The 144,179-nt window shown below is 33.7% G+C and overlaps 1 protein-coding gene across 1 annotated transcript; it reads left to right on the top strand.

Moving 5' to 3' along the window:
• Positions 1-77,180: 77,180 nt before the first annotated feature.
• Positions 77,181-142,943, top strand: C2H14orf132 (chromosome 2 C14orf132 homolog). The gene is made up of 3 exons (XM_051978430.1): positions 77,181-77,481; positions 133,785-134,030; positions 138,093-142,943. The coding sequence occupies exons 1-2, from the start codon at positions 77,455-77,457 to the stop codon at positions 134,007-134,009; spliced, it is 252 nt and encodes an 83-aa protein (XP_051834390.1). The 5' UTR covers positions 77,181-77,454; the 3' UTR covers positions 134,010-134,030; positions 138,093-142,943.
• Positions 142,944-144,179: the final 1,236 nt, after the last annotated feature.

The following is a 144,179-nucleotide window of genomic DNA, read 5'->3' as shown; positions in this document are numbered from 1 at the left end:
ATTTCTTTTCTGTCCTTAGATTAGTCAATCTACTAGGTTTGAGGTAGTACCTCAAAATGGTTTTATTTTGCATTATTTCTATGCTCTGCTGTTTTTAACAGGAATGTGTGCTGTATTTTATCAAAAGTTTTTTTCTAGAATAGTCAACTATAGCAATCTAGTGTTTGACAAACCCAAAGCCCCTAACTTCTGGGAAAAGAATTCATTATTTGATAAAAACTGCTGGGATAATTGGAAATTAGTATGGCAGAAATTAGGCATGGACCCACACTTAACACCATATACCAAGATAAGATCAAAATGGGTCTATGACCTAAGCATAAAGAACGAGATTATAAATAAATTAGAGGAACATAGAATAGTTTATCTCTCAGACTTGTGGAGGAGAAAGAAATTTGTGACCAAAGATGAACTAGAGACCATTACTGATCACAAAATAGAAAATTTTGATTACATCAAATTAAAAAGCCTTTGTACAAATAAAACTAATGCAAACAAGATTAGAAGGGAAGCAACAAACTGGGAAAACATTTTCACAGTTAAAGGTTCTGATAAAGGCCTCATTTCCAAAATATATAGAGAACTGACTCAAATTTATAAGAAATCAAGCCATTCTCCAATTGATAAATGGTCAAAGGATATGAACAGACAATTTTCAGAGGATGAAATTGAAACTATTACCACTCATATGAAAGTGTTCCAAATCATTATTGATCAGAGAAATACAAATTAAGACAACTCTGAGATACCACTACATACCTGTCAGATTGGCTAAGATGACAGGAAAAAATAATGATGAATGTTGAAGGGGATGCGGGAAAACTGGGACACTAATGCATTGTTGGTGGAGTTGTGAACGAATCCAACCATTCTGGAGAGCAATCTGGAATTATGCCCAAAAAATTATCAAATTGTGCATACCCTTTGATCCAGCAGTGTTTCTATTGGGCTTATATCCCAAAGAAATACTAAAGAAGGGAAAGGGACCTGTATGTGCCAAAATGTTTGTAGCAGCCCTGTTTGTAGTGGCTAGAAACTGGAAAATGAATGGATGCCCATCAATTGGAGAATGGCTGGGTAAATTGTGGTATATGAATGTTATGGAATATTATTGTTCTGTAAGAAATGACCAGCAGGATGAATACAGAGAGGACTGGAGAGACTTACATGAACTGATGCTAAGTGAAATGAGCAGAACCAGGAGATCATTATACACTTCGACAACGATATTGTATGAGGACATATTTTGATGGAAGTGGATTTCTTTGACAAAGAGACCTGAGTTTCAATTGATAAATGACGGACAAAAGCAGCTACACCCAAAGAAAGAACACTGGGAAACGAATGTGAACTATCTGCATTTTTGTTTTTCTTCCCAGGTTATTTATACCTTCTGAATCCAATTCTCCCTATGCAACAAGAGAACTGTTCAGTTCTGCAAACATATATTGTATCTAGGATATATTGCAACATATCCAACATATAAAGGACTGCTTGCCATCTAGGGGAGGGGGTGGAGGGAGGGAGGGAGGGAAAAAAAATCGGAACAGAAACGAGTGTCAATATAAAGTAATTATTAAATAAAAATTAAATTAAAAAAAAGTTTTTTTTCTGTATCTATTAAGATTATCATATGATTTCTGTTAGTTTTGTTATTGATATGATCAATTATGTCAATAGTTTTTTCTGATACTTAACTAGCCTTGAATTTTTAATAAAAATCCCATTTGGTCATAGTGTATCATCCTAGTGATAAATTGTTTATCTCTTTTGCAATATTTTATTTAAAATTATTTCATCAGTATTCATTAGAAAGATTGGTCTATACTGTTCTCTCTCTGTTTTGGTTCTTCCTGGTTTAGGTATTGGCACCATCTTTGTGTTATAAAAGAAATTTGGCAAAAACTCCCTTTTTGTCTGTTTTTCCAATAATATTATCATTCATTATTTTTTTTAATTTTTGGTAGAATTTATTTCTAAATCCATATGGCTCTTAAGATCTTTTTTTAGGGAATTCATTGATGATTTGTTTAATTTGTATTTTCCTACAATGTGATTATTTAAATATTTTATTTCCTCTTCTGTTAAACTGGGCAATTTATATCTTTGTAAATATTCATCCATTTCAATTAAGTTGTCAGATTTGTTGCCATATAATTGGACAAAACAGCTTTTAATTATTGTTTTGATTTCTTCTTCATTGGTAGTAAATTTTGCGAAACCAAATCTTAGTTTCATTTATTAGTTCAACAGTTTGCTTACTTTCAATTTTATTAGTCTTTCCTTTTATTTTCAAATTTTCTAATATGGTATTTAATCGCAGGGTTTTAATTTGTTTTTTTCCTACCTTTTTTAGTTCCATGCCCAATTCATTGATCTTTTTCTTCTCTATTTTATTCATGTAAGCATTTAGAGATATAAAATTTCTCCTAAGAATTGCTTTGACTGCATCCCATAAATTGTGGTATGTTGTCTCATTATTGTCATTATCTTGGATTAAATTAAGCTATGACTTGTTTTTTGACCCACTCATTTGTTATGATTAGATTATTTAATTTCTAATTAGTTTTTAATCTAGCTTTCCCTAGCCCTTTACTGCATGTAATTTTTATTGCATTGTGATCTGAAAATGATGCATTTACTATTTGTCTTTCTTCATTTGTTTGTGAAGTTTTATACTCTAATACATTGTCAATTTTTGTGTATGTACTTCTGGGAAAAGGTATATTCCATTGTATCCCCATTCAATTTTCTCCAGAAGTTTTCTAAGTTTTCTAAGATTCTATTAATCTCCCTAACTTCTTTCTTGTTTCTTTTGTGGTTAAATTTATCTATGTTTAATCTATATTGGATTGCTTGTTGTCTAAGTAGGGGAGAAAAATTTGAAACACAAGATTTTGCAAAAGGTGAATGCTGAAAATTATCTTTGGATATATTTGAAAAAATAAAAAGTTATTATATAAAAAATAAATTGATAAATGCTACAAATCATAGTTACAATATTGTTTTAATGATTTTCATGGTAAGAGTTACAAGTATCATCTTCTCATGTAGGGATGTAAAAAGTTTAGTCTTTGAATATTGTGATTTCCCTCCATTCCATTCTCATTTGTAGTACTTCTTTCCCTTCCAAAATACCATATTCTGGATTCTATGATTCTTTAAAATATAGGCTGCTAAATCCGGTATAGTCCTTACTGTGACTCCTCATATTAGAATTGCTTCTTTCTGAATGCTTTTAAGATTTTCTTCTTGACCTAATAGTTCTGGAATTTGGACACAATATTCCTTGGAGTTTTTATTTTTTAATGTCTTTCAGGAGATGATTGGTGGATTCATTTTTTTATGATTTATGGTATTTACAAGTTTTATACATGGGTAATTTTATAGCCTTGGCAATTGCCAAACCTTTTGTTCCAATTTTTCCCCTCTTTCCCCCATCCCCTTCCCTAGATGGCAGGATGACCAATACATGTTAAATATATTAAAGTATAAATTAAATACAATATAAGTATACATGTCCTAACAGTTATTTTGCGATACAAAAAGAATCAGACTTTGAAATAGTGTACAATTAGCTTATGAAGGAAATCAAAAATGCAGGTAGACAAAAATATAGGGATTGGGAATTCTATGTAATAGTTCATAGTCATCTCCCAGAGTTTTTTCGCTGGGTGTAACTGGCTCAATTTATTACTGCTCTATTGGAACTGATTTGGTTCATCTCATTTCTGAGAATGGCCATGTCCATCAGAATTGATCATCATATGGTATTGTTGTTGAAGTAAACATATAAACCCATATGTGGTATTATATGTGGTATCTGTGGTCATATACAATATTAGTATGACTGACACATAATGTAGATTTCTCTCTTGATTGAATCTTTAAATTTGACTTATCTCTTCTTTCCTGTTCCTGCTAGCTCTTCTGCTATAATTCTTTTCCTTAACTTGCCTTGCTATATTGCTATTACTTAACCTCCCCCAACCCATGGATTTCTCCTTAATCTTCTTCCCCCTTTATTTCTACCTTCACCCATCCTTCCCCTCTTATTTCTTTACAAATTTTGAAGTGTGGCCTATTTAACTTATTCTTGATGTGACTAGGTTTTCAAAATTACAAGCTCTCCTCCTCCTTCTAATGCCTTAGTGCCTATTCTTCCTCTGTACTTCATTTGTATAACATAATTACTATTTTTATCTTTTTCTAGATGGTTTTGTTTTTTGGAGTCCACTCAACTCTTCCCCAATCTTTCTTTTATGCTACTCAATTGCTGATGTCAGTCTTAAACATATGGCATATATTTCCATGTAAAAAATAGAAAAATGTATCCATGTTAAATTCCTTAAAATTGATCTTTGATATTGGCTTTTATGTTAAATTTCTATTGTGTTTGAGTTTGGTTGAAAGTCCTGAAAATCTGCAAGTTTATTTAATGCTCATTTTTTTCCATTCAATATTGTGGATATGATTTTTTTGCTGCAGGCCTATTTCTTTTGATTGCCAGTAGATATGGTTCCAGAACTTGTGTATATTTTTAGTGTGGTTGATGATAAGTCCTGTACAATTCTAATTGTAGCTGCAGAATATTTGAATAGTTTTTCTTTGATCTGAAGATTTCAACTAGTGGCAAGAATATTCCTATGTGTTTTCCACAAAGAATCTTTTTGGTGGTGATAGGTAGATTTTTTTTCTATTTCCACTTTTCCCTCCTATTCTATTACTCCAGAACAATTTTCTTGAATTATTTCTTACATTATTGTGTCAAGGTTCTTTTTTTTGGTCACAGCCTTCAAGCTATCCAAAGATCTTATATTTTCTTTTATTGATCTGTTGTCCTTCTTATAAGATGGTTCATGTTATGTCTTATTTTTTTTTCATTCTTTTTATTCTGTTTTGTTATTTCTTAGCCTCTTATAATTTCACTAACTTCCCCTTGCCCAATTCTAACTTTCAAAGAGTTAATTTCATCTTTATGGTGCTATCTCCTTTTTAAGTTGGTTAGCTTTTTTTCCATCATCTTTTTGTTTTTCTTGGGTGATTGTTATTTTACTTTTAGTTTTTCTTCAATGTCTCTCATTTGCTTTTTAAATTCGTTTTTGAGTTCTATAAATTCTTTCTGGGCAGGGAGCCATTTAATGTTACTCTTTGGAGTGGAAGAAACTTTTTTTTTTTTACTTCAGTGTCCTCCTCTAAAGATGAATCCTGGTCTTCCTTATTCCCATAGTAGGTTTGTATAATTGGGTTTATTTTTCATTGCCAATTCATTTTTTAAAATGAAAGGTATTAATGTAAGCACCTCTAATCATTTCAAATGGGGGCAGGGATTATGCCTCTACTTTCACTTCAGCTCTCCCCTCTAACCTGAAACCCCAAACCAAAAACTTCCCCCTCTTTCAAGTATCAGCCCCATTGCCACTGCACTCATAGGTGTGCTGACTCATTCTTATCAAGAACCACGTGTCCGTTGCACAGTTGGGTCTGGCATTCCTAATCAACTACTGATCACTCAGTCTTCCTTGACTCAGACCTCTAACTCTGCAAAAAGTCTAGAATGTAAAAGTTTCTGTGAGTCCTGCTTCCACTCCAGCTCAACCCAGTTAATCCTAAGGTTTCCCACTTGGTGTTTCTGCAGAGTTAGGCAGGAGATGTTTGCACTTCACATTGGTTAGTCCCCAGCCTGAGGTCTTCATTTGGATTTTTTTGGGTTGTACCAAAAGGACTCCTGATCTGCCCCAAATCTTCTTGATTTTTCAACAATCTACATTTGCCCTTAGGCACAAATCTGCTTTGTAGTTTTTTTTTGTTTGTTTGTTTTTGTTTTTTAGGGAATATGGAAAGCATGAAATTTGCTGATCTACTCTGCCATCTTCCCAAAATCCTTGAAAAAATCATTATGAAGTTTAATATCAATGAAGTCATTAAATAGTGTACACATTTTGTTTACATTAATCCAACTATTTTAATTTTCTTAGGGCTTTTTTTCTCTTTTTCATGGAAAACATAATATCACCTATAATTCTTGATTCCTCTTTGTTTGTTTGTTTTTTCCTTTTTAAAATTAATTTATTTACCATTTCCCCCAGTTACATTTAAAACTATTTGTTACATTTATTTTTAAAACTTTTGAGATCCAGGTTCTCCCCCATATCCTCACCCTCACCCCTCAGTAAGAAACCATATATAAATCATACAAAACATTTCCATAAAAATCATCTTGTGAAAGAAAATGTAGTTCTATCACTCTAATGGGAAAAAAATGAGAGAGAAAGAGAAAGAGAGAGAGAGAGAGACAGACAGGCAGACAGACAGAGAGAGAGACAGAGAGAAAGTATGCTTCAATCTGTATTCAGACACAAGTAGTTCCCTCTCTGAGTATGGATAGGATTTTTCATCTTAAGTCCTTCAAAGTAGTCATGTATCATTTTAATGCTGAGAATAGCAAAGTAATTTACAGCTGGTCATTTCAGAACATTACTATTACTTTGTATACAGTACATTTCACTTTCCTTGCATTATTAGGTGTCTTTCAAGGTTTTTTTTTAAGAGCATCTTGCATTATTTCTTATAAAACAATAATATTCCATCACAAACACAGACCACAATGTATTCACTCATTCCCCAACTGATAGGCATCCTTTCAATTTCCAATTTTTTGCCCTGAGAAGAGAGTTGCTATAAATATTTTATACATATAAGTGATTATACTTTATTTTTAAAAAATCTGTTTTGGTGGCAATTAGATGGCACAGTACATAGGGCACTGGCCCTGAAATCAGGAGAACCTGAGTTCAAATCTGGCCTCAGACACTGTAACACTTTCTAGCTGTGTGATCCTGGGCAAGTCAATTAACCTCATTTGCCTCATATTTTTTTTTGTTGTTGTTGTTATTAATGGCCGGTAGTGGTAAATGATATGTGTGAATTTATAGTCCTTTGGGCATAGATCATAATTTTTTATCATTTATCAGTTGGAGCATGGCTCTTGTTTTTACCAAATATGACTCATTTCCCTTTATGCTTGAGATATGAGGTCTTAGAGAAACTTGCTTCAAAATTCTTTTTACAATTACTATTGCTAACTGTATTTCTCTCTCTTTCCTTTCATTCTGTCCTTCCTCAAAAGTATTCTACTACTGGCCACTCCCTCTCCTGATATGCACTTTCTTTTTATCACCCTCACCACTTCCTATATCCCATTTCCCTCCTATTTTACCTCCTTATGCTCCTCCAGAGCCTTCTATTTGAAAACCAAATTTTCCATTCAGCTGTGGTATTTTCATCATGAATCCTTGAAAATTCTCTATTTCACTGAATGTTCATCTTTTCTGGAGGATTATATTCAGTTTTGCTGGACAGGTGATTCTTGGTTGTAACCCTAGCTTCATTGCTCTTTGAAATATCATATGCCAAGCCTTCCAGTCCTATAGAAACTGCTAAATTTTGTGTTATCCTGACAGTGGCTCCACTATGTTTGAATTGTTTCTTTTAGGATGCTTGAAATATCTTCTTCTTGACCTCGGAATTCAAGAATTGACTATAATATTCCAGGGAGTTTTCATTTTGGGATCCCTTTCAGGAGGTGATGGGTGGATTCGTTCTATTACTAAACCCTCTGGTTCTAGAATATCAAAACAATTTTCTTTGGTAATTTCTTTTTTTTCCATAATTATAATTTTTTATTGATAGAACCCATGCCTGGGTAATTTTTTACAACATTATATCCTTGCACTCACTTCTGTTCCAACTTTTCCCCTCCCTCTCTTGTTCCCCCTCCCCCAGATAGCAAGCAGTCTTTGGTAATTTTTTTTCTTTCTTTTTTCTTTTTTTTATTTTGAAAAAAAATTTCTTTACAACATTATCCCTTGCACCCACTTCTCTTCCGACTTTATCTCTCCCTCTCTCTATCCCTTCCCCCAGATGGCAAGCAGTCTTATACATGTTAAATATGTCACAGTATATCCTAGATACAATATATGTGTACAGAACCAAACAGTTCTCTTGTTGCACAGGAAGAATTGGATTCAGAAGGTAAAAATAACCCAGGGAGAAAAACAAAAATGCCAACAGTTTACAATCATTTCCCAATGTTCTTTCTTTGAGTGTAGCTGCTTCTGATTTTACAAATTCTTATCTCATCTAGCGAATTTGCTCACTAAGAATTCTCTTCATCAGTGAAATAATGTAGCTCACCTTCCCTATTCCCCCAAAACCAATCAGGCTTGTGTCCTTGTGTTCAGATTGTAATTCTTTTCTCCCATAGTAATCAAATACATCTGAAAAAAGTCTTTAATAACTTTTATGCAAAATAATTAAAGTAGTACTAAGATCTTTATTTCCAAATCTCCCTTTAAAAACAGGAGTGTTTTGGAAGTAGTTTTATTTTCTTTTAAATCTGAGCAAAGAGGACCATTAGATGTTTTCTATAAACAGCATCTGGGGAATTTGCAGGATTCTGAAAAGAAGGGGATTCCCAAGAAGGTGGAAGATCTTTGAGGGCTTTGAATTTAAACTTGCTAAAGGTTAAGAATAAAATATTTCAAGTAATATAATTGTTATACCTCTATGGACTACTCTAACCTGGTAGCTCCTCTTTGAGCTACTCTTAATGCCCATCCATCAGCACCGCTAGGCCACACTTACCTGTCTTCTGGCATCAACCTGGATCCCACAGAGACAGACCCCCAGGAGACAGGGGTGAAGCGAAAGAGAACTTTATTCTTAGATAGCACATATTTATACCCCCCTGAAGATCTGGGGGAAGGGAAAGTCCTCTAGGAACCTGGCATAATGGGATTGGCCCGAGAAGAGGAAGGGAAGCATGCTAGGCTTTGAGAGCACTAAGGAGGGAGACATGGTACCTGGAGTCAGACACCATCTTTTGGGGCTAAGCCCCACCTCCACGTAGGACTCGCCTTTGCCTCAGTACCTCTCAGGTCCTCCCACATATCTTGAACTGCATTCCTGGCTTCTAGAGGCTTTTTAACCCTTATAATAATGGTTTCTGTTATGTTCTTAAAATTCTACTGACTTGAATTCTTGTTTCCTTTAATAATTTAAAAAAATGTTCCATGGTTCATACCTTTCAGAAATATATTGGTGTACAACTATTTTTTTTTGAGTTGGAACAATTTGAAGTTTGTTTTGGTTTGCCTTGGATTTCTGGAGTGCAATGATGCTCCTTTTGCAGGGGGAAAGATAAGTTTTTAAAACTTCTCAAAATAAAAATATTGTAAACTCTTAAAAAAACTATCCTCATATTCTAGAACCAGAGGGAAAAAAATAGAAATTAAAGAATCTACTGATCACTTCCTGAAAGATATCTGAAAAGGAAAACTCCCAGGAACATTATAGCCAAATTCTAGTGCTCCCAAGTCAAGGAGAAAATAATACAGCCAGAAAGAAACAATTCAAATATCATGGAAATACAGTGAGAATCATATAAGATTTAACATCTTCTCCATTAAGGGATCAGAATATAATATCCCAGGGGCCAAAAGAGCTGGAATTACAAACAAGAATCATCTACCCAGCAAAATAGTGTAATCCTTCAGGGAGAAAAAAGATATTTAATGAAATGGAAGACTTTCAAGAAATCCTGATGAAAAAAAAACAGAGCTGAATAGAAATTTTAACTTTGAAATACAAGACTCAAGAGCCACATAAAAAGATAAGCATAAGAGAAAAATCATGATGGATTAAATATGGATAAATTATTTATATTCTTATATGGGTAACTGATATTTAGAATTCCAACAATTTTCTCATTACTAGGACAATTAAGAATTTACATAAAAAGATGGCAAGGGGTTGTGCTGACTATCTTGGAATAATATAGAAATAAAATTAAAGGGAAAAAAATCCAATGGAAGAAAAAGGGATAAAAAGATAAGCAAGGTAAATTATCTTACATAAAAGAGTTCTGAAAGAAGTGTGGAAGGCAAGATGGCTGTAACAGACATTATTTAAACCTTACTCTCATTAGGAAAGAGGAAAGATATACTCAATTAGATATAGAAATCTATTTTATTCTTTAGGGCAGTAGAAGGGGAGAGTGATAAGAAAAGGGAGAGACTGATAGAAAGAAGAGTAGATTGGGGGAGGCAATGGTCTGAAGCAAAACACTTTTGAGGTAAGACAGGTGAAAGAAGAGAGAAAAGGATAAATAGAGACTAAAGTACTATGAAGTGAAATACCCAGTTAGTAACCATAATTGTAAATGTGAATGAGATAAACTCACCACCACCTGCACAAAATGAAAACAGTTATCAGAATTGATTAAAAACTAGAATATTAAAACATTATTTATATTGAACACACTTGAACTAGAGAGACTCCTAAGTAAAGATAATGGGATGAAGCAGAATTTATTATGCTTCAGCTGAAGAAAGAAAGGACAGGAAATAATAACCATAAAAAGCAAAAACAAAATGCACTTAATGAGATAAGCAGAGCAATCATATTTTGTTAAAAAGTAAGATAGACTATGAACTAATGTCAATACTAAATATATCTATGGCATAACATCCACATTTTAAAAGAAGTTTAAATGAATTATAGAAGGAAAATTATACTGGGAGGGACCTCAACTTTCCCCTCTCAGACCCCCAAAAATAAACAAGAAAGAAGTTAAGGAGATGAATAGAATTTTATAAAAGATAGATATGTGGACCTCAAGATAATACACCATGACCAAGTAGGATTTATATCAGGAACACAGGGCTGGTTCATTATTAGGAATAACTGACTATACCAATGGCCAAACTACCAGAAATTATATGGTTATCTCAGCAAATACAGAAGAAGCATTTGATGAAAGCCAACATCCATTCCTAATTAAAAACAATAGAAAGATAGAGTCTTTCTTAAAATGATCATAGCATCTATTTTAAACAATCAGAAAGCATCATATGTAATGGGTATAAATTAGAACCATTCCCAAAAAGATCAGGGGTGAAACAAGGTTATTCACTATCACTATTACTATTTAATACTGTATTATAAATGTTAGCTTTAGAGGAAAAGGGACCCACATATGCAAAAATGTTTGTGGCAGCCCTTTTCCAAGAAATTGGAAACTGAGTAGATGCTCATCAATTGGTAAATGGCTGAATAAATTATGGTATAAGAATGTTATGGAATATAATTGTTCTATAAGAAACGATCAGCAGGATGATTTCAAAGAAGCTTGGAGAGACTTACAGGAACTGATGCTAAGTGAAATGAGAAGAACCAGAAAATCATTGTACCCGGTAACAGCAAAGTTATATGATGATCAATTCTGATGGACATAACTCTTCTCAGAAATGAGATGATTCAGACCAGTTCCAATGATCTTGTGATGACAAGAGCCATCTACACCTAGAGAAAGGACTGTGGGAACTGAATGTGAATCAAACATAGCATTTTCATTTCTTTTGTTGTTGTTTGCTTGAATTTCATTTTCTTTCTTGTTTTTGATCAGATTTTTCTTGTGTAGAAAAATAATTGTATAAATATGTATGCTTACATTTTATTTACATATATTTTTACCGTGTTTAATTTTATCATGTTTACCATTGGATTATTTGCCATTTAGGGTAGTGGGAGAAAAATTAGCACACAAGGTTTTGCAATGATCGATGTTGAAAAATTATCCTAGTATATGTTTTGAAAATAAAAAGTTTCAATAAAAAATAGAAATGTTAGTTTTAGAAACAAGAGAAGAAAAAATTAAAGGAATTAAGTAAGTAATGAGGAAACCAAATTATTATTCTTTCTAGATGATATGATGGTATATTTAGAGAATGCTAGAGACTCAGCCAAAAAACTTCTAGAAATAGTTGATAACTTTAGCAAAGTTTCAGGATACAAAATAAATCCACATAAATCATAAGCATTTCCATATGGTAGGAACAAAGTCCAACATCAAGAGATACAAAGAGAAATTCCATTTTAAATAACTGTAAATGGCATAAAATATTTGGATGTCTACCTGGCGAGACAAAGTCAGGAACTATATGAACAAAATTACAACACCTTCCACACAAATAGAGTCAGATCTAATCAATTGGAAGAATATAAGGTACTCATGAATAGGCTGAACTAACAAAATAAAAATGACAATTCTACCCAAATTAACCTAATTATTCAGTGTCATACCAATCAAACCCCAAGAAATTATTTTACAGAACTAGAAAAATAATAACAAAATTCATCTGGAAGAAAAAAAAAGGTCAAGAATTCAAGGGAATTGATGAAAAAGTGAAAATAAAAATGGGCTAGCTATATAATATCTAAAACTATACTATAAAGCACCAGTCACCAAAAACATTTGGTACTGCCTAAGAAATAAAGTAGTCAATCATTGAAATAGGTTAGACATACAAAGCACAATATTCAATGGCTGTAGTAATCTAGTGTTTGATAAACCCCAAAACCTCAGCTTCTGAAATAAGAACTCACTATTAGATAAAAATTGCTGGGAAAATTGGAAATTAGTATGGCAGAAACTAGGCATTGCTTCACAACAAAACACAACTAACTAACATGCAAGATAACTTTGCAAGATAAAGTCGAAATGGGTTTATGATTTAGACATAAAAAGTGATGCTGTAAGTAAATTAAAAGAACAAATGATAGCCTATCTCTCAGTTCTGTGGAAAGAACTAGAGTGCATTATGGATTGCAAAATGGATAGTTTTAATTGTATTAAGTTTGAGGTTTTATGAAAATAAAACCAATGGAGACAAGATTAGAAGGCAAGCAGTAAACTTGGAAAATATTTTTAAATGCAAAAATTCTGATAAAGGCTTCATTTCTAAAATATATAGAAAAATGACTCAAATTTATAAGAAGTCAAACTTATAAGAATAAGTCATTCTCCAAATGATAAATGGTGTAAGGATATGAACAATTTTCAGATGAAGAAATTGAAATCATTTCTTGTCATATGGAAAGGTACTCTGAATCACTATTGATCAGAGAAATGCAAATTTAAGGATTCTAAGCTGCCACCACACCCTTCTCAGGTTAACTAAGATGACAGGAAAAGATAATGATGAATGTTGGAGGGAATGTGGAAAAACTGGAACACTAATATATTACTGGTGGAGTTGTGAACTGATCCACCCATTCTGGAGAGTAATTTGGTACTATGTCCAAAGGGCTATCTAATATGCATACCCTTTGATCAAGCAGTATCTCTATTGGTCCTGTATCCCAAAGAAATCATAAAAAAAGGAAAAGGACCTACATGTGCAAAAATGTTTGTGGTAGCCCTTTTTGTAGTGGCAAGGAACCAGAAAACTGGAAATCAGTTGGAGAATGGCTGAATAATTATGGTATATGAATATGATGAAATTTTTATTGTTCTATAAGAAATGATCAACAGGATGGGTTCAGAAAGGCCTGAGGAAACTTACATCAACAGATGCTGAGTAAAGTGAGCAGAACCAAGAGAACATTGTACATAGAAGATTATACAATGACCAATTCTGATAGATGTAACTCTTTTCACCGAGCAAGGTGATCCAGTCTTCTAAAGGAGAGAGCCATTTGTATCCATAAAAAAGGACTGAGGGGATTCAGTGTGGATTACAACATAATATTTTCACTTTTTTGTTCTTGTTTGCTTGCTTTTTTTTCTTTCTCATTTTTTCCTTGATCTGATTTTTCTTGTGCAGCATGATAATTATGGAAATATGCATAGAAGAATTGCACATTTTAAGTCTATATTGGATTACTTGCTGTCTAAGGAAGGGAGTCAGGAGACCTGAGGAAGAAAAAACTTGAAACAAAAGGTTTTTCAAGGGTGAATGAATGTTAAAAATTATTTATGCATATATTTTGAAAATAAAAACAATTTTTTAATAAAAGAAATTGAACAAGCTATTAATCAACTTCCTAAGAAAAAATTCCAGGACTAAATGGGTTTAAAAATGAATTCTACCTAACATTTTTTAAAAATAAATTTCAATACTATGCAAACTATTTGGGAAAATATGAAAAGAAGGAGTTCTACCAAATTTCTTTTGAGATGCAGATATGTTTCTGATACCTAAACCAAGTAGAATCAAAAGAGAGAAAAAAATCATAGACCAAACTCTCTAATGAATATTGATACAAAAATCTTTAAAAATATATTAGCAAAGAAATTACAGCAAGTTATCACCAAGTTAAAACATCATGACTAAGTAGTATTTATACCAGGAATGCAGGACTGGTTCAATATTAGGAAAATTATTGGAATAATTGACTATATGAATAAGCAATCTAACAAATCATATGATCATCTCAATAGTTGTAGAAAAAGCACTTGATGAAATGCAACACCCATTCCTATTTTTAAAAAAATACCAGAGAGCACAGAAATTAATGGAGTTTTCCTTAAAAATGATAAATAACATCTATTTAAAACTATATCAATAAGATCAGGGGTGAAACAAGGTTGCTCACTATCACCATTGCTGTTCAATATTGTATCAGAAATGTTAGCATTAGCAATAAGAGAAGAAAATATTAAAGGAATTAGAGTAGGTAATGAGAAAATCCTATTATCATGCTTTGCAGATGATATGATGGTATATTTAGAGAATCCTAGAGAATCAGCAAAAAAACTTTCTAGACACAATTTACAACTTTTTCAAAGTTGCAGGATACAAAATAAATCCACAACCATTATCAGCATTTCTATACGCTATTAATAAAGCCAAGCAGCAAAAGATACAAAGACAAATTCCTTTTTAAATAACTGTAACTAATACAATTTTTTGGGAGTCTACCTGCCAAGATAAAGCCAGGAACACAATTACAAAACACTTTCCACACAAATAAATGCAGATCTAATCAACTGGAAGACTATCAAATGCTCATGGACAGGATAGATAGATAGATGAATAAATGAGTAAATAAATAAATAAAAGTAACAATTCTACAAAAATTAATCTGCTCATTCAATGACATATCAATCAAACTGCCAAGAAATTGCTTTACAGAACTAGAAAAATTATAACAAGGTTCATCTGGAAGAACAAAAGCTCAAGAATTTTAAAGGAATTAATGAAAAAATGCAAATGAATGTGGCCTAGATGTACCTTCCTTAAAACAGAAGTTATCAAAACCATTTGGTACTAGAGTAATCAATCAGTGGAATAGGATAGGTTCACAAAACACAATAGTCAATGACTTTAATAGTCTAGTGTTTTATAAACCCAAAGACCCAAAAGCTTCTGGGATAAGAACTCACTATTTGACAAAAATTGCTGGGAAAATTGGAAACGAGGCATTGACCCACACCTAATACTATATCCAAGATAAGGTGAAATGGGTTCATGATTTAGAAGTAAAGAGTGTGGAATGTAACCAAATTAGAAGAACAAATCAGATCTGTGGTAAAGTAAGGAATTTGTGACCAAAGAAGAAGTAGAGTACATTATGAAATGCAAAATGGATAATTTTGATTATATTAAATTTAAAAGTTTTCATACATATAAAATCAATGCAGACAAAATTAAAAGGGAAGCAGGAAACTGGGGGAAAAAATTTATATCCAAGAGTTCTAATAAAGGCCTCATTTCTAAAATATATAGAGAATTTGCTCAAATTGATAAGAATACAAGCCATTTTCCAATTGATAAATGGCCAAAGGATATGAACAGATAATTTTCAGATGAAGAAATTGAAACCATTTCTAAGCCACATGGAAAAGTGCTCTAAATCACTATTGATTAGAGAAATGCAAATTAAGACAGTTCTGAGCTACCACAACATACCCCTCAGATTGGCTAAAATGACAGGAAAAGATTATAACAAATGTTGGAGGGATGTGGGAAAACTGGGACACTAATGCATTGTTGGTAAAATTGTGAATTTCCACCCATTCTGGAGAGCAATTTGGAACTATGCCCAAAGGACTTTCAAACTGTGCATACCCTTTGATCCAGCAATGTCTCTACTGAATCTGTATTCCAAAGAAATCATAAAAAAGGGGAATGGACCCAAATAGCAGCCCTTTTTGTAGTGACAAGAAAACTGAAAATTGGAAATGGATGCCCATCATTTGGAGATTGGCTCAATAAGTTATGGTGCATGTATATGTGTGTGTGTGTGTGTGTGTGTGTGTGTGTGTGTGTGTGTGTTTGTGTAATGGAATATTATTGTTCTATAAGAAAGGATTAGCAGGATAATTTCAGAAAGTCCTGGGGAGAAATAATGGAGAAAGCCATCTGCATCCAGAAAGAGGACTATAGGGAGTGAATGAGGATCACAACATAGGATTTTCATCTTTTTTGTTGTTGTTTGATTTTGGCTTTCTTTTCCATTTTCTTTCCTTTTTGATGTCATTTTTCTTGTGCAGCATGATAATTGTGGAAGCATATATAGAATAATTGCACATGTTTAGCAAGTATTGAATTACTTGCTGTCTAGGGGAAATGGAGCAGGGAGAGAGAAAAAATTTGAACAATAAACATAAACATATAAAACAAAATAGTACAGAAATGCTGAGTAAACCGAAAGGTAATTCTTTGAAAACAAATTACTTGATAAAATTTTACCAAAGCTGGCAAAAAAATGAGAAAATTAAAATTACCAAAATAAAAACAAATACAATGTATTTACAATAAATGTAAAAGAAGTAAAAAGATTATAAGAATTTTCTATGCCCACTTATATACTATAAAACCAAATGTTTCTAAAAAAATTGTTGATTACCTACCAAGAAATTAATATTCATGATAATAGAACATGAATTTGAAATCCTATAGAACTTGGTTTCAGAAAATTATAAAGAATAAACCTCCAAGGGGCAAATTAAGAACACTACTACAAGCCCACAATCCAACCTATGTCCTGATATTTTTAAAGCTATTATGTTCTATCAAACATGTAATGAATACATAATGCCTGTAGAGGGCCACAGATAGTGGGGGAACTCTGGGTGAGGTATAAGACCCTTCATCCCAGAGGGACCCTGCTAACAATGTCTGTTTCAGCTCCCCATCTCCCCTAAGGGCTCTCAGCCTTCCTGAGAAGTCAGGGAGTTGTGACAACCTGTGTTGTAATTAAAGCAGAATGATACCAAGTGGCAAAGAGTTATCTACATACAATAGCAAGTTGTTTATGTGGTCCAGCATGCTCAGTATATAGTTAGCACATGCACAGTGTTGTTATGTAAGGGTATTAGGGTGTGTGTGTGTGTGTGTGTGTGTGTGTGTATATATAAAATGGTGAAAGAATTTGGAATAAACAGACCCATGTTTTGCCCATCCTCAGAGGTCTCTGCTTCATCACTCCTCTCCTAAAACCAAGGACTTGGGCTGGTCCTGGAATCCTCCAAAGAGTTAATCTGGACAGTATATTTTGCCATCCCAGCATGGGTGTCCTAGAAAGCATAGTACAGTTTGACAACCCAACTTGAGGGCTCTAGAGAGCACACAACAAACAGCTATACAAAAGAAATTATTTTTATTAATTGAAAAGTAAAGCATTTCATTAAATTCATTTTAGGAATCAAATGTGATTTTGATACCTAATCTAAGATATTAGAAATAGAGAAAGTGAACTGTAAAATAATATAATAATTAATATTGATATAAAACTTAATAAAATTGCTTTCAAAGAATGCAGCACTGTATTAAAAATATTCACTAAGTTTAAAGTGACTGTCAAAAATGCAAAGATGATTCAAAATCAAGAATACAATTAAATCATTTAAAAACCCTTAACAATCAAAACCATATTGTTTAATGGATATAGGAAAAGCTTTTGACAAAATATAACATTCAACTGAGCAATGATTTTTACAAAGCAGAAACCTAAAATCACATTGATGTTTACATATCTAGTATTACATATTAGATTGTGTATATAAACATACACATATATGTAGAAGTATGTCACAATGTATAAAAAATTGACCTCAGAACCAGAAAGAATCAACCTCTTCATTCCAGATACCAACTCTCACGTATATTGACCAACCTGATTAAAGTGTAATTAGGACATATTTAATAAAATAAGTAAAAATACCATAAAACATAGATGACATTAAAGTTAAAAGCTAAGTCAACATACATCCCATGGAGATCCTTATGTACTAATTGGTGGCCCTCATTTCACTTAAGTTTGACCCACTGCTCTAAAAATCTAAGATTATAAATTGCAGAAGTTAGTAGCCTAGAAGAAGTTTTGTCACCTGGGAGTTCTTTATACAAGTGAGATCACAGGTCCAGTTCTTGCCCCTATCTGTTATGCATATCCATACACACACACACACACACACACACATATATGTTTGTATTTATGTTTTATGTATATACGTATGTAGGTTTATATATACACATATGCATGTATATATATATATATATATATATATATATATATATATATATAACCAAAAGCTATCATTATCTGAAGTGGAGAGACATAAGGAATTTTCCCATTAATTAGGAATAAATAAATAATTCCCTCTCTTTCTACAATTATGTAATATAACTCTAGAAGGATTGGCAATAGAATATCATGAGATATAACATTATAATATAAATATAAGTAGAAAGAGAAATAAGACTTTGGCTTCAATAAAGTAGTAGGAAACAAAATAAACTCACAAAACCTATTTTTTCTATATAGCAATAAGATTCAGGAGGAAATTATAGAAAGAAAAATCTCTATCAAAGTAACTACAAAGTGCATAAAATATCTGTGCTTCACTCTACCAAGGTACAATCAAAATTCTTATAGAAACTATTATTGAAAAATTCATAGAGATAAGTTAAAATTTTAAAAGAATGACTTTCATTGAACACATATAACATACATCAATGCAATTAAAAGCAATATTATTACCATGTTAAGTTATAATTTTAATTCTACACTAATCAAACCACCAAGGAGCCACTTTACATAAACAGATAAAGTAATCATAAAATTCCTTTGGAATGACAAATGACCAAAAAATCTCAAAGAAAATAATGGGGGGAAAGGATGCATAAAGTGTAATGCCAAAGAAACTGAGCAAGATAGAGCTTAGAGACCAATTCAATAGTTTATTAAATGGAGAGAGATACTGGGACCAGATGGATCTTGGTCCCAGGGCTGGACGAGACTATCATCTCAAAGAATCCAGTCCTGAGTATCAGGACAGCAAGCTTTTTTATAGGATAACAATAACAATGACATAATGGGGGGGTATCTAAGTGGGGATAACCTAATGGTGGGGGAGGCCCCTAGGATGACACAATGGAGGGAGATTACTGATATTCTAATGACATCTAAAATGGATAAACCTTTCTTCTGTCAAACATTAAGAAGGAATGTCTATAACCTAAAGATATAAAACCTTCATCTCATCAACCATTTAAGAGGGAATGATTATAGCCTGGGATTTTGGGGCAGAGCAACTGAGGTAAATCTTTATCTCATCAAACATTAAGAGAGAAAGGTTATAACTGAGGCAGAATAACTAGGACAATTAGAGAAACTGGGTCACGACATTAAAAGGGAACTTTGGCACAACATTCAGAGAAACTGGGTCACGACATTAAAAGGAAACTTTGGCACAACAAAAGGAGGAATAATATTTTCTCACTTCAAATAATACTACCAAGCACTAGCCATCAAAACTCTCTACTGCTGATTTCAAAAATGGAAAGATAGAACAGTAAAACAAAGCATAATAGATATTAAGTTATAGATAACAAAGAATTTCTTAGTGCAACTGCATGTTTGTCCCCCCTCCCTTTTTTTTTTTTTTTTTTGGAAAACAATTGGGGATTTTGCTAAGAAAGGGGCCAAAATATCCATATCCTTGGACCTAGAGAACCTAGGCATATACCTCAAGCAGGTTAAATGGGGAAAAAGCTTTAATATACTCCAGAATAATTATTTCATCTCTTTATTTTTACTGTCCCCAAAGCTTTGGGGACTTCTCTGTCTATACTATTTCACTTGATGATTTCATCAACTGTCATAGATTCAATTATAATCTCTAAGCAGATGATATTCAGATTTATTTGTTCAGCCTTAATATCTCTCCTGATCTCCAATCTCACATCTTCCACTATACAATAGACACCTCAAGCTGAATGTCTTTCAGATATCTTAAACCCAGGAAGTACAAAACTGCACTTACCACCTTATTTCTCAAACTCTCCTTGCTTCTTAATTTTCTCAATCCCACAAAGCAGGGTTTCTTAAACTTTTTCCCTCATTATTTCTTTCTGCCCAAGAAATTTTTACATGACCCAGTGTATGAAATAGGTATTCAAATCAAACAATGAGAATGAATTATAAAGAAACATATTTTAAAACAATTCTTTAATATACATATAATTTTTACCATTGATTAAAGATAAAAGCCATTTTGAATGCTAATGAGATGGATGCACTTTTTTATTTTTATATAGGAATCAAATCTTAATGCAAAATTTAATACCTTTTATTGTTGCCATTTTTGATAATATCCACATTCAATTATGTGACTCCATATGAGTTTCAAAACAATCTAAAAAGCTTTACTAGAGATGGTATGTACTGCCACTCTTCGAGTTACTCAAGCTCACAAACTAGGTGACAATCTCAACTCATCACTCTCTCTTATCTTTCATAAATAATCAGTTGCCAAATCATTTCTACCTGTAATAACCTTCCAATTGTTCTCCCTCCCTCATTTTTTCCCATGGCATATTCTCCATTCAGCTGTCAAATTAATTCTCCTAAAGCAAACCTAATCATGTCACACTCTAGCCCACCCCACCTCAGGCTGCATAAACTCTGGTGATTATCATCTCTAAATTCAAAAACAAAATCCTCCAACCAGCATTTGAAATTGTTTGTAATCTGGCCCCTTTTGATCCTTCCAGTGTTCTAATGCCTTACTCTCTTTTTTTTCTTTTCCTTTTTTTTTTTTAATTAATAGCTTTTTATTACAAGTTATAAGTATGGGTAATTTTACAGCATTGACAATTGCCAAACCTTTTGTTCCAATTTTTCCCCTCCTTCCCCCCACCTCCTCCCCTAGATGGCAGGATGACCAGTAGATGTTAAATATATTAATGTATAAATTAGATACACAATAAGCATACATGACCAAACCGTTATTTTGCTGTACAAAAAAGAATCGGTCTTTGAAATATTGTACAATTAGCCTGTGAAGGAAATCCAAAATGCAGACAGGCAAAAATATAAGGATTGGGAATTCGATGTAATGGTTCTTAGTCATTTCCCAGAGTTCTTTCACTGGATGTAGCTGGTTCAGTTCATTACTGCTCCATTGGAACTGATTTGGTTCATCTCATTGCTGAAGATGGCCAGATATACATTTTGTATATCATGTTTGCCTACAATTGCTAGTTTGTTGTCTCCAACAATAAATTATAAGTTCCATGAAAAATATCTATTCTTTGCCTTTTGGTTATATTTAGCATAGTGTCTGGGAGAGTTGTACCCTAGTAAAAATTTTAGAGGAGGTAAAATTAATAACTTTTTAATTTCTTAAGCAAAGATTAAAACAAATGATCAAAAGATTTTTCCTGAGTGATAGAGAAATCGGGCAACTCTTTCAAAGGGTTAAGTTGCTAAAATAAGTTAAGATACAGCATGAAGACTCAAGAGGGTCCATGGAAGTATTTTTAAAGACCAATGAGACCTAGATAAGCAATAAACAAGGAGCCCATAGATAAAGAAGACCAAAATTGGGAGAGAAATAACTTCCTAATGGGAAAAGCAGAGGCTAAGGTCATGAGACCAAGACAGCCTTGGCTAGAAGTAAGAATACTTTGTTATCTGAACTTGGATAAAAGTATTATAGAGAGAGAGAGATGGAAGCCACCTTAAAGGTCTTATAATATGAACACACACACACACACACACACACACACACACACACACACACACTTTACAAATAAGGAATCTAGAAATTCAAAAAAAGTTAAAAGACTTGTCCAAGGTTCCACTTGTCCAAGGTAAATGGCAGAGACAGAGTTCCAACTCAAGTCTTTTGTCTCCATCCAGTATTCTTTTCCTATTGCATTATAGAGGATAATTGGTGAAAATAGAGAGAGATTTTGATAAGTGAAAGGGAGGTAATAAGAGTTTAGAATGGATGTTCTCAATTTTAGTTAAAATGAATTGAAAATCATGTGCAAAAGATAAAGATAGAATTTGTGGGTAAAGTGATTTGGTCAGTATCACCCATCTAGTAATTGCTGAAATTGGAAATGAATCTCAAGTAAGCTGATTCCAAAGTCTTCATTCTTTCCACTAAACTTCAGTTATCTCTTACTCTATGAGGATTCCTATGGGATAACAGTGTGATGCATGGATGTTTAACTTGCCTGACAGGTAGCTATTCCAAGCCAGACTGTCTGTGTGATGCAGGGTGCCCAGCTGTGTTTGCCTCTTTCCAACAGTTTTCCGGGACTGAGCTGCCATTTGGACTGGAGCCAATGACTGATTTTCCAATATGGGCTTCCTTGTAGAGGGACATTCAGGTAGTACTTAGTATCTCTATAGATCACTTCTGCATACAGACAGAGAAAACCAGGCCAAGTCTAGAGAGAGATGACAAAGGCATTATCCAACTTTGGAAGCAGCCTCATCACCAACTCCTCTAGGGATAATTGACCAGACTTGATGTGAAAGCTGTATGAAACTGGAGTTTTATGTATTGGAAATTTCCTGTAAACATCAGTTGCTTTAGTGAAATTTAGGTGACCTTGAGTAAATCATTTGCTCCCTCTGGACCTTTTTCTCATTTGTCAAATGAAGAATTGGACTAGATGAATTCTCAAGGCCTCTTTTAGCACTGCCATGTTATATCCCCTCACATTCTATGTGTTTCTTTAACGTTATTTTCAACTCTATTTTGTGTTCTATGATTCCATATATGGAATTTCTTCTGTACTGTGATTCTAGATTGTTCATATTTATATCTTCCCCAGTTGCAAGAAAATCTCTTTCAGTGAAGAATTACTGAATATCAGCACATACAGCATATATATGTCTGTTTAAGTAGTGAATTTAGCTATTCTCTGAAAAGCATGTGGTGTAATGATCACAATTGATTTTTCATATAAGGTTCCCTCTTCAATTACTCATGATTTCATACCTACTGTCCTATCACCGCCTTCAGAAAAACATTATCTCCTGCTATATTTGTTGATATTGGACACAATATTTCTCTTTCCCCATTTATATTCAATCTTTTTCTTCAATAACTTTGTTCCTGGATTTCCTGCCTGCCTTGTGATCAGAGAGTCTATTTCCTCTGTTCTATATAATAGCATTGAAATTCACTGAACCAGGGAGAATTTCATCTTCCCTGGACGAAAGTGAGGATATTTACTTCTATAAGAAAAAAAAAATACAAGATTAAGAAAGAAGCTGAACAAGTAGTGGTAAATAAGATTTAGTTGACTCTAATGAGACCAATCATATTTGTAATGTTTTTTATGCCAGTGGTTCTTAAAGAGTGACCTGAGGATCTCTTTAGGTCTCTGAGATACTTTCAGAGGGACTGTGAGGTCAAAACTATTTTCATGATAATAGTAAGATATTTTAATTTCTAATATGGTAAATTTCTATATAATATACAAAAGTTCGGCAGGGGGAAAGGGGGGGGGGTCTTCAATAGTTTTAATAGTATAAAGCGGTCCTGAGATCAAAAAGTTGAAAATCAATACTCTACACTAATGTTTCTTTTTTTTCAGCTTTCTGACTTAAAAGGATTAAATAATATTAGTGATTTATATTTTCATATCACTTTGTGATTTGCATAGCACTTTCTTTACAACTTCTGGAGTCAATAATATAAATACCGTCCCTGTAATTCTCCTTTATGTGAAAAAAAATGGTGTCATAGAAAAAGTTCTAGATTTGCAGTTAAAAGATCTGAGTTCTCTATCACCACCTGCACATGCAAAATTCTTATTCAAATAATTAAATGCATGTACCACAAAGTCCTACTTTAATGCCTACCACATGGAGGTGACCTGGGTTCCAAAAGTGCAATACTAAAATACAAACACCGACAGTTTCTATCCCATCAGAAAAGCTTCCAGTATGGGTATAGTAATAGATTGTCTCTTTTCTGATAATCAGCTGAGAATTAAGTGGACTGGTCAACTAGAGATAAATCTGGAAAACAGGTAAGTTCTTGGTTACCCTTTGCTATTATCTCCTTTTTCCTTCCTATCTCATATTCAAGTGATTCCATTCCATCCTATTTGCTCCAACAGAATGTCCCTTCTATCATCTTTTCTCTTCAATTTCTCTTTGTCTATCAATTCATTTGCTATTGACTATAAACATGCTTATGTCTCCCTTATAATGAAAAAAACCTTCATGATCCTCCCTTCCTTGTTAACTATTATCCCATTTCATTTCTGCTATTTGTAGCTAACCAAATTGAGAAAGCCATCTATAATTGTTGCCTCCATGTTCTCTCCTTTCACTCTCTTTTTAACTGGTGAAGAAAAGGCAGAGATTACCCTAAGTTCCTCAAATTTCTCTCCATGAAACTTTATTTTTTATTATACCTTCTTATTTAAAAAACATATGCATAGGTAATTTTTTCAACATTTATCCTTGTAAAACTTTTTGTTCCAAATTTTCCCCTCCTTTCCCCCACCCTCTCCCCTAGATAGCAGGTAGTCCGATACATATTAAGTATGTTAAAATATGTGTTAAATCCAATATATGTATAGATATTTATACAATTACCTTGCTGCATAAGAAAAAATGGCTCTAGAAAGAAAAAAAAAACCTGAGAAGGAAAACAAAAATGCAAACAAAAAATAACAGAAAGAGTGAAAATGCTATGTTGTGATCGACACTCAGTTCCCATAGTCCTCTCTCTGGGTATATATGGCTCTCTTCATTACTAAACAATTGGAACTGGTGTGAATCATCCCACTGTTGAAGAAAGCCATGTCCATCAGGATTGATCATCTTATAGTCTTGTTGTTGCCATGTATAATGATCTTCTGGTTCTGCCCATTTTACTTAGCATCAATTCATGTAAGTCTCTATAGGCCTCTCTGAAATCATCCTGTTAGACATTTATTACAGAACAATAATATTCCATAACATTCACATACCATAATTTATTCAGCTATTTCCAATTGAAGGGCATCCATTCAGGTTCCAGTTTCTAATCACTACAAAAAGAGTAGCCACAAACGTTTTTGCACATTTGAGTCCTTTTCCCTCCTTTAAGATCTCTTTGGGATATAAGCCCAGTAGTAACACTGCTGGGTCAAAGGGTATGTACAGTTTGATACCTTTTTCAGCATAGATCCAAATTGCTCTCCAGAATGGTTAGATCCAGTCACAATTCCACCAAAAATGTATTAGTGTTCCAGTTTTCCCATATCCCCTCCAACATTCATCACTATCTTTTCCTTTCATATGATTGACTACTCTATTTGTTAGCCAGTACCAAATGGTTTTGATGACTGCTGCTTTATAATATAGTTTTAGATCTGCTACAGTTAGGCCATCTTCAGTTGATTTTTTTTTCATTAGTTCCCTTGAAATTCTTAATCTTTTGTTCTTCCGGATGAATTTTCTTGTTATTTTTTCTAGGCCAGTAAAATAGTTTCTTGAGAGTTTGGTATAGCATTAAATAAATAGATTAGCTTAGGTAATATTATATTCACTAGACCTATCCAAGAGCACTTGATATTTTTCCAGTTGTTGAGATCTGACTTTATTTGTGTGGAAAGTGTTTTGTAGTTTTGTTCATATAATTCATGACTTTCCCTTGGCAGATAGATTCCCAAATATTTTATACTATTGACAGTTATTTTAAAAGGAATTTCTCTTGCCATCTCTTGCTGTTGGATTTTGTTAGTGATTTATAAAAATTCTGATGATTTATGTAGATTTATTTTGTATCCTGCAACTTTACTAAAATTGTGGACTATTTCTAATAGCTTTTTAGTTGATTCTTTGGTTTTCTCTAAGTATACCATCATATACCATCTAAGTATACAATCATAAGAGAATGATATTGGTTTTCTCATTATTTACTCTATCCTTTAATCTCTTTTTCATTTCTTATTGCCAAAGCTAGCATTTTAATACACTATAGAATAATAATGGTGATAGTGGGCAACCTTGATTTCACCCCTGATCTTGTTAGGAATGTGCCAGTTTATCCCCATTACATATGATGCTTACTGATGGTTTTAAATAGATGCTACTGACTATTTTAAGGAAAAGTTCATTTATTCCTATATTCTCTAATGTTTTCAATAAAAATGGATGTTAGTTTTTATTAAATGCTTTTTCTGCATTTGGTTTTTGTTAATTTGATTATTGATATAGTCAATTATGCTAATAGTTTTCCTAATATTAAACCAGCCCTGCATTCCTGGTATAAATCCCACTTGGTCATGGTGTATTATCTTGGGCATGATTTTCTGTAACCTTTTTGCTAATATTTTATTTAAGATTTTTGCATCAATATCCATTAGAGAGATTGGTCTGTAATTTTCTTTTTCTGTTTTCATCCTACCTGGTTTAGATCTCAGTGCCATGTCTGTGTTATAAAAGAAATTTGGCAGGAATCCTTCATTCCCTATTTTTTTTTCAAATAGTTTATATGACATTGGAGTCAGTTGTTCTTTAAATGTTTGGTAGAATTCACATGTAAATCCATTTGATCCTGGAGATTTTTTCGTAAGGAGTTGATTAATAATTTGTTCTATTTCTTTTTCTAAAATGGAACTATTTAGGCAATTTACTTCCTCCTCTGTTAATCAGGGCAATCTATATTTTTATAGGTATTCATTTCATTTAGATTATCAAATTTATTGACATAAAGTTCACTAATTTGCTAAATAAAGTTAATTAATTTGCTAATTAATAGAGTCTTGGGAGATCAGAAAGACACATGTATCCTCTCCACCATCTTGGCTCTGTCCCACTCCATGCAACATTAAATAATACCTCAAAAAATTCTACAATAGCTGAACTACAAAAGGACATAGTTATACATTTTCTAACCCAAAACAACTTAGAAGATTGGCAGGGAAGGCCTGTCACACATTGAAAATCAGTCCAGGGCAAAGTAACTCCTAATTATTGCTCTAATTTCCTCTTTCTTGTGGAAAGTTCTCCCTTTTCATTTTTAAGACTAACAATTTGATTTTCCTTTTTCCTTTTTCTAATCAAATTTACTAAAGGTTTATTTATTTTGTTGGTTTTTTTCATAAAACCAACTCTTACTTTTATTTATTACTTCAATATTTTTTTATTTTCAATTGTGTTAATTTCTCCTTTTATTTTTGGAATTTCAAATTTGATATTTGTGGGTTTTAATTTGCTATTTTTTATAGCTTTTTTAGTTGCAAGCCCAATTCATTGATTTTCTGTTTCTCTGTTTTATGCAAGTTAGGATCTAGAGATATAAAATTTCCCCTTATTAGCACTTTGGCTGTATTCCTCTAATTTTGGTATGTTGTCTAATTATTGTCATTCTCTTGGATGAAATTATTAATTGTGTCTATGATTTCTTGTTTCACTCATTCATTCTTTAGGATGAGATTGTTTAGTTTCCAATGACTTTTTGGTCTATTTTCCCCTGGCTTTTTGTTTAATGTAATTTTTATTGCATCATGATCTGAAAAAAAAATGCATTTACTATTTCTGCCTTTTTGCATTTGATTTTGAGGCCTTCATGTCCTAATATATAGTCAATTTTTGTATAGGTTCCATGAACTGCAGAGAAGAAAGTATACTCCTTTCTGGTTCCATTCAATTTTCTCCAAAGATCTATCATACCTAACTTTTCTAGTATTCTATTTAACTCTTCAACTTCTTTCTTACTTATTTTGTGTTTGAATTTATCTAATTCTGAGAGTGCAAAATTGAGATCTCCCACTATTATAGTTTTGCTGTCTATTTCTTCTTGCAGCTTTCTTAATTTCTCCTTTAGGAATTTCCATGCTATGCCACTTGGTGTATATATATATATTTAGTATTGATATTGCTTCATTATCTGTGGTATCCTTTAGAAAGATATAGTTTCCTTTCTCATCTTTTTAATTAGATCATTTTTTGCTTTTGCTTGATCTGAGATCAGGATGGCTACCCCTGCTTTTTTTTTTTTTACATCACCTGAAGCATAATAGATTTTGCTCCAGCCTTTTACCTTCATTCTGTATGTATCACTCTACTTTAAATGTATTTCTTGTAAACAATATATTATAGGATTCTGGTTTTTAATCCTGTCTGCTATTCATTTCCACTTTATAGAAGAGTTCACCCCATTCACATTTATTGTTAAAACTACTAATTCTGTATTTCATGCCATCTTATCCCCAGATTATACTTTTCTCTTTGCTTTTCCTCTTTCCCTCCTTCCCAGTATTTAACTTATGAACACCACTTACCTCAACTAGCCCTCCGTTTTTATAATCTCTTCCCCTTTAAAGTCCCCCCTTTCTTATACCTTTTCCCTACTATTTCTGTTTTTCCTTTTATTTAGCCTATTCCTTCCCTTTTCACCTTTCCCCTCTCACTTTTCAATAAGGTGAGAGAAATTTTTCTGTTGACCAAATATGTCTAATATTTTCTCTTTGAGCCAAATCTGATAAGAATAAGATTCATACAATGTTCCTCTCCCTTCCTTAATCTCTCAGATATGCCAGGTTTCCTTTGCCTTTTCATGAGATGTAATTTCTTTCATTTTACCTCCACTTTTCCCTTTTTCTGGTACAATACCCTTTCCACTATAATTCCTTTTTTATATTATAATGGTAAAATCAAATTATACATGCACTCTCTATATATACCCATAACAGAAATAAAGTTCTCGAGTTCTTTTTACCTTTTTTATGCTTCTCTTGAGTCCTAAATTTGTAAGTCAATTTTTTTGTTTACCTCTAGTCTTTTCATCAGAAATAAATGGAATTCATCTGTTTCATTGAATGCCAATCTTTTTCCCTGAAAGAAAATGCTCAAGTTAGCTGGGTAATTTATTCTTGGTTGCATTCCAAGTTCCTTTGCCTTTTGGAATATCAGATTCCAGGCCCTTCAATCTTTAATGTGGAAGTTGCTAGATCTTGGCTAATCCTTATTGTGGCTCTTCAGTATTTGAATTGTTTTTTTTTTCTGGCTGTGTATAATTTTTTTCTTCATACACTAGTTCTGAAATTTAGCCACAATATTCCTTGAAGTTTTAATTTTGGCGATCTTTCTGGCGATCTCTGAAATTATCTTCTGCTGGTAATTTGCTGTACTCTTAATATTTGTGGATTTTGCTAGAATCTAGAACTAATTCAAAGGCTTAATTTGCTAATTAATTGAAAGTCTTCGGAGATCAGAAAGACACGTGTGTCCGCTACACCATCTTGTCTCTGCCCCTCTCAATGCAACTTTAAATAATACCTCAAAAAATTCTGCAGTAGCAGAACTTCAAAAAGACATGGTTATACATTTTCTAACCCAAAACAACTTAGAATATTGGTAGGGAAGGCCTGTCACACATTGAAAATCAGTCTAGTGCAGACTGTGCCAGCATCGTACCTACCATAGCAAACCAGTAACATACCTTACAGATGATTGCATCAGCAATAAAAACAGTAGTTTCCAGAGTTCTCACTCCACAGATTGTAAAGGGATCAGGCAACTAATCAGGAAAGTATAGGATTCCTTTGTTGGCATTGGGTTCAGGAATCTAGTGACTGACCATATGTGCATCTAGATTGCTGTTCCAGGGAGAAAAAGAGCTCTAGCACATCAGTTTGTGACCATAGGAAGCAGAAATCCTGTCACAGTTCCAAGATGGAAAAGAATGCTTGTAGATATTCACAAACATAAGCATAAGTCAGAAGAATAGTAAACAGAGCTATCCTTAGCTCTTAGATCATACCTTTGAAGAACTGTAAATTTACAGACTCCCAAAACATTTTTACAGTCAAAGGTTCTGATAAAGGCCTCATTTCCAAAATATATAGAGAACTGACTCTAATTTATAAGAAATCAAGCCATTCTCCAATTGATAAATGGTCAAAGGATATGAACAGACAATTCTCAGACAAAGAAATTGAAACTATTTCTAGCCATTTGAAAATATGCTCCAAATCATTATTAATCAGAGAAATGCAAATTAAGACAGTTCTGAGATACCACTACACACCTGTCAGATTGGCTAGAATGACAGGGAAAGATAATGTGGAATGTTGGAGGGGATGTGGGAAAACAGGGACACTGATACATTGTTGGTGGAATTGCAAACACATCTAGCCATTCTGGAGGGCAATTTGGAATTATGCTCAAAAAGTTATCAAACTGTGCATACCCTTTGGTCCAGCAGTGTTTCTACTGGACTTATACCCCAAAGAAATACGAAAGAAGGTAAAGGGACCTGTATGTGCCAAAATGTTTGTGGCAGCCCTGTTTGTAGTGTCTAGAAGCTGGAAAATGAATGGATACCCATCAATTGGAGAATGGTTGAGTAAATTGTGGTATATAAATTGAATTTTGTAAATTAAAAAGAAAAATTTTTCATGTGCAGGAAGTAGTTTAAAAAAAAATATCAGCTTTGGGCATTGATGGTGGGCCTAGTGCCTTCTTCCTAATGAGTCCTAGGAAGGAGTTTTACCTTCATAGCTGACTTTATGGAATATTATTGTTCTGTAAGAAATGACCAGCAGGATGAATACAGAGAGGCTTGAGAGACTTACATGAACTGATGTTAAGTGAAATGAGCAGAACCAGGAGATCATTATATACCTCAACAATGATACTGTATGAGGATGTATTCTGATGGAAGTAGATTTCTTCGACAAAGACATCTAACTCAGTTTCAATTGATCAAGGATGGACAGAAGCAGCTACACCCAAAGAAAAATACTGGGAAATGAATGTAAACTGCTTGCATTTTTGTTTTTCTTCCCGGGTTATTTATACCTTCTGAATCCAATTCTCACTGTGCAACAAGAGAACTGTTCGCTTTTGCACACATATATTGTATCTAAGATATACTATAATCTGGTTAACATGCATAGGACTGCTTGCCATCTGGGGGAGAGGGTGGAAAGAGGGAGGGAAAAAATCGGAACAGAAGTGAGTGCAAGGGATAATGTTGTAAAAAATTACCCTGGCATGGGTTCTGTCAATAAAAAGTTATTTAAAAAAAAAAAAACTTACAGACTCCCAGAACTAGCTCTGAAAACAGCTGCACAAAAAATTCTAAAGCTTGGGATAGTTCCTCATTTGATCTAGGAACAGAGCCCGACTTTGACATAAAGTTCAAAGAAACAAACTTAAAATGAACAAACAACAACTTTGATGACAGAAAATTAATATAGTAACAGAGATCAAAACATAAACTCAGAGAAAATGACAAAATAAGACAAAGTCAAAACTGCTATCTCTCAAGACTCAAAGGAAAAAAAAAATTGTGAATTGGTGTCAGGTCCTGAAAAAGAATTCTTGAAAGACTCAGAAACAGCTCCAGGGTAGTTCCACAGAAACACCAGTGGGAAATCCTGAGGCTAGCTGGATTTGGTTGGAGTCTCAGCAGGAACCACAGAAACTTTCACCTTCCTGACTGCATGTGGAGTCAGGAGTCTGTGTCCAAGAATACTGAGTAAATCTTGACTAATTAAGAATGCCAGACCCAGCTGTACTCCAGAGACATGATCTGGGCAAGAAAGAAGCAGCAAATTGACTGAGTGCAGAAGTAGTGGGGCAGGGACACTGTTGGCTGCTGTCAATTGCAGGAGGATGAAACTCTTGAGTTAGAGTTCCAGGTCAGAGGGGAGAACTGAAATGAAGTTGGAGGTACCTCACCCCAAGATTACAAGTGCTTACACCACTACTTCTCATTATAAAAAATGAACCAGCAAATAAGAAAGAATCAAACCATAGAAATTTATTATCAGAAGGGAAGACCAGGCTTCATCTTCAGAAGAGGACATTGAAGTAAAAAAAAAAAAAGCTTCTTTTATCCCAAAGAGTAACATTAAATGACTCCCTGCCCAGAAAGAGTTTATAGAAGAACTCAAAAAAAGAATTTAAAAAACAAATGAAAGACATTAAGGAAAACATTTTTAAAAATCCAAGAAAAACAAAATTATTTTTTAAAAAGTTAAAAAACTAGAAAAAGAGATGCAAGGTTTTAAAGATAAAAATAACTCTGATAATTAGGATTGGGCAAGGGGAAGATAGTGAAGCGATAAGAGACTAAGAAATAACAATATAAAGAATAAAAAATAGAACATGATGTGAAACATCTTATAAGAAAGGCAACAGATCTGGAAAACAGATCAAGAAGAGAAAACATAAGAACAATTGGACTAACTGAAATCTGTGATCAAAATGGAACTTGGACACAGTAAGGCAAGAAATAATACAAGAAATTCATAGAGTGATAGAACAGGACAGAAAAATAGAAATAGAAAAAAATCTATTTATTATCATTTCGAAGATATCCTTTGGGGAAAATACAGAGAAATATTCTTGCCAGATTTCAAAACCCCTGGATCAAAGAGAAAATCTTTTAAGAAACAAACAAAAAAAAAAAACTATTCAAATATACTGGAGCTACAATTAGAATTGTATATGATTTGTCAGGAACCACAATAAAAGACAACAGGTCCTGGAATCATTTCTACCAGCATTCAAAAGAACTAGACCTGCTACCAAAAATGTCATATTCAACACAATTATCCATAATAGTGAATGAGAAAAAATGCATGTTCAATGAATTTGCACACTTTCAAGACTTTCTATCAACCAAACTTAAACTCAATAGAAAATTTAACATATAAGAGCCATTGTCAAAGATCAGTTTCTTTTTTTAAAAAATAAGAGCTTTTTATTTTCAAAACATGCACAATTTTCAACATTCATCACTGCAAAACCTTGTGTTCCAAATTTTTTTCTTCATGTCTTCCTCTCACCCCTTCCCCTAGATGGCAAGTAATCTAATATATGTTAAACATGTTCATTTCTTCTATGCCTATTTCCACAATTATCATGCTACACAAGAAAAATCAGATCAAAAAGAAAAAATAAGAAAAAAATGCAAGCAAACAAAAAGAAAAAAGTAAAAATACTATGTTCAAAGATCAATTTCAGAGAACTTAATATGAACAAACTGTGTTTTTTTAATGTGGAAACATATGTTTAAGATTGACATTAGCAACAGAGTAGTTCAAAATAAAAATTGGGGCAGAGTTAAGGTAAAAACAATAATTTTTTTTAAAATGAGGAAGAATAGACACAGAGGCATTAGATGGGGTAGGAAGGCTTATAATTATGAAAACCTACTCATATCAGGAATGGGTTAAATAGGCTAATTTGTATTCTTTTTTGCTCTATTCCCTTTTATAATGAAAAAGGTAGTAAAAGGGGAGGGATATCATCAACAATGTTTACTCATAATTGAAATGGTTTGTTTTCATTCCACAGCCTTTAGTACCCACTTTACTTTGACTAGACCCAGATTACTGAGTTTTATACTTTTTAAAATTCTTATTTCAAAATCTGTCCTCTAAAGTTGAAATTTACTTTGTTTGTGATTATTCCCTTCCTTTCTCCATCCTTTCTCCAAGTAAGCATCAATTCTCTTCTTGTCTGCCCTCTTCATATTTTCTTATTGAGTAGTATGCATTCTATGTCAACATCTTTAACAAAATGTTTTGGTTTTTAAAAAATACATTTTTAAAAAATTTTGCATCACCTACATTTCCCACTGTGTTCTTTCTTTTTCCTTCAGAGAGAGCCATCTCTTGTGACAAAAGATTTTAAAAGTGAAAGAAAGAAAATGTCTATAATACATTATGTTTGATGTTCCACACCCATGATCCCTAATTTCTGCAAAGAAGTGGGGGAGGCTTCCTGTCATATCTCTTCTTTAGGGTAGATCTTATTCACAAAAATTTTCAAAGAAGACAAACTAGCAAAACAAACAAACAAACAAAAACAAATGCAATCTGCTTTTTTTTTTGGGGGGGGCGGTCGGTGCTGGATGGTGTTACCGAGCTTCCTCTACAGCCTGCTGGGGGATGGGGGAAAGGAGCGTAGCAGTGAAGCACTAGCAAGAGACTCTGAGAATGTGCTGAAAAACTGTGGGTGGGTGTGGCCAAGTCCTGAGAGACCCTTGCTTTTTGGGGTTATAGTCTTCACCCCCTGTGTTTTTAGCTTCTCTGCTTGTCTACTGGCCAGGGCAAAGTAGTCAATACTGTAGTAAAGCTTCCCTGCAGAGATGGCTGAGATCACACCCCACCCCACTCTAGTCTGCTCACAGTGCATTCTTCACCCTGAAAAGAGAGCCTTACTCTAGCAAAGAGTATTTAAAAACTGAGTAATAGGCTAGGAAAATGAACAGAAAACAGAAAAAGATTCTAGAACCAGAGGGTAAAATAGAAATTGAAAGAATCCACCAGTCACTTTCTGAAAGAGATCCCAAAGTGAAAAGTCCCAAGTATAATACAACTATATTCCAGAACTCCCAGGTCAAGGAGAAAATATTGCAAGCATTCAGAAAGGAACAATTTAAATATAGTGAAGCCATAGCCAGGATAATACAAGATTTAGGATCGTCTACATTAAAGGAATGGAGAGCTTGGCATATGATATTCTGGAAGCAATGGAGCTAGGATTACAACCAAGAATCACTTACTTAGCGACTGAGTATAATCCTTTAGGGGAAAAGGTGGGAATTTAATGAAATAGAGCATGTTCAAGGATTTAGTATGAATTAAAATTTAATTTTCAAATGCAGAAAAATAGGAGAAATATAAGGAGGTAATGAGGAAAATGATATCATAAGAAACTTAATGAGGTTTATGTGCTGACATTCCTACATAGGAGGATGATATTTATAACTAATTAGAACTTACTCATCATTATGATATTTAGGAGTATATACAGACCAAGAACACAAGTATGAGTTGAATATGAAGGAATAATATATAAAAATAATAAAATTAAGTGGTGAGAGAGGAATTTGGTGAGTGAGAGGGAAAGGGAGAAATGGAATGGTGTGTATTATCTGTCATAAAAGAGGCAAGGAAAAGCTTTTATAGTAGAGAGGAAGAAAGGAGGAGAGGGTTGTGAACCTTACTCATCACAATTGGCTCAAAAAGGAAATAACATATATACTCAATATGGATACTGTATATATTTTATCCTACAGGAAACCAGGAGGTGAAGGAAGTACAGCAAGAGGGAAGGATGATAGAAAAGAAGGTATATTGAGGGAGAGAGTGGTCAGTAGCAAAACACTTTTGAAGAGAGACAAGGTAAAAGGAGAGAGAGAACTAAATAAATGAAGGGGGTACAGTTAGAAATAGTAATTGTAAAGAGAATTTTGAAGAAACTTTCTCTAAGGCCTCATTTCTCAAACATATAGAGAACTGAGTCAAACTTGGGGAAAAAAAGCCAGGTTTCAACTGACAAATGATCAAAAGATATGACCTATGCTGAAAAGGCTATAAAATTATACATGTCCTTTACTACTCCTAGGCATAAATACCAAAAAAAATTCTAAATTTTTTTGTGAGGCAACTGAGGTAAAGTAACATTCCTAGAGTCACAAAGCTGGAAAATGTTAAATGTCTGAGATTGGATTTGAACTCAGATCTTCCTGACTTTTAGCCCAGTGCACCAACCACTGTGCCATCTATTTGCACCCAAAAGAGATTTTTTTTAAAAAGGACCAACATGTACAAAAATATTTATACCAGCTCTCTTTTAGAGCAAAAAATATCAGAAACTGAGGAGATGCCCATCAATTGGGAAAGACTAAATAAATTGTGGTATGTGATTATGATAAATTATTATTGTTTTGTTGGAAATTATGAACAAAATACTCTCAGAAAAACTTAGAATGTCTTCTATGAACTCAAGCTAAGAGAAATTTACTGTGTACAAAGTCACAAACTGTAATCAACTATGAATGACTTTGCTAGTCTCAGTAATTCAATGATCCACAACTACTCTGAAGGACTTATACTGAAAAATCCCATCTATTCTCAGAGAAAAAAGTGATTTTGTCTGAATATATATTGAAATGTTCTCCTCTCTCGCTCTTTATCATTTTTTCCTTGAGATTGTTTTGCAATGGGGTGGGGAGGTGGGGAGGGATTTATGTTTTCTTTCACAACATGATATTTATGGGAATGTATTGCATAACTTCACACATGCTTTTTTCGTGGAAGCTTAAAGTGGGAATAAGAGAATCTGGAACTCAAAGTTTTAAAAAACATATATTAAAAATTGTTTTAAAGGTAAGCAAGGAAAAATTTAAAAAACAACAACATAAAAATGTGAAATAAAAAATAAAAGAAAAGCACTCACTAAACAGAAGACCAATTTTCAGATACATAACAGTTTTTGATTAACTGAGAATTTGTGGAAACCCTTTTTTGTTTCAATTCCCATTGAAAATCTTTTTAAATAGTTTAACCCATATTTTAATCTCGGTAATAATATTTTATGGACACAGGCTAGTATTTGATGTTTCAGCATTTTGCTCCTTCTCAAAATTAAATTTTATCAACCTGTACTGAACATGCAAAAATTATTAATTTCAATGTTACTATATGGGAGCTGTTTATTAAATAAACCACTGATATGGTCTTAAGAGGACAAAATAATTCATCCAATGCCTATGAGGTGAAAGTTATGTGAAGAATTTATATGTGTGTGCATATACATACATATATATGTATATATATAAAGAATTTATATTTTTATTTTATATCTAATTTCTTGTATCTGCCATGTAATCTTATGGTTTTCAAAGGTCTTTCTTATAGATCATAAAGTTTTTCTTTTGGCTACCTGCAAAATTTGTTTACATTTTAAATAGTTAAATGTAACCACTATGTTTTAGCATTGGAAGAACAAGGGTTTTTTCTAATGGAAATCTATAGATTTTATCAATTAATATTTTACTGTTTATATTGAGAAGCTCTGGGCAGATTTTTTTTTATCTTCTGCATCACAGTATTGAGATTTTTAAAATGTGTCATGCTCTGGTACAACTATAATCTTTGAAGATGGAAGAATAGTTTTTAAAAATCCCAGGTTCTCCAAATTTCCTTCACAAAGACAGATACCTCAAAATGAGTGTAGAATGGCAAAAAATTAACAAAAAAAAAAAAGTAAAGTAGTTTTTCTTTTAAGATAATTTAAGAGGATCTCAGAAAAGACTCGGCCTTTAGGAGTGAATGTTTGCATTGAAGTTCAAGACTTCCAGATCAATTTCACAGAATCAACAAACAATAAGCCTTGAGTATGGCTGGGTCTGAAATAGCCCCATGAACAGTGTGAAGGCCAGAGAGCTGAGTGCAGCAAGATTGAAAGAATACAAGCACAACTTTGCTGACTTCGTTGTGGCTGCTGTTGAGAAAGAGCTAGCATATACCCAGTGAACAGGATAATAGGGAGATGGGGATCCTGCTGGTGGTGGGTACTTATAGGAGAGTGTAGTCCTTCCTTGTGATTCTTACAGAGGAGAGAGTTGAGAGTCTACAGGAAACAAAAGCAATAATGGGACAGCATGAATGGGGGCACTATCTGTGGCCTAGAGATAGAGAGGAATCCCAGGGATTGGGCTGCTAGACAGAATTCAAAAAGTAATAGTAAGAAGGATCTGAGCCCAGAGCACCGATACCTACACCTTGGGTTTAGGACCTGATTATCATAATAAATTTCTAAAAAATAAAATAAAATAGAAACAAAAATGAATAAGCAAAGAAAAAATAACCCAATCTGAAACAGCTATTATGGAGATAGAAAAATTTGGGGTTCATATTCAGGGAAGATAATGGAAATAAAAAAGCTACTTCTACTTCAAAGAGAAATATCAAACAGCTAAAAGTCCTAAAAAGCGTTCTTGAAAAAAACCATAAAATGATTTGAGAAGTCAAAGAAAAATTAGTGTAAAAATAAGAGTAATCCACCCCCATCCCCCAAGAACTACAAAAAAAAACTATAAGAAAACTATAAAAATGAGCCATCCAATTGAAAAAAGAGATCTAAGACCTTAAAAAAGAAAAAGACTCATTGGAAACTTTGACATATAAGATCCAGGAGAAATATAAGGTAAACATTAAAGACAAATTATGAGGGACTCTGTAAAATCAAACTGTTTCCTTCTTATATGTGGAAAATGTGATAGGGAGGAAAGGTGGAAATGAAGGACTAGTAGTTCTGAAACTTTACCCAGATTTGGGTTAAAGGGGGAACAGAATAAACATATAGAAGTGTATAAAAATCTTCTAAATTAATAAAGAAATAAGCAGATAAAGGAGAAGATGAGGGAAAGATTTTTAGGAGGATTTGTAGATTAAGATTCAGGATAATTGGAAAGAAGAGAGAGACGGATTCTTGGAAAGAATATAGATTAAGGAGATAGTGCTTGGAAGCAAATTTAAAATGTGAGAAGGGCTAGAGTAAAAAAAATAGATTGAGAAGGACAATAATTAGGAAAAATAGAATAAAGGGCTATACACAAATAATAATTATACCCTGAATGTAGGATAACTTTTTATGGGATGAATTCACCTACAAAATGGAAACAGAGTAAAATAGATTAACATCAGAGTCATGTCGTTGACAAAAATATGTTTAAAAATGTGATACAAAAATATATTGGATTGCTTGCCATCTGGGGAGAGAGTGGGGGGAAGGAGGGGAAAATCTGAAACTCAAGTCTATGCAAGAGTCAATGTTGGAAAATTATTTGTGCATACATTTTGAAAATAAAAAGCTTTTTTAAAAAATGAGATACACACAAATTTAAAGGTCTGGAGTAGAATTCATTAGGCTTGAGGTGATGTTAAAAAAAAAAAAAAAAGGAAGAAGAAGCAGGGATACCAATCATAATCTCAGGCAAAGTTAAAGTTAAAATGATTTAATTAAAAATGATAATTAGGGAAGCTATGTTATGATAAAAGATACCATATACAATGAAGCATTATCAATGCTAACTCTATATGCACCAAATACTATAACATTTAAATTTTTAAAAGAAAAATTAAAAGAATTACAGGTAGAAATAGATAATAGTGCCATAATAATGGAAAAATTTAATCTTTCCCTCTCATAACTAGGCAACTTTAACCAAAAATTTAAATAAGAAAGAAGCCAAAGAAGTGAATAGAATTTGAAAGAAACTAGATGTGCTAGATATCTGTAGAGAATCAAATGGAAAGAGAAGGAAATATGCCTTTTGCTTAGCAGTATATGGTGCCTTTACAAAGTTGACCACATATTGGGAAATAAGAGATTTATAATTAAAGGGAAAAATAGAAATATGAAATGCATTCTTTTCAGATAATTATGTGATAAAAATTATATTCAATAAAGGACCATGGAAACAAAGTAAAAACTAATTGGAGACTAAATAACCTAATATTTAAGAATGAGTGGGTTAAAAAAAATCATAAAAATAATCCATAGTTTCATTAAAGATCATGACAATTAGACAACATATCAAACCTATAAAGAAACAGCAAAACTAGGTAATTAGAGGAAATTTTATATTTCTGAATATATAATTCAATAAGATATTGACCAATGAATTGTGTTTGCAATTTAAAAAACTAGAAAAAGGACAAACTAAAAATCTTCAAATAGATACAAAAATGGACATTGCAAAAATTAAAGGTGAAATTAATAAAACTGAGTGTGTGAAAAGTATCAAATTAATAAATAAAATTAGGAGTTGGTTTCATAAAAACAAAAATATATAAATTGTTGATTAATATGATTTTTAAAAAGAGAAGAAAATCAAGTTACTAGTATTAAAATCTGAAAATGGTGAATATGCTACTAACAAAAATGAAAACAAAACAATTATAAGAAGTTATTTTGCCTAACCATATGCCAATAAATTTATAATTTAAATAAAATAGAAGAATATTCACAAAAGCATAAACTACCTAAATTAGCAGAAGAGGAAATAAAATGTATGAATAGACCTGTTTTAGAAAAAGAAATTGAACAGGTTATAAATGAGTTTCCTAAGAAAAAGTACCAGGACCAGATGGAGTTACAAGTAATTTCGATCAAACAGTTAAAAACTAAGTAATTCCAATATGTAAAAAAAAAAAAATGAAATAATAGGTAAAGAACGGATCCTGCAAAACTACTTTTGTGAAACAAATATAATATTGATACCCATACCAGGAAAAATTAAAACAAAAAAAGAAAAATTTAGATGTATTCCATTGATGAATATGAATGCCAAAGTTCAAAATAAAATTCTGCTAAGAGATTGAAGCAATACATTACAAAAATTATACATTGTGACCAAGTGAGATTTATACCAGGAATAAAGGAATAGTTTAATACAAGGACTATTGCTAATATAATAAAATTATATAAATAATAAAAGTAGCAAAAATCATATGATTATATCAAGAGATGCAGAAAATGATAAAGCACACTTATTTCTATTGAAAACACTTGAAATTTTAGATCTAAATGGATTTTTACAATAAAGCATTTATGGGAAACTATTAGCAAGTATTATTTATGATGGAGATAAGCTAGACACCTTCCCAGTGGGAAGAATGAGGTCTGATAAGTCATAAAGGTAGGCAGTTATCCAAAATGAATTCATAGGCTCAAATCATTTTCAAGTCAAGAGGCAAAGATTTATTATGATGCCATAGTTGGACAAAGTTCCTAAAGGACTTGCACTGTCTCATCTTTATCACAAGTCATAAAAAAGACAGAGATGAGGAAATCATAGTTCCTGTAGTCACTCACTTCCGCTAGCATCCAGGAGAGGGAGAAAAGGAAACCTCAAATGTTCCCAAGACCACTGTATCTATTGAAGAGATAAATATTCCAGATTCCATGATATATCATACCAAATACTCAACAAGCCTTCCTAGGCCCTTAAATGGATGATCCAACAACAGAACTAGGTAAGGGAGATGGGAGGCTTACCCTAACTGGAAGAAAACCTGAACAAACAAATAAGCTCTCAAATGAGGCACCAAAAAAAAAGTCACAAAGATGTAGAGTTATCTAGAATGAATTCATAAACTCAAACCATCTCCAGGGTAAGGGGCAAAGCTTTATTATGATATTTAGCAAGTAGGTAAAATTCCTAATGAATTCTCAATTAATAAGGGGGAGAAGGTAGGATCTTTTATGAGAAAGGACCCTAAATAAGATATGTTAACTACATTAATTGTATGTGTTAGTATGTCAGACTCCTGACATTTGGGCTCATTCTATTTAAACAAAATAGCTTCTGTAGCTGTCATATTTTTATTTTTTATTTTTTTTTATTTATGCATAGGTAAATTTTCAGCATTGACAGTTGCAAATCCTTTTGTTCCAACTTTTTCCCTCTTTCCCTCCATCCCTTCCCCGAGATGGCAGGTTGACCAATGCATGTTAAATATGTTAAAGTATAAGTTAAATACAATATTATCATATTTTTTAAATCTTTAGATTGTATAAGATAACAGTGGGTGTCAGTACAGAATAATTCTGTCATTGAAAGATAGTTTCATCAATACAAGAAAATTCTGTAGGATATGGCTCATTTAGTTTGGTCCTCTCTAGGGCTCATTTAAATACCAAGGACATAATTTTTTTGCCAGAGTTCTTCACCCTATCAAGATCAAGTGTGAAATAAATATGCTCACTGCAAAGATTACTCAATATTGTTCTGGAAATACTAGCAATAGAAATAAGAAAAGAAAAAATAGAAAGAATAAGAATAGGTGAAAGGGTAACAAAACTATCTCTTTTGCAGAGGATATGATGATATCCTTGAAAAATCCTAAAGAATCAACCAAAAAAAATATTAGTGAAACAATAATTTTAGCAAAGTATCATAGAAGGTGGAGCCAAGATCGCAGAGAGGACACCCACTTCTTTCTCAGATCTCTTACTACCCTCACATTAATTATGAAATTAAGTCTCTAAAATATTCTGGACTAGGAGAATCCAAGAATATTGGGAGTACAACAAATTACCAGCAGATGATAATTCAAAGATCATCAGAAAAGGCCTGCTTGGAGGAGGCTGGGCGCAGGCAGAGAGGCAGAGCTAGGAGGCCAGCATGTGCTGAACAGACCGGGGACAGGGTATGGACTCCATTGGCTGAAGAATCTATAGGCAAGATTCTACCACAGTGTTGGCTACTCTGTCCTGGTTGCAAGCTGGTAGAACACCAGAGAAGTTATAAAACATCCAACACAAACACAAAAGGTAAAGAGTATATCCCACAGGACCTGGCCATACCCATCAAGCACCAGGAATGAGTCAGCACAATCCCAGTGCAGTTGGGGCTGATTCCCTGCTTGAAGAGGAAGCTTGGAATACTTCTCTTGCTCTAAATCACATCCCAAATTTTAAAAAAAATGAGTAAAAAGGCAAAGCAAGCTCAAACTATAGACAGCTTCTGTACTGAAAAAGAACAGATTTCAAACCCTGAAAAGACTAAAAGCAGATTGTCTCCAGATGAAGCACAAATGGGTGATATAACCTAATTTCCATCTCACAAGGCTCTCCTAGAAGAAATTTTTAAAAATCTTAAAAGAGAGCTAGAAGAAAAATGGGGTACAAAAAGGAAAACACTGAAAGAGGGTTTGGAAAAGGGATATAACCATTAAAAAAAAGATTTGATAAAATGGAAAAAGAAAATAACTTCCTGAAATACGAAATGGAAGAGGTAAAGAACACCCAGGAAAACAGAATTTGTGAATTGGAAAAAGAAAATAACACTTTAAAAAATTTTGTGAAATTAAAAAAAAATCCATAAAACAAAAACAACTCATTTAAAAACTCAATTGCACAAAAACCAAAAGAAGTAAAAAAAAAGCAAATGAAGGAAATAATTCATTAAAAGTCAGAACTAAACAAATGAAAATGAATGACTCAATGAGACATCAAGAATCAGTCAAGCAAAATCAAAAAAATGAAAAAATAGAAAAAAATGTTAACTACCTACTTGGGAAAACAAGAGACCTGGAAAATAGATCTAGGAGAGATTATCTCCCTGAAACTCCCTGGACTCTCTGAAAATCATGATGAAAAAAAAGCCTAGATACTATTTTTCAGGAAATCATGAAAGAGAACTGCCCAGATGTCATAGAATCAGAAGGTAAAATAACCATTGAAAGAATTCATTGAACACCTTCTGAAAGAGACCCCAAAATTAAAACTACAAGGAATATTGTGGCTAAATTTCAGAACTATCAATGGAAGGAAAAAATATTATAAGCAGCCAGAAAAAAACAAACAATTCAAATACTGAGGAGCCATAATAAGGATTAATCAGGATCAGGCAGCTTCCACATTAAATAATCAAAGAGTCTAGAATCTGATATTCCAAAAGGCAAAGGAATTTGGAATGCATCCAAGAATAAATTACCCACCTAAAATGAGTATTTTCTTCCAAGGAAGATTATGGACATTCAATGAAACAGGCGAATTCCATTTATTTCTGATGAAAAAAACAGAGCTAAACAAAAATTTTGATTTCCAAATATAGGACTCAAGAGAATCATGCAAAGGTAAAAAGAACTCTTGAGAACTGTATTTCTGATATTGGCAATGAATTGGGCTTGCAACTAAAAAAGCTAGAAAAGGAACAAATTAACACACACACGCCCAGTCAAACAATAAACTTGAAATTTAAAAAAATAAAAAGGAGTGATCAATAAAATTGAAAGCAAAAAAACTATTGAATTAATAAACAAGACTAATAGTTGATTTTATTAAAAAACCAACAAAATACATACACTCTTAGTAAATTTGATTTAAAAAAGGAAAGAGGAAAATCAAATTGTTAGTCTTAAGAATGAAAAGGGAGAAGTCACAACTAATGAAGAGGAAAGTAGAGCAATAATAAGGAGTTACTTTGGCCAACTTTATGCCAAAAAATTTGATAACTTAAATAAAATGGAACAATACCTTCAAAAACATAGGTTGCCCAGATTAACAAAGGAAGAAGTAAATTGGTTAAACAGTCCCATTTTAGAAAAAGAAATAGAACAAGCTATTAATCAACTCCCTAAGAAAAAATCCCCAGGACTAGATGGAGTTACATGTGAATTCTACCAAACATTTAAAGAACAATTAACTCCAATACTACATAAACTATTTGAAAAAATAGGGATTGAAGGAGATCTACTAAATTCCTTTTATGACACAGACATGGTACTGATATCTAAACCAGGTAGGTTGAAAACAGAGAAAGAAAATTATAGCCCACTCTCCCTAATGAATATTGATGCTAAAATCTTAAATAAAATATTAGCAAAAAAGATTACAGAAAATCATCCCCAGGATAATACACCATGACCAAGTAGGATTTAGGGATGGAATTCAGGGATGGTTCAATATTAGGAAAACTATTAGCATAATTGACTATATCAATAATCAAATTAACAAAAACCATATGATTATCTCAATACATGCAGAAAAAGCATTTGATAAAATCCAACATCCATTCCTAATAAAAACACTTGAGGGTATAGGAATAAATGGACTTTACCTTAAAATAGTCAGGAGTATCTATTTAAAACTGTCAGTAAGCATCATCTGTAATGGCAATAAATTGGAACCATTCGCAATAAGATCAAGAGTGAAACAAGGTTGCCCACTATCACAATTACTATTCAATATCATGTTAGAAATGCTAGCTTTGGCAATAAGATTTGAGAAAGAGATTAAAAGAATTAGAGTAGGTAATAAGGAAACCAAATTATCACTCTTTGCAGATGATATGATGGTATGCTTACAGAAGTCCAGAAATTCTACTAAAAAGCTATTAGAAATAATCCACAACTTTAGCAAAGTTGTAGGATACAAAATAAATCCACATAAATCATTAGCATTTTTATACATTACTAACAAAATCCAACAGCAAGAGATACAAAGAGAAGTTCCATTCAAAGTAACTGTCAATAGCATATAATATTTGGGAATCTATCTGCCAAAGTAAAATCAGGAATTATATGAGCAAAACTACAAAACACTTTCCACACAAATAAAGTCAGATCTAAACAATTGGAAAAATATTAAGTGCTCTTGGATAGGCTGAGCAGATATAATAAAATATATAAATATAATAATACAAATATAATAAAAGCATAAAACTATCAAACCATAAACTATCAAAGAACAATTAATTCCAAAATTATGCAAATTATTTGAAAAAATATGAAAAGATGAAGTCCTACCAAACTCCTTTTATGACATAGATATGATGCTGATAACCTAAACCAGGTAGGGTCAAAACATATAAAGAAAACTATAGACCAATTTCCCTAATGAATATTGATGCAAAAATCTTAAATAAAATATTAGAAAAGAGATTACAGCAACTTACCACCACAATAATATGTCATGACCAAGTAGGATTTATACCAGGAATGCAGGGCCAATTCAATATTAGGAAAACTATTGACATAATTGACTGTATTGATAACCAAACTTACACAAATCAAATGATTATATCAAAAGTTTCAGGAAAAGCATTTGACAAAATACAACATCCATTCCTATTAGAAACACTAGAAAGCATGGGAATAAATAGAGATTTTCTTAAAATGGCAAGTAGCATCTATCTAAAACCATCAGCAAACATCATATGTAGAGATAAACTTGAAGCATTCCCAACAAGATTGGGATGAAACAAGGTTGCCCATTATCACCATTACTATTCACGTTTGTATTAGAAATGTTAGCTGTGGCAAGAACAGAAGAAAAAGAAATTAAAGGAATTAGAATAGACAATGAGGAAGCAAAATTATCACTCTTTACAATGTAATGATATATTTTAAGAATACTGGAGCATCAACTAAAAAACTGCTAGATACAATTAGTAATTTTAGCAAAGTTGCAGGATATGATGTAAATCCACATAAATCACTGTCATTTCTATACATTACCAATAAAGTTCAGCTACAAAAGATATAAAGAGAAATTCCATTTAAAATAACATGGGTAATGTAAAATATTTGGGAGTTTACCTGCTAAATCAAGCCAGAAACTATATGAACACAATTACAAAACACTTTCCACACAAATAAAGTTAGATGGGAACATTTGGAAGAATATTAAGTGTTTGTGGGTAGACCAAACTAATATAATAAAATGACAATTTAGTTAATTTACTTATTCAGCCAAAGAAATCATAAAAGAGGGGAAAGGAGTCACTTGCATAAAAATATTTATAGTAGCTCATTTTGTCATGGCAAGGAATTGACAATTGAGGAAAGTCTGAACAAGTTTTGGCATATTAATTAATAGAATATTCTTGTTCCATAAAAAATTATGAGCTGACTGGTTTTGGAAAATCTGGAAAGCTATCTTTGCATGTATTTCGAAAATAAAAAAAGTTATTAATAAAAAACATTTTAAAATCATTTCAGTCCAGTAACAGGATATAAAGTAAACACACATAAGTCATCAGCATTCCTATATACCACCAACAAAACCCTGCAGAAAGAGATACCTAGAGATACCCCATTTAAAATAACTCTACCTGGCTATATACTTAAAAAAACAAACCCAAGGATGTATAATGAACAAAATCATAAAAATCTTTCTACACAGATAAAATGAGATTCAAATAAATGAAGATATATGATGTTCATGGGCAGGCAGGGTCAGTATAATAAAAATTACAATTTTACCAAAATTAATCCATATATTTAATGTTATTCCAATTATACTACCAAAAATTTTTGAAACTAGAAAAAAATTTTTAAATTCATCTGGAATAACAAAAAATAAAGATTATCAAAGAAACAAATAAGAAAAAATGTAAAAAAGGAGCTTTTGCCGTACCAAATCTTATACTATTAGGCAGTAATTACCAAAACTATCTGGTATTGACTAAAAAATAGATATATCAGTGGAATGGAGTAGACATACAATCTACAGCACCAAACAAATATAGTTTCCCAATGTTTGCAAAGTTTAAAGATAAATTTTTTTAGATAAAAATTCACTAGTTGTTAAAATTGTTGGGACAACTGAAAAGTAGTCTGGCAGAAATTGAGGATGGATAAATATTGTACACTATTTACCAAGATAAGGTGAAAATGGATGCATGACCTAGATACAAAGAGAGATATAAGAAAATTTGAAAAACATGGAACATATCACCTATTAGGCTTATAGATTTCAACTTATGAACAAATAAGAGATAAGAAATTCTGTGAAATATGATTTGTATATTTTTGATTACATTAAATTTTAAAAGGCTTTTTCCAAAAAAAAAAAAAAACACAAATATAACCAAGATTAGAAGAAAAGCAGAAATCTGGAGGAAAATTTTATAGACAGTGGCTCAGATAAAGCTCTCATATTTCAAATATATAACAGACTTTGTCAAATCACAAGAATGTGAGTCATTCCTCAATTGATAGTCAAAGGCTATGAATATGAAGTTCCCTGATGAAGAAATCAACCAGTTTATAATCATATAAAATGCTCCAAATTGTTATTGATTAAAGAAATATAAATTTAAGCAACCTTGAGATATATTACACCTATCAGATTAACTAAAATAATAGAAAAGGAAAGTGACAAATATTGAAGGGGATATAGGAAAAATATGACCTTCACTCATTTTGGGATCTGTGAGTTGATTCAAACATTTTGGAGAAAGAGATTTGGAATCATGACCAAAGAATTATAATATAAAACTTACTATACCCTTTGATCCAGCCACATCACTCTTAGATCTTTTTCTCAAGAGAATTAGGGAAAATGGAAAAGAATCTACATGTTCCAAAATATTTATAATAGCTTTCTTTGTGGTAGCCAAGAACTAGAAATCATTTCAAGAATAGTTAAACAAATTGAGAATGATGGAATATAACTCTGCTATAAGAAATGATGACCTCAGTGATTTTATATAAGCATGGAGAGAACATCACAAAATAATGAAGAACAAAATGAGTAGAACCAAGAGTAACAGCAATATCATTTTAAGAACAATTTCAAGCAACCAAGTAATTCAGACAAGTACAAATACCCAAATTAACCTCAAAGATCCTATGAAGAAAGATGTTTTTCAATCCAGAAAAGAATGTTGTCATAGTATAGGAAATGGTGACTGGTTGATTTAGAAAAACATGGAATGACCTGGACTCATGAAAGAAAATGCTATCCATCTTCAGAAAAACAGATGATAGGAAATAATCATAGTACTGTCTTACATTTATGTATATGAGTGTATATGTGTATATATATCTATGTTTATGTATCTCTGTCTATGTGTGTGTGTCCATAGTCATATACTGTTTATAAAACTGTCTATAAAATATATAATCTTAACAAACACACACACACATACATACATATATATATTATATATACATACATATATATATATCCATGTTTAATTCTAGCTTTCTTTAGGGTAGGAGGGGAAGGAAAAAAAAATAAAGTAAAAAGTCCACAATGCTGAACAAAAGAAAACCAACAAGAAAGCAAAGAAAAATTGGGCGGCTCAAAAAACAGAGTGTAATATTTATCATATAGAGTTTATTAAAATGGAAATTTATTATTTTATATTGAATTTTTTCTTATGTTCTGTTGTGTACATGGCAATGTTTTTTGTTTTGTTTTGTTTTCTAGGTCATAAGAACTATTCTAGGACATAAGAACTATTGATCAAAATTATACAAAACTCTTTTATGCAAAAAAATAATTACACCTGTGTAGGCAAGTCCAGTATATTAAAATTGATCATTTTGTATATTTTTATATATTTATATATTCAATGCCATCCCAATTAAATTGCAAAAAAAAAATCTAAGTTAGAAAAAATAGTACTAAAATTCATTTGGAAGAATACATCAAAGGAACGAATGATAAAATGTAACTGGAAAAGGGTTAGCAGCACAATATTTTGTTTAGTTGTTTCTCAATAGGTGGGAACTTAGTTTCCAGTTGTAAACAACTACTATATTTTTGTATATTTAAGTCTTTTCCCTCTTTTAAAAAAATCATCTTGGGTTGTATGATTAGTAAAGGTAGCTGAATGAAAAGATCTGGACCATTTAGTGACCATTCTAGCAAAGCTCCATGTTGCCTTTCAGAATGGCTGGACTAATCTATAGTTCTACCAACAATTCATTAGTGAGATCTTCCTATAGTCCCTCCACATTTGTCATTTTCCTCTCTTATTCTCTTTTTAAATTAATGTGTGAAAGTGTAATTCCAGATCACAAGACATTCATTGAGCACGTGCTATGTACATGACATTGTGCTGGATGCTGAAACAAAAATTACAAGAAAAGAAAAGAAACAATCCATGTCTCTGTGTTTAAACTTGGGTCCCTGTAGGACAAAATCTTGACTCTCACAAATCATTGTTGTTTTATAAAAAGGAATAGATCAGTAGGTGGTTTTTCTAAGACTCAATACTAGACTAGAAGTCAGGGAACCTGTGTAGAATCCTATTTCTCCTACTTTCCAATTGTATGAAGCTGTTCTCTTTGCTTTTGTGAGACTCAATTTTGTCATCTGTCACATAGCATTATGCCTTTATTATAGCCTTTCCTTGACTGCTTCACAGTTCTGTTGAGACTAGGTGAGAATATTTATGAAAGTATAAACTGTACTGTGTAAATTGTAAAGCACTTACTATGGAAAGATAAAGTATTGGTATTACTTTGATTTCTCCTTCTGGAATGACAGAAGAGATTCATGCTACTCCATAGAAATAATAATGGAACATCTCTGAGAAGAGAGAAGAAAACAGGTGAAAAAGAAACTTAATGATATTTGGTATGAATTCCTTGCCCTTTAGAGCCATCTAGTGGTCAAACTTTATGCTTTCAGAAAATAGGTATATAAGATTTAGACCTGCCAAGGACTTTTTTCTAGATATATTATTTGTATAACAGTTGAGGCTGAAGTCAGAACCTTTCTTTGAAAAAATCCATTCATCACCTATTCCAGCAAAGATAAATGTTGCTATGGAGAACTCTCTCAGAGAGACAAAGTTCAAGGAGTTTTCATATAATGGAGACTACCTTAGGTTGACACTACTAAATAAGTCAGAATGGAGGAAATTTGGATTCCCTTCCTGACTAGCATGACCTATGGCAATCATTTAATCCCATTGTCTGCTTTCCTTATTTTGGAAGAAAGATGTGGCATGAGGGGGAAACATAATCTAGAAATCAAAACATCATTCATCTTATTGCCACCATCTAACCTCCATGTGGGAGGGAGTATAGAGGTAAGGTTGAGTCACTTATGGATACTTACTGATCTGTTCACCTGGAATTCTGCAAATACCTACCATGAACAAGGGGAATCACTTGCTTCTTTTTTAAATTTTATTTATTTGTTTATTTAATATCAAATTTTATTTTTTACTATAGCTTTTTATATACAAAATATATGCATGGGTAATTTTTCAACACTGAACCTTGCAAAACTTTCTTTTCCAACTTTTTCCCTTCTTCCCCCACTCCCTCCCATAGTTGGTAGGTAGTCCCACACATGTTAAATATGTTTAAAATATTTGTTAAATAAAATATATGTATACATATTTATACAATTACCTTGTTGCACAGAAAAGATCAGATTTAGAAAGAAGGTAAAAATAACCTGAGAAGAAAAAATAAAAATGCAAACAAACAATAGAAAGAGTGGAAATGTTATGTTGCGGTCCATACTCATTTCTCAGTGTTCTTTCTCTGGGTGTAGCTGGTCTGTTCAAGATCAATTGGAACTGATTTGGATCCTCTCAGTGTTGAAGATAGCCATGTCCATCAGAATTGATCTTCATGTAGTATTGTTGTTGAAGTGTATAATGATTTCCTGGTTCAGCTCATTTCACTCAGCATCAGTTCATGTAAGTCTCTCCAAGCCTGACTGTATTCATACTGCTGGTCATTTCTTATAGAACAATAATATTTCATAGCATTCATATACCACAATTTACCGAACCATTCTCCAATTGATGGGCATCCATTCAATTCCCAGTTTCTGGCCACTACAAAAAGGGCTGCCACAAACATTTTTGCACAGAAGTCCCTTTCACTTCTTTAATATCTCTGGGATATAAGCCCAGTATAACACTGCTGGATCAAAGGGTATGCACAGTTTGATAACTTTTGGGGCATAATTCCAGATTGCTCTCCAGAATGATTAGATGCATTCACAACTCCATTAACAATGCATCAGTGTCCCAGTTTTCCTGCATGCCCTTCAACATTTGTCATTATATTCTCCTGTCATCTTAGCCAATCTGACAAGTGTGTAGTAGTATATCAGAGTTGTCTTAATTTGCCTTTCTCTGATCAACAATAATTTGGAACACCTTTTCATGCTTTTAATTTCTTCATCTGGAAATTGTCTGTTCATATCCTTTGACCATTTATCAATTGGAGAATGCTTGATTTCTTATAAATTAAAGTCAATTCTCTATATATTTTGGAGATGAGGCCTTTATCAAAACGTTTAGCTGTAAAAATGTTTTCCCAGTTTATTGCTTCCCTTCTGATCCTGTCCGCATTAGTTTTATTTGTACAAAAGCTTTTTAACTTAATATAATCGAAATTTTCTATTTTGTGATCAATAATGACCTCTACTTCTTCTTTGGTCACAAATTCCTTCCTCTTCCACAGGTTGAAAGGTAAACAATCCTATGTTCTTCTAATTTATTTATAATCTCATTCTTTATGCCTAGATCATGAACCCATTTTGATGGTATACAGTGTAAAGTATGGGTCAATGTCTAGTTTCTGCCATACTAATTTTCAATTTTCCCAGAAGTTTTTATCAAATAGTGAATTCTTATCCCAAAGGCTGGGGTCTTTGGGTTTGTCAAACACTAAATTTCTATACTTATTATTTTGTCCTGTGAACCTAACCTATTCCACTGATCAACTAGCCAATGCCAAATGGTTTTGGTAACCACTGCTTTATAATATAGTTTTAGATCTGGTACAGCTAGGGCACCTTCATTTGATTTTTTTTCATTAGTTCTCTTGAAATTCTTGACTTTTTGGTCTTCCAGAGGAATTTTGTTGTTATTTTTTTTCTAGGTCATTAAAATAGTTTCTTGGGAGTCTGATTGTTATAGCACTAAATAAATAGATTAGTTTAGGGAATGTTGCCATTTTTATTATATTTGCTCGACCTATATAGGAGCACTTAATATTTTTCCAATTGTTTAGATCTGACTTTATTTGTGTGGAAAGTGTTTTGTAGATTTGCTCATATAGTTCCTGACTTTCCTTTGGCAGATAGATTCCAAATATTTTATAGTATTGGCAGTTACTTTAAATGGAATTTCTCTTTGCATCTCTTGCTGTTGGATTTTGTTAGTGATGTATAAAAATGCTGATGATTTATGTGAATTTATTTTGTATCCTGCAACTTTGCTAAAGTTGTGGATTATTTCTAATAGCTTTTTAGTAGAATCTCTGGACTTCTATAAGCATACCATCATATCATCTGCAAAGAGTGATAATTTGGTTTCCTCATTACCTACTCTAATTCCTTTAATTTCTTTTTCATCTCTTAATGCCAAAACTAGCATTTCTAATACAATATTAAATAGTGATGATGAAAGTGGTCAACCTTGTTTCACTCCTGATTTTACTTGGAATGGTTCCAGTTTATCACCATTACATATGATGCATACAGATGATCTTAAATAGATGCTATTGACTATTTTAAGGAAAAGCCCATTTATTCCTATACTCCCTACTGTTTTTAATAGAAATGGGTATTGGATTTTATCAAATGCTTTTTCTGGCTCTATTGAGATGATCATATAGTTTTTGTTCATTTGGTTATTTTTATAGTCAATTATGCTAATAGTTTTCCTAATATTGAACCAACCTAGCATTTCTGGTATAAATCCTCTTTGGTCATAGTGTAAAATCCTGGGGATGATTTTCTATAATCTTTTTTGCTAACATTTTATTTAAGATTTTAGCATCAATATTCATTAGGGAGATTTGTCTATAATTTTCTTTCTCTGCTTTCATCCTACCTAGTTTAGGTATCAGTACTATGTCTGTGTCATAAAAGAATTTGGTAGGATTCTTTCATTCCCTGTTTTTTCAAGTAGTTTATATAGTATTGGAGTTAATTGTTCTTTAAATGTTTGGTAGAATTCACATATAAATACATCTGATCCTGGGGATTTTTTTTTAGGGAGTTGATTAATAGCTTCTTTTATTTCTTTTTCTAAAATGGGACTATTTAACAAATTTACTTCTTCCTCTGTTAATCTGGGCATCCAATATTTTTGAAGATATTCATCCATTTCATTTATCAAATTTATTGGCATAAAATTAGGCAAAGTAACTCCTAATTATTGCTCTAATTTCCTCTTCATTAGTAGAAAATTCTCCCTTTTCATTCTGAAGACTAACAATTTGATTTTCCTCTTTCCTTTTTTAAATCAAATTTACTAAGGGTGTATCTATTTTGTTGGTTTTTACATAAAACCAACTCTTAGTTTTATTTATTAATTCAATAGTTTTTTACTTTCAATTTTATTGATCTCTCCTTTTATTTTTAGAATTTCAAGTTTAGTGTTTGATTGGGGGGTTTTAATTTGCTCTTTTTCTAGCTTTTTTATTTTTAATCCTAATTCATTGATTTTCTCTTTCTCTATTTTATATAAGTAAGCCTCTAGACATATAAAATTTCCCCTTATTACCACCTTGGCTGCATTCCACACATTTTGGCATGGTGTCTCATTATTGTCATTCTCTTGGGTGAAATTATTAATTGTGTCTATGATTGTCTATTTCACCCAATCATTCTTTAGGATAAGATTACTTAGGTTCCAATTACTTTTGTTCTATTTTCCCCTGGCTTTTTATTGAATGTAATTTTTATTCAGGATGCATTTACTACTTCTGCCTTTCTGCATTTGAATTGGAGGTCTTTATGTCCTAATATATGGCCAATTTTTATATAAGTTCCTTTTTATATAAGTGCCAAGAAGAAAGTGTACTCCTTTCTGTATCCATTCACTTTTCTCCAAAGATCTATCATACCGAACTTTTCTAGTGTTCTATTCTTTAACTTCTTTCTTATTTATTTTGTGATTTGATTTATCTAGTTCTGAGAGTGCAAGGTTGAGATCTCCCACTATTATAGTTTTGCTGTCTATTTCTTCTTGCAGCTCTTTTAACTTCTTTAGGAATTTCCATGTGATACCACCTGGCGCATATATGTTTAGTATTGATATTGCTTCATTATCTATGCTATCCTTTAGCTAGATATAGGGCCCTTCCTTATCTCTTTTAATTCGATCAATTTTTGCTTTTGCTTGATCTGAGATTAGGATGGCTACCCCTGCTTTTTAAACTTGACCTGAAGCATAGTAGATTCTGCTCCAGCCTTTTACCTTTACTCTGTATGTATCGCCCTGCTTCAAGTGTGTTTCTTGTAAACAACATATTGTAGGATTCTGGCTTTTAATCCAGTCTGTTATCTGCCTCTGCTTTATAGGGGAGTTTACCCCATTTACATTTATGGTTCAAACTACTAATTCTGTATTTCCTGTCATCTTATTATCCCCAAATTATACTTTTCTCTTTCCTTTCCTTCTTACCCCCTTCCCAGTATTAGACTTATGACTACCACTTATCTCACATAGCACTTCCTCTTTAGAATCCTTCCCTCTCCCTTGAAGTCCCTCCTCTTTTCTTACACCTTTTCCTTACTATTTCTGTATTCCCTTCTTATTTACCCTAACCCTTCACTTTTTGTTTTTCCCCTTCCACTTTTCAATGAGATGGGAGAAATTTCTATGTAAACCAAATATGCCTAATATTTCCTCTTTGAGCCAAATCTGATGAGAGTTAAGATTCACACTATGTTCATCTCCCTCCCTTAATTCACTCTGATTTAATAGGTTTCCTTTGCCTCTTCGTGAGCTGTAGTTTTCCAGCTTTTACCTCCACTTTCCCCTTTTTTTCTGATACAATTTCCTTTCCACCTCTAGTTCCTTTTTTATAACAGCAAAACCAAATTATACATGTGCTTTTTATGTATGTCCATAACAGACATACAGTTCGCAAGAGTTCTTTTTACCTTTTTTGCTTCTTTTGAGTCCTATATTTGGAGATCAAACTTTTTGTATAGCTCTGGTTTTTTCATCAGGAATAAATGGAACTCACCTTAAATGTCCATCTTCTTCCCTGCAAAAAAAAAAAAAATGCTCATTTTGGCTGGGTAATTTATTCTTGGCTGTATACCAAGTTCTTTTGCCTTCTGGAATATCAAATTCCAGGCCCTTTGATTCTTTCATGTGGATGCTGCTAGAGCCTGAGTGATCCTTATGGTGGCTCCTCAGTATTTGAATTGTTTTTTCCTGGCTGCTTGTAGTATTTTTTCCTTGGTCTGATAATTCCTGGAATTTAGCCACAATATTGCTTCTAGTTTTGATTTTGGGATCTTTTTCAGTAGGAGATTGATGGATTCTTTCAATGTCTATTTTGCCTTCTGTTTCTATAACATCTGGGCAGTTCTCTTTGATGACTTCCTGAAAAATAGTGTCTAGGCCCTTTTATCATCATGATTCCAAGTCTGTTGTTTTCCCAAGTAGGTATTTAACATTTTTTCTATGTTTTCTTTTTTTTTTTTTTTTTTTTTTTGGTTTTGCTTGACTGATTCTTGGTGTCTCCTGGAGTCATTCATTTCCATTTGTTCAAATCTGATTCTTAATGAATTATTTTCTTCATTTACTTTTTTTAGATTTCTTTTTGTATTTGTCCAATTGAGTTTTTAAATAAGTTGTTTTGTTCTATGGAATTTTTTTTCCATTTTGCCATTTTTTTTAAAGAATTATTTTCTTTTTCCAATTCACAAATTCTGTTTCTTTGGAATTGTTTACCTTTTCCAATACACAAATTCTGTTTTCCTGGGAGTTGTTTATCTTTTCCAATTCACTAATTCTATTTTTCAGGGAGTTGATTTCTTTATCTACTCTATCTTTTAATGACTTATCCTGACTCTCTTGCAAAGCTTTACTTTCCTTTCCCCATTTTTCTTCTAGCTCTCTTTTTAAGATCCTTTTTAATTTCTTCTATGAGAGCCTTGCATGATGGGGATCAGATCATATCTACCTTTGGATCTAGAAACAAATTGTTTTTAGTCTCCTCAGGGTTTTAAGTCTGCTCTCTTTTCATATAAAAGCTATTAATAGTTAAAGCAGGCTTTTCCTTTTTGCTCATTTTGAAGAAAGAAAAAAAAACCTAATTCTGCTTATCGGGGGCAGTGGGTATTTCCAAGCTGCCTCTACAGACAATAGGAAGTGGCAGTGAAGAGGCAGTGGGACAGCACTCACTGGCTGCACTAGAACCTGAAATCAGGTCCTGAAATCAGCAGCAGCTGAAAGGAAGCTACTAGGGCTGCCCTGGGACAAACAATTGTGGCTGCATTTGGATCATGCTGAGTCACTCTGTTGGGTGTTGGGTGGATGTGGCCAGGTCCAAGAGACTCTAGCATTTTGGGGTTATAGTCTTTATCACCTATGTTTATAACATCTCTGCTGATCTACTTGCTTGCTGCCAGAGCAGAGTAGCCAGTACTGTGGTAGATTTCTCCCTCCAGATTTTCTGCTGGCTGAGATCACACCCCAGCCCCCTCAGGTCTGCTCAGTGTGACTGAGTTCTCACTGCCTTTTGGAATCTATGCCTGGCCTACCCCCATTCTGTCCCTGCCCATGAGCAAAAGAGACTTTTTCTGGCAAATTTCAAGATTATCTTCTGTTGGTAATGTGTTGTACTCCTAATATTTGTGGGTTCTGACACTCAAGCATTAATTCCAAGGCTAAATATCATTCAAATAGATTGAGGGAAAAGGAGAGTTTAGGAAGATGTGTGTGTCCTCTCTGCCATCTTGGCTCCACCTCCTATCTACAGTTATTTTAAATATAATTTCTCTTTGTCCATCACTTACTTCTTGAGGCATTGCCCCCAAGTTTATGACTTAAAAAGGTGGAATTGTATCTTCTATCTTTAAAAGTGAACTAAATTAGAAAGAAAAAAATCAGTCTTATTCCTCTCCCCATTTCTGCTTTAGCTCATCTTTCCTTTAAATGTTGGGTTTCCAAATTGCTTGTCTTATTGTTAATATTTATGTAACTGTTTTCCCATTATATGAAAGGAAATTCAACAACTGCTAAATCTTTCATGTGATTAATGACAACAATAAGCAGAGATTTCAGAAGAATTTTTAAATTCTGTCAAAGGACACAAAATAAATACATCTCTTCTTTAACAGATGTGGTGAGAGGAGGAAAGAAAGAATATACTTATTACATCAAAAATATCCCTGAGCATATTCAAGTTCCCATAAATAGGAGAGCTTATGAAGCAGACATGTAATGTTCTTGTTAGTTTTCTGAAGGTCTTTGGATCAGCCTTGGTTTCAGCAGCATAATTACCACAAAAACAGTCAGGATAAAGTCCAAAGTCTTTATTATCTCCTTCATAGTCTGTCTCCTTTTCCTGAGACCAGGCTAGCTTTCTTGGGAACCTTTATATGGACCTTAGTCACATATATATATATATATGTGTATATATAAATATATATATAGATAGATATAAAACTTTTTATTGACAGAACCCATGCCTGGGTAATTTTTTTTACAACATTATCCCTTGCACTCACTTCTGTTCCAATTTTTCCCCTCCCTCCCTCCCCCTCCAAGATGGCAAGCTGTCCTATACATGTTAAATATGTCACAATATATCCTAGATATAATATATGTGTGCAGAACCAAACAGTTCTCTCGTTGCACAGGAAGAATTGGATTCAGAAGGTAAAAATAAGCTGGGGAGAAAAACAAAAATGCAAACAGTTTACATTCATTTTCCAGTGTTCTTTCTTTGGGTGTAGCTGCTTCTGTCCATCCTTGATCAATTGAAACTGAGTTAGATTGCTTTGTTGAAGAAATCCACTTCCATCAGAATACATCCTCATACAGTATCATTGTTGAGGTATATAATGATCTCCTGGTTCTGCTCATTTCACTTAGCATCAGTTCATGTAAGTATATATATTCATCCTGCTGGTCATTTCTTACAGAACAATAATATTCCCTAACATTCATATACCACAATTTATCCAACCATTCTCCAATTGATGGGCATCCATTCATTTTCCAGTTTCTAGACACTACAAACAGTGTTGCCACAAACATTTTGGCACATACAGGTCCCTTTCCCTTCTTTAATATCTCTTTGGGGTATAAGCCCAGTAGAAACACTGACGGATCAAGGGGTATGAACAGTTTGATAACTTTTTGAGCATAGTTCCAAATTGCTCTCCAGAATGGCTGGATGTATTTACAATTCCAACAACAGTGTATTAGTGTCCCTGTTTGTTTTCCCACATCCCCTCCAACATTCCACATTACCTTTCCTGTCATTCTAGCCAATCTGACAAGTGTGTAGTGGTATCTCAGAGTTGTCTTAATTTGCATTTATCTGATTAATAAGGACTAGGAGCATATTTTCATATGGCTAGAAATAGTTTCAATGTCTTTGTCTGAGAATTGTCTGTTCATATCCTTTGAAGCCTTGGTCTTCTTTGTGGAAAAATGCAGAAGGCAGAAGAGCCACCGGGAGGTTAATGAAAGATGGAATGTCTGTGGCTGACTTTGTCATCAGTTTAAATACCCTATTACAATTACATCAACTGCAGAACTATTACATCACCATACTAAGTACTAAGTATATGTAAACTATATAACCATTGTCTCATTAATTCCACTGAGTTAACACCTTGTTGTATCAATCATACCGAGCCTTAAATATACTTTTTCAGAGTTCTTGCCCTTTATATCTTGTGCTTTCTTTTGTTTTAAAATATAGGTGATCACATCCTCCCTGACTTCTCAGAAAGGGGAGTGAAAACATTAAAAAGGAGGTAATCACTCCTTCCATGATGTCTCACAAGGGAGGTGAAAACACCAAAGAAAAATGGGAAGTCAAACCAGATTTTGTTAGCGGGTTTTGAAGGGTCTCACTTGAAACAGGTATACATAAATCCATCAGCATGGGAGGTATTACACAAGCAAACATAGTAATATAACAAGCTAATAGTGATGTAAGAAGCAACATGAGCAATTATACATGTCCATAAGTCCTAGAAGGAAGGCATGTAAATAGCAATCACATCTATACCTTCTTCGGTAGTCAAGGAATAGTCCAAAACCAATCTATTGTCCATTACTTCGAGTACCAGGGAATCCAATGATTCCTGCAGATTTTGAAATCTGGAAACAGTCTTATTATGTGTTAGAGAATCCAATAATTCTTAATGGTTTTCAAGTCCTTCAATAATCTCATCATGTCTCAGAGAATCTAATGATTCCTGAGTTTTGAAGTTCTATAACAGTCTTATCAACAATTTTTGATGTTGATGAATCAATTGCAATACACATTGAGTTAACAGTCATGCTTTTTCAGTGGCACATGTAGTCAGAGATGAAACCACCCAATGTTTCTTGAGTTTTCTTCTTTCTTTTGAAGTTTCTTTTTTTCTGTCTCTCTCCAATGGACAAGGCAAATATGGCTTGTTGGCACCCATCTGATTCCTTCTCCATCTGTAGAGATACAAGCAAACCTCCCACAAGAAGTATTAACTATTTAGTCCCTTCCATTTACCACTTTCTGGATCTCTACATATCACCTGGCAATTATATTGGAGCTGCTCACACTGGACACTGCCTTTCCATTGGATTATAAAACCTGTATTTTCCCCAATTATAATCCCTTTATCCCATCTGATTGCTTCTCTGCTGATTGAGTACTGAACTTCTAAAGACTCTCTGGGTATAACCTCATCTGCCATCATGTCCCACCTGCTTTTTGCCTGGGCCCAATTGAAGCCTCTGTTGCATTTTGGACATAGTAGTTTGGGATCTTGTTCTTCTACCCTGTTTTTTATGCCAATATTGAGCTTTCAGATGCCCTCCTTTACCACATGGAAAGTATTGTTGAGTCTCTCTGGAAGTCCTTGCCAAAAGAGATCCTGTCTTCCCATGTACTACATCATAGCCTGGATGTAAAAAGCATTTGTGCCCATTGTGGCACAGTGTCTTATGATCTCCTCTAAAGGACCATCTTTGTGAATCCTAGTATAATTCTTCTACAAACCTAATTAGCATTTTCTCTAGCAAGTTATTTTATTATTATTCCTGTTGTTGCCTTTTCACCAATAGTTCAAATGACAGCTGTCTGCAGACATCCCATGAAATCAGCAAAAGGTTCATTTGGACCTTGCTCTATTTTCATGAAGCCTTCCTCTCTATCTTGTTTTCCTGGGAGAGTGCCCCATGCTTTGATAGCAGCAGCAGCAATTTGCTCATATGCTATCAAAGGATAATTAATCTGCACTAAAATGTCTGCATAATGACCTATACCTGCTTGTTGATCAAAGGTGATTGGTATATTAACTCCAGTTTGCCTATTTTGTTGAGTTCTATTCTACAGAGTTCACTATACTCCAAAAGCCACAAGTTTTATCCAGGATCTAATCATGTCCTTGCTATGGATTTCCAATCACTAGGAGTTAAAATTTTAAAAGCCAAATTATCTAATACTATCTTAACATAAGACGATGTAGCCCCATAAATAGTGCAACCCTTTTTCAGATCATGGATAATTTTCAGATCAAAAGGAGTGTATCTTCTCCTGGATTAACCTAAAGAATCAAATTCTTCAATCACAGGGTATGCTTTTATTCTTAAATCAGATATATCCTGTCCTTCTTTTTTAGCTTTAATTAGTGCCTTTTCTAATCATGTCATAGGGAGTGGACAAAGCTCCTGTATGGGGGGTGCTGATTGTGTCACTGCCCGTCCCCCTCCTCTTTCTTCCTCCACCCATGTAGGTTTGATCGAGGGAGGAGGGCCATGAGATGGGGAATGCCCTAATGGCTCCTGCTTTGAAGCATCACACTTCTTAATTTCATCAGCACTGTACCTAACTTCTTTCTTGCCTAAGTCTTCATGCTTTTCAGCTACTTTATCAATACCATCTTTCTCCTGCTCTTTCTTCTTTTTTCTTATTTTAGCACTTATATAATTCCTTATAGCCAATTGTATTAAGTTATATATATAATGTTTCCTTAGAAATTGAATCAGGACCATTATCATTGTAGTACTCAATTAGTTGCTCTCCCACTAATTCCCATTTATCTGCTTCTAATTCTTCTTCCTTGGAAAACCAAGGGGATGTGCATTCTAATGTGTCTAAGAGTCCACCAATCTACTCCCAAGTTACAATCAAACCTTGCCATTTTATTAACCTAACTATGCTTTCTACAAATTTCCTTTGGGGTGGAGAAGGCTCTTTTTTAAGCATTTCTCCCATTTCAACTGAAACAGCAGTTTAGCCCTTACCAAAGTTTCCTGCTTGTCTATTTTTGTACTCACTCTATTTCCAGGTCACAGGGACTTCTCCACTGAACTCACGATTGTTTTAGTCAAACTGCTGAGTGTAAAATCCTTACATCCATGTTCGGGAGCCAAAATGTAATGTTCTAGTTATCTTTCTGGAGGTCTTGGAACCAGCCTTGATTTCAGCAGAATAATTACCACAAGAATAGTCAGGAATAATGTCCAGGAATAATATTATCTCCTTCACAGTCTGTCTCCTTCGTCTGGGGCTGGGCTAGCTTTCTGAGGGACCTTTAGATGGGACTTGTCTTCTTAGTGGGGAAATGCAGGAGGCAGGAGAACCACCATAAGATTGATCAAAGATGGAATGTCTGTGGCTGACTTTGTCCTCAGTTTAAAAACCCTATTACAATTACATCAACTGTAGAACTATTACATCATCATGTAAAGTACTAAGTATGTGTAAATTAGATAACCATTGTCTCATCAATTCCACTGAGTTAACACCTTGTTGGAGGATTAAATCAATCATACTGAGCTTTAAGTATACTTTTTCAGAGTTCCTGCCCTTTACAGACTTAATATATTTATAAATGTACAGACATATACACATAGTAGAAATGAGACCTTGGGGGAAAAAAAATAAAGAAAAACGAGCCATGCTCAAGAAATGGAAATCCTTGCTACTCATTGTGTGCTTACTTATTTTAACCTCTTACTATAAGACTTAATATCTTCCTCCTTTCCCCGATATTCCCAAGTAAAGGGGGCCTACAATTCCAATAGTCTTGTCATGAAGAGAGCCATCTACACTCAGAGAGAGAACTATGGGAACTGGTTGTGGATCACAAAATAATATTTTCACTTTTTTTGTTGTTTGTTTGTATTTTATTTTCTTTCTCTTTTTTTTTTCCTTTTTGATCTGATTTTTCTTGTGCAGCATGAAAATTGTGGAAATATGGATAGAAGAATCGCCCAAGTTTAACATATATTGGATTACTTGCCATCTGGGGAGGAAAGGGAAATTTGGAACACAAGATTTTGCAAAGGTCAATGTTGAAAAATTATCCATGCATATGTGTAATATTCTTTCTAAAAATGTAATATTCTCTGTTGAGGTTTCCTTGGGGTCTCTGGAGGCAGCCTTAGTTTCAGTTCAGTAATCACCACAATTGCAGCCAGGAGTTAAAGTCCAAATCCTTTATTGTCTCCTTCAAAGTCTTGTCTCCTTCACTTGGGGCTTGGCTAGTTTTATGGATGTCTTCCGGTTCTTGACTTCAGTGGAAAAGCGAAGAGGACAGCCTGCCACCACTTTTCTGGTCTTCCCTAGTTCTGATTCTGGCTGAGTTTGTCTGAGCTTATATGGTCTCTTATCAAAGGTGTGAATCTTGTAGAACTATAGTAAGTACTAAGTACATGTACTGAACTAGAGAAATGTTAAGCACCATGTTTAGATAACTATTGTCTCTATCAATTCCAGTGACTTAGCACCTTGTTTCAAGTTCTGGCCTATAACACATATGTTTTGAAAATAAAAGGCTTTAATAAAAAAAAAAATTAAAAGGGGGTGGGGAGGAGTGAGAAGGGCCTACACCTACAGGAGAAATTCCCAGCATACAACCCTGCTCGTGTCTACTACTTTTCCTCTTCCATGTTACCAGTGGCAACTCCTTTTAAAGAAAAAAAATACACCCCAACCTAAAATTACATGTTAGGTTATACATATAACTTGCCAATATATATTCTACATATACCCTTTTATACACTTATATGTGTATAGACTATCACTTTTTCCAATAGATTGTAAGCTTCTTAAAGTCAGGAACTGTTTCATTTGTTTCTTTGTGTTGTTAGTGCTCAGCACAATGTCTTGAATCTCATATTTGTTGATTGACTGATAGATAATACAATGACTACTAAATTTCTATATATCATAACATTTCAAATCTGATAGATTCTACCAAGTTTAAAAGACTTTAACTAAATGTCTTTTGGAAAAGTTGTTGATGCCAACAACATGTAAACAGGCACAAATAGAAGAATTTTCTTCTTGGTCAAAGTAACTCATGACTAGCATAGTTTATATAATCACAGATTTAGAGGTGAAAGGAACCTATGAAGCCAACTAGTTTCATCCTTTTACTATGTGATGAGGAAACTGAAAAGTAGAAAAATTGGGCAACTTTTACAAGCTCACATATGTAATAAATGACAAATGCAGAATTTGAATCCAGCTCCTTCAACTTGGAACACTTTCTACCATGCTGCATTGGGATGTCCTCCAGATTGTAAGTAGTGTCAACATGAAAACAACCATGAATAACTAAAATCATGAAGCCATAGAATGGATATAAAGTTTTCAATCCCTAAGTGAACAAAAGGACAAAAAAATTGTCTTAGAACACAGATTCTTAAGATGGGGTTCTGCAAATATTTTTATTCAAATATCTTAATAATAATGTTTCAATATAACTTACTTTCTTTGCAATTTTACATATTTTATTTCATACATTTTGAAAACATTTTTAGAGGAAAACAATTTTAGATTCATTAAACTACAGTAGGTTTCCATGATGCAGAAATGTTAAGAATTCCTGGTTCGAAGAATGAAAAGAATTGAAATCTGTGATTATTAAACCATGTTAGTCATGAATTACTTTGACCAAAAAAAAATCATTTACTTGTGTCTGTTTACATGTTACTGGTTGAGGGGAAATGAAGGAGTAGAATATTTTCCTTTTAACCATGAGTCTAAAATCAGATGTCCTAAATCTCTTTACTTAGCAATAGACTTCAATTCTCTTTTGCAGATACTTACAGTTTCTTTAACCCATATTATAAATGATGCATCTTGTTCAATCCAATACCTAATGTAAGAACAAGTTGTTTTTTTCCAAAGAAAAAAGTTATTGTGAAGATCTACAAAGATTTGGGTGCTGAACATAGTGACAAGAGTATTAATCTATCTGGTACTTTGGTCTGGTGAATTCATTATAGCCTCACTTGGAAATGCTGGGGAATGTCCTTCTGTTAGAGTTGTGATGACACGTAATAGAAATTCCTGGAAGAATTTACAGTATACTTAGGTATTCTGTATCTAATGCTGATTTGCTAAACATATGGGTTATTTTTTTCCTCAGTCCTCCTCCTCTTCCTTATTCTCTTTGCAATCCTTATCACTGCTGGTTACTCTTTCCTTCTTGATACTCTCTTCTCTTGGAGATTTCAGAATCCTCCTTCTTAATTCTCCTCTTATCTATCTCACTACTCATTGCTGAATTCTCCACCATATCATGTCCTCTATTCACATGGATCTACATGCATCCTCCATCCACAAGTGAACTTCAGGGTTTTGTCCTGGATCCTCTCCTCTTCTCCCTCTATTCTACTTAACTTGGTGATCTCATCAGTTCCCATGGATCCCACCATTTCTATGATGATGATTGTCAATTATATCTTTCCTATGACAATCTTTGCTGACCTTCAGTCCTCAATATCCCATTGCCTTTTAGATATTGGAAAATAGATTTTCAGTAGACATCTGAAACTCAATGTGTACAAAACAGAACTCATTATTTTTCCTGTTAAACTCTCCCCACCTTTTACCTTCTCTATCACTATAAAGGGCAGCACTCACAACCTCTCATTTCTTCACCCTCCCTCAAACTATTGCTAAGGCCTGTAGGTTTCACCTTTGCAACATCTCTCACATAATGCTCCCTTGTCTATGATACTGACACCATTCTAGGGTAGACACTCATCACCTAATGCCTAGGTTATTACCTACTATCGCCTGTTAATGGGCATATTTACCTCAAGTATCTACCCACCTTAACCCATCCTGCATTCAGTCTCTAAAGCTATTTTCTTAAAACACATGTCCAAACATGTCTCTCACACACACATACACACACACACACACACACACACACACACATTCTTAGGAAACTTTAATGTCTCCTTGTAGTTACAAGATGCTAATTCAATCTTCTTGCATCTCCTTAACACACACTCTTCAGTTGAGTGATACTGGCCTGCTTTTTATTCTACCAATAAGAAACTTCATCTCTTGTCTCTAGACATTCAATCTGTTAATGTTGATTGATTGATTGATTCTATTCCTTCTTGTCTCCTCCAGCACCTTACACTAAAGTTGAATAATCACTTTATTCTTTGTTTTCATTCTTTCTTTTAACTTATTCTATCTTATTTATCAATACACATGGTCATATTGTCCAAATACCTTTTTCCCTCAAAATGTTCTTATTGAGATCTCTACCACATTCTGCTGTTGCAGCCTGTTTTTTTGTAGTACTCAGCTTACTTGATGGTAAATATATGAATATTGTAATTCCTAAAAAGTAAATTGTTAGAAAATTTTCAGTAGTTATTGATGTGGGGAATTAAGAAACTCAAAGATTATTTGAACCCACAAGAAGTCAGAATCAGCATCCAATAAGCTGATCCTTTAATGGTCAGGAAGCTAATCTGATGTAAATCCCTTTGAAAAGTCATGGACTATCATCAAGGCTAGATTTCAAATAAATGCCCTGTTCACCAAAATTATACTTAATGTTTATTTTGATATTAAAATGATTATTTTATGATGAAGAATTGAACTACTTGTCTAAATTTTGTGGTTTCAATGCCAAATCATGAAAAAAGTTTAAGATCTCTGGAAAAGAATAGATACCAACTCCATTCAGAAATCAGACAGAAAAGAGGCACATATAAATTTTACTCCTAAGCAAAGTTTTCAAAATTAGAAGAATTTATAAGGAAAGATTATTAACATATACATATATATGTGGGTGTGGGATACATGTACATATGTATGTGTGTTTATATATGTGTGTGTGTTTATATATATGCATGTGTGTTTAAACAGTATGGATTTTAAACACACAGTAGAAAGAAGTCCTTGATGCAAAATTGAGCCAAGCCCCAGAAAAGAGTGTATGTGCTCCCTGTGGGGAAGGGAAATACACATTTCCATTTTGAAATATGGGAGGCTTTCCCCATTCAGATACTGCATATAACCTTCTGGTGTATTTGCTATGTGTGCTGATCTTACCTATAATTTGTTACAGCTGGTCATTTCCATCTATAGGTTACACCAGCAATTTAACTTTGAAATTCTTTATTAACCTGGAAAAAAGCTCAAAAATTTCAAGGGAAATAATGAAAAAACTCAGAGGAAAGTGACCTAGCTGTGCCAGTTCAAAAACTATATTATAAGAAATCACCAAAACCATTCAATATTGGCTAAGAAATAGAGTGGCAGATCAGTGAAATTGATTAGTCACACAAGACACAGTAGTAAATAATTAGTAATCCTACTGTTTAAAAAAAAATAAAGAGTTAAGCTTTTGGGATAAGAACTCACTATTTGACAAAAAAAAATTGGAAAATAGTATAGACCAACATTTCATACCCTAGTCCAAAATGAGAATAAAATGAGTACGTGATTTTAACATAAAGGGTGAAACCTTAAGTAAATTAAGAAAACAAGGAATAGTTTACTTATCAGATCTATGAAGAAAGAAAGAATTCATGATCTAACAAGAGATAGAGAACATTATAAAATACAAAAAGGATAATTTTGATTACTTTAAATTTTAAGTTTTTGCACAAACAAAACAAAGGCAACCATTATTACAAGGAAAGTACAAAGCTGGGAGTGGGGTAGGTAAGAATTTTACAGTGTTTCAGTAAAGACCTCATTTCTAAAATATTTAGAGGACTGAATCAAATATATAAGAATATGAGTCATTCCCCAATTGATAAATGGCCAAAGGATATGAACAGGCAATTTTCAAGTGAAAAAAATTAAAGCTATCTACAGTAATATGAAAAAATGTTCTAAAACACTATTGATTAGAGAAATGCAAATTAGACAAGATTAGAAGAGAAGCAATAAACTGGGAAAACATTTTTACAGTTAAAGGTTCTGATAAAGGCCTCATTTCCAAAATATAGAGAGAATTGACTCTAATTTATAAGAAATCAAATTCTCCAGTTGATAAATGGTCAAAGAATATGAACAGACAATTTTCAGATGATAAAATTGAAACTATTTCTACTCATATGAAAAGATGTTCCAAGTTATTATTGTTCAGAGAAATGCAAATTAAGACAACTCTGAGATACCACTATACACCTATCAGATTGGCTAAGATGAGAGGAAAAGATAATGATAAATATTGGAGGGGATTCGGGAAAACTGGGACACTGATGCATTGTTGGTGAAGTTGAGAACAGATCCAATCATTCTGGAGAACAATTTGGAACTATGTTCAAAAAGTTATCAAACTGTGCATACCCTGTGATCCAGTTATTACTGGGCTTATATCCCAAAGAGATCTTAAAGGAGGGAAAGGGACCCATATGTGCAAAAAGTTTTGTGGCAGCCCTTTTCATAGTGGCTAGAAACTGGAAACTGAATGGATGTCCATCAATTGGAAAATGGCTGAGTAAATTATGGTATATGCATGTTATGGAATATTATTGTTCTATAAGAAATGACCAGCAGGATGAATACAAAAGGGCTTGGAGAGACTTACATGAACTGATGCTAAATGAAATAAGCAGAACCAGGAGATCATTAAACACTTCAACAACTATACTATAGAAGGATCAATTCTGATGGAAATGGATATCTTTGGCAATGAGAGGATCCAATTCAGTTCCAATTGATCAGTGATGAACAAAACCAGCTACACCCAGTGAAAGAACACTGGGACATGAGTGTGGACTCCTTGCGTTTTTGTTTTTCTTCCCAGGTTATTTTTACCTTTCTAAATCCAATTTTTCTTGTGCAACAAGAGAACTGTATAAATATGTACACATATATGATATTTAAGATATACTTTAACATGTTTAACATGTATGAGACTGCCTGCCATCTAGGGGAAGGAGTGGAGGAAAGGAAGGGAAAAGTTGTAATAGAAGTGATTGCAAGGGCCAATGTTGAAAAATTACCTATGTATATGTTCTGTCAATAAAAAGCTATTTAAAGAAGAGAGAAATGCACATTAAAACAATTCCGAGGTACCACCTTATACCTATCAGATTGACTAAGATGACAGAAAAAAAAATAAATGCTGGAGATGATGTGGGAACACAGAGACACTAATGCAATGCACTGTTGGTAAAGTTATGAATTAATCCAACCATTCTGGAGAATAATTGGAAACTATATCCAAAAGGCTATAAAACTATGCATATACTTTAATCCAGCAATGCCACAACTGGGTCTGCATCCCAAAAATATCATTAAAAGAGAGAAGGACCCTTGCACAATATTACATGCACAATAATAATAGCAGCTCTTTTTGTTGTGGCAAATAATTAAAAATTAGGGCATGTCCATCATTTAAGGTATGGCTGAACAAATTGTGGCATATGAATATAATGGATTACTGTTGTTCTATAAGAAATGATGAATAAGTGGATTTTAGAAAAACCTAGAGAGATGTATGTGAACTGATTCTGAATTAAGAAAGCAGAATCAGAAGAACACTATATATAGCAACAGCAGTCCTAAGTGATGATCAATTATGATAGACTCAGCTCTACTCAACCCTGCAATGATCCAAGACAATTCTAAGAAAGAATGCTGACAACACTCAGAGAAAGAATTATGGTGTCTCAATGCAAATTGAAGCATACTATTTTCTTTCCTTTTTTGTTTTTTTTTCCCTTTCTCATGGTTTTCTCTTTTTCTGAGTCTTCTTTCACTATATGACTAAGGGAATATGTTTAACATGATTGTACATGTATAACTTATCTCAGAATGCTTGCTCTCTTGGGGAGAGAGAAGAAAAGGAGTGAAGGAGGAAATTTTGGAGATCAGAATCTTACAAAGATGTATATTGAAAACTATTTTTATTTGTAATTAGAAAAAATAAAATATTATTAATTTTTTTTCTAACAGGTACTATCAAGTAATATTTCCCTATTCAAATTTCTCTTTTTTTATTCTTTTTTTTTATTAAATAACTTTTTATTGATAGAGCCCATGCCAGGGTAATTTTTATAGCATTATCCTTTGCATTCACTTCTGTTCCGATTTTTCCCCTCCCTTCCTCCACCTCCTCCCCCAGATGGCAAGCAGTCCTTACGTGTTGCCTATTCAAATTTCTCATGACATTTACCCAAATCATTCCTTGGAACTTATTCCATTATCTCTTTATATATGTTGTCTTGCCATCTTATAATTACATTATAAGCTCTTAAGAGCAGAACTCGTGTCAGACTTTCACTGTATTAATAGAAATAATAAGCATATAAGAAGTGCTTAATAAATATTTATTAGAAAGGAATTAAGTGATGGAGCCTAATATCTGGTTCTTCTGACTCACTGTGGTCATGAGTCAGAAGAACCAGATCTTAGGAACCATCACTTATTTACTTTGGAGACCGAGGCAAAGCGCTAAATTCAATTACATCCTCCTCTAAAATGGGGCTCAATAATTTATTTATAACAAAAACATTTTGTAAACTGTAAAATGCTATGCAAATATAAACTGTTATGTCTTGTTTGTGCTAATATTAAATATTTGGCTTTTCTAGAAGAAAAGTATGGGCAGGGCAGACGGGGAGCTATATATTACATTATGTATATTAACTAATATATATTAGATATATTATAGACTAGAGATTTTAAGGAATATAGGCAAAATGTGTGTCAAGCTCCATGTAGGTTTTATTAATGGTATACAAATGCTAACTGAGCATTTATTCATAAAAAATAAGACATTCTCTGAACCTGAATGTTATCCCTGTGTCTCCTTTGCCAGGTTACCAAAGCTGTACTGCACACATGAAAAGCTGAATTTCAGACAACTAGCATAGTTAAAAACAATTTACTAATTCCGAATGGTCTACAGATGAAAAGACAATTTCACCTGCAATCCTGACTCCAACATGACCATGACTTGAAATCCTGATCCATGATCACCTTCACAATTGAAACTGAGGAGGATAAATGATACAAAACAGAAACATGTATTCACCAGGCTCCTTTCTTAGAACCAGGGTAAAAGAGGTGTAGGGTAAGGGAAATTCTTCTCACTGCTTCAGTTCATTATATCTTTTCAGTGGTGAAATAGCATACAAGAGATAAGAGTTGCCAAAAGGAGAATAACAGAAAATAATGAATATTCGAATAGCTCAGTCTCACCAGTTTTAAAGACACTGGCAGCCAATAAAAGGAAGCTACTGCCACCCACATGGGTAACAGTAATCTTATAAACTACATATGTATATCTACTCACCAATATATTACAATTTTGTGCCATTGGGTTATTAACATAATGGATTTTGTATGTATTTATGGGAGGTAATACCCTAAATTTATTTGGAGGGGAATATTTCATAACTATTGTTTCTGCTGTACCATTTGAGTAAATTCCTTTGCTCAAAGCTAATTCAAATCTATTAGTTCATTGTTAATGACCAGCCCACTATTGGGCACTCAGGAGCTATACAAGTAGAAGAAAGAGTATACAAGCAAGAATATACAAATTACTCATAGGGTAGGTTTGACCTAGCTGGGGACCTAGTTGAGTTAAGGAGTAGCTCAGGTTATTAACTACATAATATTTTAAATTTACTTTTAAAAAAATCAAATATATTAAGTCCATATTTTAGGATATATATATATATATATATATATATATATATATGTATATGTATAGTTAACAATAGCTCAATTTTCTATGTCTCTCCTGCTCTCTAAAATTAAAATAATAATAATAACTATATTTCCAAAGTCACGTGGTTGTTTCAAAACAGAAATGAGATGTCTATGAAAATGTTCTGTAATTACAATGCAAATTAAGCAATGTACACTGATGTTAAAATGCTCTCTTAGAATCTTAAAATAGCCAACTTCAAATGCTTATTTTAAAATATTTTTTAAAATGACAGTGTTCATTTTTTTAAAAATATGGTTTCATGCAAAAGGATTGATTAATAGAAATCTAACCATTGTCATGGCATATCTCATAATATAAAAGACAAATGTGTAGAATATCCAGGAATAAAGCAATGTTTCTATATTGCTTTATAAATTATTTTCATAATAATTGTCACATTTTTAAGATCTCAGAGTTTACTATTTTCATATTATTGCCTTCCTATGTTGAAAGTGTTTAAGTAAATATTATTGTGAAAAATAGAGGTGGCAATAACTTCTAACTCAGTGCAGTTGCAGAAAGTTCCTGGGGGGAAAAAAAAACACTCGGTTCTTAACCATAGAAAATGAAAGCGTAGTTTAGTTTTTCATTGATATAGATAAGAATCAACAGAAGCTTTAATTCACCATAGGGAGCAGAAGAAACCCACTAAAATTAGGATTATATTCAATGAAGTATATAACTACAAATTTGTTATTCTTAGACGTCAGATTTTGTAGGCATCGATGACCAAAATGATTTCTTAGATCTTTTTCAGATTTGAGATTTTATAATTCCCTAATTTAAAGGTGTCATCTATCTCTGGTATTTTTTTCTGCCTGAGTTTCCTTACATCTCTGACATGTAAGGAAGTAACTAGCTGGAAGATTATGTAGCTCTAATGATACAACATAAAATGTCAGAAATTCTGAAGATCATAGGAATCTAATCAAATATCCTCATTTTGAGATAAAGAAACAAAGAGTAAAATGAATTGACCAAAGTCACACTTGCTGATACAACAAGAGTGGGGAATGGAATATAGGTGTCCAAAATCTGGATGATGTTTCTTCAAAACCACAGCTGTTGTTCTTTTATCCTGTTGTACTAATATAAACATAAAATAATAAGAGCTGGAATCTGATGTATGAGATTCATTAGAATATAATCTTAGGAAAGACTCTCTCCAGTGGAGTAATCATAAATATGATGTATATTTGAATAATCAGTTGTTTTACATGTTTTAACAAGATTTTGACACAGGTATTTTAATTCTCCATCATAAAATATTTTATCATACTGGATAATTATAATATTTATGAATATTTCATTTTCTCAAATCTAGTCTTGTGCATAGGTTTTCTTTTTTTCTTTTTTTGTCGGAAAGTTGCAAAGACCCAAGCTTGAAGAATCAAAAGTAACTCTGGGACGATTGGACCAAAACGGTTGGCAAAATTAGAAATAAGTATGGCAAAAATTAGGCAGTGACCTACTCCTAACACCATCTACCAAGATAAGGTCAAAATGAGTTCATGATTTAGACATAAAGAGCAATATTAGAAGCAAACTGGAGGAAGAAAGGATTGTTTCCCTGTCAGAGCCATGGAGAAGAAAGGAATTTGTGGCCAAAGAAGAATGGGAATTCATTACTCAACAAAAAGTAGATAACTTTGATTACATTCAGTTAAAAATGGTTATACCAACAGAATGAATGCAGACATGATTAGGAGGGAAGCAATAAAGCGGGGAAACATTTTTTACGTTCAAAGGTTCTAATGAAGCATTCCTTTCTAAAGTATCAAGAGAACTGACTCAAACTGATAAGAATTCAAGCCATTCTCCCATTGGTCAGTGGTCCAAGGATATGAACAATTTGCAGATGAAGAAATTACAACCTTTTCTAGTCATCCTAAAAGTTGCTCTAAATTGCAATTGATCAGATCAGATCACCTCTCAGATTGCCTAAGATGACAGGCAAAGATAAGGATGAATATTGGGGAAACTGGGACACTAATACATTGTTGGGGTAGTCATTTGGAACTATGCCCAAAGTGATCCAGCAGCGTTTCTCCTGGGCATACATAGCAAAGAGATCTTAAGGGAGGGAAAAGGACCCACATGTGCAAAAATGTTTGAGGCAGCCCATTTCGTAGTGGCACAAAGCTGGAAAGTGAGTGGATGCCCCTCTGCTGGACAATGGCTGGATGAGCGAGGATATATGAATGTTAAGGAATATGATCATTCTCTAAGAAACGATCAGCAGGGTGATTTCGAAGAGGCCTGGAGAGACATCCATAAAGGGATGCTAAGGGAAATGAGCAGAACCAGGAGATTGTTGTACATGGCAACAAGAAGTTCATATGGTTATCGAATCTGATGGGACGTGGCTCTTTGCAACAACAGGATGGCTCAGGCCAATTCCAATGATGTTAGGATAAAGAGAGCCAGCTATACCCAGAGAGAGGATTGTGGGAACTGAGTGTGGATCCTGTGATCCATAACATAGCACTTTCATTCTTTTTGTGGTTGCTTGCTGGCATTTTATTTCCTTTCTCAGTTTTGTTCATTTTGATTTGATTTGTCTTGGGTAGGAAGATGATTTAATCCATATGTGTGTAGATATTGGATTTAACATCCATTTAACAATATATTGAATACATTACATAACTTGCCATCTACACAGGGAGTGGGGGGAAGGGGAGGAAATTGAAATGCAAGCTTTTGCAAGGGTTCATGTGGGAAAATTGTCCATGCCTGACTTTTGAAAATTAAAAACATACAAACAAAAACAAAAAAGAAATCTCCATCCTAAGGAATTGCCAAAGAAAGGCACTGTGGGCCTCATGCCTACCAGACCATGGCATTGCATTGATGGGCAGGATCATCAGGAGAAAAGGGATTTTTCCCCAAAAAATAATCCTCTTCTCTAAGCAGAAAATCATAAGGCAAGGTGGATTGAGCCGGAATTTGCCCATCAACTCTTTTGTTTCTTGTGCGTTGCAGTCAGCACTCCGCACTTTCCCTGATCCCCTGCACTTGGAGTCAAAGCAATGCTCCTTTGCTCGCTGCCAATTGATATCAGTCTGGGTGTCTGTCTCCTTGTCTCTGTGAGTGGGTGGGTGTGAGTGGGTGTGTCTCTGAGCATGGGTGAATGGAAGGGTGGATGCATGGCAGCATGCGCCTGTGTGGGCTTGTGTGTGTTTCTAGATGTTGTAGGTCTCCAAGGGGCTGCTCTTCCTTATTAGAAGAGGAAATCCCAGTGGAAATCTGGACTAGGGAAAGAGGGGTAATCCTTGGGACAGAAACGTGTCTTCTCTGAAGTTCTTGAAGCCTGGGGTGACTCTTCCAAGACTCTCAGTTAGAGAGGTCCAAATTTCCCGTTGAAGACTTTGGTCTTCTTGGGCTCCAGGGACAGAATGAATTGGCTTGGACGGCACAGAGCAGAGACAGAAGCTACTGGTCCTCTGGGAGGTTTCTGAGAAGCAGCCAGATGCCTCCAGTAGGGAGAACAGACTCCTCGTGCCTGGACTCATAAGGCATGGCAAGTGGAGAAGGGCAAGGCTGCCAGGCCAGACCCATGGCCACAACTTCCAAGCTTGGCGGACTACTACTGTTGCTGCTGCTGGGAGTGGAGTGAAAGACTTGTGCAAGGGTGTCTGGGGGCTGCTGGCTGGCATTCCAGAGAACAGGGATCCGCTCCTGCTGTCTGGGGCAGAAGCCTCTTGGGCATCCGGCAGGTTGTCAGAGTTGTCAGAAGCCACTTCTAGGGAGATGTTGGCACTGGCTTCTACAGCTGGAAGCCACTCATCCTGTGCTTCTCCATTGGCCCTTGCTGAAGACATGGAGTTACTGCCTGAAGTAGGAGGACACCTCTTCTTTCAAGCTCTTTCCCCCGCTGCTGCAACTTCCGAATCTGTCTGGCTGCCATGAGTCCAGATGTTTTGATGAAGACTTTGCTGTTCATGGGCTCCAGGGGCTTTGAGAGCCCACACTGGAGACAGTCCACAGTGTCCTCCGGGAAGGTTTGGGGCAGGGACACGGGATCCTCCATTCCTGACACTGTAGCATCTTGTCTGCCTTCATAAGGTGTTGTGGCTGCAGAAGTGAAGGGCAGAAAGCTTGGGGCTATAGCGGCGGCCTGGGCCAAGAGTGGCTTGGGGGACCTGGAACCCACCTTTGGGAAGAGAGATTCCATGGTCCTGGTCTTGTCCAGTGACCTCTTGGAGCAATGGCCGTTGGCTGGCGTGGTCCGAAGCTGCTTCAGTGGAGGTGTTGGCACCTGTTTGTCCAAGTGGCAGACCCGCATTCAAGTCTCTTTTCGAGGGGGAGTCTTTTTGAAAGGCCCTAGCAAAGGGATTGTGGTGAATTTTGAGGTGTATGACCTCAGTACTCAGTTTTCCAGAGCTAATAGAAAAGAAAATAGAAATAATAGGGGAAAGATATAATAAAAGGGAAGGGCTATAAAGGGAGATAGTTTCTTGAGGCAAGTGGTGATCAGAAGCAAAATACTGGGGAGGAGGAAAAGAGAGAAAGGAAAAAGAAAAGCAGAATTTGGGGTATAGAAGATTGCTGGAAATACAGAATTAGTCATTTTAACTGTGAATATGAATGGAATGTAAATAGAAGAAGATAGCAGAGTAGATTAAAAGCCAGAATCCTACAATACGTTGTTTACAAAAAAATACATTTAAAGCAGAGAGATACAAATGGAGTAAGGTAAAAGGCTGGATTAGAATCTGTCATGTTTCAGGTGAAGTAAAAACAGGAGTAGCCATCCTGATCTCAACCTTGCTTTCTCAGAACTAGATAAATCGAACCACAAAACAAATAAGAAATAAGTTGAGGAGAAAATTCATCTTAACACAATTATTAACATATGGCAAAATGTGAATGAGACCATAGGAGAAGTACAAGCAAAGCAATGTGGAAACCTGAAAGAAGGAATATCACTTTTAATCTGAAAGATCTGAGGAGACATCATATACAAAGTATTACAAAGCAAATCTTGAAGGAAAGAGTCTTAGAGAATAGAATAATTTAAGTGCTTGAAAATGTCTTAACAAAACATAGGAAATGCCCACTCAAGATAGGTGTTCTGATTCTAAATATCATATATTTCTTCCATATCATGTTTGAACTTGGGGGGCAAGTTTCAATTGAGTTCTAGTAATGGCTTGTAGTCTGGTTTGATTGAAACAAGAAGACTTCTCTTATGCACTTAAGTTCCATTTTGTAATGCTACTTTGCAGATGTATGTTTGTTTCATGAGGACTGGCACTACCATGATCATTATATCTTCCCCAGACCTTCTGATATATCCTGGGCATTTGTTGCTGTTCAATCATTTTGCTCTGTTTGACTATTTTATGGAGTATTTTTGGCAAAGATGTTGGAGTGATTTGCCGGTTCTTTTTCCAAGGTCCCCATTTACACTTGAAGAAACTGAAGCAAAAAAAAGTTAAGTAATTTGCCCAGAATCACAAATAGCATAATAGATCTAAAGCTGGATTTGAACTTGGATCTTCTTGGCTCTATTCACCTAGGTGCTTTGAACATAGGAAGCCCTTTATGAATGAATAAAAGCACTTATTAAGCATTAATAAATATGAATATGTGCCAAGCACCGTGCTAAGGTTGAGGATAAAATAAAAAAGCAAAGAAAGATGGTTTTTGGTTTCAAGTAGTTTGGATTTTAATAGGAGGAGACAAAATGGAACTCAAGTGCATAAGAGAAGTATGAACAAAGTGTTACATAAGAACAAGGGAAAAGGCTCATTTCTAAAATGTGCAACACTGGATTTTGTAATAATGCTAGTGGGCAGGTAGGAAAGTGAAAGAAAACAGCAAGGCAATTTGGAGTCAGACTGTCAAGAGCCTTGATAAACAGCCTCTATAAACAGGAGTTTATGTTCTGTCACCGTAAACTATCGTCTCTTTTATGTTAAAACCTGTTTGGCTCTTTGATCTGGAGCTAGAACAGTTGGCCTGGCCGTGGGGGCATGGAGAACCGTGCACAGGACATCTGGAAGATCCCAAAGAGTATCAGAAAGGCTGGGCTGGGCTGAGTCCGCCTTTTGGCCAGGGCCAAGCCAGAGGCTGCAAGTGAATAGCTCGATAGGAGATGATCACGTGGTAGGACGGGAGCCAGTCCGCTTTCTCCAGGGGTACCCTCAGCCTCCGCTCTGCCAGACGACCAGCAGTCTCGCTGCCAGAGTCCGGGAGGCGCACGGGACTCCTGGACCAACCTCACCAAGCTGCGGGGACCGGTGAGAACGAAGCCATCACACGGGACAAGAGCTGAGTTAGCCACCACCTCCTACTCCGCACCTCCAGGCTAGCAGCAGCAGCAACAGCGGCGAAGGTAGCGGTGAAGGCGGCGGCGGCGGCGGAGAGGACAGCGAAAACTGCAGCCAGACAAGCCGAAGCAACAGCATGGATCTCTCATTTATGGCAGCCCAGGTAATGGGACCCTTTTCGATCCCCGAAGGTGGGACATCCACAGACCCTGGAACCCCCTTTCACTCGCCGTCTCCTCCCCTCTTGTTTTCGCAGCATGTAGAGGAACCCCTGTTTTGGCGTGGTGTCCCCCTTTTTCCTGTCTTCCTTCCCCTCCACTCCGACCTGGTGGCTAGCAAAGCTTTAAAAAAAAACAACCCATAACAAAAGAAAACACCCTTATCCATCGCAAGCCTGTCTAGTTTATCACCTCAGTACTAACTCCTCTGACCAGCAAGCTGGGGGTTGAGACAGTCAGACAAGCGCTAGGTGCCTCTGTCTAGGACCTTTATTCCTTCCTTTTCTTTGTTCTCTCTCACACCAGAAGAGAGGCCAAAGCTGGAGAGTGAGGAAGTCAGAACAGACTGACTCTAACCTGTGAGAGTAGTCAGGCAGGACTCTTGTGGCACCTGGGTGTGACCATCGGGCCTCAACTGTGCGTAACCGTGTCTCCCTTTCTCCGCCCTTCCTCGGCGCCCCCCGAAGGGGGGGAAAAAAGAGGAAGAGACTCTGCACCCATCTGGAAGGGCTCTTCAATTAGGGAACAAGCTTAAGTTCTGGACTAGAAAGAAGGGTGGGTATTTTGCTGTGTCTTAAAGCAAGGGCTCAATCTTTTTGTGTCCTAGAAGTTTATGGACCCCTTCTTGAGGTCTTAAATGTGTAAAATAGAATATATAGGATTACAAGAGGAGCCAAACATGTTAAAATGCAGTTATTGTTATTATTTTAAGTTCATGGATCTCAAATTAAGAACTCCTGAGTTAAAGGCAGAGTTCATGCACTTAGATCTTCATTTCTCCATGCTCTCTTCATTTCCTAGTGTCAGGGAAATCATTTTTCACTTTCCCCATCTGCCAAATGTGAATAATAATAATGTCTGCCCTGATCCACAGGGTTATGACAAGGATGAAATGGATATGAACGTCCAGCATAATCCAAACAAACTATTCTTGCAAGGTAATATGGTAATAATAAGATAGAAAGAATTGTCAAAAATTGCTGAGATATATGGGCACCTGCTCTTGTAGCTCTCCTTTTCTTTGAATAAGTAGATAGGGTTTTCAGGTATCTGGTATGGCCTTGGTCTCTTGATGAACTTTTCTTTTCTTTTTTTTTCTGGGTGAACTTTTCAAGAAATACTTATTTAGAACTAAGTACAATTTAAGAAAAAACAAAATAGAAAAAGAAAAACAAAAAGAGAGAAATTTTTTTTAAAAAACCAGCATTATGTACCTAGTAGAACATCAGGAAGGATCCAAAATATGTAACAATAAATTTCCATTTCAAGAAAGCATGTATAATAATAGAAGACCTGGGTGAACTTATACAAACAAAATGGTAAAAGGCTCTGTTGCAAATATCACTAGCTGGCAGCCATCTCTACTCCCCCAGTCTCCTGGAGTTAAGGGCCTCCAGTTTTGTTTCATGAGGGGCATGACTTTAGTACTCTGTACATGTTGCTTCGTCAGTCTTCATGGTCTAAAGTGCACTTGCATGGTGTCTTTAAAAAGACACTGATTCTTTTTGAATAATTCAAAGTGAGAATGAATTCCAGCCCCACCCTTACAACTACCTTTGTTGTTTGAAAGATGAATGTATTTAACCAGGGCAGCAGGGAAATCAGATCATATGCTTATGATGAACAGGATGGAAAAACAATCTTTCCCCTTTTAACAAGATTCTGAAAATTGGCTTAATTGGTGAGAGGCTTATTTTCTTTCATCTAATCTTAGAAATTAGTAATATCGAGGAAATCGTGGTGCCTTTTCTATATGATGTTTTCCTCAAATAATGCTCTGAGCATGATAGGCACTTGATAAGTATTTTAATCTAATGAGCTATATCATACAGTATTCTTCTAAATAGAATTAGAAGAATTTTGAAGACAGAGATCATGCTGAATATTTCTTTGTCTTCATGTTCCTCAGTGTCATTTTCATAGTAAAAACTTAAAGTGATTCTAACAATTAATGGTTTCTCTATATAAGCACTTCCTTTCCTAACAAAGAGCACAATCTCTCTGTAGCTTGGTAGATGATCTTTGACAGCTGCTTTGACCAAAAAAAAAAAAAAAAAAAATCACCTTGTGGTCAATTTTCTAGTGATGAGCCTGCCTATATTCCTCTAGATTGTTTTTCCTTGGAGATGATCCCATCCTGCAATAATAATAATGATAGTAATTCTCATTTATGCAGAGCCTTAAGGATTGCAAAGTACTCTACAAATATTTGATTTTATCCTCATAACAAACCTGAGAACTAAGTGCAATCATTATCCCCATTTTACTAATAAGAAAATTGAGGTCCAAATGATTTACACAAAGTCATATTGACAATAAGTATCAGGATCAAGATTCAAATGTAGGTCTAAATCTAGTGTTCTTCTAACCAGAATCATGTATGATTATGTATTTTTTATTGAAATGAAAAGACTTCCTCAATATCCCACAAATGCTTAGAATCAATGACCTGTTCCACTTGGAATGTTAAGCAATTTTAAAGTTGTCTTTCTAACAATAAATGACGTTGGTTGAAGCAAATATGGAAAAATTTTACTTAATTATTTTTGCTTTTCTCTGAAAACAAAAAAAGTAAAAACTATTTGCATTAAATTATTAATAAGTCAAACAGAGCATCCTAGAGTTTGCTGTCTTCCCTCAAGGGCTGAAACCTTCAAAGAAATCCCAACTCTTTTGCAAGGATTTCATCTTCCCAATTGCTCTAAAGCACAGTTTGTTGACCTACTTAAATTCTTAGTTTTTATTTCCTAAATGGGAAATAATTTTAAAAGGCAATAATTCTAAAAGTAGTAAGGTACTTTTTCACTGTAAAACCTTTAGTGTATTTTCCCATGGAGAAGAGAGACAATTACTGCCTCTTTGTTTCTCTTTAGTCTCTATCATATCACAAACAGCTGATATTTCCTTGGTGACAAGATAAATTGATTACCAAAATCCTTGAGGATGGCAATAGCAATGGAAGTTGCTATGGCAACTTTACAAAATAATCTTGTTTTCAAAACACATGTTGATGTCATAACCCACAATGAAACTGTATATCAACTCAAAACTTGGAAAAATGAGGTTTCATGGGTTGGCATTGTATTGGGAGAATCTTAGAGAAGTATCAGATTTGGTTTCTGCCTTCAATTAATAAATAAATATTTATTAAGCATCTGCTCTAGGTTGACATTGTCTAAGTTTTGAGGATATAAAGACAAAAATGAAATAATTTTCCTCCAGAAATTTATATTCTAGTGGGAGGAGACAAAATTTACATTTATCATAAATTCAAGATATAGATAAAGGAAAATATAATTTTGGCAGGAAAGGGAAGGTTGGTACTACTGGAGAAGCAGGAAAAGTCTCATATAAGAAATGGCACAGCTTTGAAAGAGATGGGAGTCTAAGAGGTGTAGGTGATTCTGAATTTTTTTTTTTAGGCATGAGGAGAAATCTGCAAAGATATGGAGACAAAAGGTGAAAAAAAATCTCATGAGCTCTTTGCTGCTCAATGCAAGTGGCAGCACTAGGTAATGAGGAGAGGATTCATGGACAACTTGGGTCTGAAACTGGGAGAACAAGGAGTAGGAGTTGAATAGGCAGAGAGGAATAGAGAGAAGTTGAATAATTATTTTCTTTGTAAAGATTGGGATGTGAAATCCAGACAAAAGCATTGCACAGCACATGCATCATCTCATTTACCCCTTATACAACAACCCTAGAAGAGAGGCGAGGAAAGAATTATTTTTCCATTTTACAGACAAGAGTGAAGGCTTAAAAAGAGTAATTGCTCCTATGTTTGATAGCTATTTAATTGACACAAAAGCACTAGAATTGAGGTTTTCTGATTCCTACTCCTATGCTCTTCCCTCCATATGATGATGCATGTTTTCTTTTCTTTTTTTAAGTTTTAATGGTCTTACATAACAAATATTTACAAATTGCTTCAAATTGTTCAGGCTTTCTCCTGGAATAAAGTGAAATTGATAACTAAAACAATAATTTAACAGGATCATGAGATAGATAAAACAAGTATGAGTAATCCCTATATTGTAGATAAGAAGACTTATCCAGAGTCATATAGTAAATATTAGAGGCAAGGTTTGAATACATATCTCCCTGGCTCAAAATCCAGCATGTTCCCATCATTCTGTAGGTTCCTCATGTATAAAATGAGAGGTCCCTTCCACTTCTAAAATACTATTAGTGGGGCATAAGGTTGAGAGGCAGCAATGGTCTGAGTTTCCCACCTTTGATAGCCTGCATCCTAATTGAATACTCATCCAAGAAAAATAATTTTATAAATATTAACAAAATCTAATCCTGTTAAAGAAATCCTGTCCAGTCCTTCTTGCAGTCAAGTTTTTACTTTCTATATGATTTAGTTGACTACAGGATTATACTTGAATTTAAAAAAAAAAAAACAATAATTTCCTCTGTTAACAAGTGATTGCTTAATTTCTACTTTAACACAATCCTGGAAAAAACATAAGAGAACATGAGAGTTGGGGAACTATTTTGGACAAAGGAATAAATAGGGAGAAGAAAATAGCAGGTTTCTTAGATTGGTTGTTTATAAGAAGTTTGTGAATATAAACTCTGCCTTATCAGCAGTGTTAAGCCCCTTGAAAGCAGAGCCACATTGGGTAAGTCATTTATCACTCTGGGGCTCATTTTTTTCATTTGCAAGTTGAGAGTTTTTAGATTAGCTGAATAATGAATGGATGAATGAAAATGCTTTTATTAAACATTTACTATGCACCAAGCATTGTGCAGTATGCTGCAGATATAAATACAAAAGCTCATCTTCAACATGTTTGAATTCTAATAAAGGGGACAAATAACACTGCAAAGTGGTGGCTAGGAAAGAATGCCTTTTTTTGTCTGGATAATCAAGAGTGTATTACTAATCCACAGGTGACCATTCAATTTTCCTTTTGCAGGAGCAAAGACAGAGAGTACATGAATTTCAGCAGATCTGATTTTCTATGGTTTTATGATCCTAAACTTCCTTCTACCTATAACCTTCTCTAGTTCTGTGATTCTTCTTGAGGCTTTCTTTGTTTCCCTTCTCTTAGTTGGTTGCGTTATGACTTACAGTGCTGTTAAATATGCTCTCAGCAGAGTACATCTGTTATTCTATCCAAAAGACTGGTCTCATAACCCATATTTTCCTTTGTTTTGCAAGTTATATAAAATCTGCTGAATAGGATTCCATCTTTGCTTCCTTAATATGCTCATGTTTTGTTCTTTTTCTAGAATGTCCTCATTCTTATCATTACCTGTGGAAACTTAATCATCCTTAAGACTCAACTAAAATACTACCCCTTCCAGGAAGCTTTCCATTATACCTTCCTATCCCTGATCCAGAAATAAACAAAAGAATAAGCTTGTTTAGAGCTTAATATATACCAAATATCATGGTAAGCATTGGAGTTACAAAAAAAAAAAAAAAGAAGAAGAAGAAGAAGAAGAAGAAGAAATGAAAAAGACTTTCTGCCCTCCCACATTCCAATGGAGGGGAAAACATATACAGGAGTTATTTAAGGAGTATTAGCTAGAGAGGGAGAACTTTGATGTGAAAAGTTACAGAATGGTGAGTGGGATAATAAGAGAATAAATTGACATAAGGCAGAGTTGATTTTGATCATACTTAAAGAATTGGAAAGAGAAGAGGATGAAGAAAGGTACAAGTAATTAGCAAAGAAGTTGGTATAACGATGGAAGAAATGATAGAAAGGGATAGAAAAATAGCAAAACGAAACATGGTTGGAGCTTTCCTGAAATAGGGGATCAGGAAACAGTCCTCAAATTAAGATATCAAAGCTTCTAAGCAAAGTTTCTCCAGAATGTAGACCCTTGTGTAACAATTTGATTGGTCCAACTAAAGAAGAGATAGTCAGGGAGGAAAAAGGAGTAGTCTTTTCCTTCTTTAGATCTTTACAATATTTTCTTTGTATTTTTCATCCTGTGAATATAACATTATGCAGGTATAGGCATTTTTTGTTTGTGTATTATCACCATAGTAATCTCAAAACTTCCTTATGTCAGAGATTGAGAATCATTTATCCTTGTTACTCTTCATGCTAGAGCATAGAACCTTTAATATAGTAGCTATTTAATGTAATATTAGATGAGTGGATGGAAATAGTAAACAATAATGCTTTTGGTTATAGGCAAATGAATCTGGAACTGAAAATTAGAAGCCTTTTCTTTCCTATATGCCAAACAACATCTCATTTAAATCATTACAACTTCCAACATATCCCACAAATAGTATAAGAAGCCTATTTTCATAAGTCACCCTGTTAGGTCTGCTTGCTTCCCAAAAATATTTTTGTAAAATATATTCCAGATGAAAAATAAAAATATAAAACCATTCAATAGAGCAATTAGTTTGAGCCAGTTTAACTGAACATTACTTAATTTGTGACCTGGGTGGATAGTGAAACCCTAAAGTGGGAGCCAGGAGAGCTGGGTTTCTTGTTCTGCTGCTAATGCAACAAGATAAACATTTATTTAAATGGAAATTAAATGTTCCCATACTTCTAGGGGTTCATAATCTATTGGAGTAAATTTAACATACATAGATGAGTGAGCATCAAATGTACAAAAAGTAATTTCTTTTTTATATGCTGAGCATGTCTAACAACTTTAATAGAGTACCAGTTATAAATCAGAGATACAAGGGCATGCGAAAATGAAAATTTAGTTATTATGGGATTATTGGTTAACACAAAGAAATCATACTGCTTCTCCTAATTACTGGGTTAAACTAGTTTTAAGTTATAAATTTGGACATCATAATGAAACATCTCAATCAATTTTTCACAATTGGTCATGTCTTTAGCATTGTTTAGACACAACCTAATTTTAAAAAATAATAGCTCAAAAATAATTTCAAAAAAAGGAGAGAACAAATACTTTGGGTAGGAGTGGGAATCAGGAAAATCCTTTTATAGATTACAGAATTTGGGCTGGATTTTTTTTTAAGTATTGCTGCAGTGGTAGGGAAGGAATATAGTCCATATATGGAAGACCATCTATGTAAAGGATCAGAAAATAATCCAGTCTCAGCCTGAAGAGATAAGTTGAGAACATAATGTGAAGAACATTTAAAAACCCTAAAAGAAACAAAGGCTTCTGAAGTTCATTGAGTAGGGCAATTAGTCAATTAGAATTTTAAATCACTTATCATGTGCTATACATCATATTCAGCAATGTAACTACAAAGAAAAACAAACAAAAACTGTGTTCTTATGGACCTGATAGAGGAAACAATTTGGAAACAATTACATACAAACAAGATATGTACAAGAATAAATTGGGAATAATCTCATATTTCCATCCATCCAATAAAATTAAGTAGGACTGAGAAAGGTTTCTTATAGGAGTGACATGATCAGATTTGAAAAAAGGGCAGGGTATCTATGAAAACTATAGAAGAACTCAACTGATAGGAAGAACTCATAACCTTTTAATGGAATACTACTTCCCTTCTGGACAATTCTGGTTAGAAATTTATTCTGTAATAGATGTGAAATCTATCTCTTAATCTATTCTTCCTAATTCTACCCTTTGAGGTCAAACAGAATAAATATAATTCATATTCCAGATAACAGATGTCAAGAGACCTGTGGTTCAAATCCCAGCTCTATCACTAAGATAATTGCTGTGTCAAGATGGACAAGTTATTTCTTCACTCTGAACATGAGTTTCTGTATACAAATGAAGTAATTGATGTAGATTATTTCTAATGTCCCTTTGGATTCTGTGACATTTTTGTGATTGCTTATGGAATCATTCTAAAATCCTAAATGTAAAGCCATGCAGTTGTCCTCTGATAACTTCCATCACTGCCTCTCCCCAGATTGCTGTGACAGAATGTTTTTGTCTAGGCAATAATATTGTTTAGCTAGAATAATCATTTGCATACTCATTGTCTTTTTAAAACATAGTTTTGAACCAGTAACATATCTTTTTGCACTTTAAAATATTTACTATTTTGGCACTTAATTAAAATTTAGCATTAAGTATAAATGTAATGTACACCCATTTAAAGGGAGGGACTGATGGTGAGTTTATCTAAACAACCTTAAAATTGATTAGCTTTCTTTTTCTCTCTTTCTTTTTTCCTTCTTTCCTTTCTTCTTTCCTTCATTCCTTTCTTTCTTTCTCTTTCTCACTCTTTCTTTCTTTTTTTCACTGAGGCAATTGAAGTTAAGTGACTTGCCCAGGGTCACACAGCTAGGAAGTGTTAAGTGTCTGAGGCCAGATTTGAACTCAGGTTCTCCTGACTTCAGAGTTGGTGCTCTATCCACTGTACCACCTAGCTTTCCCTATATATTCTTTCTTTTTTTTTTTCTTTTTTCTTCTTCCTTTTTTTTTTTTTTCCTAAAACAATTGGGATTAAGTAACTTGCCCAGGGTCATACAGCTAGGAAGTGTTAAGTGTCTAAGACCAGATTTGAACTCAGATCTTCCTGACTTCAAGGCTGGTGCTCTATGCACTGTGCCACCTAGCTGTCCCCGGCCCCTCTCCACCTTAGAGTTGATTTTCAAAACCTTATACAAAATTGTTCATTTTAATTTGACAAAAATTGACTCTCAGTAAAGGAGCCATATGAAATCAACTAATAGACAAATGCTTACTGAACACCTACCTTCTGCTTAGTCTGTGCTTTAAAGATATGAAAGTATTAGACAAAACCATTACTGCTAAGTAGCATACAGACTTAGGCATATAATGCAAATGAAGAAAAATGCCATTTCATTAATTAGCTTAATATTAGTAGCTTTGTATCATCCAAGAATTGCTTTCTAATGGATTTTAGTCTCCATAAGGGTGAGGATTGAGTCTTATTCAGGTGTGTTATAAAGCTCAAATGAGATAAAAAGAGCTTTGCAAATATAAGTACCTATTGCTGTTATTACTATTATCATTATCCTTCAGTCATCAAACTTGCAATGTGATAATGACTTCATTTCCTTAGCCTTCTATTGTACTTCTGCTATACTTAGTGTTTATAGAGCAATACAAAGTACACTGGTAAATATTTTTTAAATGGGAAAAATGTCTACACAATTTTGAGTTTAATATGAATTATTAACATTTTCTTAAATTTAGACATTTAACAGAACAATAATTCAAGCCCCTATTTGTAATGAATGCTGACTGCTGAGATGTAAATCTTCACTTTAAAAATTTAACAACTGAGTTCTTGAAGGCAAAGTAAAGCTGGGTCCCAAAGATATTACACCAGTATACATGGAAGCATTTAATAAATACTTCTTGAATTTTATACAAATTAATTACTCATATATTTAGAAAGTCTCCCATTAAGAGCTAAAAGTTTTCTTAATTATATCATTTGTGTCTCCTATATTCTAAATTTAACAAATGACAAAAAGAACATTTCAATACATAAATTAGAACAAATTATACATAAAACTACACACTTCTATTACCAACAGCTTGATTTTTAAGTGTAAAATAAATTCAATATTTCTTTCAAAACAGTTCTGGTTGTCCATATTTCCCTCTGAGCATCCTTCTGCTCTCTTCTGTAAATTAAGAAAATGCTTTGGTGACCATCTTTTCTTTCTTTTCTTTTTTTTTCTAGCAACATTATCAATTAGTTTCTCTCTCCAATTAAAAAAAAAACACAATCTTTGTAACCAATAAGCATAGTCAAGCAAAAAAGATATCACAGAGTTGATTGGTGCAAATAGGTATTTCTCCTGCATTTTTATTAGGAACAAGTTACATGCTTCATTATGAATCCTTGAAAATTGTGAGTAGCCATTTAATTTATCTAAGTTATTTCCAAGTTGTTTTTTCCTTTCAAGTGTTGTTTCTACTGTATAAAGTGTTCTGGCTCTACTCATTTCATTCTGCTTCAATTCATATATCAGATTTCCCTCAGAACATTCCTTTCTTCATGTCTTATGGTACAAGAATATTTCATTCTCATTTCATTTTGTTACAGTTATATACTATGATTTGTTCATCCATTCTCTAGTTCACTGCCTTTTTTCCCAGTTCTTTACAATTAGGAAAAAAAAAAAAAAAAGAGCTGCTGTAACTATTTTTGAATCTTTCCCCTCTCCCTATGCTCCTTTTCAAAGAGTTTCAAAATATCTAGTAATGGCATTTTAGGGCATAGTTCTAAATTGCTTTCCAAAATGGCTAGAGAAATTCACAGCTCCACCAAAAAAGTTCATTAGCACATCAATTTTCCCATAACCTCTTCAACTGTCATTTTCCTTTTCAATCAGCTTTGCCAATATGACAGGTGAAAAATGGAAAGTGAGTGGTTTTCATTTGCACCTTTAAACATTATAAATGATTTGGAGCATATTTTATATGGTTATTGATCATTTAGATTTTCCATGTCTATTCATGTCCATTTATCTAGTAGGAAATGGTATCCATTCTTAGATATTTGAATTAGTGCTTTATAAAACATAAATATTGAATCTTTATCAGAGAAATTTGCTGCAAAGATTTTTTCACAGTTAAATGTTTTTCTTCTAATTCCAACTACATTGATTTTATTTGTGGAAAAAATTTTCCATTTTATGTCATTTTTGTTTTCAATGCTTATCTCTACCATTTGTTTGGTCAAAGTTTTATCCATAGCTACAAAAGTTATTTTGTAACCTCTATTTTGTTTGTGAGATGACTTTTTAAATCTACATCACATATCCACTTGAAGTTTATTATTATACATAAGGTGAAATACTGGTCTTAATCTCACTTCTGTCAGACTAATATCCAGTTTTCTTCTAATTTTGTTGGGGGGGAGGCTAGTGAGTCTTTGCCCAATAGTTGAGGTCTTTGGGCTTTATTGAATAATATTCTACTACATTCTTTTGCTTCTGTATAGAGTACGCAATCTATTTCAGTAATCTATTTCTTAATTTTTAAACCAATGTCAAATAATTTTTATGATTACTTATAGGTAGTTTACTTGAGATCTGCTTAAAATTAAAGCAACTTCCTTTCCACTTTTTATTATTACTATTTTCTTTCTTTATTATTACTATTATTACCACTTTTTTGTTCCTCTTTATTACTTTTCTCCTACTTTAACAAAGTGACTCTTTGTTAATTTTGACATTTATTAAGTAAGTTATATTATTTTTTATTATATTGGCATAGCTTAACCATGAACAATTAGTTTACCTAATTATTTAAATCTGAGTACTTAGTATTTAGTATAAAGAGTATTTAGAATCTATATTCATATATTCTATTTCTTGTGGGGGAAGAGAAGGGAGGGTTCCACAATAGTTTTGTTCTCAAGTCTCTTAGTTCTACTCACTTCACTTAGCACCAGTTCATATAAGTCTTTGCAGACTTTTTTGAAATTAAAGGGCTAATAATTTTTAAGTATAAATATAAAAGAGAATTGAGACCAAAACTATTATGTGATGATCAACTGTGATTGACCTGACCCTTTTCAACAATGAAGTGATTCAAGGCAATTTCTAATAGACTTGTGCTGGAAAGAGCCATTTGCATCCAGAGAGAGATCTATGGAGACTGAATGTGGATCAAAACATAGTATTTTCATCTTTTTTGTTGTTTTCTTGTTCTTTTTTTCTTTTTTTCCCATATTTTTTCCCCTTTTGATCTGATTTTTCTTGCACAACACAATAAATGTGGAATTATGTTTAGAAGAATTGCACATGTTAATCTATATTAGAATGCTTACTGTCTAGGGGATAAGGGAGAGGGAGGGAGAAAAATTTGGAACACAAGGTTTTGCTTATATGAATGTTGAAAACTATTTTTGCATATATTTAGAAAAATAAAAAGCTATATTTTAAAAAAGCATTACCCTCCCACCCCACCCCCCAAGAGTTTTTGTTTATATGGGTTATATCTATTGATTTTTACCATATCAGAAGTTAAAATATTTTAGTAAAAATAGTTATGACTTTGGGTCAAATTGGGGTTTTAAGGGCACAAGACTGTACTTTGAGAACTGCTTTTTGCAATGCTATATAGTTTCTTTGGAATTTTTGTCTTTGTGATGAGTTTTGTTTGTAATATACAAAAAGTTGATAATTTATGAAGGTTTGTTTTATATATTGCTATTTTACTGATGTTATGAACTATTTCAGAGTTTATTTTTTTAATTTGAATGAGTAGGATTCTCTACTAGGAGCATCATATATATCATCAGCAAAGTGATATACATTTTTTCTTCATTTATGTTTATTATCTCAATTTCTTTTTTCTTATCCTGTTACTCTAGTTAACATTTCTAGTTCTAATTCAATCAGTAAATAAACATTTGTTCAGTGTTTGCAATGTGCTAGTTGTTGGGGATACATTTAATAAAAAAGAAACAATTCCTAATCTCAAGGAGTTTACATTCTAAAAAAAGACAAATATATATATGTGTGTGTGTGTGTGTATAAGGAATAAAGGCAAAGAGAATGCAATGTAGATACATATATAGTATATATGAGATTACTTAATTATCTTTCCTTGTCATTTTTGCTCAATCAGTTATTTTCATAGCATATGGCTAACATTTTCATCTACTTTTTCAGTCTTTTTGATTTTGCTCTAATGTTTGTTATTGTCTCATGAAATCATATATTTGTTTAGTTCAATCTAATTTTCTTGGAATTTGATATTTGGATAACTATTCCACTTCTGTTCTCCTAATTCTTTCCAACAAGGCTCTTATTTCACTTATAATTTTACTTATTTCTTGCTTCATTTCTTACAGGTTCTCTTGTTTGTTTTTATATTTTTGCAAGGCATGCAAGTGATTTGACTGGGATCACCCAACAAGTAGTGTTAAGTGTCTGAGACCAGATTTGAACTCAGGTTCTCCTGACTTCAGGAGTGCTTTATCTACATTTTTTCTTCATTTATGTTTATTATCTCAATTTCTTTTTTCTTATCCTGTTACTCTAGTTAACATTTCTAGTTCTAATTCAATCAGTAAATAAACATTTGTTCAATGTTTGCAATGTGCTAGTTGTTGGGGATACATTTAATAAAAAAGAAACAATTCCTAATCTCAAGGAGTTTACGTTCTAAAAAAAGACAAATATATATATGTGCGTCATCTAGCTGCACCTCTTACAGGTTATCTTACAGTCCTTGGGGTCAAATTATATTTTTCTCTGATGCCTTGCTTTTTTTTATTTATTGTATTTATTGTAACATTGTTCTGGGTTTATTTCTTGAGCTTCTTGGAAAGTGTACTTTTAATGGTGTTCAGTGTCTTTTTCTATTTACTTATATAACCAATTTCTTATTTGGAATTTTGTATCAAGGTCTGCATTTTTGAAAAGGCCTTGAAATCAGTTTCCTGGGTCTGGTTTCTAGTTTCCTTGAGGCATCTATATTCATAATACTGGTAGCTTTCTCACTAGCTTCTCTCTCCCTCTCCCTCCTCCCAATTAACTAGTTTCAAAACTAGTTCAAAACATGGATCTTTATAGCATTACAGGGCAGAATTCTGTTACTTTTTGATGTTCACAGGGCATAGTAATCTGAGCATTCCTGATGTGTCCAGGGTCAGGATCTTCAAATGCAGAGGGACCACCCTGAAGCTTCTTCATTGGAAAGTCTGCATAAGGAGTATTACAGATTTCAGGTGCAACCCGAGCATCAGTGCTTTGTGCAAACAGACATGTGCCTTCCCTACCTATGTAAGTTCTGGTAGGGTTTCTTTCCTAGTGCTTGTGTGCTTCTCTTTGAATAGATCTAAGCTGAGTAAAGATGCCAAACCAGAGTTAACTTTAGATTTCTTGTTCATCGTTTCATGGGTTGTCCTTTGTAGATGTTTTCTATAATGCATTTTGAGAGCTATGCCATGCATCCATCTTAATAAGAAATGTCCAGATCTATTAAAGGCAATGGAGAATTATAGCACCTGGGTCATTATCATTTGGATTTTGATATATTTCCTGAAATTCTATATCACAGAATTCTAAAGTTGAATTTAAAATTCTCTACCAGACCCCTGAGCAGGAGGTATAAAATATGAAAGGGCTAATATATAAATCCTACATTTTAGGAAAATCATTTTGGCAGATGAATAGAGGATGGGTTGGATTAGAGATTTCAAATAGAGAGGCCAATTACAAAACTATTGTATGAGTCTAGAAGAGAGGCGTTATAGTCCTGTACAAAATGAGGCCTGTGTGAGTGTAGAGAAGAGCTCATTTACAAGAGATTTGTGCAGACAGAAATAAGAAAATTTAACAAACAAAACAAATGTAGAATGACTGTACATAAGGACTTGAAGAAGATATTTAGATTTTGAACCCATATTACTAGAAGAGTGGTACTTGACAATAATAGAAAGACAAAAATAGAAAGACAAAGCAGAAAGATGAAAGAAATTTGCATTTATCCCTATTAAATTTCATCTTAATAGATTCAGCCATTATTCCAGAAGTTCTAACTCTCTTTTTGTAGTTGGTAAAGCCCGTGGGCCACTTACTAGAATTATTTTTTCAAATGCATAAAGTAAAATATGTTAATTACAAAAAATCAATTATGATATTAGTTGAGTCACTTTGCAGTCATATCTGACTCTTAATGACCCTATTTGGAATTTTCATTGCAAAGATACTTGAGTGGTTTGTCATTTCCTTCTTCCTTTTCCAATGAAAAAAATTGAAGCAAACAGGGTTAAGTCACTTGCCCATAATCATCACAAAGCTGCATAATTTTGATTAGATTAATTTGAACTCATAAAGATGAATATTCTTGATTTCAAGCACAGTACTCTATCCACTTTACTACTTAGCTGCTTATATTGAGATGTATATAGAATACATATATACATACATATGCATGTATGTAATATTAAATTTTATGTGTGTGTGTGTGTATTTTTAAAGTTCATGGACCCTAAGTTATAAATCACAGCTCTAGATTGGAAGGATTTTTTCTGGATTTTTTCTGGATCATGACTCCAAATGAATAAATGTTCCTTCCCACCTTTCTGTTATCTGCAAATTTGATGAACATACCATCAATGTCTTTATCCAAAGCATTTATGATAGTGCTCAGCAGCTCAGCATCAGGGAATTCACTGGTGAATATTCTTACACATCAACATTGAACAACTTAAAAATTATCCTTTCAGTCCTGCCATTTGACCACTTATTTTTTCATATTTATTATTTCATATTATTTCATATTTCTCCATCTTCTCCATAAGAATGACAAAATTGTCAAAGTTATTTTGCAAAAGATTCATTAAAGTTTAGGGAAACTATATCCATAGCATTCTTCTCATTTAGTTTGGTATGATCTTTTATTTTTTTATTTTCTATTCTGAATTTAAATATTAAACACAATGGACGTATATAGTATATGCATTACAGAATCGACAAAGAGAATTATTTGTTAAACTGTAGGTATTCCTTAGGTTTGCTTTTATTTTTAAGTATATAATAAGATTAATCTATAACTTCAAAACTGTTGCTCATGGTTCTTCATAACCAATGCTTTCTTACCTAAAAATTTGCAATTTCTTTAATGATCTATTCTGAAATTTTCCCAGGACTTAAAGTTTACTTGTGTATAATTTGCAGAATTTATTCTTTTCCTTATCTTGAGACATTTGTCCTACTCCAGTCTTGCAGTAGCCTTCCATTTTCCATGATCTTTCAAATATAATGGACTGTGGCTTAGTAATGATATAACCAGTTCTTTGGAGATGTGGCTCATCCAATCCAGATGATTTACATTCAAGAACAGATCAATGATAGTTATCTCTTTATTTCCTTGTGTAACAACTCTCTGTTATTTTTCTTTACTCTGCCATGTCTAGTGTAGAGGTAACTCTCCCTTGCAGAAAAGACAAAACAGAATAGGAATTTGGATTCTTAGTGGAATTCCTATTGGAATTTCTATTTGGAACTTCTCTCGGTTGTCAGTTGTTATAGCCCAAGCAAAGGTCCTTTCTAGAAAAGTAGTTGTAAATAATTATCAATGAGGTTCTCTGTAAGGAAAGTGGAAATTCACGTGCAACCCTCAAATTTAATTTGAATTATTGACATCTTCTTATGTCTCAAGGGCAACAAAGCAATAAATCAAGTCATAATTTGTAACAATTATATTTCTGAGGCATAAATTGCTCATATTGAAATTTCAATAATCCAATCATACCCCATGATCTAACATTTCTTTAAATTTTATTTCAAATTTTATTTGTGTGGAAAGTGTTTTGTAATTGTGTTCATATAATTCCTGGCATTGTCTTGATAGGTAGACTCCCAAATATTTTCTATTATCTACAGTTATTTTTAATAGTATTTTTCCCATGTGAGGAAGAGAGTCCCAATGGGACTTTGTTAGTAACATAGAAATGCTTGTGATTTATGTGGATTTATTTGATATCCTGCAACTTTGCTAAAGTTTTATTTGTTTCTAATTTTTAGGATTCTCTAAGTATATCATCATATCATCTGCAAAGAATGATAATTTTGTTTCTTCATTACTTTAACTCTTTCATTTTTTTCTCTTATTGCTAAAACTAACATTTCTAATACAATATTGAATAGTAATGGTGATAGTGGATGACCTTGTTTCACCCCTGATCTTTTTGGGTTCTTCTTGTTTATCCCCATGATGCCTGATGATAGTTTTAGATAGATTCTACTTACTATTTTAAGAAAAACTCCATTTATTCCTATGCTCTCTGATGTTTTTAATAGGAATGGGTTTGGTATTTTATAAAATGTGTAGAGGGCCACAACTCTGGAAAAGTATACTTTTATCAAGGACAGGAGGGTCCTTATAGCTAAGCATCTACTCAGAGTTATTGATGGGATAATGGTTCTCTAGTTAAACATATACTTAATGTGATGTAATGATGTAATCATTGTAGTTGTCATATACTTAGTGTGATATGGTGATGTATGTAATGGTTCTACAGTTGGCACATGCTCAGTTGCTGTAGTGATGTAATTGTACTGAGGTATTTAAGGGCTGAGAGGACTGGGAACTGAGAGTCTTAGCCACAGACACAGAGAAGACACCAGACTACAGACCCCAGACTCCATCTTTGACTAGCCTCGTGATGGCTCTTCTTCCTTCATCACTTCTCCACCTAAAGACCAAAACCCGTCCAAAGTTCCTCCAGAAAGCTAGCCCAAATATTACATTTTGGTGCCTAATGTGGGGTGCCATATGTTGTAATATGAAAGTCACCTGCCAGTCTGGAAGTCTAACTCAGATCTGTAGAATGGATCTCTTTATGTGAGCAGATATGATAATGATACAAGGAGATTGAGAGGCTGTTGCTGTTCTCTGACCTTCCTACTGAGAGGCAGTTGCGTTCTTTGACCTCTCTCCTTTCCCCTCTGCCTCCAATTTATTTCATTCCCAGTCCACAAGTAACACCTGTGTCAATAAAGGCTGCTTTGCAACTCCTTCAGATGTTATAATCCACAGCTATGGAGGCTCCCAGAGAATTGACCCGCCCCTTCACTTAGGCATGGTCCTTAACAAAAGTGCTTTTTCTGTATCTACTGATATAATCATATGATTTCTATTAGTTTAATTTTTGATATAACCAATTACACTAATAGTTTTCCTAATATTGAACTAGTCCTGTATTCCTGATATAAATCCTTCTTGGTTATAGTGTATTATCCTAGTCATAAGTTGCTGAAGTCTCTTTGTCAAGATTTTATTCAAAGCTTTTACATCAATACTCATTAAGGAAATTGGTCTATAATTTTCTTTCTCTGTTTTGACCCTTCTTAGTTAAGCACCATATCTGTATTATCAAAGAGATTTGATAGGACTTCTTTTCCACTTATTATTAAGGTAGTTTATATTGTATTGGAATTAATTGTTCTTTAAATATTTGGTAGAATTCATTTGTTAGTCCCTGGAGATTTTTTCTTAGGAAGCTCATTGATGGCTTGTTCAATTTCTTTTTATAAATTAAGACTGTTTAAGTAATTTATTTCATCCTCTGTTAATCTATATTTTTGTAAATATTAATCAGTTTTACTAAGATAATCAGATTTATTGTCATACAATTGGGCAAAATAGCTCCTAATTATTGCTTTAATTTCCTCTCCGTTAGTAGCAAATTCCCTCTTTTCATTTTTTATATTGGTAATTTAGTTTTCTTCTTTCCTTTTTCTAATCAAATTAATCAAAGGTTTATGTATTTTCTTGGTTTTTTCATTAAAGCAGCTCTTAGTTTTATTGCTTGTCTTAAATTTGATTCTAAGTTGTAGCACCAATTTTCCTTGTCATCTGTAATTTATCCCCCTTTTGCTCTTCATGTACAGTCGGTTGCTAAGTTCTATTGAATTTTGTGGAAAATGTCCCCTGTAAAATCATAGTGTTTGGAGGAAATTTCAAAAGTCTTAACATTTAACAGTTAGAAGGAACCTTAGAGATTATTTAGTTGAACTTCTTAATTTTAGAAATTGGAAAACTGAGGCAAGAAGAACATATCCTTTTTCATCTCTAGTCAGCTACATAACCTGGAAGGATACTTCTTGCCCAGAATATTTATAGCATAAATGAGACTACACAAAAATGTGTCCTTTTGAAAAAAGTGTTTAACTCTTTATAAAGCGCTTGAATCAGAAAAAACATTTTAAAAACTAGAGGAGAATTGGTTAATTTTTTTCAATCTATTATGGTCATATGATCTTGCATAATCAGTGTTGTTTGATCAGGCAATCCTTCAAATAGAAATTTCTCTCCATTGACACATTAATAACCCATAAGATACTGGCTGTTCATACTCACAACGATTAGTTCAAGATTGTAAAAGATCAGGTAGTACTTTCTCAATTCTCAAGTAAAGCTCCAATTATATCAATATAGTAATTCATATGAAGCTTCTTCGTGACATGTAGCCATCACTTAAGAGGCTATGTTTAGGTAGCCTACCTTTTAGGTACCTTTAGGCTGCCTCACTTTTCTCAACCTATCTTCACACCTTTATATCTGCACTTACCAGACAATGTCCATCACCATATAACTGTGACTCACTCTCACAGTTCTAGGGTCAACCCTATGTACTTCTATTAAACATTCTAGCTCCAGAGTTTCTATAAGTCAGCTTCCAATTTTTACAATAAGTTACCATGACATTATTAGCTATTATCTATGAAACATGTCCTTAAAGATAAGCTAAAAGCAAGAACAATTTTAACATCACAACCCACCCAGCCATTTGGGTCACACTTTTCCACCAAAGAACACAGTACAATGTACATGGAAGAAGGTAGAAACACACATAAATCTGGATATCCATGAATGTCATGATAGCTCTGGACTATAGGCCTTACAATTATCGGTTTCTTCAGGAATAAAGCTATTTCATTTCTAGCTATTTCACTTTTGCCCTCATCTGTTACCTGCTGAATAAATTGGTTTCTCTACTGCTGATTGAATTGAACTGATTAAGCAATGACAAATTCTTTTAACTCATAATTAAAGTTAAAAATGTTGAAAAGGTTTATGTTATTAGAGTGACAAGCAGTTACCCTAAGTCAGAAAATTATAAAGCTTCTCCAGTCAGCCTTCTGGACAAGGCAGAAAAGCCCAGCCAGCTCCTCTATTCAACAATATTTTGCCTCATAAAATCATCTTTCATAATCTTGTTACAGCAAAATAGAAGTTGTAGTAAAATTCACCAGGTTGGCTTTTTGGGCAATTCAAACAAGCTCAGTCAAATCTTCACTCAACAGGATTCTGCACAATAAAGTCAATCAATCAGTGAGTCAATCAATAAGCATTTTAAAATATATGCTACATGCAGCTACTGTGCTAAGTTCACTTATTAAATCTGTTTTTACAGCAAAAAGCTTACCTGCTCCTCCTCATTCTCAATCTAGATGGGGAAAAAGAGGGCAATAGCTCAAGTTGAAGTAGTTCTCTACCTAGTCCATATAACAATGTTTCAATAAAACTTTTATTTTATCAGTTTTTCATACATGAACTCATTCCCCTGCCTTCATCAAAGCATAAAAGGGGAAGGAAAGAATAAAAAAAAAGTAGTGGAAGCAAGGGGAGAGAGAGGAGAAAGGAGGGAAATTGATGTTATCTTCTAAGTCAAGTAATTCTACGTTTGAGGGTTAAAGTATTACTTTTAGACATCAACTTTTTGGATTTTGAGTATCCTAGATCCCTTAAAGTCATAGCCCAGTGGGATAGCACATAATTTTGTGTTTACATAAATATAAATAAATGTAGGGATATAGAATTTTGAGGCATTTCTAGCTGTTGAAAGAGCCCTGCACTTTGAGTGGAAGGACCAAGATTTAAGTTCTGATTCTGCTACTTCTTGACTCTGTGACATTGTCACCTTTCCTCCCTTAGTTTCCATTTTCTCATCTATAAAATGGTGATATTTATATTGATATCTTTTGTCTCAGCAGAATTGTAAGATTTCAATGAAGTTTTATATACAGATATAGATATACAATTTCATAACCACAGCATGATGTGTAAATGCAAAATATTATTAAGAGGCCCTCAGTTCAATCCTTGGCATCTCTCTCTTTTGAGACTGACATCTTCTATTTTATGCAACTTTCCAATCATAAGAGATTTGGCATTCATATCTGCTGCCCTACTGATTTGTCTGGTAGCTATTATCTATGAAACATGTCCTTAAAGATAAGCTAAAAGCAAGAACAATTTTAACATCACAACCCACCCAGCCATTTGGGTCACACTTTTCCACCAAAGAACACAGTATAATGTACATGGAAGAAGGTAGAAACACACATAAATCTGGATATCCATGAATGTCATGATAGCTCTGGACTATAGGCCTTACAATTATCGGTTTCTTCAGGAATAAAGCTATTTCATTTCTAGCTATTTCACTTTTGCCCTCATCTGTTACCTGCTGAATAAATTGGTTTCTCTACTGCTGATTGAATTGAACTGATTAAGCAATGACAAATTCTTTTAACTCATAATTAAAGTTAAAAATGTTGAAAAGGTTTATGTTATTAGAGTGACAAGCAGTTACCCTAAGTCAGAAAATTATAAAGCTTCTCCAGTCAGCCTTCTGGACAAGGCAGAAAAGCCCAGCCAGCTCCTCTATTCAACAATATTTTGCCTCATAAAATCATCTTTCATAATCTTGTTACAGCAAAATAGAAGTTGTAGTAAAATTCACCAGGTTGGCTTTTTGGGCAATTCAAACAAGCTCAGTCAAATCTTCACTCAACAGGATTCTGCACAATAAAGTCAATCAATCAGTGAGTCAATCAATAAGCATTTTAAAATATATGCTACATGCAGCTACTGTGCTAAGTTCACTTATTAAATCTGTTTTTACAGCAAAAAGCTTACCTGCTCCTCCTCATTCTCAATCTAGATGGGGAAAAAGAGGGCAATAGCTCAAGTTGAAGTAGTTCTCTACCTAGTCCATATAACAATGTTTCAATAAAACTTTTATTTTATCAGTTTTTCATACATGAACTCATTCCCCTGCCTTCATCAAAGCATAAAAGGGGAAGGAAAGAATAAAAAAAAAGTAGTGGAAGCAAGGGGAGAGAGAGGAGAAAGGAGGGAAATTGATGTTATCTTCTAAGTCAAGTAATTCTACGTTTGAGGGTTAAAGTATTACTTTTAGACATCAACTTTTTGGATTTTGAGTATCCTAGATCCCTTAAAGTCATAGCCCAGTGGGATAGCACATAATTTTGTGTTTACATAAATATAAATAAATGTAGGGATATAGAATTTTGAGGCATTTCTAGCTGTTGAAAGAGCCCTGCACTTTGAGTGGAAGGACCAAGATTTAAGTTCTGATTCTGCTACTTCTTGACTCTGTGACATTGTCGCCTTTCCTCCCTTAGTTTCCATTTTCTCATCTATAAAATGGTGATATTTATATTGATATCTTTTGTCTCAGCAGAATTGTAAGATTTCAATGAAGTTTTATATACAGATATAGATATACAATTTCATAACCACAGCATGATGTGTAAATGCAAAATATTATTAAGAGGCCCTCAGTTCAATCTCATCTCTCTCTTTTGAGACTGACATCTTCTATTTTATGCAACTTTCCAATCATAAGAGATTTGGCATTCATATCTGCTGCCCTACTGATTTGTCTGGTATCTATTATCAAATTGTGAAATCATAGAATATAAGAACCACAGAATATCAGCACTTGAAGCAAATGTCTAATTGTAGAAACATATCTTGAAGGAGTCTTAGATGACATCTAGCTCTAGGGCTCCACTTTTCAAGTGGAATCTGAAATTTGAAAAGTTGAAGCAACTTAACCAAGATCAAACTTAGAACTATATCTCATTTACTTTGGTCTCTATTTTGATAGCATTGATTATCAACTGAAAGTATTTTCTCACAATAAAGAAAAAACAAAAATATTTTTGTGTCTCCTTTAACATCTAGGAGAGAACATTTATGTATAATGATCATTCAATATTTGTTGAATAAAAGACTCAAAGGTCTAATTGAAAATATAAAAATAATTCTATGCATTAAAGAAAATGCCTTGCAATAGCATGCAACATTATGAGGATCTTTGTTACCAGAGGTAAAGCCACTATAGCAGGGTAAAGGATGGGTTATCAGGATGGGAGCATCCCTCCTTGAGCATTCTTTCTTTCTAAAGGCAGCAAAGGCACCCCATCATGGTCACAAGGCCTGTGGCTTCTTACACTTTGTAGTCGTCAAATGTTTTCTGGCCTTTTTTTTAGGAAGGTTCCTTAATGTAGGAAACCAAATATGACAGTGATCCATTTGAGCCCTCACTTTTCCCTCTAATAGGTCTTTGGTTCAAATAGAAAGACTACTACTAATAATAATAACAATGAAAAAAATGAATTTTTATTTGCATTTAAGGTTTACAAAGAACTTTATATTTAATAGATCATTTGGTCTTTATAATGAGATAAATGGTGCCATGTGTATTAGCTTTCTTTTTGGATATTGGATCTCTATGCCTCATTGGATTTGAAAGTACAGTGGTCACTTGCTTCTGAATATTAGTGCTCATTGGTACAAGGCTTTAGCCTACTGTTTTTCCACTGCAAGTTACTTTTATAGATAAATAAATTAAGATTTAGGAGGGACATGGAAGGGAATAACTTGTTTCAAGATCACATGTCAAAACCAAGATTCAAACTTGGGTTCTGTGACATATAATTTGATTCTCTTTTCATAACACGCATTACCTGTACCTCAGAAAATGCCTGTGATAGTTCTTTCTCAGCTGTTGCTAAGCACTAAAGAAACACTAAATTTAAGCATCACTAAAAGGACCAGTGTCTTGGTCTGTGTCCTTAATGCCTAAAATACTTATAAAAGAGAGCATTATTTTCAAAGGAGTTATGAACTAAGGCCTCATTGTAGAGTATTAAATAAATCATTATTCAGGGAACATTTGTGGGATGTATTCAACAAATCTCATGTCAAAGTGCCTCTAAATACAAATAGAATGACTAGTAGGGTTTTTTTCCTGTTTTGAAAGGCATTCATTATACTAAAAAATGCTTCCCAAGCCAGTTTTCAATAGCTCTTTGAAGCTTGTAAACAATATCAGAGGAGTGTAGGGATGATTTATGTAAAAGTCTCCACTGCAGAACAGATCGTGATAGATGGCAAAAGGGATGAAAAATCACATGGGGCTAAATATGCACTTCTCTGGTCAGCACTAATGCTCCCAAAATTTGTGATAAACCCTAATCCTCTGGCAGCCCACACTGAATTACTACTCACTGAGAAGAAGCTATAGAACAAAAGCTAGGCTTTTCAATAACCACATAGTAAAAGTGGAGGGAAGGGCCTTGAAAGCTAAGTTGTTATCCCTTTATCTAACTTAGGGTATCAATTCATTCTTAATAAAGTGAAATGTATCCATATTCCTACCTCATCTTTCTCTTTCTCAGGTAGAGCTTATGTTAGTGAAGACTCCATCCACTTCTCTCTTTGATGTTAGAATTCCTGATTATTTTCATCCAGAAATCTTTGCAGAGGACTTTGGCATGTTTAAAACTTTAGCAATCCACAAAGGAAACCCTTCTAATGCATTAGCTCCAACCTTTGTCTGTGGCAACATATGGCCAAAGCTACCTCAGAGTGAGAGGAGTCTGTTGTTGAGTAAGGTTGTAATATGGAAATGCCCTCATTTATCTGTGGTTAACTCTATACCATTATTATAATTGTCCAGATTCCAAATCTTTAAATGGAGAAGAGGTTTCACGCTGGCAAATCTTATGTTTGACAAAGTAAAAGGCATGGTGATAAAGTGGATAGGGAAAAGCTACAAAATCAGAAGACATAGTTTGGAGTCCTGTCTCTGACACATACGGACTACATGACCACTGAGCAAAATCATAAATTGCAGTGCCACTCTGCAATGGTAGAGCAAGTTCCTCATTCGGTAATTCCCTATACCAATACAATTACAGGTCTAGGCCCTGTTTCTGCTTTTTCACAAATGGAAAATTCTATTTTATGTTAATTTGAATCAATTATTTTAATCTACTTTAGAAAGAAAAAAGGATCAAGGAGAAAAATGAGAAAGAGTGAAAAAAAGGTCATTAAATTTTTTAAAAAAGTAAAAAAAATAGGAAAATAGATTTTATTAAAATCAACCTACAAACCCAATTATTTTGTGCAAGACATTGTGTGAAATGCTAAAGAAAGAAGGAAAAAGAAATCTAGTTTTTTAAAAAATATATTCTTCGTAAGGCACTGGACTAGGAGAAAGAGGGTTGAGAGGAGGAAGGAAAGAAATAAGAAAAAAAGAGAAAAACAAAAACAAACTAATCCTGAAATAGCTCAAGACCAAGTGCTGGCAGAATTTAGGGCATTTCTTAGCAAGACACCTCAGAGTAAAATCAGAAGGGAGGAGGTGGGGGTGGGGTAAGAAACCATCTGTTAAGTGTACACATGGATTTCTAATTAATTGATGAATTGTTTTGGCTCCCTTCTCATTTCCTTGTCAAAAAATTTTACATGAATGGATTAATTGTATCTAGCATGGTATAAAGGAAAGAATATGGAATTGTTAATAATTGGCTCTAGGTTCAAGACCCAACTTTACTATTAACTATCCACATGATCAGATGCAAGTAGGTTCCCTTCTTGGGTCATATTACATGAAATTAATACTTGGGAGACAAATGCCATCAAATAGAATGAGAACTGGTCTTCCGAAGACTGCTTTTCTACTTATAGGAGTTCAGGGAATGGCATTTGTGAAATAGGGCTTTAGGAAGTTTAAGATTCTCAAATGTGTTTAGGAATAGCAATGATCATTGCTTTTTATAAATTTGAAAATCTATCTTTAACTCTTAGGTTAATGATTTCCTTCTGTTGTAACAAAGCAGCTTACTTTGGTCTTCTCCTACTTCTCTTTGGCTAATATGATCCCACTCAGCAATGTAAATGTTTAGCAACCAGCTATATGAAGGAGTGAAGAGGAAGAAATGTGCATATAACACACTTTTAAGTTTAATCTGTATTATTAACATTTTCCCATCATTTTGTTAAAGTATAGAGTAAAAATGCTTACTCTGAAAATTTATCAATCAGCTATTCCACATGGGATTTAATTTGTGATTTTTACTTTTGCTTTATCTGAGATCAGAATTGCTACCTCTGCTTTTTTTTTTTTACTTCAGCTGAAGTATAATAAATTCTATTCCAGCCTTTTTACCATAACTCTATATGTGTTTCTCTATGATAAATGTGTTTTTTTTGTAAACAACATATTGTAGGATTCTGTTTTTTAATCCACTCTACTATTTGCTTCAATTTTATGGGAAAGTTCAACCCATTCACATTCACAGTTATGATTACCAGTTCTCTATTTTCCTCCTTCCTATTTTCTTCCCTTTATATATTTTGGTTCTCTCTTTCTACTTTATTGTTAATCCTTTTACACCCATCACATCTACTATCTTATCTCTTATACTCCTCCCCCTTCTCTTAATAGTGTTATCCACTACCTTATCTTCTATTACCCTTTCCCCCCTTTTCTTTTCTTTTCCCCTAGTGTTTCTGCCCTTCCTTCTATCCTGTTTCCCCTTTTCTTTCCTCTTTCTCCTTTTTACTTCTTTGTAGGGTTAAATAAATTTCTATACCCAACTGAATGATTAAGTTATTCCCAATTAGAGCTAAAATTGATGAGATCAAGCTTCAGACAATGTTCATCCTGTTCCCTTCTTTCCCTTGATTGTAATAGATTGTAATAAATTTTTTGCACCTCTTAATGTGAACTAATTGTCCCCTTATACTTCCCCTTTCCTCATACACACACACACACACACACACACACACACACACGTATGTATGTTTCCCTATGTTTACCTTTCTATGTTTCTCTTGAGTCCTGCATTTGTAGATTAAATTTTCAATAGAAATGATTTTTTCTGGGGCAGCTAGGTGGTGCAGTGGATAGAGCATTAGCCCTGAAGTCAGGAGGACCTGAATTCAAATCTGGTCTCAGAAACTTAACACTTCCTAGTTGTGTGACCCTGAATAAGTCACTTAACCCCAATTGCCTCAGTTCAAAAAATAAAAAAGAAAGAAATTATTTTTTCTGTTTTTTAATAGAAATGATTAAAAGTCTCTTATTTACTTGAAACTTCATTGCCTCCCTTGAAAGATGATGTTGATCTTGCTGAGTAATTAATTCTTGGTTGTTACCCTAGATCCTTTGTCTAGGTCCATAAGAAAATGTTATTTTAGGACCTACAATTTTTTATTGTAGAAACTGATAGATCCTGGGTAACCTTGACTGTTGCTCCTTAATATCTGAACTGTTTTTGTCTGGCAGTTTGCAGGATTTTTTTCCTTGAGATTGTAGTTTTAGACTTTCATAATGATGTTCCTTGGGGTTTTCCTTGTGGGAATCTCTGAAAATGATTGATGGGTTATTTCAATGAGTATTTTTCCATCTGCTGTTATAATATTTAGACATTTCCAGTAATGATCTCTTGAAGAATGGTACCCAAGCTCTATTTTTGGCCTACCTGAAGGCCAATAATTTTTAAATGGTTCCTTCTGGATTTATTTTCTAGGTAGGATATTTTTCCAATGAAGTATTTCACATTTTCTTCCATTTTTTTCATTCTTTTTAGTTTTGTTTGACTGATTCTTGCTGACTCACAGAGTCATTGGCTTTCATTTGTCCTCTTCTGTTTTAAATGTGTGATTTTCTTCAGTCAGCTTTTGTATCTCTTTTTCCATTTGGTTAATTCTACTTTTTAAGGAGTTGTTTTCTTTAGACAATTTTTTTTTCCTTCCTTTTCTTAGCTGTTGACTGTACCATGCACACTTCTCATTTCCTTTCTCATTTTTTTCTTCTACCTCTATTATTTGCCTTTTAAAATCTTTTTTATGAGCACAAAACCTCTTTAGGCTTGAAACAAGTTCACATCATTCTTTAAGATTTATTCTGGGGCCATGTTGTCCTTGTCTGAGTTTTGATTTGGTCACCAGCTTTTTATGGTGAAGGTTCTTTTCTGTTTCTTGATCATTTTCTTTTTTTTTTTCTTTTGGTATTTACTCTTTTTTAACTTTTATGGTTGAGCTCTGCTTCTGGAGCAAAGCAGATGCTATTCCAAGCTTCCTGTGCAATTCTGAGCCTTGTCTTTGAGCATAGGGGTCCTTGGTGTTTGCAGGGGGTAGCTTTGCCTGCTTTTTTTTTTAATAGCTTTTTATTTACAAGTTATATATATATATGGGTAATTTTACAGCATTGACAATTGCCAAACCTTTTGTTCCAATTTTTCCCCTCCTTCCCCCCACTCCCTCCTCTAGATGGCAGGATGACCAGCAGATGTTAAATATATTAAAGTGTAAATTAGATACACAATAAGTATACATGACCAAATCGTTATTTTGCTGAACAAAAAGAATTAGACTCTGAAATATTGTACAATTAGCCTGTGAAGGAAATCCAAAATGCAGGCAGGCAAAAATATAGGGATTGGGAGTTCAATGTAATGGTTCTTAGTCACCTCCCAGAGTTCTTTGGCTGGGCGTAGCTGGTTCAGTTCATTACTGTTCCATTGGAACTGATTTAGTTCATCTCATTGATGAAAATGGCCAGGTCCATCAGAACTGATCATCATATAGTATTATTGTTGAAGTATATAATGATCTCCTGGTCCTGCTCACTTCACTCAGCATCAGTTCATGTAAGTCTCTCCAAGCCTTTCTGAAGTCATCCTGTTGGTCATTTCTTACCAAACAATAATATTCCATAATATTTATATACCACAATTTATTCAGCCATTCTCCAATTGATGGGCATCTACTCAGTTTCCAGTTTCTGGCCACTACAAAGAGGGCTGCCATTTGCCTGCTCTTTTCAAGAAATAGCTTGGTTTCCCAGAGTTTGCCTTCTGAGCTGGACAAGAAGCTGTCCCACTGATTTTCTCCTCTACTGAGCTAGACTAAGGTTTAACGGTCTAGTCAAAGACTAGACTGTCTTTTGTCTAGTTGACAAATAGTAAACATAAAAGAATAATGTTAGAATAGTGACTTATTCTAGAACTATTTCAATCTAAATTCCATAAAATATAAGACAAGAAGAATAATAGTCAACATTCTTCAAGCCTTTGTACTTAGCATTCTTTTTTCTTTCTCTACATCTTCATTCTTGTAAAGTAATTTGCTTTCATCACTTTGGTTATGACATCTATGCTGATGACTCCCATATCTCCATCTTCAGCTTTATAAACTCCAGGCCCATATTTCCACCTGCCTTCTGAGAATCTCCTCCTAGATGTCCCTCCATCATCTTAAACTCATCCTATATAAAATCCTTTTCATCATCAAATCATCCTGTTCATTCTGACATCCCTCTTTCCAATATTAATACTATTCTCCATTGTTTCTATTTCTTCCTGTTCTTTAGCCTGTATACCAATTAAGTCACCAAATCATGTTAATTCTATTTCTACAATAGTATATGCATCTATTTTTCCTTTCTATTTGCATTGATATGATCCTCACTGTTTCTAGCCTGGAATATTGAAATAGTCTCGTACTCAGGTTTCATTATTTCTGTTCTCTCTTCCTTTCAATCCATCAATCTCACACAGACAGAATAATCTTCTAAATGCATTTTTTCTATTCATATCATTTACCTCTTTAAAACTCTCTTTATGGCTCCCTGTTACTTTATGGAATAAATTCCAGAATCTTTACCCTACTACTAGATCTATACCAGCCTACTTTTATTTTCATACCTTTGTCCCTGCATTCATACTATGCTCCTGTCAATCTGGATTACTCTTCATTTCCTAAACAATTTATTCACTCTCTATATTTCTCCTTTCATGCTATAATAATTCTCCTTATTTCCTGTCCTCTTTTCTCATTATTTCTCTCTGTACAAATCCTTTCTATTATTAGGGACCCAATTTGAATACTATTTCTGCCATGAAACCTACTAGCTGGAAGTAACCAGTTCCTTAGCACTATGTGCCTTTCTTTTAGCACTTTTCATATCCTTCCTTGATATTTCATAGACTTGGAGATGAAAGGAACATCAAAGGTTTTCTAATATAAGATCTTTAAGATCTTGTATTAGATATAAAATTATATATTTAATATAAGATTTAATTTAAACATGAAGAAAATAAAGACAGAGATCTTCCCCAAAATCTCTTAGTGATCTATAACAGAGTTGGGATTTAAGCTCAGATCTTCCAGCTTTTTTTACAACTTTTTTTCATCATACCACTATATATATATATGTATATATATATACATCTATATACACATATATATATATACATCTATATACACATACATATATACATACATACATACATCTGTGTGTTGTGGATATGTATATGGGCCAAATTTATATACCATGCATTATAGAAGAATTTAATGGACTGCTCCAAAAAAAAAATAACTACAGGATATGGGTGACCTCCTATTACCAAGGTAATATTTTCTCTCAAGAGGAGTAAATTCAGATAAACTCAGTGCTATTTTGTGCTATTTTTAGTAGTTCAACTAATGTGATTAAAAGCTTCTGGTTTATTGTCAGAACTTGAAATTTCTTGTAATGACCCTTTGTAAACCAGAAGGATTGGAAGAAAGAAACCTCTTCTTTAAAAAAAAATTAAATTTATTGAGCTATAATAGATTATACAAGTTTTTACATCTTAAAAATCTTTTAATATGTAATACATTCTTAAATAATTGCTTATTTTATAATTTAGTACTGATTTCACATATTTTAAAATTCATTACAAAATCATACTTCTCCACATCAGATATTAAGCATATTTTTGAGTCCAGCCTTGATTGTAACTGTTAGTTAGACCCCAAGTCTTCTTTGTAAAGAGACTTTTCTCCTATACAATGATAAATATTGGAAGGAAAGTGGGAAAACTGGGACATTAATGCATTGTTGATGGAGTTGTGAAGTGTTTTAACCATTCTGCAGAGCAATATGGAACTATACCCAAAGAGCTATCAAACTGTACATACCCTTTAATCCAGCAGGGTCTCTAGTGGGCCTGTATCCCAAAGAGATATTAAAAAAGGGAAAAGGACCCACATAAGCAAAAATGTTTGTAGCAACCCTTTTTGTAGTGAAAAGGAACTAGAAACTGAGTGAATGCCCATCAGTTGGAGAATGGCTAAATAAGTTATGGTATATGGATATTATTGTTCCATAATATTATTATGTAATATTTTTGTTCCATAAGAAGCAATCAGCAGGATGATTTCAGAAAGTGAACAGAAGCTAAGTGAAGTGAGTAGAACCAAGAGAACATTGTATACAGCAACAAGATTATGTGATGGGTGTGGCTCCTTTCTATGGAGATGATTCAGGCCAATTCCAGTAGACATGATGGAGAGAACCATCTACATTTAGAAAAAGGACTGTGTGGATCACAAAACAGTATTTTCACCTTTTTTGTTATTGTTTGCTTGATTTTTGTTTTTTTCCTTTTTGATCTGATTTTTCTTGTGTAGTGTGATAATTGTGGAAATGTGTATAGAAGAATTGTACATGTTTAACATATATTGGATTATTTGCTGTCTAAGGGAGGGGATGAGGGGAATATAGGGAGAAAAAAAATTGGAACATGAGGTTTTCCAAGGGTGAATGTTGAAAACTTATCTATGCATATATTTTGAAAATAAAAATCTAAAAAAAAAGAAAACAAAACAAGTTAAAAAATTAAATAGACTAAAAAAAAGAAACTTTTCTCTTAATCATCCTTTCAGCCTAACAATCAATCAATTAACAAACATTTATTAAACGTATATAATATGCCAAGCATTATTCCATATTCTAATGTTACAAAGGAAAAACATGAAACAGTTTTTACCCTCAAGGAGTTTGCCTTCTGTAAGAGGAAACAACATCATACATATAAGTATGTGCAAAACTATTTTGGCTAGGAGAAACTGATAACAGAGAGGGAAAGAGCATCATATAGTAAATGGTGCTAGAGCTAAACTTTGAATGAAAATAAGTATACTAAGAGATCGAGAAAAAGAAAGAATTCACTCTAGGCAGTGCTGAGGTAGCTAATGATATGGATATTAAAGACATCATCTAACAATATTTCTACAAAGAACATTAAAGATGACAAGAATACTAAAGTTAGAGGGAGGAGCCTTAGGGTTGAGCTCTTGGAGAGCTCATATATTAATGATAAACTTAGTTTGAACATGTGATTAGCTCTAGTCCTTCTACAACTCGGTCCCAGAAAGAAAAAGAGATTATCAGCTCCAGCTTCAGCAGCAAGAGTTGGAGGACTGCAGTCATTGTGGCCAGTGGGAAGCCTTTTGTTATTGCTATAGAAATGTAAAAGTTTAGAAGTTTAAATTCAGAATTTCTGAGTTGGAAAGAATTTTATAATCCTATTTTTATATTTTAAATTTTTATTTTATTTTTTTCTATTTACCAAAATCCATCTTCTCTCTTTCTTTCTTGCCCTTCTCTAATGAAACAGAAAAATAAAATAAAATAAAACCTTTTTAACAAATGGGAAAGATCTTAAAGAAATTTCTGAGTTTAGCAGTTCATCTTCCATTTGTAAAGAAAAGATTTTTTGCCACTGTTAAATACCTTATGCTAGAGACATTTTTGACACTTTATTCCTTGAAATAGGCAATAAGTTTCCTTAAAGGAAGAAAAATGAATGTAGTTCAATGTAACGTAGCATGACTTGTAGTCAAACAACCCAGGGTTGAGTTCCCAGCTCTGATACTGAGGCAAGTTGTTTCTACTCTCTAAGCCTCTGTTTCTTCATCTATAAAATTGAAATACTTTATCACTGGAGACTGATCTAGGAATATGAGTTGTTGTCACTATAAAGGTGGCTTGGATAACATACCATCAGTCAACACAACAAGAGTGGTAGGGTCTTTGCTGGAGTTTGACTAACAATAAAGACATAATAATTATCCTTTATTTAGTATTCACTATGTGCCAGGCATGATAATTATTGTTTCATTTGATCCTCACAACAATTCAGTAAAGCAAGTAATATTGTTATCCCCATTTTACCTATTAGAAAATTGAGGCAAATCTGCATCCAGAAAGAGGACTATGGGGATTGAGTGTGGATCACAACATCATATTTTCACCTTTTTTATTGTTATTTGCTTGCATTTTTCTTTTCTTTCTCATTTTTTCTTTTTGATCTGATTTTTCTTGTGCACCATGATAATTGTGGAAATATGTATAGAAGAATTGCATATGTATAGACAGAATTGCTGTCTAGGAAAGAGTATGGTGGGAGAGAAAAGGAAAAAAATATGGAACACAAGGTTTTGCAAAAATGAATGCTGAAAATTATCTATGATTATATTTTGAAAATAAATAGATTTAATCAAAAAAGGAAACTGAGACAAACAGAGGGCAAATGACTTGTTCAGGATCACACAGTTAGGAACTGTGTAAGGCCACATATAAATTCAAGACTTTCTTACTTCAGGTCTGACACTTTATCCACTGCACTACCTAACTACCTAAAATGAAAGGTTTTAGAGCTTGAAAGAACTTTAGAAAGATATTTCAGTTCAATAAGCATTTATTAAGGCTCTATCCCCAGCACTAGGGATACAGAAATGGAAAATGACCATCTCTGTCCTTGATAAGCTTATATATTATTGCAAGATAGGAGAGATGATATGTACACACTTGTGTGTCCATATATGTACTCTGTGGTACAGAATTAGAATATTTTGAGAATGGAAGACTTGTGCAATGAAAATTGCACAAGACTAATTTAGACTTGAAAGGAAAAAACTTCCTAACAATTAAAGCTATCTTAAAATAAAATGGTCTTGCTTGGTAGATAGTTAATTCATTGCAATTCTCAGGCTCATTTGAGGAATATAGGAATAAAAAAAATAATAAAAGTAAAAATACAGGAATACAGGAACAAATCCTTATTCTTGCATGGGTTGTCCTAGATGACCTCCATCTCTTCTTCCAACTCTGAAATTCTGTGACTGAAGATCCAATATAAATTCTATAAGAAATTTTGTTAAAAAGAGTGATTCATTTTCAGCTGAGATAATCAGAAAAGACTTCCTAGAAAAGTGAATCCTTAAAATGAATCCTTACAGAAAGAGAAGTATTTTAGTGGGCAGGATTAGAGAAAGGAAATTCTAGATTCAGAGCTGGTCATTCATTCAACAAACATTTATTAATGACTTCTATGTGGCTGGCACTGTACTAGACACCAGAGATAAAAAAAAAGGGAACTTATCTTCATTTGGAGGGAAACAAGTACACATAGAAAAACAGGAAGACACCAATAACTAGTAAAAATAGAGGAGGCTTCCTAAATAACACAACACTTGAAGTGACCCTTGAAGGACTCTATGGATTCATGAATTTGAGGATTCTTAATCTTTTTGGATGTCTTGGAGGCCTTTGGTAGTCTAGTAAAGCTTATGGAGCGCTTTTCAGAATAATCCTTTTAAATGCAGAAAACAAAATACATGGAATTAGAAGGGAAACTAATTTATTGAAATACATTAAAAATAATTTCACAATCTCCAGGTTAAGAGCCCTAGATGAAGGGCTATTAGAATTATCTAAATGAGAGATGATAAGAAGATGTGACATTATAAATAGAGAGAAGAGGGTGGTAAAGAGTTTGCAAAAGTAATTGGTAACTGATTATACACAGAAGAGGCAAGAATGAGTCACAGTTGGCCACAACATTTCAAGCTTGAGTGATAGAAAGAAGTCCTATTAACAGAAATAAGGAAGTTGGGGGATACAGTGGATTCAATTATACCCATATTGAGTATGAGATGCTTTGTAGACATTATTAAAGATATCTATTAAGGAAGTGGAGATATAGAAGAAAGAGAATAAATTTGGATATAATATGCATAGATGTCAGAACACGAGAATAGTTAAGATTAATAAGAAAGAAATTGTAGAGAGAAAACAGAAAAACAAGGACAAAACTTCCATACTTAGAGGGTGAAAGAACACTAAAAGAAAATCCAAATAAAAGGCTTAGTAGTGTCAACCACAATAGGAGAAGAATCCCAAAATTTTAAAGTGGGAAATCACAAATGAAGGTGAAGCACTGAGAAAGATGAGGCACTGCAAGGTCCAATGACTTGTCTAAGGTTACAGAAGTAGTAAATTCAGGATTCAAATTCAGGTCTCCTGATATCCAAATACTAGTTCTTCCTGACCCAGTGTCTGATGCTGAGTTGAGCTTATGAATTTTATTTATGATCCTTCAGAATAGATGCTCTTGATCTATTTTGAGAAAAATCTAGAAATATTTATGGATCCATTTAAGTGCTTTTTAGAGCAACCCTCTGACCAGCTTCTTCTTAGATAAGAAGGTCTTCACTCAGCTGTAGGGATTAGGGAGCAGACTTATTATAAGATTGCTAAATTCAGCACTTTTATACATGGAAATCATTATGTTTTAAATCTTATTTTCTTCCTACTAATGTCATCTTATAATAAAATCTCTTTAAAATGGCCTTTTGAATTTTATAATTTTGGATGCACTTAAGGAAGGTATTTTCAGAGGGATAGATTATGTTATTTGTCTCTGTGAGCAGCTCATTCCCTGGCAATAAACCCAGTTTTAAATATATATCTCAGAGTTAGAAAAGAGCCCTTACTTAAGCTCACAGATTTTAGAGTGTTTCAGCCAAAACACACTTTAGCAATAAAGTGTTAAAGTAACATTTAATTTTCCAAGCATTTATTAAGCTTATATACCCTTTGTCAAGAACTGTACTATGTGCTAGGGATAAAATTACAATGATAAAATAGTCCCTGTCCTCAAAGAGTTTATATTCTACTGAGTTCAAAAAGACCTGAGAGTCATAGAACATAGAATGTCACCCTCTTGCTTAAGATCCTTCTGTGACTAATTATTGCATTAGCACAAAATACAAATTTCTCTAGCTTGGCATTTGAACATTTCATAATCTGGCCCTAGGATGCTGTGCCTTTCCAAACTTATTTCATATTGTCTGGCCCTAGGATGCTGTGCCTTTCCAAACTTATTTCATATTGTTCTCCTTCATATACGATATATATGAGCCAAACTAGCCCACTTGCTCTTCCTCATTTTCAGCATTCCATTTCTTACCTCCTTACCTTTGCTCATCATCCTTTAAACCTTGAATACATTTCTGACTCACCTTCAACTCTTAGAATCTCTGTTTTCCTTCAAGGCTCAAGTGGCATTTCCTTATTCACCTTAATGCCAGAGCTTTCCATCTGTTAACTATCTTCAATATATCTTACCTATATCTTGTTTCTGCATAGTTATCATTCTATCTCCTTGATTAGACTATAAACCCTTGAGAATAAGGACTGTTTTTTCCCCTGTTCCCCATATCCATTTTTTGTATATTCAGTCTTTAGCAGAGAATCTGACTGTTGTTCAGTCATTTCAGTTGCATCTGATTCCTCATGATCCCATTCAGGGTTTTCTTGTTAAAGATACTAGAGTGGTTTGCCATTTCCTTCTCATTTTACAGATGAGAAACTGTGACAAACAGGGTTAAATGACTTTTCCAGGATCAAACAACTAATAAGTGCCTGAAGCCATATTTAAACTCAGGAAAATATGCCTCCCTAACTCTAAACTCTTAACTCTATTTACTTTGCCACCTATCTGCTCCCAGCTGACATACATTAGATGCATAATAAATGCTTATTAGTTTGATTTTAAACCTTTCTTATCCCACATCCTCTCTTTCTGTGTCTCAGGGCAAGTTACTTAACCCTGTTTGTTTTCGCTTCCTCATCTGTAAAATAAACTGGAGAAGGATATGGCAAACCACTTCAGTATCTTTGACAAGATATCCTAAATGGAGTCATGAAGAGTCACACACAACTGAACAACAAAAAAGGTTTAAAAAGCCTATATTTCTATCTTTCTTTTTTTCTAGCTATTTGTCTGAGTGTCTATCTATATGTCAATCGATATATCTATCAATCCATGTATCTATCAAGTCCATCAAGTTTAGTCTATAATTAACCCCCCCCCCAAAAAAAAAAAAAAAAAACCTTTATCATGGCTACTTTTGCAGGTCTGGTGAAGACTATGAGCTCCATCTTAGAATGATATTTTTAATACATAAAATATATTAGATAAAATTATAAAGAAAACAAGTTACATTGAAATACAATTGTTAAAATATTTTTTTCAAATTTAGCTGACTTCATATTAAGAACACCTGATCTAGTATAACCTCTTCATTTTTTGAAAGAAGAAGCTCAAAGATGGAAAGGGATTTTGCCTCACGTTATAAAACCAGATAATAGTTGGGGTAAGATTGGAAGCCAGGTTCTCTGACCAATATTTGGCTTTCACAAGTTTCAGAAGGATGAAACGGTATGCAGTCAACACAGGAAAAAACTACTCTCCCATCCTTCACCCCCTCTATATTTCATTTTCTCAAAGAAGGCTACTATAATTATTAGGTTAAATTTTCAAAAAATTCAAGTGACAGCTTTCTCAAGTACATGATATTGCTCATGTGAAGAAACCTACTATCTATAGAAATCTAGATAAGTCCTGCTCAAATGCAGGCATCATTGAGGACCATTCTTCATAAGGAACCCATTAAAAGATAATCATATACATTTCTGTACAATAAAAGGATTTGTTGAATTAATGAAGGTATTTATGATATACATAATATGTAATATATATATATGTTTTATTATTGCCATAGTTGTTAGTAATAAGTGCTTATTTCATAAATGGGTTTTTTTGACCCAATGAGATAATATACATAATATGTTTTGGAAGCTTCATAAAATGATATATAAATGTCTCACTGATATTATCATTTAAATATTATATTGATGATAATAATAGCTGATATTTATATAATATTTATGATTACAGTGTACACAACTACTTGACACACATATACATATAAAAAACAAATTGTGAGATGGGTACTGTTCCCACTCTAGATTTTTACTATTTTAAATGAAAGGAAATTGAGGTTCATTAGAGATAAAGTAACTTACTACATTTTCATATTTGATAAATGGCAGCCCCAGTACTCAAACTAGGATCTTCTTACTTCAAAATCAGAGTTCTTCATGACAATGAACAATATAGAAAGACAGCAAAACAAGTTTCTACTTTACCAGAGATTTGTTCATTCTGGTCAGCCTGTGCTCACTTCAGAAGGGCTCATCCACAAACAGGCCAGTTTCAATATGTAGTCTATTATGCCTCACAAATTAATAGAATCTCAGAATTCCAAAGGGATTGTAGAAGTCATTTAGTCTTCTTGGTTCACATTCTCACCATACTGTCTATCTCCAAGCATTATCCTCATTCTAATTTCCCTCCTACCAGAATCAGATTCTGCCATTGGATTTTCTGGCTGATAAGTGAGGGTTTGGGGGTGGGGTTTTGCCTTATTTTACCAGAACCCTGCATTTCACATCACTTTCTGTCTCCTTCACCATGCTCTTATGTCCCACCTCCCCACTTCCAGGACTTCTTTATATATTGTCTTTCCCCATTAGGATGTAAGCCACTTATGGTCAAAGACTATCTTGCTTTTACTTATATTTTGTGCTTGGCATAGTGCATAGCATTTAAGTGCTTAATAAATGCTTGTTTGCTCTGTCTACCTACATATCTATTCATCCATCTATTTATCTATCTACTCTAGTCCTTACCTGACCAAGAATCTCTTTTATAATCATACCATTAAATGATCACCCAGCTTCTGTTTAAAAGTTGAACTTCATATTTCTTGAAGCAACCAATTTCCCTTTTGGATGGCTCTAATAGTGTGGGAAGTTTTCTGTGTCAACCTGCCTAAATCTCTTTCTGTATGACTCCTACCCATCACTCCAAGTTCTTCTTTCTAAGGCCAGGCAGAACAGGCTTATTCCTCTTCTACAAATCCTTCAAATTCTTGAAAACAGTTGTTACATCTCCATTATAGACTCCTTTTCAGTGTGCAACAGTTTAAGAGTATTAATATGCCAGAAGCTGCCCAGAGGAAAGCAACCAGGATAGTGAATGGCTTTGAGTCCATGACCTATGAAAATACACCAAAGGAACTGGAGATGTTTAAGTTAAAGATGAGATGACTTGGAGAGCACATATTCAAATATTTAAAGGGCTACCATGTAAAAAGGAATTAGGTATTATTATGGGCCAGAACTCTATAATCAAAACAAGGATTCTTACAAGGTGTTGTCAGTGGAATTGATAATACAATGGTTATCCTAATTTAGCATGGTGATTAATAGTTATCTAGTTCAGTACATGTACTTAATATATAGTTCTACAAGATTGACATCTACAATAATGTAATTAAAATAGAGCATATAGGCTGGGATAAACTCAGTCAGATTCATTCACTCCATCTCACACCACCATGGTGGCAGGCTCTCCTCCTTGGCTTCTCCACTGAAACCAAGACTCTGGAAGGCCTCCAAGAAAGCTAGCCAAAGCCCCAGGCAAGGAGACAAGACTTTGAAGGAGATAATAAAGGATTTGGATTTGGTGATTAATCTGCTAAAATGAAGGCTGGTCCAGAGACCTTCAGAAAACTAACTAGAACCCTACATTTTGGCACCCAATGTGAGGCTAAGGATTTACAATCAGCAGCCCAGACTGATAGGATCCTGAGGTCAGTGGAAAAGCCTCCAATCCTGAGTTCAATGAAAAAGACTCTATGACCTAGAAATTAAAGTAAATACAAAAACAGACAAGAAGGGAAACTTTGTTAAGGGCTAAAGTAGTGTTTCAGCTAAATGGGACAAATGTTTAGAAAGGAGCCTTTTCCACCACAAGGAAAATGTGTAGAGAGTATGGTTAGACTAATTTAAAAAAACCAAGGTTTGATTGCAACTTGAAAGCAGATCATTGGACTCTTTGAAATATTAAAATACACATCTCCTTGGTTCTCTAAAGAAAAAGAATTACATCCAGATGAGTGGAAAGTAGTAGGAGAGCAACCAAGTGAATATTACAATGATAATGGTCCTGATTCAATTCCTAAAGAAACACTCTATACATATAACTTAATACAATTGGCTTTAGGAAATTACATAAGTTATAGGATAAGGAAAAAAGAAGAAAATGCAGGAGGGAGAGGATACTGACAAACTAGGTGAAAATCATGAAAAATTAGATAAGAATGGAGTTAAGTACAATTCTGATGAATTTAAAGAGTGTGGTGCTTAACAGCAGGAGCCATTATGGCATTCCCCAACCCCTGACCTACTCCCCCCCTCAATTAACCATGGGTGGAGGGAGAACGAGGAGGGGAAGGGGCAGTAACACAATCAGCACCATCTATGAAGCAGCCTATGACAAGATTACAAAAGGTACTAGTTAAAGCTAAAAAAGGACAGGATATATCTGATTTAATAGAAGCATACCCTGTGATTGAAGAATTTGATTCTTCAGGTCAACAAAGAAGAAGATATACTCCTTTTGATCTGGAAAAAAATCAAGGATTTGAAAAAAGGTTGCACTCTTTATGGGGCTACATCATCTTACGTTAAGATGATAATAGAGAATTTGGCTTATGAAATTTTAACCCCTAGTGATTGGAAATCTATATCAGGGACATGTTTAGAACCTGGACAAAACTTGTTGTGGCTTTTGGAGTATAGTGAACTATGTAGAATACAAGCCCAATGAAATAGGCAAACAGAAGTTAATATACAAATCACCTTTGACCAACTAGCAGGTAAAGGTCAGTATGCAGACATTTTAGTACAGAGTAATTAACCTTTGATAGCATATGAGCAAATTGCTGCTGCTGCTATCAAAGCATGGGCCACTCTCCCAGAACAAGATAGAGGGGAAGCCTTCACAAAAAATAGAGCAAGATCCAAATGGAACTTTTGCTCATTTTGTGGGACATCTGCAAACAGCTGTCATGTGAACAATTGGAGAAAATGTAGCTACAAGAATTATGATAAGACAACTGACAAAGGAAAATGCTATTGAGGTTTGTAGAAGAATTATATAGGGACTACACAAAGATGCTCCTTTAGAGGAGATCATAAAATGCTTTGTGCCAGTGGGTACAAATGTTTATTATCCCCAGACTATGAAGGAAGATATTGGAAGACAGGGTCCCTCATGGCAAGGGACTTCCAGAGAAACTCATCAATGCTTTCAATGTGATAAAGTAGGGCACCTGAAAGCTCAATGTAGGCATAGAAATAGAGTGAGAGGACAGGGTAAGAGAACAAGACCCAAAATCCCATGTATAAAAAGCAACAGAGGCTTCCATTGGGCTTCAGAATGTAGATTGCCCCAGGGAAATGAGAGGCAGGTTCCAGCTCCAAGGCTTCAAACAAAAAACAGATGGGGCATGATGGCAGCCAAGTTTACACCCAGAGAGTCTTTAAAAGTTCAATACCCTGATATGATCAATCAGCCAAGAAGCAATCAGATGGGAGAAAGGTATTACAATTGGGGAGAATATAGGCTTTTAACCCAACAAAAGGGCAGTGTCCAGTGCAAGCAGCTCCAATATAATTGTCCGGTGATGAGAGATCTAGAAAGTGGTGAATGGAAGGGACTGAAAAAGAGAAAAACCTCAAAACAAAGAAGACCTAAGAAACATCTGACACTGAAAGAGCATGGTTGATAATGAAACTGTTGCAGGACCTTAAAACCAGCAGGAACCATTGGATTTCCTGAGATGAAAAATTGTTGATAAGACTGTTGCAGAATTTCAAAACCAGCAGGAATCATTAGATTCCCTAAGGTGAAAAATTGTTGATATGACTGATGCAGGATTTCAAAACTTGCAGGAATCATTGGATTCCCTGACACATGAAGTAATGGACAATAGATTGGTTTGGGACTATTTCTAGGACTTATGGACATGTATAATTCCTCACGTTGATTCATGGTGTTTCTTATATAATACCTCCCATGTTGATGGATTTTTGTATATCTGTTTCAGAAACCCACTAATCTGGTTTGAGTCCACATTTCTTGTAGTGCTTTCATCTCCCTTCGTGAGACATCAGGGAGGCATGATCACCTCCTTTTTTGATGTTGTCACCCCCTTTTTTGAGAAATCAGGAAGGGCATGATCACTTCCTTTTTGGGGTTCTCATCTCCTTGAGAAGACAGGGAGTTTTAGAAAGAAGGAGATGTTATAGGCCAGAATTATGTACTTAAAACAAGGATTCTTACAAAGTATTAAGTCAGTGGAATTGATAATACAATAGTTATCTTGTTTAGCATGGTAATTAATAGTTCTGTAACTCAGTACATGTACTTAGTACTTAATATAGTTCTACAATATTGACACCTTTTCTACAAGATTCACACCTACGATAATGTAATTAAGATAGAGCATATAAGCTGGGGCAGACTCAGCCAAATTCATTCACTTCATCTCACACCACTATACCTTGGCTACTCCTTGACTTCTCCACTGAAACCAAGACTCTGGAAGGCCTTCAAGAAAGCCAGCTGAAGCCCCAGGCAAGGAAACAAGATTTTGAAGGAGATAATAAAAGATTTGAACTTTAACACCTGGCTATTCTACTGGTGATAGGCTGGTCCAGAGATCTCCAGAAAACCAACCAGAAAATTGCAAGGTATACTCTGTCTGACTCCAAGAAACAAAATCAGGAAAAATGCAAAAAGACAAATTTAGACTTGATGGCACGAAAGATATTCTGGTAACTAGAGATTTCTGAGTGTAAAATGGATGCCCTGGGAGGTAGTGGTCTCCTCACTGGAGGGGGGTCTTTGGAGATCTTTAATCAGTGATTGGATGAACACTTGTTTTGCATATCATTCCTTATGAGAATTGGCTGAATAAATAGGTTAATAAATGTTGAGGTTCCTTCCAACTCCAACATTGTGTCCCTAAGTGTCATTCTAGGTATGAAGTAATTTGGTTTTTCCTGCTGAACCTTTCCTATTTTGACTTCCTTCAATGAAAATGTTTGTCTTGACTTAAGAGTAATGAGTTCCACATCTCTGGAGATCTTTAAGAAGAAGGACACTACTTGAACCCAGTTTTTCTGACTCTGATCAAATAATGTTATTGATTATGATTGTTCAAAAGAACATAGTAATTTAGCGTTACATAACACTTTTCACACATTACTTCATTCAGTCTTCATAACATCCTAGGAAATAGATGAGGAAATTGGGGACTGGAGAAGTGAAATGATTTTTTGTTGCTTTCTGCCATGGGAGCCAACACAAAATTCTTAATGGAGAGGAACAGAAGGTATTCATAAATGATCTTTGGCCACATCTGTAGTGTTCTTCTTTTCTAAAATAAAATCGTTCTCTGGGAGCAGATTTCTTGGGGGGCTTCTGGGGGTAGCCTTAGTTTCAATTCAGAGTAACAGTCAAGTGGATGAAGTAATAGAAAAAGAATTGGATTTAGAACCAATCAAAAGACCTAATCTGAGCCTTGGGTAAGTTATGAAAAGCTTGCTAGCTACAACAAAGATCTCATTTCTTTATCTTGCCCGTCAGACCCAACCTTTTTAAAAATTTCTATTATTTGTCAAAAATAGCAATACCCTTCGACTCTCCCAATTTCATAAGAAGGTGTCTTTTTCAATTCCTCACTTTCTGCAAATAGTCAAGCAATTTCCAAATCCTGCCAATTCTATATTTCCCAAATCTCCCACCATCTGTCCCTTTTCTCTACTCACACAGTAACCCAGCTTCAGGTTTTCATTGCCTCTCACCTGGAAAATTGCGATAATCTTCTTTTTCGTCTCCTACTTAGATTTCCCTTTCCAATTTATTATCCACACACCTACCAAAGTGATTTTCCTAAAGCCCCTGTCAGACTATGTGCCTTTTTAAACTGTAGTTTGCAATCCCATATAGAGTCTCATAACTGAATATGGAGGATGCAAAATTAGGGTTTGTTATCAATAGATGTTTGATTTGCATACATATTTTATATACATATATACCTGGGTCATATCAAAATTTCTCAAGTTTAAGAAAGGTTATGAGTAGAGAAAGTTTAAAGAGTTACTCAATAAATAAGTTACTCAATAAATCCCAGTGGTTACCTATTAATACTAGAATCTCTATTTGGCATTTAAAATCCTTTACAACCTGGTCCTAGCCTACTTTTTCAACCCCAGTATTTATTACTTTATTTCCTGCATCCTACAGTTTAGCGAAACAGACCTTCTTAATGTTCTTCACAGTTATTTAAATACAAAACTAAACAACTGAATATGAATAGGAAATGAAGGCATGATACCATTCCATTAAGTAGAAACATATAAATAAAGCAGAATAGGCTTGTAGAGAACATATTTTACTGAGTTACAAAAAAATTCATTTATTGTTTTTGTATTCTGTAATGGTAAATATTTATAGGATCTGAAAATCCCCAATCAAGGGAACTCCAAGCCTATTCCCAATAGCCCCAATCAAAAGGCAGCTAATTTTACCAAATAAAGAGGCAAGGAGCTCCATTATAATTATATAAGTGGTTTAATAATCATAATAGGTTGCTTATATAGGATTTTTTGGGAGCAGCTACCAAATACAGATTCAGATTCTTGCCATGCAGTGGATTCCTGCCAAAAAAAAAAAACAAAAGTCCCATGATAATTATAGAAATCAAACAGAGGCAAAGCTGAAAAGTATCATTATATATGTCATTAGGAATTTGAATTAGGTTTAGAAAGCAGTCTTAATTTTGAGTCTGAATCTCAGGGCTTATTATATTCTTGTAATGGTTTTCAACCAAATCTCGATTTGGTCAGAAACAAAATACTGGGGAGGAGGGAAAGGGGGAAAAGAACAAGGCCATGTGCTGGTCAGTTTCATTAAGTTCTCAGACATCCAATGTTATTTGCTAGATTTAGTGTGCTTGCAATAACTCGCACCTGCTTTAGAATGGCTTCCACCAAAGTAGTATGGCTTTCACCAATTAGGAACCCATAATATCTAAACACAGATATATGATTTCTTCAGAAAATTATATTAATTAAATTATAATTAAATTAAATTAAATTATATTAATTGACTCTTGTGAGCTATTATTTGATTATTACTTTTTAATTGAAAGTTACATAATATATTTTCTTTAAAAGTCAATTCAACTATTTGACTGAATTTTTTTAAATTTTATTAAATAATTATTTAAAAAGTTAACAAATTCACCCTATCTCCCCACTTTTAGTCATTTAAAAATGACTTTTCAAAAATAATGAATCATATTACTCTCATTGAAAATCTTATTTATAATCATTGTTAGTAATATCTTAGTCAAAGTAAGAAGAGCTTTTGTACCATTTAGGAAATAAAATCTCATATTTTTAAAAATTCATTTTCATGTGTTTATCATTTATGTACTGTAATCACATAGTATTTGTAGAACAAATAAATAAACATTTATAAATAAATATATTGGAGAAAGTGATTAAAATTTGTTTTACTGATAGAGTGCATGACAAAAAAGTTAAGAAACAATTACACTACATGATCTTTAAAGTCATTAATAACTCTAAATCCTTTTACTCACTTTTCAACATAAATTGGACTTTTTTTTTAACTCTTTTTAAGAGAAACATATTGAACATAATAGTTCTACTAGCTCTGTCCTTCATAGGCTACATCAGTTTTGGACACTACTTAGGAAATTGGAAAATGGAAAAAATAAAATTTAGGGAGATATTTCAAAGGTGAAAAGATTACATGTATTTTCTTTTCCTCCAGGGTTAAAAATTTGAAGCAATGGGTAGAGAGGCATTTAAGTTTCATCTATGGATAAACTTCCTAATAAATAGAACTAGTTCAAAGTGTATTGTGACACCTCCAGGGGGACTAAACTGAGGTCAATAAAAGTTAAGTGACTCATCCAAGATCACAGAGTATCTGAATTAAAGAGGAAAGGGGAGGTAGAGCCAAGAGGGTAGAGAGGAGACACATCTTTATCTGAGCTCTCCCTGATCAACAGCAGATCAAGTCTCTGAATGGGTTTTAAAGTTACATGACCCACAAATAATTGGAGTATAACAAATTTGTTTTGTTTGCTGGAAATTTCCAGCAGAAGATATTTTGGGAGAACTTCAGAAAAGGTCTGTTTCAATTGGGCACAGAGCAAGTTGGCCAAGTGCAGGCACAGTGCAGAGACCCAGGGCATTCTGAGCCCAACTCACTGAGTAATATAATAGGAGGAACTTATAGCAATGTTGTCTACTTTGTCTTGGTTGCAAGCCAGTAGATCAGCAGATCAGCTGTAAGACATCCAACACAAATACAAAAAGCAAATAGTGAATCCCTGAACTCCAGAATAACAAGAGATGAGGCCTCATCCTTCCAGCACTGTAAGTTAATCAGCACCCACCCAGTGCAGCCACTCTTGCCTGTAGAGGAAGCTTAGACAATCTCCCCTTTGCCCTAAATGTAGACCTCAAACTTAAAAAAAAAAAAAAAAAAAAAGCAAAAAGAACTTTGACCAGAGATAGTTTCTATGGAGAAAAAGAACAGATTTCCAACCCTGAGGACACTAAAAGCAGATCATCTCCAGATCAGGACCAAAAGGTAATATGAGTTGGTCCCCATCTCACAAGACTCTCTTGGAAGAATTCAAAATGGAACTTAAAAGAGAGTAAGAAGAAAAATGGGGAAAGGAAATTTCCCTAGAGGTTTTGGAAAAGGAAACACAGACATTATCTGAATAAAACTCCTTACAAAAGAGATTTAGTGAAATGGAAAAAGAAAATAACTCCTTACAAAATAGATTTGACAAAATGGAAAACAACTCCTTGAAAAACAGAATTTGTGAAATAAATTCATTTAAAAATTCAATTGGCTAAATACAAAAGAAGCTTTAAAAAGTAACTGAAGAAAATAATTCACTAAAAATTAGAATTAAACAAATGGAAATGAATGACTCAATGAAACATCAAGAATCAGCCAAATAGAAGCAAAAAAAAAAAGAAAAGAAAATGTAAAAGATCTCATTGGAAAAACACCTGATCTGGAAATAAATCTAGGAGAGACAATATAAGCATTGTTGGACTTCCTGAAAACCATGAGGAAAAGAACCTAGACATCATCTTTCAGGAAATCATTAAGAAAAACTGTCCCGATGTCCTAGAACCAGAAGGCAAAATAGCCATTGAAAGAATTCACTGATCATCTTCTGAAAGAGATCCCAAAATGAAATTCCAAGGAATATCGTAGGTAAATTTCAGAATTATCAGATTAAGGAAAAAATATTGCAATCAGCCAGAAACAATTCAAATATTGAGGAGCCACAATCAGGATTACCCAGAACTTAGCAGCTTTCACCTTAAAGGACTGAAGGGCCTGGAATTTGATATTCTGAAAGGCAAAGGAACTTGAGTTATAGCGAAGAATCAACTATCCAGCAAAACTGAGCAATATCTTTCAGGGAAGAAGATGGACATTCAACAATACAGATGAATTTCATTTATTTTTGATGAAAAGACCAAAGCTAAACAAAAGAATTGATCTCCAAATATAGAACTAAAGAGAAGCATAAAAAGGTAAAAAGGAAAGAACTCTTGAGAACTATATCTCTATTATGAGTATACTTAGAGAGCGCAGGTATAATTTGCTATTAGTATGAAACTAGAGGTGGAAAGGGGATTTTACTGGTAAAAGAGGAAAATGAAGGTAAAATGAGGGAAATTGCATCTCATGAAGAGGCAAAGAAGACCTATTATAATTGAGGGGAAGAAGGGAAAGGGATGAACATTGTGTGAATCTTACTCTTATCATATTTGGCTCAAAGAGAGAATATTAGACATATTTGGCTTCATAGAGAAACTTGTCTCACCCTATAGGGAAAAGGGAAGGAAAGGGAAAACTGAAATAGTAGGGGAAAGGTATAAGAAAGGTGTAGGGGCTATAAAAGGGAGGGCTGTTTGAGGGAGGTAGTGGTCAGAAACAAAATACTGGGGAGGAGGGAAAGGGGGATAAGAAAGAGAAAAGCATAACTTGGGTAAATAAGATGGTGAGAAATACATAATTAGTCATTTTAACTGGAAATGTGAATGTGGTGAACTCTTTCATAAAATGGAAATGGATAGCAGATGGGATTAAAAGCCAGAATCCAACATGTTGCTTTCAAGAAACACATTTAAAGCAGAGTGACACTTACAGAGTAAAGGTAAAAGGCTGGAGCAAAATCTGTTATACTTTGGGTGAAATTTAAAAAAAAGTAGGGTTAGCGATCCTGAATTTAGATCAAGTAAAAGCAAAAATAGATCTAATTAAAAGAGAAAAAGAAGGAAACTATATCCTACTAAAATGTATGATAGATAATGAAGTAATATCAACACTAAACATAGATGCACCAAGTGGTATAGCATCCAAATTCCTAGAGGAAAAGTTCAGAGAGCTGCAAGAAGAAATAGACACAAGACTATACTAGTGTATAGATAAATTGAATCACAAAATAAATAAGAAAGGAGTTAAGAAGGTAAATAGAATTTCAGAAAAGTTAGGTATAAAAGATCTTTGGAGAAAATTGAATGGCGACAGAAAGGAGTATACTTTTTTCTCAGTGGTTCGTGGATCTATACAAAAATTGATCATATGTTAGGCATAAAAACCTCAAAATCAAATGCAGAAAGGCAGAAATAGTAAATGCATCCTTTTTTGGATCATCATAGAATAAGAATTACATGAAATAAATAGCCAGGAGAAATAGACTAAAAATTAATTGAAAACTAAATAACCTGATCCTAAAGAATGAGTGGATGACAGCTTTGGGGATAAAAATTCACTATTTGGCAAAAACTGCTGGGAAAATTGGAAACTAATATGACAGAAACTAGGCATTGACCCACACTTAACATCATATATCAAGATAAAGTCAAAATGGATTCATGATCTAGACATAAAGAATAATATTATAAATAAATTAGAAGAACATAGGATAGTTTACCTCTCGGACCTGTGGAGGTAGAAGGAAATTGTGACCAAAGAAGAATTAGAGATCATTATTGATCACAAAATAGAAAATTTCAATTATATTATTTAAAAGTTTTTGTGCAAACAAAACTAATGCAAATAAGAAGGAAAACAATAAATTGGAAAAAATATTTTTACATTCAAAGGTTCTGATAAAGGCCTCATTTCCAAAGTATATAGAGAATTGACTCAAATTTGTAAGAAATCAAGCTATCCTCCAATTGATAAATGGTCAAAAGATATGAACAATTTTCAGATGAAGAAATTGAAACCATTTCTAGTCATATGAAAAAGTGCTCCAAATCATTATTGGTCAGAGAAATGCAAATTAAGACAACTCTGAGACAGCGCTATACACCTCTCAGATTGTCTAAGATGACAGGAAAAGATAATGACAAATGTTAGAGGGGATGTGGGAAAACTGGGACATGATACATTGTTGGTGGAACTGTGAATGAATCCAACCATTCTGGAGAGCAATTTGGAACTATGCGCAGAAAGTTATCAAACTGTGCATACCCTTTGATTCAGCAGTGTTACTATTGAGCTTATATTCCAAAGTAATCTTAAAGAAGGAAAAGAGTTGCATATGTGCAAAAATGTTTGTGGCAGCCCATTTTGTAGTGGCTAGAAACCGGAAATTGAATGGATGCTCATCAATTGCAGAATGGATGAATAAGTTGTGGTATATGACTGTTATGGAATATTATTGTTCTATAAGAAATGACCAGCAAGATGATTTCAGAGAGGCCTGGACTTTTAAGAATTGATTCTAAGTGAAATGAACAAAACCAGGAGATCATTATACATGGCAACAAGAAGATTATACAATGATCAACTCTGATGGATGCATAATTGAGTATGTCAATAATCAAACTAACCAAAATCACATTATTGTCTAAATAGATGCAGAAAAAGCATTTGACAAAAATCCAATACCAATTCCTATTAAGAACACTGGGGAATATAAGAATAAATGGAGTTTTCCTTAAAATGATCAGTAGCATCTATTTAAATCCATCAGCAAGCATCTGATATAGTGGGGATAAACTAGAATAATTCCCAATAAGATCAGGAGTGAAGCAAAGTTGCTCACTATCACCATTACTATTCAATACTGTATTAGAAATGTTAGCTTTGTCAATAAGAGAAGAAAAAGAGATTAAAGAAATTAGAATAAGTAAGGAGAAAACCAAATTATCACTATTTCCAGATGATATGATGGTATACTCAGAGAATCCCAGAGAATCAACTAAAGAACTACTAGGAACAATTCACCACTTTAGCAAAATTGCAGGATACAAAATAAATTCACATAAATCATCAGAAATTTTATATATTACCAACAAAGTTCAGCAAGAGATACAAAGAGAAAATTCATTTAAAATCATTGTAGATGATATAAAATTTTGGGGAGTCTATCCTCCACAAGTCCGAGAGATAAACTATCCTATGTTCTTCTAATTTATTTATAATATCATTCTTTATACCTAGATCATGAACCCATTTTGACCTTATCTTGATATATGGTGTTAAGTGTGGGTCAATGCTTAGTTTCTGCCATACTAGTTTCCAATTTTCCCAGCAGTTTTTGTCAAATAGTGAATTCTTATCCCAAAAGTGGGGGGTCTTTGGATTTGTCAAACACTAGATTGCTATAGTTATTGACTATTTTGTCCTGTGAACCTAATCTATTCCACTGATCAACTAGTTTATTTCTTAGCCACTGCCAAATGGTTTTGATGACTTTATAATATACTCCTTTATAATATATTTATAGCCAAGACACCTTCATTTATTTTTTTTTCATTAGTTCCCTTTTGTTCTTCCAGATGAATTTTGTTGTTATTTTTTCTTGGTCAATAAAACAGTTTCTTGGGAATTTGATTGGTATAGCACTAAATAAATAGATTAGTTTAGGCAGTATTGTCATCTTCATTATATTCATTATATTCAATATATTCATTATATTGACTTATCCAAGAATTCTCCACATATTAATTCTATATATGCTTATATGTGTGCATGTTGTTTTATATCATCTACAATGATTTTAAATGAATTTTCTCTTTGTGTCTCTTGCTGAACTTTGTTGGTAATATATAAAATTTCTGATGATTTATGTGAATTTATTTTGTATTCTGCAATTTTGCTAAAGTTGTGAATTGTTTCTAGTAGTTCTTTAGTTGATTCTCTGGAATTCTCTGAGTATACCATCATATCATCTGGAAATAGTAATAATTTGGTTTTCTCCTTACTTATTCTAATTTCTTTAATCTCTTTTTCTTCTCTTATTGACAAATAAGTTAGTTTGGAGGGAAAGATGCTTTGTTTTTATCTTTTTATTCCTAAGGCTCAGCACAGTCTTGTCATATAGTGCTAATAAATATTTTTAGATTGATTGAACTGGGATTACCTGAAAGATCTGATGCTATTTTACCATTATCAGTAGCTCAGATAAAGGCATCTGGCAGTCTTACTAAATTTGCAGATAATGAAGAGTTTGTAAAAAAAAAAAAAAAAAAGCCAAAATCCTGGATGAGAGACTCAAGTTGCTAAAGGTCTAAAGCTGGCCAGAACATTAGATTAAATGTAATAAGATGAAACTTAATAAAGAATAAATTTAAGTTCAAAATATTAGCTTCACGAGTACAAGGTAGGAAGAGGCATTAAATAATGAGCAGTCTGAAATAGATACTGAAACCTCTTTTTAGGAGTCAAAAGTGTGATGTGGCAACCAAAAAGCCATAAAGACATCACAATTACCCTCTTCCATCCTGATCAAACTACATCTTGAATATTTGTATTCACTTCTGAGTACCAAGGTTAGGAAGAATGGAATATTAATAAGTTAAAAAGACACTCATGGCAATACAACCATAATAGTGAAGAACCTTTAATCTAAGTTATTAAACCCTTACTTTGTACCAGGCTTTGAGTTAAATACTTAGGATACCAAAAAAATATTCTTTGATCCTGCAGTGTCTCTATTGGATCTGTATCCCAAAGAGATCATAAAAAAAGGGGAAAAGACCCACATATGCAAAACGTTTGTAGCAATTCTTTTTATAGTAGCAAGTAGCTGAAAATTAGGTGGATGCCCCTCAGTGAGGGAATTGCTGAATAAATTATGGCATATGAATATAATGAAATATTATTCTATAAGAAATGATGTGCAAGTTGGTTTCAGAAAAGCCTGGAAAGTCTTAAATAAACTGAGACTAAGTGAAATGAGCAAAATCAAGAGAACATTGTATATAGTAAAAAACAAAATTACGTGATGATGAACTGTGATAGACTTGGCTCTTCTCAACAATGCAGTGATTAAAGCATTCAAATGATTCAACAGACTTGGAATGAAAAATACTATCTCCATCCAGAGGGAGAAATATGGAAATTGAATGTGGATTAATGCAGAGTATGTTCACCTTTTTTGTTTGTTTGTTTGTTTCTTATCTTTCCCTTTTGGTTTAATTTTTCTCACACAGAATGACAAATAGGGAAATATGTTTTTTTTAATTGCACATATTTAACCTATGTCAGATTGCTTGCTGTCTTGAGGAGTGAGGAAATAAGGGAGGGAGGAAGAAAAATTAGGAACAAAAGTTTTACAAAAATGAATGTTGAAAACTATCTACACAAGTATTTGGAAAAATAAAATATTACTAAAAAAATTTTTTTTAAAGAAATGGAAAAATCATGGCCCCTGTCCTCAAGAAATTTACATTTTAATGGGTCAGGAATAGACAACATGAAAACAACTATATTCATATAACATATACAGTATTTAATGGAAATAATCTTAGAAGAAAGGTGCAGTGAAAGAAATGAGGCATGACATAGTATAAGGTTCCAGCAAAAGCAGATTAAGTCAGATTGGTAAGAACCAGGAAAATAATGTCATAATTCATATAAGAGAGAATCTCCAGGACTGGAGAGTGATTATGAGTATTAAATAAGGCAGAAAGAGAAGGACTAAGAAAAATTGATCAAGATTTGTTGATTAAGAACTACCAGCGATATTAAGAGATCAGTTTGAATTTGAGTATGAGGGCAGAAATTGAGAAATGACTGGGAAGAGAAGAAGTAGAGGTACCTATCATAGACAATTTTCTCAACATGTTCAGCCAAGGAGGGGAGGAATGATACAGGATGATAGGCAATGGAGATTAGTGATTCAGGTGAGGGTTTTTTAAGGATAGAAGAAACATGAGGATTTTTATAGACAGCAAAAAACCAGTAGATTAGAAAAAGGTAAAGATAGAAAGAGCATAAAGATAATAGCATAAGCAACCTGCTGGGAAATAAATGAGGAAATTGGATAAGGGATGCATGTAAAGAGGGTTGTCTTGGTAAAGAAAAGTACTATCTCATTGTGTTAGGCAAATGTGAAGGAGAAGATAATGAGGGGGAATGACTGAGTAATGGGATATAAGGAGGTGGACTAATGAGGAAGATTTTTTGCAAATGGTCTCATTTTTTTCAGGTGACCTATGAAGCAAGGAGGAGAGGAGAATAAATTTAAAAATGTCTAGAGAAGCATGAGGAAAAATGAAAAGGTTTATAATAGTTACTGTGGTAAATGGGATATTGAATCAATTAGGGGGTTGTAAAATTATTTCCCTGGTGAAATTAGTGGGCATTTGAGATTATGTAATATAAATTTTGTAGTGGATCCAGTTAGTGTAGATTTTTCTTAGCTGCATTCAATAAGACTCAAAAGAGAAAATTAGTCAGATAGTAAGAGTAATCTAATATTGAGATTTGGAATGTGTAACTTGTGATAGGATGAGAGTCTTAAAGAAGAGGATAAAAAGCATAAAAAGAGAGAGAAGAGCCTAAAGTCAGCCTTTGATGAAAGGTATAAATATACATTTTCGGGAGAAGGAAAAAGAGGAGGAAGATCCAAAGTCAGTGCCCTTTCTTTGATACTAGGTTCTTTTCTTCTCCCTATCAGTAATGGTAAGTTAGGGAACCCATGTTCTAGTCCTAGCTTTGCACTAGCTATGTGCCATTGGGCATATCACTCAACCACTCTAGGTCTTGATTTCCTTATCCATCAAATGGATAAAATAATACTTTAGGTACTTCAAAGGCCCAGAAAGTTCATGGAAAGTTACATGGAAATTATTTTGCAAGCCTTAAAGTGCAGAAACATAAACTATTCCTAATGGCATTATTTTTTTCCTCCTTTCTCCCAACCTGATTTACACTGTACTTGTGAGTTCTCAAAGCTTGTGGCAAGGTATCTCTTTTGGTGCCTTCTTTTGCTTGCTGTGATTCCATCACTGTTTATATAGAATAGGGGTTTTTTTTTTATATTCAAGGATGTCTTTAGATAAATGGAATTAAAGGGAGAAATTTTTTCATTCCTTGTCAAGCTTAGATTTCTGGGGAACTCTGAGTCTAACATACAGATTCTTAATCATGTGGATAGACTTCAGTGGGTCCATGAATTTGACTGGGGGAAAATTACATATTTATTTTTAATAACCTCATTTCCTTTCTATCCTATGGTTTTATTTTATGAACTTTCAACCAATATTCTGAGTATGATCCCATTAGATTCACCAGACCACCAAAGGAGTTCAGAACACTCAAAAAGCTAAAACTATCTGATCTAATCATTCTTTTCTCATGACAAGTCCTCAAATATAATGATGATGATGATGATGATGGCTAGAATTCATATAACATTTTAAGGTTTGCAAAATATTTTATATATGTTATCTCATTTGACGCTTACATAACAACCCTTTCTATAAAGGGTTCATCTATAAAGTAGGGGCAATTATCCCAAGTTTTTGGATGAGATAACTGAGATGAGATAAGTGAGAGATAAGTCACACTATTAGTAAGTATTTGAGAAAATATTTGAAATCAGGTCTTCCTAAATCCAAAGTTCCACATTTTATTCACTAATCTAACTAAACAGAGTTCTCATACCTTAGCAAAAAATAAATTATCAAAATGTTACCTTTTAGAGAACAGTGTCTTGAGACAAATTAATCAGTGAAAGAATGTTTTCATCTCACAAATTAAATTAGACTGGATGATTTCTAAGTTTCCTTCCCACTCTAAAATATACTGATTTCATGTATGTGATTGATTCTGGGAGTAATTATGAAACAGACACATTTCATATTCAGTGCTATCCCCTTCAATATCCCAGGTTCCCATGCTCCTGGTTGCCCAGGAGTTCCCACTCAGACTTCTTCTCTTTGTAGAACATACCAAATATTTCTCTAATTTTCCCTCCTATTAAAACAAGTTGAGAAGTTCATATCTATTTTGAGATAACTGTATTTTTGGGAAATGTAAGTGCCATAATAAATAATACTGAATCTGGAATTAAGACCTAAGTTCAAATCCCGCCTCAAATAACTTGTTACCTGTGTGACTTTGTGTAGGTCACTTCAGTTTTCTCATCTATAAAATGAAGTTTTACATGAACAATAGCAATTGCCTCATAGGATTATTGTAAGGCTCAAATGAGATAAAATAGATACCACACCATGCAAAACTCAAAAGTGTTAATGAATATTAGATCACAATTGCAATTGTTATAGTCCATCATTTTCATTTTATTGGTGATTAAACTTAAGTCAAAATACCACATTTCTTGATATCATCTCTCTTTTCTCATCCTCTTTTCCCTTCTCCTTCTTTGATATTTTTGAATTCTACCTCTGATACTATCTCTCTTTTAAAATTCATATCATCCCATCTTGATCCTAAATTGCTATCATCTGTGAACCTCCTAATTACTCTTCTCCCCAAATTTCTCTTCTTCTCCAGTAATTTAAATATTCACTTCTTCTTAAGCTCTCTATGAACTACCTGGCCTCCCAGCTTTTTAGTTAAGAATTTCCATAGTTCAGTTTACATTTTCCTTGCAAAGGAAAGATTATATTCTAGCATCCTCCACGCCTCAGATTCCTAGTTACAATTCATAGCTTTTCTTACAGCTTTTGACTCAACCAAGCTGTCATGGAATTACTGTTTCCAATATTATCAAGTTCCAACTTTAGTGCTGTGTCCAACTCTTTAACTTCAGTGCTCTCCAAAATGTAAAGTTAATAATGAAAAATTTGTACCAATATTCAGTGGAGTATTGGTAAGTGTTTGACAATCAGATCTGTAGGAAAATTTATTGGCTTTATTAATATTTGCTCTATCACTTTTGAAAATCTAGACAATCAACAAAGTAATAAATCAAGGTCTGGTTTGTAAGAATTATTGATTTCTGAAGCTCAAACTGAAAATATAACAATTGGTTCTCATGATTCAGCTCCAGCACTCTCCTTCATGTGAATCATGAAATCATGAAACTTCTGAATCAAAATCTTGGTTTTCCACATAGGATTGAGTGCCTATAAAATGCCTGTTTCATAAAGAAATGATTCTCTTTTAAATAAAAAGATAATAACTCATATTAAGAATATTCTTAGACTCCAAAATGCTTTTTTTTAAATAGAAATTCTAAGTAGTGAATAATGCATTATCAGTTGACTAAAATGCTTTAAGGTTTGCAGAGCACATTAGTTATGTCATTTGAGCCTCATAATAGTCCTGTGGGGTGGTGGATATGACATGTATTGTTATCTTTATTTTATGGAAAAGGAAACTGAGACTCAGAAAAATTGAAGAACTTACCAATGATCATATATCTAATAAATGTGTGCCAGGTGTGGGATTCAAATCCAGACCTCTAATTCCCAAGTCCAAATTATGTTCCAGTGTCCTCAGCATTTTAGGATAATAAGATTAAACATGCAAAGGAAAAGTAATTTGCTCAGAATGTTTAGACTCTGCTGACTTCTTCCCATCTTTCTCCACAGATTCCTGTTATGGGAGGGGCTTTTATGGATTCACCAAATGAAGACTTCAGTACTGAATACTCCTTATTCAATTCATCTGCCAATGTCCACACAGCCACTTCAGGACCAAACCAACTGGAAGAGCCACCTCGTTCTTCCAATGATGCCATCTTATTATGGATTGCCATAATAGCCACCATTGGGAACATTGTGGTGGTGGGTGTTGTCTATGCCTTCACCTTCTGAGCAAAACAAATTAAGCATCTGGTGAGCATGAGTCCTGACCCTACTAAATGCAAAGAGTGCCAATTGTCATATGTGTAGCATAATCCTGCTGGCATGGACAGCCAGTGACTATGTGTGATTCTTGACCTTATTCTCATAGATAGAATTAGGCCATGCTGTGCCAAGATAATGATTGTTTCATCTTTTAGTTCTTACCAAGATCTGGAAATGAAAGTCAACAAATAAGACCAGGCTCAAATTTTTTACATAATCCTTTCAAAGCCTGATGGTAGAAATTCAGGAGACTAAAATGAGTGTTGTTTGGTTTGGACAGACAACTGCTATGCCTTCTAGAATCTCAAGATTCATTTGGAAAACTAGGGAAAGCTAATTAAATTTTATTTTTCTTACTTTTCCCCCTTTCCAGCTGGGTTTTTTATTCTTTCTAATGGGTGGAGAAGAGAAGGTACTTAAGAAATGAGATCTGCCAACCAAGAAAACTAAAGCTATACAATATTCACATGCTAATATTTTTATGATAGAAATAATCTCCCTCTGAAATTTAGAGATTGTTGTAACCACATACTACATTAGATTTAACGTGGTCCAGACTCTTCATTTTCCAGATTAGACAAGTGAAGTTCATATAGGTATTGCCTGTGGTCTCACAGCTAATCAGCAGTAAGGGAAAGCACCCAGGTTTCCTGGTTCCTCAGCCACTGGTCTTTCTATTCTCTAGTTTCTTTTTTAGGAAAAGCTGACTTGATGAGCTGATTTAAAGATATAATAGAACAGACAGCCCCACTGGTTACATTTCAAAGTTTAAAATGATCATGATATGATTTGATATATCTTGAATATACTTTTTCATGTCTTATTTTATTCCCATCTTCCCTTTGCAATCATACTTGATAAGGATACTCCTGAATAAAAGAGCAGGTTAAAAATTGTTGAGGGCAGAATTTCTCTGATTGATATTTAAATCAATGAATCCTTTTCCTTCCATAGAAATGTTGCTGCCCCAACAGCCTTATTATGGGAAATGAAGAATGAAAAGGGAGGTGAATCTCTTTCCAGGAATTTAAGAGTTCTTTCTCTTGTAGGGAGGGGCTACAATATGTCTACTATGTGGATATTCTACCTTTAGGACTGGCAATTATTGTTACAGAAAGTTTAAATTTTCCCAGTCCATCATCTAGGGGAATGAATGATTTTTAAGAAAAAAGAACAGGCTAATTTTCTGAATGACACCATTAAGAGATTGCTGCTGAGAAACTATGCCAACAGAATTATCAGTCTGACTTTTGACTGTATCTGCAGATTTAACTCCAAAAGGAAATTGGCTATATCTCTTTCTAACAGTTGGACATTCAGGACTGTGAATGTTCAAATGAACGTGTCTGAAACATGACTCATATTGTATGAAGAAAGAAGATTTGGTAGGCCAGTTGGGACACCAGCTTTATACAGCTATGGCTGTGCAATGTTCTCTGGATTTGTGATTTGACAATATTTTCTTATTTTTTTAAAGATTATTTCGGGACTGTCCACTTCTATAGTGGAAGGCTTTCCTGAAGCCTTTTTTTTTCAAAGATCATTTAACTGATTAGATGTTAAATATCTCCTATATATTAGGCACTGTATTAGATATTTTGAATGCAAAGACAAAAAGATATCATTTTTAAAAAACCTTGATCTCTGCAGCCCCAGAGAAATAGAACAAATTGCTAATGCCTTGGTGAAACAGTGTCTTATGTGAAACCTCTATGGGCTCTGTAAATGTTTGTCATTAGCTTGGTTTCCCATCCCTAAGATCGTAGAATCTTAGAGCTGGAAAGAGTTGGAGAACCTATCTAATTCAACTCCCATCCAAGACATGAATCTCATTTACATAATCATTTGCATAAATTACAAGTGATTTTCTAGTGAGCAGGCAGAACAATCTGCTAGAATTCCATCAGGCCTGAAGGTCTCTTGCAGTGCAAACTGGTGGGAGAAAGGGGAATTAGGTAAGGAAGAAGAAAAAAGAGAGAAGGAAGCAATATGTAACTTATAAACTTTGGAAAATAACTTGACAATTAAACAACATTCCCTTAATTATGGTTTTCTATTTTCTTAGTCTCTGCTAGGTTTTGAGGATCCCTAGGATTTGGGAACAGATATCAATGAAATTTAATTCCATATTTATGTTTCTACTATTTTCAAATTCATATTTAATTGCTTTTAATTCCTCAAGTAGATAGAAAAAAATAAAGATGGTAGTTGTATAATACTAATAGTAATAATTATAAGTAACATTTATATGAAATTTTAAGATTTACAAAGAGCTTTATTTGTATCTCACTTGATCCTCACAGCAATTCTGTGAGGTAGGTGCTATTATTATCATCATCTGTGACCAATTAATGAGAAAAGGAAGTGAGCTATAATTTTCAGCACATTTAACCAAAGTGAGTTAGGGTGAGGCTATTGGAAGTCAGGTGGTTCCACTTGTTTAATATGTCACCTTTTAGAAAGGCTGATAAAACATCACCTGCTCCAGTTAGAGAAAATAAATCACTAGTTCAAATGACCCACCCAAGTGATCAGCAGATGGACTTCAAAACCATTAGGCCCATGCAGCCCTGACCTTAGATAATTTAGAAAATAGTTTGTGGATCTTGTCCCAAACTAAAACTGATTCTATCATTAGCAGCCAATAAATATTAACCTCAAAGTGCAGGACAGGACAAATAGGTAGAATTTCATAGGATCCTATGACTTTTGGTGAGAAGACATTTTAGAAATCATCCAATCTAACTCCATAATTTTCCAGCGAATAACCTGAGGCTTAGGGAATTGTTGGTTTGTTTAATTGGCTTGCTTAAGTTTACACAAGTATTAAGCAGAACCAGAATTTGAACCCAGATCCAATTATTCAAAATTCATTGTTCTTGAGTAGGCAGATTTAAATTCAATATAAGGAAGAACTTTCTAATCATCAGACTTATCCAACAATAGTATGGGATATGTTAAACAGGCAATGAGTTCCCTGTCACTGAGTATTGTTTAATTCAACATCCATTTATTATATATTTTAGAATGTTCAAACATTATAATAGACAAACAAAAACATCCCTCACATTCAGTTGGAAGATTATAATATGTACAAAGATGAATAAGTATAAGGTAATTGGAGGATGGGTTCAGGGAAAAATTATAACAACTAGGAAAATTAGGAAAGACCCCAGTAGAAGGGGATATCTGAGCTGAGCCTTGAAAACAGCAAGGAGTTCCAAGAAACAAAAATGAAGAGAAAAAGTATTCTAAGGACCTGCTGCAAAAGCATGGAAGTGATTCATGTTCAAATAGCAAAGATACTAAATAAGAGATTCAAGCATGAAATGACTAGATGAACTTTAAATTCTTTTAAACTTTGAGATTTTAATTATAATATGCAAGATTATTTATAAGAATGTAGATTTATAGGATCAGAGGTCCCTAAATCCTTAAGCTCTCAGCTCTTGAATCTTATAGACATTTGGATCTGTTCCCTCACTTCTGGATAGAAAGTGTTGATTGCCAGAGTCTACCATATATCATACTAAACTCTTAAAAACTCATGAAGGTACCTCTAGTCATTAGGCCACTTTCCTGCTCCTCCTTACATTGTCATCAATGCTATACATGAGATAAATTGTCCCATATTTCATAAGATTCCCTCACTGGACAAACTTATAATCCATATTTCTAAGGTGATTTTTTCCCCCAAAAGTAATATTTCAACCACACTTCACACTGCTCTTACATATGGACTGTGGAAGAATAAATGTGTGGCCATGTTTTTCTCTGTAGTTATGATGATTCCAAAGAGTTGCTAACTATTTTACAATCACAACAGTCTTTAATCTCTGAACATAAAGGAACAGCAGAGGTTATCTAGTCTAACTTTCAAATCATATTATTAATAATTTCCAACAAATCATCATTTAAGCTAAATGATGAACTTAGAACCCTTTGTGGCAGCTCACTCTATTTTTTGTTACCTTAATCCCAATCATCAGGAAGTTTTTAATTTATGTTGAACCTAATGCAAACTCCCTCTCTTCTACACACAATTCACAGAATGAGTCCAAAGAGGCATTGTATTCCTACTACCAGATTTGGGAAGTTACACAATGATCATAGACAGGAGACCATCAACTGAGGGAGCAACAAGAATTAGCAAGCAACAAGACAATAGACTATAATCTCATGTCTAGAGTGCTTTTTTACCTTCTGACTTTTTTGTGTGCACAAAAAATGGTGAAATATCAGTTTCTGGAATGTGAATACAACCTTTATACTGATCTCTTTCTTCAATATGTATCCACTGAATATTCATTCTTATTATTCCTTTCCCTTCCAATTAAAGTTCTAAATATATCTATCTTTTAAAAACATTTCCTAAAATTGTTTGCATGTTTTAATTCTTTATCAACACCTTCATTATGACAATGAGAAGGAATCTCTTCTATTTTATCACAATCTGTCACATGTCTCAACCTTTGAAAATCACATGGAAAGTTTTATGAGTTTTTTTTACTCTGCATCAGGAGTTTGTTTGGGTCATGGATCCTTTTGGCATTTTGATGAAACCTATGAACTACATTTCAGAATAATAATTTTTAAGAACCTCCTAAATTAAGGAAATGCTAAATTTCTGTTGGAAGCTAACTAAAATGAAGATGTAACTGTTTTCAATTGGGAATTTTCAACTCACAGACCCCTTGAAATTAATTCATGCTTACAGTCTAAGATTACCTCTTTATCTCCCCACAACCATCTAGAAGAATGAGCATACTAGGGGTGTGATAATTCAGTAGAATGGCATGTTAACAGTTTCCTTCTGGGAAGTGAGAGACCTCAAGATATCATTAAGATCAGCACCCAACCTTCAGGCAGATGGTTATCTCTTCTTATCCAGGGACCCATGGAAGGGCTCTATTACCAATTAGCTGGGTTGGCATCTGACCATTTTCAAAATAAATCTTAAATGGATTCCCTGGAAGACAGCCAGATCACTTTAACATAGGATCATTATGCAGAAGGTTCTTTAGATACAGCTCCCATACCTCTCTTGCCTATCAGATTACACAGAATAGCTCCTGTCTAGTAGTGTGACTCATAACAAAAAGCTTCAAAAATGAACTCTACATGTACTGATGCTTTGGAGCACGATAATAGTAGCCTCCAGAAAATCTTCAGCCAAAATAGACATTTAATGTCAGTTTCCTGTAAATCTCATTCTCCAAGAACATGGAAGAATCTTTCTCTACATTTGGAAAAAAATATGTATATGAATATTTACATACACATATACACATATGTCGATGCATACACACACGTGTGTGTGTGCACGCACATGCAACTTTAATGCAGAAGGAACAAGATTGGAGAGAATCATGAAATAAAATATAGTTCCAGTCAGCAAGAAGATTAAAGTTGAAAATAGAAAATTTTCATTGAAAATAGAAGCAATATGAAGCTACTACACAAGAGATATCATAAGGCAAAACATCTCAAGTTTTTAACACACTTACCCAAAAGACATTTAAATCTGTTAACCTCTCTGGGCCTAACTTTCTTCATCTATACAAGGAAGGAATTGGGTTAGATGACTCTGATGTCTCTTCTAATTCTAAATCAGTTCAGTGACATGAATGGATATTACAAACAATCAGTACTATGAGATCATAGGACATTGAGTTCTCATCAAATTACAAATTATAGAATAATTAGATGAATAGCTCATTTTCACATGAAATCTTAAGGTTTACAGAGCAAAATGGTTTTTAACATTTCCTGAATAGCAAGTCTTATTTTCTTTGTTATACTTCATTTCACTGACCAATGAACGGACACACAATGTCAAATAGGCTGCAGGATACTTCTAATGATGTCTCATATGAAGGAAGTAGCATAGAAGGTGTCATAAAGAGCATATGTGGTAGAAAAAGAAGTTTATTAGTCACATGTCAGTCATAAAGCACAACAGGTAACCAGACAGTTTGGATTCTGAATTGGTATTCTTGAAATATTAAGAGAATTAGCGGAAGACTTTTTAGTACCTTGGATAGCTACTCAATAGAGAACTTTTAAAAAGATATAAAGGAATCTTTCATAGGATAAAAAAGTACAAATGAGTGGCAGTTGGTACTGGTGAAAGGAGTAGCCACACAGATGAGACCTCACATTCATATGGTTTACATGTTGACATGATGCTTAATGGCTACAAATCTTCTTACCTCTTTTAGCTAATTTGGTCCCCATGTTAAGCCTGGGAGGTAAGCAGGATGAATAATACTATCTCCATGTTATAGATTCAAAAAGACTGAGTGATTAGGTAAAGAAGATAAAAAGGTAATTACCTTTTTCCAAGATAATGAAGCCTATGAGGAACTGAATGAAAATTTAAACATAGGTCTTTTGACTCAAAAATTAGTATTTGTTTATTTTTTCACTATAGGGTTAATTTTTGTCACTAACAACTACTCTTTAGTGAAAGACAGGGTATCTGAGCTGATCAATAAACTTGTAGCAAGCTGTGATGAAGTTGCATTTCCCCTCAAATTTCTTATAATTGTTGCTTAATAAGAGCAATCCTAAAGGTGTCTAATTCTGAAAAGAGAGATTTGAATCAATTTCTGAGGTACTCTGTACCAGACACTATAAAAATCTGTGCTGAGCAATGCTTTTCATTATACCCATTAGTTGTATAATTTTAACATAATATGGATTTCTGTATAGTTACATAATTATTAATACAGTATTATTTCACTGAGTCAGTGAGTCTAGCTACATTTTATTTTTAAACTTAATTTTCTAAGTGGACTTGTGGCCCAAACTTCAAGTATTCACATGTCCTCATTTCCTCCAGTATTATACTTTGTCCCCACCCTCCACATTTTACTTAGCACTAGGACAGAGTTCTATAAAGTGGTGATTCTTATGTTTTGCAGAATATGACCTCTAAGAGGCTTTAGTTCTCTTCGCTCCCTTCCAATAGAGTTTGGGCAAGAGGATTATATTTCATATAGCCATATAAAATGTCAGAGCTGGAAGGGGTCTTATGATTATTAGAATATGGAATAGTAGAAATGTGAGGGCCATAGAACCATAAAATATTAAAGCTAAGAAGATACTTGGACCAAAGGTAAGAATGTTAGATGGAACTGAAAAGAACTTTGAGGATCATCTCACTTAATCCCCTTGTTTTAAAGATGAGGAAACTGAGTCTATGGAGTCAGAAGTTATTTTTTCCAAAGTCATTTGTCTTCTCTGAGAATTTTTCCAAGTGTATTTATACAACATTGGGTCAACATACTGATTCAATCAATTGGTTAGTTCAATGAAGAAAAAAATATATCAGACTTTATTTATTTGACACCATGTTGGTCCTGTGGTGCTTAGGAAAAAAAAAACACTTTAAAAGAGATCCTGTTAGAAGTCCTCCCAGAAATGAACAAATCTTCATATATTGCCCCAGTATTCCTGGAACTACTTGACATACTCTTTATTTAGTTTATAAAAAGGCCTAGGTAGTGGAGCCAATATTTCCTTTATTAATAGGCTGCCTCATTGATCTGTTAATGAGCTTTTTGCTATAGATCCAAAAAAATATATAAAACAGTGCCCATCCTTCAGGATCATAGAGTACAGTTGGGATGACAAGATTGATAATATATATAAAAATATAGATAAGGATTCAAAGCAGTAAAAAAAGATCTAACATGTGATAAAAATAATACATAATATAGAAATCTGAATAGCAAAAGAACACTGTGGACTAGGAAGACTTTTAAAAAGTTGATAGTTGATCTGTGTCTTAAAGGATGGGTAGAATTTCTATAGGCAGAGATGGTTACTAACTGGAGAGGATAGGAATTGGAGGGGAGTTACTAATGTAGAGAATAGTTTGTGTGAAGAAGAAAGGAGGAGAATACTAATGATCTTAACAGAAAAGTTGGCTAATGCATAATGTCTAAAGTTCATCAATATTAATAGGAATGGATCTGATAAAGGGATACACTGGAAAATCAATAGATGGCTAGAGCTTGTATAAGTTGGAGACTATACAAAGCTACTTGCTCATAGTTCTTCTGATAAATTCCCTCTTTGGTCCTCAAAGTCTAAGAAATACTCAGGAGTGTATACAGTTTGCTTAATTACAAATAAATATCTAGGTGTAGTGGTTGAAAGACAGCCTCATTATGGAAGATTTGGGTTCAAGTCCTCCTACTGATACTTTTTGACCCCAAGCAAGTTATTTAACTTCTCTCTATTCTTAAGATTAACATTGAAGAATATTTGCTAGTATGTATTAGGTATTAGTAGAAGGAGTTTTCTCCTTGAAAGAGGTCTAGAGCTGTGAAATTCCAGGTCTAGACAAACAAAAACAAAATGATTCATTGCTATTTCTCTTCCACGGTCCTTTTGGGGCTTTGAATGGGTCAAGATGATCTCTTTACAGGCTGCCATTTTTCTGAAACTTTATTCCCATGACAAACAGTGCAGGAAATGTGAATGACATATACAGGGAGCACTGAGATTTGGTATTTTCCTGGAAGCTTTACCAATTTATTGAATGAAAAGATATTTTAACAGTTTTTTTTTAATGTCCTTTCCTATTTAAATAACTGGGGGGTTTCTCCAACAATGTTAATACTATCTCTCTTTTCTTGTCTTTTTAACTTTGTTAAAAAATGATATTGATTAAAGTAATATCTAAATGTGCTTTTATGGATCCAGTTCACAAAGCTAAAAGATTGTTTTTAATAGAGACTGTTTTTGTTTAATTGACTTTGTATAGAGTGTTTGTTCTTATGCTGTTATTGTCATATTATAGCAAATATTTTCTTCATAAATGCTTGGTACTAATTTGTCTATAGATACAGAGCATTCAATAAAGAACATAATCAATTAAATACAAAAAAACTATTGAGTTTCTGAAGCCACAAAAATGTATCTGAATCTATAGAGTTGTACATTTTGTAATAATCAGGCACACCCAAGGACTCAAGAATCCTGATTTCTCCATCAGTAAAAAACACATTATAGAATAACCATACTTATCTAGATCAGTTGGGAATAAATAGTTCACAATCTGAGCCAGAGATTCAACTATTTGGAAAAATATTTATTGAGCACTTACACTTGTGAAGATGCTGTGTTAAACAGGTAAAATACAAAACTGAATAAGACTGAGTCCCTTTGACCAAGAAGCAAACAATTAGTAGGAGAGATTAGAAAGGGATACACATAATTGTAATTTAGAATATAATGTGGGAGGAATACAACATCCTTTGAAAAGGCTGAGATTGGAAAAATCTCTTCCAGCTTCTGAGGGAATACTAATTCATATTAATACTAATACTAATATCAGGGAAGACTTCCTGAAGGGGTTGCAAAGGGAGCCAGACCCATGCGACATTGGAGGCAGGCTTTGAAAAATGGAAATATTTAATTCAAAGAGGAGAGGGTGGTGGAGCTAGAAAGTACTCCAGATAAAAAGCCAAACAGGGATAAGTGAGTTTGGCTGGAAACAAAATAGATGAGGAGGAATGAAAAAATATGAGTAGTAAATTAGAGTAGTTTCATATTTTGGAGGGTTCTGAAGTCAAGACAAATATATATATATATATATATATATATATATACATATATATATGTATGTATATATGTATGTATGTATATATATATGCATTGATATGTATATATATATACCCATTGATATATATGTATATATACGTATATTTTTTCAACAGATAAGATGTGAAGATCCATTAGCAGAACAATGAGATGGCCAAATTTATTCATTAGAAAGATTGATCTGGGAATGAAATATAATACAGGTTAAAGGGGAGAAAATGGAGAAAAGATATGATGGGAAAACATTAGAATTTAAATGAGAGGTAATGAATACCTGAACAAGGTTAGTAATAGTAAGGATGGAAAGCTAGGAGATAGATGTGAAAAATAATGAGGAGGTATAATTAATAGTATTTGACAATTAGATGTCAGGTGTGAAGGAGAAAGTAGAGACCTGATTACAGAAAAGATTATAGGTTAAGTGAAATTGCAATGAATACCAGTAGGGATCTCAGCACAAAAGTTTTGGAACCTAACAAAGTACAGATTATAACATATTTCTAAAAGACTGACTATGACCCA

The sequence above is a fragment of the Antechinus flavipes genome, chromosome 2 (assembly GCF_016432865.1).
Source record: "Antechinus flavipes isolate AdamAnt ecotype Samford, QLD, Australia chromosome 2, AdamAnt_v2, whole genome shotgun sequence".
NCBI lineage: Eukaryota > Metazoa > Chordata > Mammalia > Dasyuromorphia > Dasyuridae > Antechinus > Antechinus flavipes.
Note: the sequence above shows the minus strand (reverse complement) of the source record. Positions and strands in the feature narration are given on the sequence as shown.

Coding starts and splice junctions, on each gene's coding strand:
- C2H14orf132 (XM_051978430.1), top strand. CDS start 77,455: ATGGATCTCTCATTTATGGCAGCCCAG. Junction 77,482..133,784: donor TCTCATTTATGGCAGCCCAG/GTAATGGGACCC, acceptor CTTTCTCCACAG/ATTCCTGTTATGGGAGGGGC.